At 43.5% G+C, this 122911-nt stretch overlaps 1 protein-coding gene across 4 annotated transcripts; it reads left to right on the top strand.

The window, feature by feature from the left end:
• The first annotated feature begins 4588 nt into the window (after nt 1-4588).
• LOC124110381 (eukaryotic translation initiation factor 2A-like) lies at nt 4589-76447 on the top strand. 4 transcript variants are annotated; one of them, XM_046469701.2, is made up of 19 exons: nt 4589-4667; nt 6489-6558; nt 9606-9680; nt 12589-12707; nt 15556-15655; nt 16947-17029; nt 23180-23280; nt 25131-25248; nt 25867-25977; nt 39951-40025; nt 41189-41290; nt 41593-41767; nt 41997-42163; nt 44503-44607; nt 45343-45410; nt 45797-45952; nt 50510-50575; nt 74953-75033; nt 76254-76447. In XM_046469701.2, the coding sequence occupies exons 1-18, from the start codon at nt 4649-4651 to the stop codon at nt 75013-75015; spliced, it is 1773 nt and encodes a 590-aa protein (XP_046325657.2). In that variant the 5' UTR covers nt 4589-4648; the 3' UTR covers nt 75016-75033; nt 76254-76447. The 4 variants fall into 4 exon arrangements, 2 of the variants coding, with proteins under 2 accessions (XP_046325657.2, XP_046325656.2); XM_046469700.2 differs by having other exon boundaries at nt 74953-76447; XR_007219735.1 differs by lacking the exons at nt 4589-4667; nt 6489-6558; nt 9606-9680; ... (12 more) ...; nt 45797-45952; nt 50510-50575 and adding an exon at nt 61836-67137.
• Nucleotides 76448-122911: the final 46464 nt, after the last annotated feature.

The following is a 122911-nucleotide window of genomic DNA, read 5'->3' as shown; positions in this document are numbered from 1 at the left end:
GCAGCTTGTGGTTCACACTGAAGTGAATGGTCAATATGTTCAATAGCCAAGGAATGAATTCCCAGGTATTAACTGTTCAGTAGCCATCTGTTGTGGTTTCCATATTACACATGGCTAAGTACAACAGCAGTTCCAAGAAAGGGGAGGTGCATTGCATCCATTTAAAACCTGTTCAAGCTGACACAAATACCTGTTTCGTGCTTGTTTAACTTTAACCATTCAAGAGTATTGTTTACATGAAGTACATCAGGTATAAGTGTATATCCTTCCCTCAAGTAACACTGAAAGATCTACAAACACTCAATTTTGCTATTGATCACCAAGTTGTCATGGAACACATACAGTATGTACTAAGCAGTAAGTATACCTGTAACCATGGTAACACTAGGATCTTACATATTGCATGAATCAGTAGGATGTTATCAGCTTTTAGTAAGGGTGTTCACCTTGTATATATTTTATAGGGTCAACGAGTGCTGCATTTAACAGTGTCATAATTTATTGAATGAATGTGTAATTGTCTTATTAATGTCATGTGACATGATGCCATACACATTGTATTTATTGTCGCCAACAGAATCAATTCATGTGTAGATATTCACCCATTAAATGGGATATACACAAATCACTGTTTTGTTGTCATTTCAACAACTTTTGATCAGTAGCAGTATTTTCCATAAGGGGTGCCTGTATTAAATATACTGAGTCAAATTAAAAACTTCACATTTTTAAAAGTAATCCCATATATGATATACAACGGACAAATGTATCAGAGAAGGTAATTTTTAATCATTAATGTCCAAAGAAGGATTTTATTAACGGTGGTAACCTTAATTTGTTCCAAGCACCTACGGTATTCGGTAATAACATCAACAGTTTAAATCATAAGTCCCAAGCACGAGAATCTGATGGCACACAAGTTCAGTAGCGTGTATGGCCAGCATGTGCGTTGACAACTGCCTCCGCATGGACCTAGTGAACACATGCTTGGGAAGACGACGTCATTGTTGCTGCAAAATGGTGCCAAGATCTTGCAAATTCTGTGGTTGGTTCTGGAGAGCGCGCAGACTTCTGCCAAGAGCATCCCAGAAGTGTTCGATGGGATTGAGGTCATGAGACCTTGATGGCCAGTCCATGACGTTGACTCCCGCATTCTGAAGGCGACATGATTCCAATTCCTCTGAGTCCACCGTAAGTGTCGCTGTGCCCACAATTGACGTTGACATCTGTGTAATTGAGTCAGAATCGACCCGCAGTATGACCGTCGTGCTTGAAGGTGAGCAGTTCTCAGACAGTTTCGAACTGTTTGCGCACTCAGTCTACCCCTAAACAGTTCATTTCTGGTTGATGTAGCCGCCAAAAATCGGTTACGGAGGTGACATAAGACAATCTGACGATCCTCTGCATGTGACGTCACACGTGGTCGACCTGGCCGAGGGCGATCAGCGGTGGTACCTGTTTGCTGTAGACGTGTCTGTAAATCATAAACAGCCCGTCGACTACAACCCATCGTCCTTGCGACTTCAGCTACGGACATCCCTGTCTGCAACATGCCGATGGCACGTTCACCTTGCACATTTGAAAGGTCTGGTGGTGCAAGTCACTGATTTTTCGGTCACCATTGCTAGGAACATAGTTGCAGTCTTGTCACAAGGTTTCTTGTTGAGTGGATCAGACGAGGACATTTTGATAGTTGCATGTCAATGTACTCCAACGGCATAACATCAGTCATGCTGCACTGTGGTATTGCCAGTCGCCAGGCGACTGGCAAAGTTAGCCAGTCTTATCTCATCCAAGAGATACTGATACCAGAGTTGGATCTGTAGATTTCATATTAAGTATTCCAAGTGTGGAAAGTTTTGCCCATTTACCAACGGTTAATGTACCTTGTGGTGCTATATTGTGTTTTTCTAAAAGATCCAAATCTGCATTGCACTTTATATGCAAAGTGCATGCGTCATGATTGATGAATCGATTCCTAAGACACCTGCTTTCAAATATGAGTACTTGTATTTTAGAGTGTGCATCAATACATCGACTTGGAGACCAGTAAAGACCTATTATCTGCAATTGCGTTCATGGATGGCGGGAAACAAATCTGGACCTTCGATGCCAACATGATCAGTACATACAAAGTTGAATGATTAAATTATAAGTACAAATTTGATGGCAAGTGTCTTATTTTAGGAAGCGTACCTTGTTGCAGTTTTGTGGGCTTACGACTGATGTTCATTGTGGCAGGGTTGTTAAGATTCCCAATTCAGAAAATACATCACTATCAGGAAAACACTATGGAACAGCTTGTCGCTCTTAGCAGCAACAAGCCAGTATCAAGACCATTTATGGACATCAGTTTCTCCAGCTATCCAAGAACAAGCCATTTGCATCAACTGTATGACCACATCATCAACGACAATCAGGTTGACCAACACTCATAAACATACCACAAAAACAGGCTGATTTAAATATTTAGACATTTAATACAGTTTTGTAAATAAAATATACATAACATTCATGCTAAAGCATGAAGATTTGGAAAGATCGTCACCAAATAACCCACAAATAACAATGAAAGTTAACGGACTGATGGTACTGACTAAAGGGACCAAATAAGCTGTCTGAATGGCAGTTCCGTGTCAAAATTCACATCATTTGTGGATCCAAAGGTAAGGATTGCATCTCAGGTAGCAGTTTTTGCGTTCATGTTGCCGTCACATGTCAAAATCGCTGTCTTGTTCCCATAACACCAGTCGTTACCAAAGAAGTTCATTCATGATTGAGCTATGTCATCCTGATGCTCTGGATGATCTGGAAAACAGCTGAAACACAAAAAGCACACTTAAAATGGATATCTTTCCTATCAGAAGATAAATGATATACAGCAAGTACCCTTTAAAAAAAGAATGTACAAGGTGATCTATTAAAAATAGGTTTCCTCTGACTCCCAATGCTATTTTGACAATCTGACTTTTTGGTCACCATGTATGGCAAAAATGGGTAAAATACTGGTACACAAATAACTAAAAGCTTATCTATAGCTCTGACGCTATCCCATGATGCAGGCATCACAAGTTAGTAGTACTTGTGTAGTGAGGTTCATTTGGGAACATACCCCACCATTATGAATGTAAAAAATTAAGGTTTGGGGGTTATAATTTTAATCTAAGGAGCTGGACCACCTTAATCTGCAATACTTTAGGATGACCACTAACTTTCATTGTTAATTATGAACACCATACTACTCTGACAAGGAACTTTCATAGAACTTTCATAGAACTGTGGCAAGATATGTTTCGACCAAAAATGCAAACATGTGTTTACTTCATCTGTTTCTGTAAGACAATCTAAATCAAAATGTGGTAACTACCATATGATAAGACTACTTTAACATTTTTAAGATAAGGGACAACATACAGTGTTACCATGATTATATAATAAAACAGACATGAATTTAGATAAAACATATTTCTAATTTTCAAGGTAGTGAAAACTATCACATAAAAGACAGATTATGACATACCGATAGAGAGAGTTGGAAAAAAACACCATTTGAACAATCTTACAGTTAGATCACAAACCAGTTTAAATTGTCCTGTAAGGTTCGATATGTTCTAAAAGGGAACATGACAGCTACATCAGGTGTGCAGGCTAGCAGCCATGAACAGTTACTAGCCCTATGGACACTAATGGAACTAGTCTTTATTTTATAATACAAACTGTTTATATTTTTGCAGAGGTCTCATTTTCTAACAAAGCAAGTTTATAGGCCTATTCGACAGATATAAGCTACACAGATCGATCAAAATAGACAAAGATATGTAAAGCTTTAAAAGATATGAACTGCTTCACTTCTTAAAGGACAAATCCTCTGAAATGACACACAGCAAAACAATATTTGGATATAAGTGATGGAACATATGTTTCGAGAAGTCGTGCTTATTAGTTACTTACAAATCTCTCTTTTAAAACAGACGTTCAAACATACCTGATCCGCAGACGACAAAAATAAAGAGTCCCAATAACCAAGGCCCAACTGGGTATTTCTCTTCTGTGGGTTTCTGAAATTCACCAGAAAATATATGTATATATAGACGATTAAGACACAACACAGCTGACATTGGCACCAAAACAACATCTGAAAAGCGACTTCATGAAACGGTTGACACGTAGACAAATTCATACCAAAGATTTAGGCACATTTCCTCTTGTTAAGACGTTCTTGCTGTGCTTCTCGTTGGCAAGTCGCATTCTCTGTTTACCAGCCATTATTATTTATACTTTTAAAAGAACGGTTTCCACCCTGTAATCCAATAACTACAACTGAAGACGACAACCCTTTCCACGTCGTTTTCGTCCCCTACTTTATGCAAAAGAGGCCGTTCTGCGTAGTAATATTTTGAATGTTATACTCGAATGAAAACAAAGCTCAAATAAAGATAAATAACTTTCCAAATCCCCATAAAACAATATCTCAATGTGATTTAATTAGCCAATTAACTGATGAACGTGTTTTTGTACGGTACTGAAAATTTAATTAACGAAATTCTTATAAGCACTATACTTAGAAGGCGCATATATATGTACTCATGGCATTGTGATGAGGCTGATGTGACGTGTAACGAGAACACGCGAGAACTCACCGTTCAAGATGGCAGCGCCCTTAACACGTGAGTCCACGTTGGGCTGCAAAATATGTTTTCTTCGCAGAAATGTTTCACTTGGATGAACAATTGGAATGGACGTTTTGAAATAAATTGCAATTAATGGGGATGCTTAAACACATTTCATGATTTTCCTTATGAAAATGATACCCATGTGCCGTACGTGGTCATAGGCCTCGAAAAGAATACAATGTTGACATAAATAAAACAATTTACTCCTGACATAACAGCCAGTGAGTCGCAACATTTTGTAACATGAAAGGTCGCACGTTCAAACATGGCATAGCCATTACAGGTTGCATAGATAACTAAGCCGGCTGTTTTGGTGTAAATGCTTCGGAGTCTATTCATGATTCTGTTCACCCAGTGTCAGTGATTGATGAATTCAGTGTACTTACAATTTACGTCACTAAAAAATATGTATTATGCTCACACAAACACACGATTTGGTACATGTACTCGCAAATCAAGCAACATGATTTCTACATTAAGCATCATTTTCAGAATAAAATAGTTGTAGTTTTGTTAAACACTTTGATGCCAACATTGCATTTGTAGAAAACAGACACTAGTGAATCCATCTCAATTTGAACGATTTAGTCAAATAGCCAAGTTTAAAAACCACACTCCAAATGTACAAATTGACTGCCCTCAGACTTGTGCGAAATGTTGACGTCAAAGGTGCTATTAAGAAAAGTTGTGGTCAGGATCAAATTTCTGATAATGGTGATATTCAATATTGTATTAGCAGGTTGTCAGTGTTAGGCCTATACTATTTGTTATATGATTATTAATTTTTGAAGGTGTTACATTTGAGACCCTTATCCACAATATTCCAGCGTCATACCATTGTCTTTAATTTATTTGGACGTTTCCTGTCTTTGCCTTTGAAGTCATCAGAGAAAACATGATAATCTTTTAATAATCTTTTTATAGTTTTTAAGTTTCAGAATTCTAGAGTTACAGAAATGTGGAAACTGTTTCATATCAATGATATATGAATATATGTCAAAATTTTTAACAGATCAAACTGTGCTTTAAATTCCTTGTGTACAGCTGTAGCCATGAGTAGGCACTAGACAGATGGTTGATGGTCTTTATTCATTTAAAAAGCCTCAATTTTGCCCACAGGGTTGTCAGTGTATTTAGTATACAGGTCGTGCAGTCACTGATGCCTTAGCTACTAACCTTGGACTAACACGACAATGTATAAAGCTACTGGTTCTTTATTTGTTAATTGCGCTGCAGTGTTAAGATGACAAGGTAGACACAATTTTATGGATAACAACTTCTTTAATACTGTAAAAAGCGACGTTTCGGTATAGATCCTTATACCATTGTCAAGCATGTATCTATACTGAAATGTCACTTTTTACAGTATTAAAGAAGTTGTTATCAATAAAATTGTGTCTACCTTGTCACCCGTCAACTTCTAAGTAATGCCTATCAAACAAGTTAGTGTTAAGATGTCCAAAGCTGAACTTTTTTCATATATTTTGATCCAGTTAGATTACAGAAACATCAAGTATTGATCAACCCTATGTCAGTGAAATTGTTGTCAAGCACCTGATAACAAATTTGTCAAAATATTGTAAATACATGCAGCATATATTCTGCTGAGGATCTATAGAGGCCCAAAAGACATTTGAACATCTTATTATTGCATCATGCATGTAAACTCTTTGTGTTTTTGAAACAAGACTGACTGCTTGTCGTTGAAGTAGAAATTAAAGTAATTTTAAAATAATTTTTGAAAACAAAATCATCTCTGAATATTTGACTGTGAATAATAAACATAATCAGGCTTCTTTTAATTTCCCCTTTCAGTACGAGGGTCTGAAGGAATATGGATGACTTATGGGCCACCAAACATGGGCTCTGCTCCAGCCTTCAGTGGGTGAGTGTACATGCACAATACCAGGAAGTTATGAGGCAACTTGGAGAACTCTTTTTGTGTTGTTCTGTAAAACCAAATGAGTATGCAAAATGAAGAGCTGACCTTACCTACATGATCTACGGGGACCTGCCTCCAATGTCTAGTGCATATAGAGTCTGCCCGGAAAGCGGAAGTTTAGGTGGTTTGTTCATGTCCGCATCATACCAAAAGATTTGTTAATTTGTACTTGTTGTTACCCTGCCTGGTACTTGGCATTATGGGGATAAAACAGGGACTGATGGGCTTGGGGTCTAGTACAAGGAGCCCCACCACCACAGCACACAACACCACACCACACCACACACTGACACTATTTCACCCTCACCCACCTTGTCTATGTACATATAATGATTTACAGGAAACTATGTTTATAACAAACACACTTATAACGAACTGACAGATATAATAAACTTATTTTTTAGTCCTGGCCATTTGTTGTACATATGCTGTTTATAGGTTTACAACGACCTACGGCTAGTACAAACTAAAATCAGTGGTCCCTTTGAGTTGGTTACAACCATCGTGTACTGTACAATTGTCACATAGTATAGTCTAGAGTGATGCGTGAATGTTGTTTAATGTCCCAGTCAGTAATGTCACAGCAGCCTGAAAATAGTTGAACCTGTACCAGGCAAACAAGTGGCTGAAATCATGATCAATAATCCAGACTCCATGTCATCAAGTCACCATGTCATCGAGTCACCACATCATCAAGTCACCTCGTCATTGAGTCAACTTGTCATGGAGTCACCTTGTCATGGAGTCACCACATCATTGAGTCACCACATCATTGAGTCACCACATCATCTAGTCACCACATCATTGAGTCACCACATCATTGAGTCAACTTGTCATGGAGTCACCTCGTCATGGAGTCACCTTGTCATGGAGTAGCCTTCTCATGGAGTCACCTTGTCATGGAGTCAACTTGTCATGGAGTCAACTTGTCATGGAGTCAACTTGTCATGGAGTCACCTTGTCATGGAGTCACCTCGTCATGGAGTCAACTTGTCATGGAGTCACCTTGTCATGGAGTCAACTTGTCATGGAGTCACCACATCATTGAGTCAACTTGTCATGGAGTCACCTTGTCATGGAGTCAACTTGTCATGGAGTCAACTTGTCATGGAGTCACCTTGTCATGGAGTCAACTTGTCATGGAGTCACCTTGTCATGGAGTCACCTTGTCATGGAGTCACCTTGTCATGGAGTCAACTTGTCATGGAGTCACCTCGTCATGGAGTCACCTTGTCATGGAGTCACCTTGTCATGGAGTCGCCTTCTCATGGAGTCACCACATCATTGAGTCAACTTGTCATGGAGTCACCTCGTCATGGAGTCACCTTGTCATGGAGTCACCTTGTCATGGAGTCACCTTGTCATGGAGTCAACTTGTCATGGAGTCACCTTGTCATGGAGTCACCTTGTCATGGAGTCACCTCGTCATGGAGTCAACTTGTCATGGAGTCAACTTGTCATGGAGTCACCTTGTCATGGAGTCAACTTGTCATGGAGTCACCTTGTCATGGAGTCGCCTTCTCATGGAGTCACCACATCATTGAGTCACCTTGTCATGGAGTCAACTTGTCATGGAGTCACCACATCATTGAGTCAACTTGTCATAGTCACCTCGTCATGGAGTCACCTTGTCATGGAGTCGCCTTGTCATGGAGTCACCACATCATTGAGTCAACTTGTCATAGAGTCACCTTGTCATGGAGTCACCTCATCATTGAGTCACCACATCATCTAGTCACCTTGTCATGGAGTCACCACATCATTGAGTCACCACATCATTGAGTCACCTTGTCATGGAGTCACCACATCATTGAGTCACCACATCATCTAGTCACCTTGTCATGGAGTCACCTCATCCTTGTGTCACCTCCTCATGGAGTCACCTCGTCATGGAGTCACCTTGTCATGAAGTCACCACATCATTGAGTCACCACATCATTGAGTCAACTTGTCATAGAGTCACCTTGTCATGGAGTCACCATGTCATTGAGTCACCTTGTCATGGAATCACCTCGTCATGGACTCACCTCGTCATTGAGTCACCTTGTCATTGAGTCACCACATCATTGAGTCACCTTGTTATTGAGTCACCTTGTCATTGAGTCGCCTTTTCATGGAGTCGCCTTGTCATGTAGTCACCTTGTCATGGAGTCACCTTGTCATGGAGTCACCTTGTCATGCAGGCACCTCGTCATTGAGTCACCTTGTCATGGAGTCACCCTGTCATGGAGTCACCTTATCATTGAGTCACCTGGTCATGGAGTCGCCTTGTCATGGAGTCACCTTGTCATTGAGTCACCTCGTCATGGAGTCACCTTGTCATGGAGTCACCTTGTCATTGAGTCACCTTGTCATGGAGTCGCCTTGTCATGGAGTCACCTTGTCATGGAGTCACCTTGTCATGGAGTCACCTCGTCATGGAGTCACCTTGTCATGGAGTCGCCTTGTCATGGAGTCACCTTGTCATTGAGTCACCTTGTCATGGAGTCACCTCATCATGGAGTCACCTTGTCACCTCGCCATGGAGTCACCTAGTCATGGAGTCACCACATCATTGAGTCACCACATCATTGTGTCACCTTGTCATGGAGTCACCTCGTCATGGAGTCACCTTGTCATGGAGTCGCCTTGTCATGGAGTCACCTTGTCATTGAGTCACCTTGTCATGGAGTCACCTCATCATGGAGTCACCTTGTCATGGAGTCACCTCGCCATGGAGTCACCTAGTCATGGAGTCACCACATCATTGAGTCACCACATCATTGTGTCACCTTGTCATGGAGTCACCTCATCATTGAATATATTATGACACTGTCTTCCGTATTTTCATAAAATCTAAGACAATACTCCAAGTCTGTGAACTGGTTGTGTTCACTCTTCATCAAAGACAACTGAATAAGTTGATGTTGAAGACCTAATGGCTGTTGTGTTTCCTTTAAAAGTGCTACTGTACATGCTGTATGTAAATAACTGTCAACTCTTGATTTCAGAGATCAGTCCAAGACATGCCGAGCGATGACCTTCAGCTTGGATGGCTCCCAGTTTGCTTGGTGTACTGCAGAAAGGTTGGTTACTTTCTGTTACCCAGTGCTGTGCATTACCAATCACTCCCATGTTACCCAGCACTACATCACTCCCATGTTACCCAGTGTTACATCATGCCCATGTTACCCAGTGTTACATCACTCCCATGTTACCCAGCACTACATCACTCCCGTGTTACCCAGCACTACATCACTCCCATGTTACCCAGCACTACATCACTCCCATGTTACACAGTGTTACATCACTCCCATGTTACCCAGCACTACATCACTCCCATGTTACCCTGTGTTACATCACTCCCATGTTACCCTGTGTTACATCACTCCCGTGTTACCCAGCACTACATCACTCCCATGTTACCCAGCACTACATCACTCCCATGTTACACAGTGTTACATCACTCCCATGTTACCCAGCACTACATCCCTCCCATGTTACCCTGTGTTACATCACTCCCATGTTACCCTGTGTTACATCACTCCCGTGTTACCCAGCACTACATCACTCCCATGTTACCCAGCACTACATCACTCCCATGTTACCCTGTGTTACATCACTCCCGTGTTACCCAGCACTACATCACTCCCATGTTACCCTGTGTTACATCACTCCCATGTTACCCTGTGTTACATCACTCCCATGTTACCCCGTGTTACATCACTCCCATGTTACCCAGCACTACATCACTCCCATGTTACCCTGTGTTACATCACTCCCATGTTACCCCGTGTTACATCACTTCCATGTTACCCTGTGTTACATCACTCCCATGTTACCCAGCACTACATCACTCCCATGTTACCAAGCACTACATCACTCCAGTGTTACCCAGTGTTACATCACTTCCATGTTACCCAGTGTTACATCACTCCCGTGTTACCCAGTGTTACATCACTTCCATGTTACCCAGTGTTACATCACTTCCATGTTACCCTGTGTTACATCACTCCCGTGTTACCCAGTGTTACATCACTCCCATGTTACCCAGTGTTACATCACTCCCATGTTACCCAGTGTTACATCACTCCCGTGTTACCCAGTGTTACATCACTTCCATGTTACCCTGTGTTACATCACTCCCATGTTATCCAGTGTTACATCACTCCCATGTTACCCAGTGTTACATCACTTCCATGTTACCCAGTGTTACATCACTCCCGTGTTACCCAGCACTACATCACTCCCATGTTACCCAGTGTTACATCACTTCCATGTTACCCAGTGTTACATCACTTCCATGTTACCCTGTGTTACATCAATCCCGTGTTACTCAGTGTTACATCACTCCCATGTTATCCAGTGTTACATCACTCCCGTGTTACCCAGTGTTACATCACTTCCATGTTACCCAGTGTTACATCACTTCCATGTTACCCTGTGTTACATCAATCCCGTGTTACCCAGTGTTTCATCACTCCCATGTTATCCAGTGTTACATCACTCCCATGTTATCCAGTGTTACATCACTCCCATGTTACCCAGTGTTACATCACTTCCATGTTACCCTGTGTTACATCAATCCCATGTTACCCAGTGTTACATCACTACCACGTTACCCAGTGTTACATCACTCCCGTGTTACCCAGTGTTACACCACTCCCATGTTATCCAGTGTTACATCACTTCCATGTTACCCTGTGTTACATCAATCCCGTGTTACCCTGTGTTACCATCACTCTCATGTTATCCAGTGTTACATCACTCCCATGTTACCCAGTGTTACATATCTCCCATGTTTCCCAGCACTACATCACTCCCATGTTACACAGTGTTACATCACTCCCGTGTTACCCAGCACTACATCACTCCCATGTTACCCTGTGTAACATCACTCCCATGTTACCCCGTGTTACATCACTCCCGTGTTACCCAGTGTTACATCACTCCCATGTTACCCTGTGTTACATCACTCCCATGTTACCCCATGTTACATCACTTCCATGTTACCCTGTGTTACATCACTCCCATGTCACCCTGTGTTACATCACTCCCATGTTACCCAGTGTTACATCACTCCCATGTTACCCAGTGTTACATATCTCCCATGTTTCCCAGCACTACATCACTCCCATGTTACACAGTGTTACATCACTCCCGTGTTACCCAGCACTACATCACTCCCATGTTACCCCGTGTTACATCACTCCCATGTTACCCCGTGTTACATCACTCCAATGTTACCTCGTGTTACATCACTCCCATGTCACCCGTGTTACATCACTCCCATGTTACCCAGTGTTACATCACTCCCATGTTACCCAGCACTACATCACTCCCATGTTACCCAGCACTACATCACTCCCATGTTACCCTGTGTTACATCACTCCCATGTTACCCCGTGTTACATCACTCCCATGTTACCCCGGGTTACATCACTCCCGTGTTACCCAATGTTACATCACTCCCATGTTACCCAGTGTTACATCACTCCCATGTTACCCCGTGTTACATCACTCCCATGTTATCCAGTGTTACATCACTCCCATGTTACCCCGTGTTACATCACTCTCATGTTACCCCGTGTTACATCACTCCCATGTTACCCAGTGTTACATCACTCCCATGTTATCCCGTGTTACCATCACTCCCATGTTTCCCTGTGTTACCATCACTCCCATGTTAACCAGTGCTATGTGTTACCACCATCTGACTATCAAACTTTCATTGGTTATTTATTAATAGATTATCATTTAGACATTAGGTCAGAATAACGGTTCTGTTGTATTTGAGGTGTGGTAAAGTACACCTTCACTGTGGTGAAGTACACCTTCACTGTGGTGAAGTACACCTTCACTGTGGTGAAGTACTCCTTCACTGTGGTGAAGGTGTACTTCACTGTGGTGGTTGACGGAGACATGCAAAGAACTGTAAACACTTTGCCGAAGACTGCCATCATCCGTTGCTAAATAAACATGAAATGTTTTCAGCATCTACATTGTGGAGACAGCGAGTGATCGACTTATGCAGAAGATTGACACCCCGAAGGTGGTTCAACTCCAACTGTCTCCCCAAGGCAACATAGTGGCTGCCTGGAAACACTACTCAGGTTTGTACACTGACATTTCACTCTGAATCTCACTGCTTCATATAGCTTGACTTGAAACTACTTGCAGCTTATGAGGGCTCCCAAGTTGACCCCTCGTGACCTGTCCTAAGACTGGAATATTTGCAGGGTGTTGTAATAATGCTGAAATACTACTGCCTGTGGCGTTAAAACAGGATTCACACTATCAGATGGCTAGTTAACATTCAGCACACACTAAGTGTGATATGACATCTGTTAAATGTTCTGCACACCATGACTGAAATGTCATGTCTGATGAATGTTTGGCACCAACTGAGTGAAGTGTGATATCCGTTGAATGTTCAGCATACACTGAATGTGGTGTGGTGTAAAAATATACTCACTCACTCACTCACTCACTCACTCAGGTCGCTGAGTGTGGTCTCTGGTAAATGTTGAGCTGACTGAGTGGTGTCTGGTGAATGTTCAGGTCACTGAGTGTAGTGTCTTGTGAATGTTCAGGTCACTAAGTGTAGTGTCTTGTGAATGTTCAGGTCACTTAGTGTAGTGTCTGGTGAATGTTCAGGTCACTGAGTATGGTGTCTGGTAAATGTTCAGGTCACTGAGTGTGGTGTGTGGTGAATGTTCAGGTCACTGAGTGTGGTGTCTGGTGAATGTTCAGGTCACTGAGTGTGGTGTCTGGTGAATGTTCAGGTCACTAAGTGTGGTGTCTGGTAAATGTTCAGGTCACTGAGTGTGGTGTCTGGTAAATGTTCAGGTCACTGAGTGTGGTGTGTGGTGAATGTTCAGGTCACTAAGTGTTGTGTCTGGTGAATGTTCAGGTCACTGAGTATGGTGTGTGGTGAATGTTCAGGTCACTTAGTGTGGTGTGTGGTGAATGTTCAGGTCACTTAGTGTGGTGTCTGGTGAATGTTGAGCTGACTGAGTGTGGTGTCTGGTGAATGTTCAGGTCACTTAGTGTGGTGTCTGGTGAATGTTCAGGTCACTGAGTGTGGTGTCTGGTGAATGTTCAGGTCACTTAGTGTGGTGTCTGGTGAATGTTGAGCTGACTGAGTGTGGTGTCTGGTGAATGTTCAGGTCACTGAGTGTAGTGTCTGGTGAATGTTCAGGTCACTGAGTGTAGTGTCTGGTGAATGTTCAGGTCACTGAGTGTGGTGTCTGGTGAATGTTCAGGTCACTGAATGTGGTGTCTGGTGAATGTTCAGGTCACTGAGTGTGGTGTCTGGTGAATGTTCAGGTCACTGAGTGTGGTGTCTTGTGAATGTTCAGGTCACTGAGTGTGGTGTCTTGTGAATGTTCAGGTCACTGAGTGTGGTGTCTGGTGAATGTTCAGGTCACTGAGTGTGGTGTCTTGTGAATGTTCAGGTCACTGAGTGTGGTGTCTTGTGAATGTTCAGGTCACTGAGTGTGGTGTCTGGTGAATGTTCAGGTCACTGAGTGTGGTGTCTGGTGAATGTTCAGGTCACTGAGTGTGGTGTCTGGTGAATGTTCAGGTCACTGAGTGTGGTGTCTGGTGAATGTTCAGGTCACTGAGTGTGGTGTCTGGTGAATGTTCAGGTCACTGAGTGTGGTTCTGGTGAATGTTCAGGTCACTTAGTGTAGTGTCTTGTGAATGTTCAGGTCACTTAGTGTAGTGTCTTGTGAATGTTCAGGTCACTGAGTGTGGTGTCTGGTGAATGTTGAGCTGACTGAGTGGTGTCTGGTGAATGTTCAGGTCACTGAGTGTAGTGTCTGGTGAATGTTCAGGTCACTGAGTGTGGTGTCTGGTGAATGTTGAGCTGACTGAGTGGTGTCTGGTGAATGTTCAGGTCACTGAGTGTAGTGTCTGGTGAATGTTCAGGTCACTGAGTGTGGTGTCTTGTGAATGTTCAGGTCACTTAGTGTGGTGTCTGGTGAATGTTCAGGTCACTGAGTGTAGTGTCTTGTGAATGTTCAGGTCACTGAATGTGGTGTCTGGTGAATGTTCAGGTCACTTAGTGTGGTGTCTGGTGAATGTTCAGGTCACTGAGTGTGGTGTCTGGTGAATGTTCAGGTCACTGAATGTGGTGTCTGGTGAATGTTCAGGTCACTGAGTGTAGTGTCTTGTGAATGTTCAGGTCACTGAGTGTGGTGTCTGGTGAATGTTCAGGTCACTGAGTGTAGTGTCTTCTGAATGTTCAGGTCACTTAGTGTGGTGTCTGGTGAATGTTCAGGTCACTGAGTGTGGTGTCTGGTGAATGTTCAGGTCACTGAGTGTGGTGTCTGGTGAATGTTCAGGTCACTGAGTGTAGTGTCTGGTGAATGTTCAGGTCACTGAGTGTAGTGTCTGGTGAATGTTCAGGTCACTGAGTATGGTGTCTTGTGAATGTTCAGGTCACTTAGTGTAGTGTCTGGTGAATGTTCAGGTCACTGAGTGTAGTGTCTGGTGAATGTTCAGGTCACTGAGTGTGGTGTCTGGTGAATGTTCAGGTCACTGAGTGTAGTGTCTGGTGAGTGTTCAGGTCACTGAGTGTAGTGTCTTGTGAATGTTCAGGTCACTGAGTGTGGTGTCTGGTGAATGTTCAGGTCACTGAGTGTAGTGTCTTGTGAATGTTGAGCTGACTGAGTGTAGTGTCTTGTGAATGTTCAGGTCACTAAGTGTGGTGTGTGGTGAATGTTCAGGTCACTGAGTGTGGTGTGTGGTGAATGTTGAGTTGACTGAGTGTGGTGTGTGGTGAATGTTCAGGTCACTGAGTGTGGTGTGTGGTGAATGTTCAGGTCACTGAGTGTGGTGTCTGGTGAATGTTGAGTTGACTGAGTGTAGTGTCTTGTGAATGTTCAGGTCACTGAGCGTGGTGTCTGGTGAATGTTCAGTGCACACCTTGAGTGTCAATGGTGCAATGTGTTTCAGTGGACCCAGAGACAAAGCAGGGTTCACCCAACCTGTTGCTGTACAACACCAAGACAGGAGAGTGTATGAAGGAGTTCAACCAGAAGAAACAGACCAACTGGCAAGTCACTTCATGCTAGTACCTCTACCTAGACGCCCTCTACATGTATGGTCCTATGTTATTGTTGCTGAGTGATGTATCGCTGTGTTGCAGGTGCCTTATGTTATTGTTGCTGAGGGGAGCTTGGGTGGCCAAGTTGTCTTTGGCATGCCAGAAACCTATGATTGTGGGTTCCAATCCTGGTTTGCCCTGATTATGTTTCTAGGTTTGTCAGCACCATACCCGTGCTCGTTGGGTTCACCAAAGTGGTAAACGTCAAAGACCTGCATCACTTTGGGCTTTCCTCCCACATTAAGCTGACACGCAGTGATATAACTGGAATACTGTTAAAAGCGGCGTTAAACCCAACTCACTCACTATTGTTGCTGAGTGATGTATCACTGTGTTGCAAGTGCCCCATGATATTGTTGCTGAGTGATGTATCAGTGTGTTGCAGGTGTCCCATGTAATTGCTGCTGAGTGATGTATCAGTGTGTTGCAGGTGCCCCATGTTATTGTTGCTGAGTGATGTATCAGTGTGTTACAGGTGTCCCATGTTATTGTTGCTGAGTGATGTATCAGTGTGTTGCAGGTGTCCCATGTTATTGTTTCTGAGTGATGTATCAGTGTGTTGCAGGTGCCCCATGTTATTGTTGCTGAGTGATGTATCAGTGTGTTACAGGTGTCCCATGTTATTGTTGCTGAGTGATGTATCAGTGTGTTGCAGGTGTCCTATGTTATTGTTTCTGAGTGATGTATCAGTGTGTTACAGGTGCCCCATGTTATTGTTGCTGAGTGATGTATCACTGTGTTGCAAGTGCCCCATGATATCGTTGCTGAGTGATGTATCAGTGTGTTGCAGGTGTCCCATGTTATTGCTGCTGAGTGATGTATCAGTGTGTTACAGGTGTCCCATGTTATTGTTGCTGAGTGATGTATCAGTGTGTTGCAGGTGCCTCATGTTATTGTTGCTGAGTGATGTATCAGTGTGTTGCAGGTGCCCTATGTAATTGTTGCCGAGTGATGTATCAGTGTGTTGCAGGTGTCCCATGTTATTGCTGCTGAGTGATGTATCAGTGTGTTGCAGGTGCCCCATGTTATTGTTGCTGAGTGATGTATCAGTGTGTTGCAGGTGCCCCATGTTATTGTTGCTGAGTGATGTATCAGTGTGTTACAGATGCCCCATGTTATTGTTGCTGAGTGATGTATCAGTGTGTTACAGATGCCCCATGTTATTGTTGCTGAGTGATGTATTAGTGTGTTGCAGGTGCCCCATGTTATTGTTGCTGAGTGATGTATCACTGTGTTGCAGGTGCCCGCAGTGGAGTCAGGATGAAGGGATATGTTGCCGTAATGTCAACAATGAACTGCACTTCTTTGAACATAATGATTTTGGTCAGTTTTCACTAGTCACCTAATGTTATTTTTCATAATATTTTTCTCAACTGCTTTAGATCACCCTCGAATCATTGGATTCTGAAGCCTATTTGGTAGCAACATGTGAAATGCATAGCCTAATGACTAATGAATGATGACAGTCTCATGGGTGATGTTTGTGATGTGGATGATCTGGTGCAGGTCTCATGTAACACAAGTCCTCTGTGCTTAGGATGTGTTTATCTCAGCCTTCATCTCAAGTGAAGAGATCTGTTTGTTACAGGCCTATTGTCTTATATCTACAGCTTTCAGTTTAATCCAGTATATATCGTTATTTGGACACACAATTAAGATTAATGTCCACTTTACATAATGCAGCTAAGTAGTAACACAATGTTGTTTAGCTGGCCCACACATGTGCAGGAAACAATAGAACTGCTAATTACTGGTGTTGAGGGTTTGCCTGGATCTCACTGTTGGTGAGTCCTGGGGAATAATAATGATCATAAGCTCTTTTTGAAAATTATTTGCACCCATTCTTAATTCTGGTCTGTATTAGACACAACATGTTCAGCCTGGGGAAATCTTGATTAAAATGATAAATGGGATTATTATTGAATGGTATCAATAAAACCAGGAGCTTTGTGTGTTTAGATTGTGCAGTAGCCTGGAGCTTCATGATGAAGACAGTGGTTGGCTGTACATCGGGATTGGGGGACCTGCTGGGGGACCTGCCTGGGGCTAGTGCTACAGGCTCATGTCAACAGCTTGTGATTCAGGAATCTAACTAGGAAGCACTATAGTGTTTATTACTCCAGCCCCTTCAGTTAAGCCGTGCCCCAGGCATTGTCAGTGTGGCACACTGTAAACTTACTCATTGATCTCTTAAACTGGAGAACTGGGCTTTCAGGATAAGTACACTAATTTACAATAACTTAGATTAGACCAAGCTTTATCTCTATCCAAAGTATCACAAATTCAGCCTTCTTATATCACCGCAAGATCTTAACACAGTAGTTAATTTAGCTAAATACATTTATAATGCTCATGTTATAAGAAACATATTATCCAAAGTTTAACAACCTGTAACACAATACAACCAGCCTGTGACCTATATGTATTGAGAAACAAATTGTTGACAAGATACACATTCATGGGCCATAGGAAGTTTAGTGTGTAGTGTACCCCATAGCACGTAGCATCTACACATGCCGTCAGACAGTTTGTGTGCATGGTGACCATCTGACCCATCTGATTGTCCGGTAATGGAGGGTCCTCAGGGTCAAGACTATCACAGTTATCTGCCTGATACATAGGCAGCAGGAACATTGGTGGTCGGGGAATGACAGCCTCGGTGTAATGATGGCAATGTATTGCAGGAGGAAAATGCTTGGTGCCTTCCATAATGAGCACAATAAAACATGCATAATACCTTGGATGACAAGACAATGTTTACACAAAACTACTTCGTCATCACCGTTTGCCAATGAAATGTATACCAGGAGAATTATGTCACTCTTGAAACTAAAGCGTCTAAAACTAGGATTATCAATGAATAGTGTGCATGTTGATGACATCTGAGAGGTTAAAGACATCAACATAATGAACACAGCTGTCACTGTCCCGTCACTGAATCCCCTGCCTCCCAATACACAGTTCACTATGTACACTGCTGATTCTCCAGGACACTTGTTTGAAAAGTAGAAGTTTTCCTCTTGTTTTTTTCTGATTTAAACAGTATTCAACAGGCAAATATAATATAAATGTTTTTTGACTGATAGTGTTGCAAAATGGTTTTATTGTTTTTGATAGAGTTAACATTGATGACTTTTGACATTAGTATGATTTGTTTTCTTGGGAAGGTGAAAAGCAGTTTGCACATGCCAGTCATGGAATGTATCCCAGGTTTCATGGTGAATGTCTGATAATGCTGAATGTAATGCTATTGGTCCACTTGAAACTGGTGAATCACTAGCAGCTCTGTTTCCTGACTTTAGGCGCGAGGATTAGGAATTATGCCCAGCTATGAGTCGATAACACACGAAAGCTTCACAATTATTCAAACATACCTCTTTTATTTATCTCAGTTGTGAGAGAGCAGCATGTTTGCATGCTGTCGCAATGACCATGACCTTTCATTTATCTGAAACATGAAAGTTGTTTCCCTTTGACAGTGTGGACCATGTAGTATCAGTATGTAGTGTCAGTATGTAGTGTCAGTATGTAGTATCAGTATGTAGTGTCAGTAAGTAGTATCAGTATGTAGTATCAGTATGTAGTGTCAGTATGTAGTATCAGTATGTAGTATCAGTATGTAGTATCAGTATGTAGTGTCAGTATGTAGTGTCAGTATGTAGTATCAGTATGTAGTGTCAGTAAGTAGTATCAGTATGTAGTATCAGTATGTAGTATCAGTATGTAGTGTCAGTATGTAGTATCAGTATGTAGTATCAGTATGTAGTATCAGTATGTAGTGTCAGTATGTAGTGTCAGTATGTAGTATCAGTATGTAGTATCAGTATGTAGTGTCAGTATGTAGTGTCAGTATGTAGTATCAGTATGTAGTGTCAGTATGTAGTATCAGTATGTAGTATCAGTATGTAGTGTCAGTATGTAGTGTCAGTATGTAGTATCAGTATGTAGTATCAGTATGTAGTGTCAGTATGTAGTGTCAGTATGTAGTGTCAGTATGTAGTGTCAGTATGTAGTATCAGTATGTAGTGTCAGTATGTAGTGTCAGTATGTAGTGTCAGTATGTAGTGTCAGTATGTAGTGTCAGTATGTAGTATCAGTATGTAGTGTCAGTATGTAGTGTCAGTATGTAGTGTCAGTATGTAGTATCAGTATGTAGTGTCAGTATGTAGTATCAGTATGAAGTGTCAGTATGTAGTGTCAGTATGTAGTATCAGTATGTAGTATCAGTATGTAGTATCAGTATGTAGTGTCCAATGGGCACCTTATTGTTTATGTTCAGCTGGTTGACATGTTGCTGGAAACACATTAACTCCATCAACTAATATTTTGTTACAGACAGACAGATATTTTATTTTCGTTTCACTGCTGTACATCTTAAAAAAACATGCATAAAATAGATGTTTATACATAAAAATAATAATACAGCGCCACTCATATGAAGTTATGAGAGACGATACACAGAACTTGATGATATATACAGATAAAAAATGTTTTACCCATATAGCAATAGTTTTCTGTGTTGTAATATTAAAAAGCAGGTTTTGGCAGTGACATAAACCTCATGTTTAAAAAGGACACACAATTTCTCATTGTTTGATAGGTTTAAAACGTTGGACATTTTAGCCGCTATACCCGTAAATAATCTAGATCTTAGATCATCGAATAGTTGACATTCATCTTCATCTTCAAGATGATCATTACAATTAAAGCACACTCTGTCTTCAACCTATAAATTAGTATATCTGCCTGCCTCGATCCTTAAAGGTGCAATGCCACATCTAAGTTTTGTAAAGGCAGATCTGTAACTCCGGGGCATAAAGCTCTTGACATAGTCTTCACAGCAATAACAATCTTTAAAAATCCTGCTTGTACCAGTATAAACATTATCATTCCATAAAAGTTTCTGCCAGTTTATAATAAAAGAAAGCAATGTGTGTTCTCTCAGCATTGTGTGTAAAACACTTAATGTCATTTGAAGACAGAAAGCATACAGTAGTGTTTTTTGTAGATTGCAAAACAACCTTATGTATTTTCAGATTGAAGTCAAATGTTTACAATCCTCACAACTGGCAAGTTGTAACAGTGGCAATAGTATTTTCCTTCGTTAACCTACAGAGGAAATTAATAGTTGTTTTTGTATTTGATTTAAAACTCAATACTGTGATTAAGTATTGTGTCATTTGGTGAGAACAATTGTTCTAATTGTTGCAAAGAGAGCCACATACATGCTGTAAAGGTGAATATCAGAGGCCGCCTCAACTGGCTCACTCATCACCAGACAAACAGTGGGAGGGAGACTTGTCAATGCATGCACCTCAAGGGATTCACCTGGGACGCATGCATCTACATGCATTGAGGTGTTACTTTCTTAGTCTAATACATAGGTGTTTGGGAAATAGAATATTCTCTATCAAATTCAAGGTATTTTAAGGTTTGTTTAGGTTTGTTTTAAGTGTAGAGGTTGTGTTTCTATTAGCATTCAATCATTTGTAAAGATGTGTTGTATGACGCCTGAAGATACTTTATGTTTCTTTTGTAAGTTCTAATTAGAAGTATTTTTTAATGGTAGTGATATTTCTGTGCTAAATAGTTATTTTGACAATATTACTAATGAAATACTACTTCAGTAATATTATTATTTATATTTAAAACACCACTGTTCTTCCTAGATCCGAATAAGATAATAATCTTCATTTTATCTGCATTAATATGAAACTACCACTGTCAACAATATCCCCCGCTGTTGTGTGGTTATGGTAGGAACATTTATGTAAACATGCCTAAGGGCATGTACCTTGTCAATGTTGGTGTGTATTGGCTGTGTCTGTTCCCAGACGATCTGAACAAAATGAAGTAAACAACACCATTGTATATGTTGGAAATTTCATACTACTGAATGGCGTGGTATTAAGGCTTTGGGCTCAGATTCGAATGAAGATTTTGTCACATTCTCTTTTTTTCGAGTTCTATATTTTCATCTTCAAAGCTTGCTAGATCTATCTATAAAAGGACAACAGCTGTTCAATAATATCCATCATTGATCAGTTGTACATAATAATATGAGGAAAACTGCCCTCTTTGAAACAGAACTGACACTTGACAACTGATTGTAGATAATTGTTATCTATTATTTTTTTAAATATATATTTAGATATATAAATGCATGCATAAATTTCAATTTAGGGAATTCCCTATATAATCAATGACATCTTTGGGAAACACCAATTTCTTTCACAAGATTTGTGTTAAAGTAGTAAAGTTTTGATAGGTGTAAGACTGCTTGTATGGCAGCTTCTTTGAATAGCCCTATGTCTGCTATGCAGAAATAAGTAAACCTAGTAGTATTTAGTGCGTTATTTAGTATAACCAAATAATACTTTCTTTAGCGAGCTGACCTGTGAAGATCCGGGTAGAATACGTCTTCAGCAACCCATTCTTGCTGTAAAAGGTGACTATGCTTGTCGTAAGAGGCTACTAACAGGATCGGGTGGTCAGGCTTGCTGACTTGGTTGAAGCATGTCATCGATCCCAATGGATCGATGCTCATGATATCAATCACTGGATTGTCTGGTCCACACTCTATTTACAGCTGATGACAGCTGTTTGTCAGGAGACAGTGTTATCCATTTACTATGGCCGGAATTGTCCAGCTGCACTAGGCCTTACTAGTATGGTAATCAGCTGATGACAGCTATTTGTCAGGAGACAGTGTTATCCATTAACTATGGCCGGAATTGTCCAGCTGCACTAGGCCTTACTAGTATGGTAATCAGCTGATGACAGCTATTTGTCAGGAGACAGTGTTATCCATTAACTATGGCCGGAATTGTCCAGCTGCACTAGGCCTTACTAGTATGGTAATCAGCTGATGACAGCTATTTGTCAGGAGACAGTGTTATCCATTAACTATGGCCGGAATTGTCCAGCTGCACTAGGCCTTACTAGCATGGTAATCAGCTGATGACAGCTATTTGTCAGGAGACAGTGTTATCCATTAACTATGGCCGGAATTGTCCAGCTGCACTAGGCCTTACTAGTATGGTAATCAGCTGATGACAGCTATTTGTCAGGAGACAGTGTTATCCATTAACTATGGCCGGAATTGTCCAGCTGCACTAGGCCTTACTAGTATGGTAATCAGCTGATGACAGCTATTTGTCAGGAGACAGTGTTATCCATTTACTATGGCCGGAATTGTCCAGCTGCACTAGGCCTTACTAGCATGGTAATCAGCTGATGACAGCTATTTGTCAGGAGACAGTGTTATCCATTAACTATGGCCGGAATTGTCCAGCTGCATTTGGCCTCACCTGCAACTACATGTGTGTCACAATGAAGGAAACTGTCTATTAGAGCACATGCAATGGTTGTGTGCAGGATCAGAGAGCCACTTATCTATATAAGGTTGAATCAGCTGTGTAGAAAATCTTAACTTGCTCAAAATTGCTGTTAATATGTGTATGTTTTCTTCAGAAAGCATCAAGACAAAGCTGCATTTACAGAAAGTATCGGAGTATGAGGTGGCCCCAAGTCTTGCACCCTACACACTGTCTGCCTATGTGCCGGGGGCCAAGGTGAGATCTAACCACCTCTGATTATGGTGTTTGGAAAGACAACAAAAACTAAACCAGGAATGTGTCTCACAGTCCCTGAACCATATTATTTTCCCTTATGACCAGCCCTTTCTGTAATGCAAAAGCTCTAAATGAAGCAAGTCTAGAGTTTTTCAGGTTCATCTCCCATCTCAATTTCAATGATGTTACTTGTTTCTATCAAAATTATAAATTTTCAGAAACTAAGCATTAGTCTACAGGCAAAGCAGTGTGTTGTTTTTATGGTCTGACGAATGAACCTCTTCTTGTGTGTCGGGGTACAGTTACACAAGGCTGATGAATGAGTGACTTGTGTTGGGGTACACTGACACAAGGCTGACGAATGAGCCTCTTATTGTATGTCGGGGTACAGTTACACAAGGCTGATGAATGAGTGACTTGTGTTTGGGTACACTGACACAAGGCTGATGAATGAGTGACTTGTGTCGGGGTACACTGACACAAGGCTGATGAATGAGTGACTTGTGTTGGGGTACACTGACACAAGGCTGATGAATGAGTGACTTGTGTTTGGGTACACTGACACAAGGCTGATGAATGAGTGACTTGTGTTGGGGTACACTGACACAAGGCTGATGAATGAGTGACTTGTGTTTGGGTACACTGACACAAGGCTGATGAATGAGTGACTTGTGTTGGGGTACACTGACACAAGGCTGATGAATGAGTGACTTGTGTTTGGGAACACTGACACAAGGCTGATGATTGAGTGACTTGTGTGCAGGTACACTGACACAAGGCTGATGAATGAGTGACTTGTGTGCAGGTACACTGACACAAGGCTGATGAATGAGTGACTTGTGTTGAGGTACAATGACACAAGGCTGATGAATGAGTGACTTGTGTGCAGGTACACTGACACAAGGCTGATGAATGAGTGACTTGTGTTGGGGTACACTGACACAAGGCTGATGAATGAGTGACTTGTGTGCAGGTACACTGACACAAGGCTGATGAATGAGTGACTTGTGTTGAGGTACACTGACACAAGGCTGATGAATGAGTGACTTGTGTGGAGGTACACTGACACAAGGCTGATGAATGAGTGACTTGTGTTGAGGTACACTGACACAAGGCTGATGAATGAGTGACTTGTGTTGAGGTACAATGACACAAGGCTGATGAATGAGTGACTTGTGTGCAGGTACACTGACACAAGGCTGATGAATGAGTGACTTGTGTTGGGGTACACTGACACAAGGCTGATGAATGAGTGACTTGTGTGCAGGTACACTGACACAAGGCTGATGAATGAGTGACTTGTGTTGAGGTACACTGACACAAGGCTGATGAATGAGTGACTTGTGTGGAGGTACAATGACACAAGGCTGATGAATGAGTGACTTGTGTTGAGGTACACTGACACAAGGCTGATGAATGAGTGACTTGTGTGCAGGTACACTGACACAAGGCTGATGAATGAGTGACTTGTGTTGGGGAACACTGACACAAGGCTGATGAATGAGTGACTTGTGTCGGGGTACAGTTACACAAGGCTGATGAATGAGTGACTTGTGTTGAGGTACACTGACACAAGGCTGATGAATGAGTGACTTGTGTCGTGGTGCACTGACACAAGGTTGATGAATGGGCGACTTGTGTTGGGGTACACTGACACAAGGCTGATGAATGAGTGACTTCTGTTGGGGTACACTGACACAAGGCTGATGAATGAGTGACTTGTGTTGGGGTACACTGATACACTAATAACACAGGGCATGTTATGTGTTTCACTGTGCACTGTAGTTAAATGAATCTGATACATGTACTTTACTATCTGTGAGATTCTGTACATTCATAGTTTTCTGCAGGGTCAGCCATCATTTGTGCGTGTGTACCAGTACCCAAACTTCGGAGGCCCATCTGCTGCTCTGGCCAACAAGAGCTTCTTCAAGGCCGAGCGGGTTAACATGGTCTGGAACAAACAGGGTAAAGTACATCTCTCCCGGCACAGTAACACTTAACCTTCAATGCCGATCGGGTCAACATGGTCTGGAACAAACAGGGTAAAGTTCATCTCTCACAGCACAGTAACACTTAACCTTCAAGGCCGAGCGGGTTAACATGGTCTGGAACAAACAGGGTAAAGTACATCTCTCACAGCACAGTAACACTTAACCTTCAAGGCCGATCGGGTCTACATGGTCTGGAACAAACAGGGTAAAGTACATCTCTCACAGCACAGTAACACTTAACCTTAAAGGCCGATCGGGTCTACATGGTCTGGAACAAACAGGGTAAAGTACATCTCTCACAGCACAGTAACACTTAACCTTCAAGGCCGATCGGGTCAACAAGGTCTGGAACAAACAGGGTAAAGTACATCTCTCACAGCACAGTAACACTTAACCTTAAAGGCCGATCGGGTCTACATGGTCTGGAACAAACAGGGTAAAGTTCATCTCTCACAGCACAGTAACACTTAACCTTCAACATTAAATACATTTGCACCTGAGCCACTTCCATAACCAGATTTAGCAAACACTAAGTATGTTTTATTTTTGAGAGGTTATCTGGTATTAACTGTCTTGTATTGACATGTTGCAGGCACTGCTGTGTTGATCCTGACATCCACGGAGGTGTCCGACTCCTCCTACTACGGGGAACAGGGCCTGCACTACATCAGCACAAAAGGGGAGAGCTGCTTGGTGCCTCTAAGTAAGGCTTAGGGCTGAACAGGGCATTTGTTCCAGCATAGCACCAATGGAAAAGTCAACGTTTCTGTATAAGGGAGATAACTTGATTAGGACTACTTTTGACCATCCCTGGGCAAGTGACATGCATCCTTTGTGGGTGCTGCCCCCTGTTGTTGCCCATGAGGGGAAGCAAGTAAGGGTTGTTGCTAGTGCTGATAGAAGTGATGCTCCCTCACCCGTAAGCAGTGGAGAGATGAAATTGGAGTACCGTATATCGCTTTGTATAAGGCGACCCCACGTATAAGACGACCCCCCTGTACACGCCTTCAAAATCAACCCGAAATCCTATACTCCGTGTATAAGGCGACCTGGAATGAAGCACATCACAAGTGCGCACACAAACCTTATATATGCAATAAAAATATGTTTATCTTGCATTGTTTTTTCTACAGTGATAGGTGTGTAACTCCAGCACACGTCGCCATTTTGTGTTTACACGGTACGACACCAAATTGGTGCCCGTAAAATAAAATTCATTTATGAAGTAATAACATATAAGAGACAATGGTGAGTAATTTAATCGCCAATTAACTATGTTGTAACTAACTAGGCTTATGTTTGCTTCACATTCAGCGTGTTTATTCCACAATCACTTGTACACACAGTCTCCAACACTTGTTAATACAACTGTAAAAACAGCGGGAATTGATTTCAGCTTCACCGGTTATCACATGTTAGGTCACATGTGCAATATGCAAATGCTTACCGGTACTTCCGGCTCTCTACTCACGGATGTTGATTGTTTTATCGTGTCAGCTGGTTTGACAATCTGCATCGAGGAGAGGGTCATTTCAACTTTATTTGCAGAAATTATAAAACTTTATTCAAGGAAAAGAGATACAAATCATGTTTATGTATGGAAATAGTTATTGGAACAGTTATTTAGGAAGAAATGCGAAGTTTTATTGTCAAATGCTGGGCTGGCTATCAGACGCCGGTTGACATCGCCAGTGGTAAAAAATGTGAGATCTTCGACTCCGTGTATAAGACGACCCCCCTTCTTAACCCCCTCATTTTAGGTACGAAAAACTCGCCTTATACACAGCTATATACGGTATGCCATCCCTACCAGTATTGTGATCACTGCAGCCAATGCACTTTCATCATGTACTTGTTCAACACACCCATGAAGATCCGAGTTAGAATAGGTCTTCAGCAACCCATGCTTGCTGTGAAAGGCAACTTTGCTTGTCGTATGAGACGAGTAATGGGATCGGGTGGTCAGGCTTGCTGAACTGGTTGATGCATGGCATCATATCCCAATTGCGTAGATAGACGCTCATGATGTGAATTGATTATTTACAGACCGCGGTCATATAGCTGAAATAATAATTTGTTCAAGGAGTCACTACAGGCTGAACTACCCCTGCTTGTATTCTTACTTCTGTGAACAGCCTGTATGGTTTACTATTTAGATGATCACTTTGTCAGCAGCTCTGATAGTTCCGTAGCCCCATGGGGATTCTGGGTTGTAGTAGGTCCCCAGCTTCCTGTGCTGGTTGGATGTGGACCAAGTGGAGAGAGGCTGGTCCGGCACAGGGACTTTGTTGATTGTATTTCATCATACCCAAATGGCTTGGATCATGCTCACAATGTCTGGTCCCCACTGGATTATTTACAGGCCACTTTATTGTAGCTGGAATATTGCTGAGTGTGGTTTTGAACAACAAACAGTAAACAGTAAGAGATAGCCCAGTGCCAGTCACTGGTCCATTCACCCTAATATGAAGCTTGGTTTGTCAGCACCATACCTTACCTTAGCTTGTGTCTGACCAAAATGGCCATTATTTAGGATGTGCATCACTTGGGACATTGAGCTTGTACACATTCCTGATGTTCCGTTGAAAGCAGTTTTAATTCATTTGAACCTAACTTGCTCACTTGATGATTCTCCATTAAGCATGTTGAGACTGTCAATTGTACCACACGATTGACCAATCAGAGCATCAGACATGATAGAAGCTCAGAATACGCCATTAGTGGATGAGTCTTCTGCTAGGTAACGGGGATCCACATGGGTTTCCCAGTTTACTTCATGTGTGTTGTCGTGGTTGTGGTTTGGCCAGTCGGATAAGCTGTTGTAATTGTTGTGTCCCTAAGATGTTGGGTTCGAAGCCCAGATTGGCTCTGATTATATTTTAGGTTTGTCAGCACTGTGTCAGTGTCTGTGGGTTTCACCAAAATGGTAAATGAGTATGACCTAGTTAATTACATTAAGTAATACGTTACCACTGTTATACCAAGGCTGTTGTCTCCCACAACTGCTGCTATAGCGAAATCTACCACAGAGATCTCAATTACCTCATGCAGCACGTGCGTAGCCACCTAGCTGCCATGTGACACCCTTCACTCTTGTCTCTTTGCTTGCTCTAGCAAGACGTACAATAAACTGCTCGAGCGTTCCTGTTTCTCCGACCATTCGGTGATATTTATTACTGTTTATTCTCTCTAATAAACTGTGCTTTTACGGGGCGTTTGCTGTAACTACTCTTGGAAATATTTTTCCCGCCCTTTTTTTCTATATACTTGCGGGGTGTCTCGTATGCACGTTGCGTCTTACGTTCCCCTGTTCTAGTATATCTTGGGGTTTTTACATCACTTATTTCTCTATATGTTATATGTGTATCTTCTCTATTCGCATTGCTCGTTTATTTTCTGGTGAAAATACTCGTTTGTGACTATTTGTGGTGCGTGTGTTGTAACCATGTTTTGCTCTTTGTTCATAGTACAAACAAAATGTCTGGATGTTTCGCCGTCCTCCACCCCCTCTACCCCCGCAACCAGGAGCTGCGGGGTGTGCCGCAAGCGAGCGCTACCGGCTGTATGTGCAGTCCGTTTCCACCCCTGTGGTGGCCGGCTCGTCCGGTCGGGGTCCCCTTGCGGGTACCACCACCACAGCTGCGGCGGATCCCTTGGTGGCCCGTGGGCTGTCCGGGGATTCCGTTGCTGCATTACTTGCAAAACTTGTGGACTCCAAGCTGGCGGCCTTATCTCAGGATAGGCCGCTGGCTGTTCCGTCCCCGGCCACTTCGGTGGATGCGGGGTCCACTGGTACGGCGGCGGCTACCGTGGTCACCGGTCCTTCCCCCGAACCTTTGCTCCCGCTATCGGTTAAGGACCGCGTGGCCATGGTTTATGACCTCTTTGAGGACATGCCACGACCCTGGCCGGTACCGCGGGGAATCCACGGCTCTGTGGGTTCCTCCGAGGTATACGATGAGTCTTCCGACACGACTTTCCCCGCATCAACCTGGCTGCGCGGTATCAAGCCTTCCTTGGAGAACGCCTTCGCGGCGGCCTCCGGTCGGGGTCTCCCGTTGCCTCCGACGGCGTGGAGAAAGGGTTTATTCCTGGTACAAGACCCTGCCTTTCCCGAGGCTGGTCCTACCGCGGAGGCCCATGTTGAGCGGTTGGGTGTCCGTGCCCCACCGGCTGCTACGGTAACACAAGCTACCTTGCACCAGCTGGACGCCCTCTGTTCTGGAGAACTACAGCCAGGAACATGAAATGTTCGCTGGGAATACCACTGGGAGTTAACTGGGAGCATTCGTGCGAACGCTGAGTGCTTCGCGGATTTTGTTGTTCATGTAAATCGTGCGGCACGTGAAATTGCCTATGTATAGACAAGCTTTGTGAAAATAAAGTCAGTTCGAAAAACACTGCGTAACAAATGGTAGCAGAGCGTGGTTTTGAATAGTTTAGAGTAGTGTGCACGTTTGTGGAATAGTTGCATGTTATGTCGTGTGTTGACATTAGTTAGGGTTATAATGGAGTTAGTCACAGTTTATAGAACAAATAGATTTTGAACTTATTTGTTGACTGTTTCTTTAAATCTCGTGCACCAAGTCATGTCGCAAACAGGGTCTAAAAAGTCAGCTCATGACTTTCCTGACTATGTGGCAGAAATAGCAGAACTTAGACGCAAGAAGGCTATAGTCAAATCAGCCTTCACTAAAGCAACGAATAGACTTGAAAGACTTATTGATGACGAGAATCGTTCCACTCGGACAGAAATCCGAGACGCGATTGACAAAGTTAATGATTGTCAGCTGAAGGCTATCGAGATAGTTATAGCATTGTCTGAAACATTTCACACAATAGGTGATCAAGATAGCATGACGAAAGTTACTGGCGAGATAACACAGATAGAGGAGATAGGGAATGAGATACAAGAGCGAGCTCAAGAATATTTGCGAAACAGGGCAGATACGAGATCGTTCAGCAGCGTTAGAACAGGATTATCCAGATTATTTACGGCTGAAAAAGAAAAGCATGTTACTGTTGTCACTGCTTCTCACGTCGAGCAAGCGGAACCACAGTTGGGGTTAGATGTTGCTAGTTTCGGTCAGAGGTCACAAACAAATGTCATTGGGTTAGGTCGGCGGCAGCAGACCAATGCAGATGAATTTAGTCATATGAATAGGCCAGAACCCATCACACAGAAGAATGTTAGACATACAATTTCCCCAGAAACTGTTGGAAATTCGAGAAATTACAATTTGGGAAATGATATGTGGAAGCAGTTGCGACGTGTTTCCATTCCTACTTTCTCGGGTGATGCCAAATCATATGAGGGTTGGAAAGCGGCTTTTATGGCTTGTGTTCATAAGGCTCCAGCTACACCCGAGTACAAGCTTTTACAGTTGCGTCAGTACTTAGCTGGGGATGCAATGAAAGTCATACAAGATTTAGGTCATAGTGCGGCTGCATATGATGTAGCACTAGATAGATTAGAGAGGAAGTATGGGGGCAAGAGACGCCAAATTACATTACAGTTGGAGGAAGTGTGTAACTTTAGGCCAATTCGTCCTGGCAATGTCAAGGATATTGAGCGGTATGCTGACATGTTAGACACTGTCGTGGTCAATCTTAGAGATACTGACAGACTAGAAGAGTTGGGCAATGGAGCATTATATAATCAGTTACTGAAGAAAATGACAGAATCTATGTTAACTGACTATCAAAGATGGGTCTTTGATTGAGAGCGTCAAGAATCGGTAGACACATTGCGTGAGTGGGTGTTGCAAGAAACTGAGTTTAATGTTGTAGCATCAGAAACTTTGCATGGCGTTTCCCAAAAGGGAAGGATTACAGTTAGAGGTCAAAGCAAATCGGGTTCATACTTTGGCGATCGACAGACTAACACGAACGCTCAGTGTGTGCTCTGTAAAAGTGGTCATCATATTTGGAACTGTAAACAGTTCTAGACAATGACTGTTCCCACAAGATGGGAAACTGCTAAACAATTGAACCTTTGCTTCAGGTGTTTGGGCACTAACCATCGAGGTAATAGTTGCAGACGCAGAATCACCTGTGGAATAGATAACTGTACCGCAACTCATAGTAGATTTCTTCACTCAACAAAGAGAACTTGTGACAATGTTTCTAAAGCTGAAACTCCTGAAACTGAAAAGCAACATGGAAGTCATGGTCCATCTGTAGTTACAATGTCTTCCACTAAATCTAGCAAGTCAACGCTAGTATCATTGAGAACGGTGCCAGTAGTTCTAAAGAATGGAAAGAACAGAATTGTTGTTAATGCACTATTGGATGATGCCAGCACACAGACTTATATTAATCAAGATGTTGCCTCAGAATTAGGGTTATGGGGTCCTACAGAGAAAGTTTCAGTTAATGTCCTCAATGGACAACATGAAACATTGGAAACTATGTCAGTTCAAGTTGGACTAGAGAGTTTGGATGGTTCAGTCAATACTACAATATCTGCCTTAACAACTACTCGGGTTACGGGACAGATGCAGGTTGTTGATTGGCAGAAGTTGGCAGGAAGATGGAAACACCTTGACAGCATTGAGTTTCCAAAAGTCAAATCTCCTCATATAATAGATCTTCTTATTGGAATGGATTATCTTGAACTGCATAGATCCTATCAGGATATCCCAGGTCAGGAAGGTGAGCCAACAGCACGGTTAACTCCATTGGGTTGGACCTGTGTTGGTAGGATACCAGGATTAAGTGATTGTCAGAATTCGGGCACATTCTTCACTGACAGTAGGGAAGTTGAATTAAGTTCAATATTACAGAAATTCTGGGAAGTTGATGAAGTTCCCCCTGTGACATCTATCCTTTCCAAGGATGATGAATTTGTGATTGAATCTGTAAAAGATACAATCAGATACCAGAATGGTCGGTACCAAATTGGCATTCCATGGAAGGAAAATGCAAGTCCTTTACCGGGCAATTGGGAAGTAGCTTACAAACGTCTCTGTTGCACAGAGAAGAAATTATCAAAAGACAAAAAGGTTGCTGATACTTATGATGGTATCATATCTCGGTATCTTGAAAAAGGTTACATTGAAAAGGTGTCCATTGATGAAACAGATGTACCCTGTGGATGGTACTTACCTCATTTCCCTGTAGTGCGTCCCGATAGGGAAACTACCAAGGTTCGCATTGTCTTTGATGCATCAGCAAAATGTGAAGGTGTATCATTGAATGACAGTATCCATCAAGGTCCAAAGTTACAAGGTGACCTATTTCAGATATTGCTCAGGTTTAGAAGGTACTCGGTAGCCATAGTATGTGACATTGCAGAAATGTATCTTCAGATAGAAATGTTGCCAAAGGACAGGTCATTCTTTCGATTTCTTTGGAGGTCAAACAATCAGAATGACATGACACAGGTTTACCAATTCTCAAGAGTAGTCTTCGGTGTTAATGCCTCTCCGTTTTTGGCACAGTACATATCACAAGAACATGCTAGAAGGTTTCAAGATACTCTACCAAAAGCTGCTGAGACTGTATTAAAGTCGACCTATATGGATGACAACATAGACTCGCTTCCAAATGAGATCGAAGCCATAGAGCTGTATGAGCAGCTTACAGAGTTGTGGGGAAAGGCAGGCATGTGTGCACGAAAGTGGTTAAGCAATTCACCTGAAGTCTTACAGAAAATTCCCATAGAAAATAGGGCTACTGAGGTTGATCTTGGTAGGGATGAGTTGCCAACTACAAAAACACTTGGTCTGACGTGGGTGGCAAAGGATGATGAGTTTAGCTTCCGAAGTACTAGTGCACAAAACAGTTGGATACTTACAAAGAGGGGTTTTCTTAGAGAAATGGCTAGGGTATTCGATCCGTTAGGATTCCTTGCTCCTTTCATCATCAAAGCTAAAATCATCATGCAGGAAGTCTGGCTCAAGGGTTTAGATTGGGATGAAGAGCTTGATAATGATTTGAAACAGAAAGCATTGCTTTGGCTCAATCAAATGAAAGAGTTGGAGACTGTTAGATTCCCGAGATGCTTGCAACTCAACTTCAAAATTGAGAACAGGAAATTACATGTTTTCGTTGATGCATCTGAAAATGCATATGGGGCAGTAGTCTACAACGTGACTACCTATCAAAATGGGATGGTGTCTAGTCGCTTGGTGGCATCAAAATGTCGAGTAGCACCTCTGAAATCGGTCAGCATTCCTAGAATGGAGTTAATGGCAGCAGTATTAGGCGTTAAGTTGATCTTGACTGTAGTCAAAGCTCTTGAAATACCAATTGCTGGTGTGATTCTTTGGTCAGACAGTCAAAATGTGCTGTATTGGATAAAAAACCATAGCCGCACATTCAAAACATTTGTAGCTAATCGGATAGCTTTTATCCAAGAAAATACTGTTCCTAGTCAGTGGAACTACGTTCCTTCTGTTCAGAATCCAGCAGATATCCTGTCTAGGGGTACAACAGTTGCTAATTTGAACAAAGCATGGACTTCTGGACCTGACTTTCTGGAAAAAGATGTGACCGAATGGCCTTTACAGATGGTGAACAACCAAACAATGGATGATTCTGAAGCCAGGAAACCTGTTATGTCGACAAAGCAGTTCTTTGCAATGGTAACACCTGACCGGTGTTGGAGATTAGATCCGAGAAGACACTCTGATTGGCAAAAACTACTTAGGGTTACAGCATGGGTTTATAGATTTGTGAACAACAGTCGTTCTGAATTAGGTTTGAGAATCACTGGGGGGCTAAGCCACGAAGAGCTTAGTGATGCAGAGATGTATCATTTAGGTAGTGCACAAAAGGAGGGATTCACCAAGGAGGTATCGGCACTTGAATATAGGAAACAATTGCCATCAAATAGTAAACTCACTGGACTTGATCCCATACTTGATGAAGATGGGTTGATTAGATGTGGAGGTAGACTGCAGTATGCAAATTTTCTCCCATTTGATGCACGGTTCCCGATAGTATTGCCCAGAAGAAATTGGGTAACAAAGCTAATCGTGAAGAAATATCATGAGGATGGAAAACACATCCTTGGTACAAATCAGATACTTGCTGTACTATCTTCACGTTTCTGGATCGTTTCTGCTCGTGAAGAGATCCGTGAATATGAAAAGGAATGTTCTTGGTGTCGCAGACTTAAGGCAAAGCCTGGTGTACAAATCATGGCTCCACTACCACAAGTTAGACTGAAATACTCATTGAGAGCATTTGATCAAACTGGTGTTGATTTTGCAGGACCTTTCATCACAATACAAGGTAGAGGAAAGCAACGAATTAAACGCTACCTTTGTCTCTTTACTTGCCTGGCAACTAGAGCGGTGCACTTGGAAATGGCATATGGTCTTGATAGCGACTCGTTCATGAATGCCTTTTACAGAATGGTCAACCGTCGAGGCTTGCCAAGTGTAGTGGTTTCAGATAACGGGACAAATTTCACAGGAGCCGTTAAAGAGCTGAAACAACTTAGAGACAAACTTGATGAGGATTACATTAAAACCTCCTTGGCCAATCGTGGAGTTACTTGGAAGTTTAACCCACCATATTCACCACATTTTGGGGGTGCTTTTGAAGCAATGATAAAGTCTTCCAAACGAGCTATATATGCAATCCTTGGCAATGGCGACATCACTGATGAAGAACTTGTGACTGCCTTCACCGGAGCTGAATCACTGATCAATTCAAGGCCTTTAACTTACCAAAGTACACATCCACATGATGACGTTCCACTAACTCCTAATCACTTTCTTCATGGTCAGATGGGTGGAATATTTGCCCCTGAGTCGGTTGATAAGACAGGTTTCAATCCGAAAAAACGTTGGCGAAGAGTGCAAGAACTTGTACGCCACTTTTGGAAACGGTGGATGTCTGAATGGCTTCCTTCTCTACAAGCAAGGAAGAAATGGTTTATACCAAACCGTGATCTTGAAGTAGATGACGTCGTTCTGGTTGTCTCCCCTCAGTCACCTAGAGGCAGTTGGATCACCGGACGAATCATAAAGACACATCCTGGAAGAGATGGACACGTTCGAGTCGTTGACATACAGACCAGTAAGGGTGTTGTCACAAGACCAGTGACAAAAGTGTGTCCACTGGAATGGAATGTTTCAGGAACTGCAGCTGGAGAAGACTTCAAGAACAGAACGGAACAGCAGAAGGATTCGAGGAACGGATAGAATTCGTGAATGGAGGATTCAAAAGGACAGCTGAAGGATTCCGAGGAACGGATAGAAGAGTTCGTGAATGGAGGATTCAAAGAACAGCAGAAGGATTCGAGGAACGGATAGAAGAATTCGTGAATGGAGGATTGACAGAAGAGTTCATGGATAGAAGATGTTATTCAAGGATGAACATTCAAGGAAGTATTTCGAGTGACTGAAACATTAATATTTTTCATTTTATGAAACAGGATGTGTTCTTTCTTTTTAACAATGAACATTATACTTACCAGTGAATTGACATGCTTTCAAGTGGAATATTTCTTATTTACAGACATGTGAACGTTGAAATGACTGCTTTGTTTTTCAGGACATGTGTGGACTTTTTATGAACAATTAATTCGCATATTATTTCATGTATACTATGTTGTGATCGATAGCTACTATTTGAAATGATAGACTGGGATCTATCATTTGTAGGGGGGAATGTTCTGGAGAACTACAGCCAGGAACATGAAATGTTCGCTGGGAATACCACTGGGAGTTAACTGGGAGCATTCGTGCGAACGCTGAGTGCTTCGCGGATTTTGTTGTTCATGTAAATCGTGCGGCACGTGAAATTGCCTATGTATAGACAAGCTTTGTGAAAATAAAGTCAGTTCGAAAAACACTGCGTAACACCCTCGCTCGGCACTCCATGCTTGCCATGTCTCACGGAGACACTTACTTGGCTGCAGCGGCCTGTCTGGTCGAAGGTTCTCCCACGGACCGTGACCAGCGCATTTACAACTGCCTGCTCAGTTTAAATGCTTCCCTGGAGTACGTTGCCAAGGACTCTCGGCACACACTTGCTCTTGTTGTGTCCCTGCATAGGCGCCTGGGTACCGCTCCTAAACGGAGCGCGTCCCAGGCTGCTGCGGCCTGTAGGTCTAAGGGGTCGGGTTCTTCTTCCTCTGGGAAGAAGCCCCGCCCTGAGGGCTCCGGTATGGGCAATCAGCTGCCCTTTCGCGGGAAGACTGGGAACTTGGGGAATCCCAAGTCGTCTAAGGACGGCAAGGGCCCCTCCAGGTGACTCTCATTGGAGGGGTTCGTATGCCGACAGCGCTAACTTCGGTTGGCCCTTAGGCGAACCCGAGTCACTTTGCCCTGGACAGTTGCGCCTGCCGCAGCCTGTCAGGGCCCCCTCTCCTTCCCCAGTGGGAGCCAGACTCCAGACTTACTGGGAGAATTGGGAACAAGTGTTCGACGACCCATGGGTGGTCAACACGATTCGGTACGGCTATCAGCTTGATCTCAGATCGAATCCGCCGCTCACCGTTGCCCCGTTGGCAGGTTTCGATTCGGAAACCGATTTTCCCATCCTCGCCGATGCCATCGGCAGGTTGGTGGAGAAGGGGCAGTACGGGAGTTAGCTCTACCAGAAATAACACCGGGGTTTTACTCCAGGATATTTCTCGTTCCCAAGTAGGACAGTGCCGAACTCAGAATGATTCACACGTCCGCTCCCTGGCTGTTCACCCGGTTCACCACCCCCATAGTGGGGTTCCTCCACAGGAGGGGTGTCAGGTACTTCGCGTACCTGGACGACTCGCTAGTTGCAAATTGAATGACGGACGTGCTGTCACGTCAGCTCGATTTTGCACTTTGGCTCTTGGAGCAATTGGGGTGGATTGTCAATCTCCCCAAGAGCGAGTTAACCCCCTCACAGAACTTGAAGTTCTTCGGAGGTCGGTTCGACACGGTGACCCATCGCCTCTTTGTCCCCCCAGACTGGTGGCACAAGATTCAGGCGATGATTGCCAAAGTCTTATCGGTGCCACAGATTGTTCACTTTTGGGAACAGCTGTTAGGGCTACTTGTGTCCGCCCTGGACTGCACCGATCGGGGTCGTCTCCAACTCCGCCCGCTGCAACGGTTTCCAATCCAGTTGTTAGCACAGGAGGAGACCAGAACGACCGTCGCCCTCGTAGATCGGCTCCGCCTGCATCTGGAGTGGTGGACGGTCCCTTACAATGTCTTATCAGGAGTCTCTATGCGGCCCTACCGGGCCACGTTGAACCTGTATACAGACGCCTCTCTAGTGGGCTGGGGCGCCCATCTAGAGGGGGAGGTGAGCTCAGGGCTGTGGTGCGTAGACGAACTAGGTCTTCACATCAATTGTCTCGAGTTCAAGGCAGTGATAAACGCAATCAATCACTGGAAGCATCGTCTCGTCGACGCCCGGCTCATGCTGGCGACTGACAACACAACGGTAGTGTCCTATGTGAACAAACTGGGGGGAACCCACAGTCACTCGCTACTCGATCTCACGTTCGAGGACAGTGTCCCGTGCCAGGTACGCGCCCGTCACATCCCAGGTGTGCGGAACGTACTGGCCGACGCTCTATCGAGGCCTCGGGATCCGAGCCCCACAGAGGATGCTCAACCCAGGAGTGTTTCAGTGGCTGTGCGAACGTTTGGGTGGTCTGATGGTCGACCTGTTCGCAACCGGGTTCAACAATCAACTCCCGTTGTTTGTATCACCAGTCCCGGACCCGAGGGCCATCGATCACGATGCTCTCGCGTTAGACTGGATGGGCATGGACGCTTATGCTTACCCACCGACGGCGTTGATACCACTCATTCTAAGCCGTGTCCGAGGAGTTCGCTGTCGAATGTTACTGATCGCGCCCATGTGGCCGAACAGATCGTGGTATCCCGACTTGCTGACCCTGATCACGCAGTCGCCACTCCCACTGCCTGTGAGACCGGATCTCCTGATCCACCCTCACACCCGTCAGCTTCATCCAAACGCAGGGCAGTTCAATCTGCACGCGTGGATGTTGTCACCGAGCGTCTGAGGAGTAAAGGTTTTTCTCGTCGGGCGTCTCGGGCATACGTTAGTATGCATCGTGATTCCACCCAGAAGGTGTATCATGCACGTTGGGTTATTTTCACGAAGTGGTGTTGAAAACATCACATTCATTCGCCAGATAAGGTATCTGTGCAGGATATTGCTCGTTTCATGTCTCACTTGCGAGAGACCCGGAAACTCTCCGGGGGTTCCATTGCCAACTATGTCTTGAGTAGTGCTTCGTTCCGGCATGTGACATGGGCCAAACGGAGAGAGAATTCACTGTAAGATCACTCAAGGAAATCTTACATCCTGCTGATACTGAGGACAGATCGCTGTGTCCGGTTAGGGCCCTTAAGTATTATCTTAAGGCTTCGAATGAACGCAGACAAGGGCGTGACTGTCTGTTCATATCGTGTAACCCTAATCGCACTGCTGACATAACTCGCAACTCGATTGCGTTATGGCTTCGTTCTGTCGTCAATCTGGCGCGGGGTTACTGGTAGCGGGGTCAGGGCGCTAGCGGCAACATTTGCCCTACACTCGAATATCTCTGTTCGCAGAATATTACGAGGTTGTTACTGGCGTTCTGACTCAGTTTTTGCCATCATTACCTCAAACAGGTCGCTGATGACGACGTGGAGAGTGTGCACCGTCTTGGGCTGCTGATCGTGGTGCAAGAGGTCACCTAAGGGGTGTGCCCAGCGCAATTCCGACCTCCTCAGGCGTCAGACCTTGTACGGTGGTCAATCTGGGTCGACTCCAATGTTCCCACTGCCGTGGGTACAGGAGTTGGGGTCCCGCAAACCAGCGCACTCACACCACAGGTGAGGGCGGCTTTTTGTGTGCTTTGTCCGCATTTGTATTTTGACAATTATGTATTTAATTGTCTGTCGTGTATCCCAACCTTGTGATGCATGCTTACAAATACTGGAATTAGGTCACGCGCCTAATACATACTTTAAGTAGGCTTGCTCTGTGATATACGGTCCGAATGAAATTAATTTCCCTCTTTTCGACTGTTTAACCTGATCTAAGATTTAGCTCACGCGGATACAGTGTTCTCATCCGCTGAGGCGATGAAATACCTATCCAGTGGGGCCGTTTGGAGTCACCAATCGTTTTGGCAATGACGAGTGAGCCTTACGGTATGCGCTTGACAGTGCTTTGGTATTCCTATAGGGTAACGCCTAGCTAGGTGCATGCGCATCGAGTGCTTCCGCCTTGGTGTTTACTTCCGCTGGTCGGAAGGAACGCTAGCAGTCAGGATTCGGGTTGTAGGTGCTCCCCACCGCCTACTGTGGTAGTCAGCCTCGGTATAACAGTGGTAACGTATTACTTGTAATTTGTAGAATTTTCCTATTCGGAATATTCTATAAGTAATACGTTACCACTGGGCTGCTGCCCGCCCGTCCGTCCCCTGAGCACTTGCTCTCGCAAGAGACAAGAGTGAAGGGTGTCACATGGCAGCTAGGTGGCTACGCACGTGCTGCATGAGGTTATTGAGATCTCTGTGGTAGATTTCGCTATAGCAGCAGTTGTGGGAGACAACAGCCTCGGTATAACAGTGGTAACGTATTACTTATAGAATATTCCGAATAGGAAAATTCTACAAAATTGGGTTTGCCTCTACATTGGGATCTAACTAACATGCAGACCGCTGTCCATTGTGTTGATTAGTTTTCCTCTTTGTTCATGTTTCAGGCAAAAATGGACCTATCTACAACATTACATGGAACCCAAATCTGAAGTCCCAGGAGTTTTGTGTGGTTTATGGCTGTATCCTTCCTGACCATGATGCAGTGGCCTTGGGCTGCTGTAGTCAGCAGTAATAGTTGGGGATGATGTCACTTCATCAGCTGGAACCCCAGAGGTAGAGGCCTCGGGCTGCTGTAGTCAGCAGTAATAGGTAGGGACGATGTCACTCCATCAGCTGTGACCCCAGAGGTAGAGGCCTTGGGCTGCTGTAGTCAGCAGTAATAGGTAGGGACGATGTCACTCCATCAGCTGTGACCCCAGAGGTAGAGGCCTCGGGCTGCTGTAGTCAGCAGTAATAGTTAGGGACGATGTCACTCCATCAGCTGTGACCCCAGAGGTAGAGGCCTTGGGCTACTGTAGTCAGCAGTAATAGTTAGGGACGATGTCACTCCATCAGCTGGAACCCCAGAGGTAGAGGCCTCGGACTGCTGTAGTCAGCAGTAATAGTTAGGGACGATGTCACTCCATCTGCTGTGACCCCAGAGGTAGAGGCCTTGGGCTGCTGTAGTCAGCAGTAATAGTTAGGGACGATGTCACTCCATCAGCTGTGACCCCAGAGGTAGAAGCCTCGGGCTGCTGTAGTCAGCAGTAATAGTTAGGGACGATGTCACTCCATCAGCTGTGACCCCAGAGGTAGAAGCCTTGGTCTGCTGTAGTCAGCAGTAATAGTTGGGGACGATGTCCCTTCATCAGCTGTGACGCCAGAGGTAGAGGCCGTGGGCTGCTGTAGTCAGCAGTAATAGTAGGGGACGATGTCACTTCATCAGCTGGAACCCCAGAGGTAGAGTCGCAGCAGGCAGTCCATCTGTTTGTTTCACTTTGGGTTCTTTAAGATAGCTGGCTGTCTGTCATTAGCTGCAGACCCAACAACCTGCAGCAGTTGCCGAAGCAAAGCAAGAGGTTAACTTGCTGTTGTTATATGACAAGGTCAAGGTCACACATGAAATAGGCATCAAATGGGTCTGGCACTACAGCTCGATGTAACCAAACTTCAAGTCACATGGCACAAATCTCAGGTATTTTGATTTTCATTCATGAGAAATTGTAAAAATCAGTGAGTGATGATAAATTATTCATACCATTTTGTTTCTACTGTTTCATTGATTACGTTCATCACTGGAGATCCATACTTGTAACACCAGTTGAGTACATTGTAAGCAGTTGTAGTTCCTCAACCCTCCCAGACATGCCCTCCAAGGTGACTCTCTACAACATAAAGTGTGAGCCATTATTCGACTTTGGCACCGGACCACGCAATCTTTGCTACTACAACGATCAAGGAAACAATATCCTTTACCTGTGCTGAACAGTTGTACCAAGAATAACAAGACTGCTGTACATCCGCAGACTATTGATTAGACAAGTGATTGTGTGTAAACTACCCAGTACTTTGTCAGCCTACCTCCAGGCTGCTTCTTACTTATGATTGTAATGTAAGAGGGAGTTCATGTGTCTGCAGTGGGCAGTGTAAGTACCAAGATGAGATTTGTAGACTATTAAACCATGAGTTTTCCCTGTATACCTACTTGCATTGATTGTCCAAAGCTGTCTTCATTAGCTCTGTACATGGACCTTGACTTTGCTGTACTTCTTTGTCTGGCTGGATTCGGAAACTTGAATGGAAATTTGGAATTCTGGGACCTGAAGCAGAAGAAACTGATTTGTCAGATGAAGGCCCAAGACACAACCACCTTCAATTGGTGCCCTGACGGAGAACATTTTGTCACAGCCACCACGTCCCCACGGTTACGAGTCGGCAACTGGTAAGTTAGCATCTACGGCAGTGGACTTGAGCAGCCATTTGATCCATGTAGTTGCAGGAAGCAGAGAAATCCATTACCTTGATATATAGACACTCATACTACAGTGAACTCATCATGAGTTAGATGGTCTCCAGGACTTGCACTTACTCTATTTCAGTTGTAATATAAGCTTGCTGCATGATTCGTACTGTGAGATTAGTGAAGTATGTTATGCTGTTTATTTGTCCAGCTACAAGATCTGGCACTACACAGGGACGTTACTGGCCCACGAACCCACCAAAGCTGGCCAAGAATTATGGGAAGTTCTGTGGAAACCAGCGCCCCCTGGTTTATACAAAGAGAAGGCTGTCCGCTACAAGGCTGTGGAGTCATCTGCAGAGATAGAGCAGCCAGCAGGTACTTCATCTACAATCTGTATTTTCTTGCTATTATTGCTTTTCGGATTTGCGAATACATTTATAGTAACAACTTGAACTAACGTACCAAGAAAAAAGAAGGGAGGGGGAGACATGTTTTTTTTATAGTAAAAACACATTCTTGTCTTTTGTATTTGAATCATAACACACAGCATCCCCCATTGTCACTTTCAATCCTCATTTGGGAAATAAATCCATGCCAAGAATTGCTGGATATGTTGAATTCCTCACCACTGTAAACCTCTCTCACTCTTTGTCCCCCAACTCCTGTCTAGATCTTCAGTTTTGGTACTATTATGAGACCCAGTATCAACTCACTCCAAGAATTCTGCCCTCCATCCTCCCCTTGTACTTTAATTCTACACAAATCAGTTCCTACTGTTATTGCTGACACAGCTTTTCCTGCTACGGAGTTTCTGCTCACTCTTCAGCCACATCTAGTCTCCCTGGTTTGAACCTGGAAACTCTGCCTGGTAGTTCCTTGCCATGTGTCCCTGTCTGCCACACCTGTCAAGATGCCTCCACTGTCCCTGTCTGCCACACCTGTCAAGATGCCTCCACTGTCCCTGTCTGCCACACCTGTCAAGATGCCTCCACTGTCCCTGTCTGCCAAACCTGTCAAGATGCCTCCACTGTCCCTGTCTGCCACACCTGTCAAGATGCCTCCACTGTCCCTGTCTGCCACACCTGTCAAGATGCCTCCACTGTCCCTGTCTGCCACACCTGTCAAGATGCCTCCACTGTCCCTGTCTGCCACACCTGTCAAGATGCCTCCACTGTCTCTGTCTGCCACACCTGTCAAGATGCCTCCACTGTCCCTGTCTGCCACACCTGTCAAAATGCCTCCATTGTCTCTGTCTGCCACACCTGTCAAGATGCCTCCACTGTCCCTGTCTGCCACACCTGTCAAGATGCCTCCACTGTCCCTGTCTGCCACACCTGTCAAGATGCCTCCACTGTCCCTGTCCGCCACACCTGTCAAGATGCCTCCACTGTCCCTGTCTGCCACACCTGTCAAGATGCCTCCACTGTCCCTGTCTGCCACACCTGTCAAAATGCCTCCACTGTCCCTGTCTGCCACACCTGTCAAGATGCCTCCACTGTCTCTGTCTGCCACACCTGTCAAGATGCCTCCACTGTCCCTGTCCGCCACACCTGTCAAGATGCCTCCACTGTCCCTTTCTGCCACACCTGTCAAGATGCCTCCACTGTCCCTGTCTGCCACACCTGTCAAGATGCCTCCACTGTCCCTGTCTGCCACACCTGTCAAGATGCCTCCACTGTCCCTTTCTGCCACACCTGTCAAGATGCCTCCACTGTCCCTGTCTGCCACACCTGTCAAGATGCCTCCACTGTCCCTTTCTGCCACACCTGTCAAGATGCCTCCAATGTCCCTGTCTGCCACACCTGTCAAGATGCCTCCACTGTCCCTGTCTGCCACACCTGTCAAGATGCCTCCACTGTCCCTTTCTGCCACACCTGTCAAGATGCCTCCACTGTCCCTGTCTGCCACACCTGTCAAGATGCCTCCACTGTCCCTGTCTGCCACACCTGTCAAGATGCCTCCACTGTCCCTGTCTGCCACACCTGTCAAGATGCCTCCACTGTCCCTGTCTGCCACACCTGTCAAGATGCCTCCACTGTCCCTGTGAACCCTTTCGTCGTTGAGTTTGTTCGCAAGTTTTTGCAATGTTGCCTGGCTTACTGCATTTGAAACTCTTCACTACATTCTACCAAAATACATTTCCTCTCCTTGACTAGCTTTTCTTGTGTCTGATGTTATCCAGGGTAATGTGTGTCTCACTGGTGTGTTTAGTGCTCTTCCAGGGGGTGAGCAACATCCAGGGGGTGAGAAACTGCTGTTTGTACCAACTTGAATCTGTCTAGAAACGCCTGTTTCACATCCGAGTATGACTGCTGCTTTAAATTTCCTCAGATAATGTCGTGAAAAATCTGTCGAAAAATCTGTTGGCTTCCCACCTCAGCGCTAAATGAACGCGTGCTACTTTCTTGACCTTCTCGGAGATGTTTCTAATTACCTTTACAGTTGCCTCAAATGACTCTCAGTATCACCAGCACTTGCCTCTTCCATGTGGAAATATGTTATCCCACAAATGATAGACAACAGGACTCGCTGTTGTTTGTCATGAGCATCCATTAATTTAACTGACCCACATCATTCTGATAACTTTCACACATTCCCACAACTACACATTATCATACTTTTAATAACGTCAATCTGCTTCATGTGTAAACCAAATAAGCATGGCCGGAAATGAGAGTTGTTTCCCTTGCATCACTTTGTTTCGTCTTCTGCAGCCAAGGTTGGTGTATATCGTCCACCCGGAGCCAGGGGAGAGGCTGCCAGCTTCAAGCTGCATGAGTTTGAGGCCCCGACGAATGCCAAGACTGACAGTGGACAGGGTAGGATGTGAAAGATAGCTTGTTTCAACTTGTGTGTAAATTCATTGGGACTAACACTGGGTGAACTTATCCCATCCGGAAAATAGTTGGACTTCATTTCAGAACCAGATTTTTTTTTATGAGGAAAGTACTGTGAAAACTGAGTGACACACACTCGCAATAGTTTCACGACACAATTATATTTGTAGATCAACAAAAAACATAACACTGAGTAGTCCAGACATACACCAGCCAGTTTGGAGTGTCAGACAAACACACCACTCCAGTCTTCCTTGTCAACTACAGCAACACATGCATCACTATCCGAACAAATCTGGGATCGATGGGGATGCGGGGACACATATGTACATATCCTGAAATGGATAGGTGTAGATGGTCCAGTGGATTGTCTTCAAAGGTGGATATTGACAGATATTGGTGAGGTCAGCTGTCACATGATTTGGTGAAGACATACTGGTTCATGCTATATGTTACTGGTAGGAAAGTTTTGGGGTATTCAGGAAAAGGTTGGGGATGGGGGAGCCTCTGTGTTTGCATTTCTAGTTTGAACAGTGGGAAGGGGAGAATGTGTGGGTTTGAATTATAAATGTTAGCGCTTAACTGATTTGAGACGGTTAAGAAAGGTGTGATGGGCCAGTTGCCATCAAACCACCTTGCCAGAGAGCTATGCAATATCCAGCAGAGAGGGAGTCAGGTGTGAAGATGTGTACTGATTGTTCATCATTTCCTCTGCAGATAAACCTGTGGGTCAGTCTCTGAAAAACAAGAAAAAACGCGATGCAAAGAAGGCAAAGGCAGAGCAGGTGTGTTATCCCTGTTTCCATGACAACCGAAAACAGTATTTCAGTACCATTAGAGTTAGAATCCTTCCATACAGACTCTTGTGCAGAACTTGTGCTCAGCACCTTATGTTTGTTGTATGAGCTGCCGCCCATTTCTGATGTCCCCGGCCATGATTTTGCTGGAATATTGCTAAACTCACTCACTCACTCACTGTAAGAGCTGCCTAGACAGTGGACTGTGTGACTGGTGCAGAACAGGTGCTCAGCACCTTATGTTTGTTGTAAGAGCTGCCTAGACAGTGGATTGTGTGGACACAATGCCTGTTGAGTTAACTGCTAATTGAGACTGATGGGTTTAAATTTTGATGCCTCTCAGCAACTAAAGTATCTTTCTTGCAATTTGCCAGAAAAGAAAAGACGAAGAAGAGGGTGGGGCCACTGTGCAGACATCATGCCCCCCTCAGCCAGCACAGCAGGGGGGCCAGGCGGGAGTAGGTGGGGCAGGACCAGCGCATGCACCTGCTGACCCAGAGGTGGACAAACAGAGGAGGAAAATCAAAAAGGTATGTGCTGGTTAGGTGACTGCCTCTCACACACACCAGGAACTAGGTAGAATAGCTGACTGGTTGACTGCATGATTGTATTGTTGTGTCTTATGGTGTTTGTCACGTACTGAAGCAACAACAAACACAGATTATGTTTTTGAAGATTTTATTCCCTCCCTTAAGATACCCCAGTAACAATACTTAAATCTAAACTAATTCCAAATTAACTAACACAGCTAACTGAACTAGCTTAACTTACATTCCTGGCCTACCAATACTAATACATATATAAAAAAACAGCAATCCCACTCCACTGTCTTTTTCAAATCAATGATATACATGTACATAAAATTTCACTTTCTTCTGTATACATAATGTCACTGCACTATGACAGTTCACTAGAGGACACTTCCTCTGTACAGTGTTGTGTTCATTCTCACATCCAGGCGATGGTTTCTCTAAGGAGTTGAGGGTGCTAGGTTGATATGGATTTCTAGTCTGTGTCCATCCTACATTATGTAATCCTGCAGAGGTATGCTGTATGCTGTATGATGCTCACACTCACATGGAGATACTTCTCTGCTTACATGGTATCCTTCCTCCTTTCATTATTATAAGGATGACCGCCCAGTTCCGGGACACTACAATATAATATCAGCATCTACAGTCACTTAGGTACATGCCAGTACTCCAATTAACATTTCACTGAGTGGAACTGTTTTTTTAAGTGGCTACTCGTTACATTCAATATATGCAAATAATTACATCTAAAAACAATACCCAACTGTTAGTCTGTGTTGTTGTGTATATGATGGTGTTGTGTAGTTGCCTGGTGTGAATCTGATGGTGTTGTGTCTGGTGTGTATCTGATGATGTTGTGTGGTTGTGTCTGGTGTGTATCTGATGGTGTTGTGGCTAGTGTGTATCTGATGATGTTGTGTCTGGTGTGTATCTGATGGTGTTGTGTGGTTGTGTCTTGTGTCTTGTGTGTATCTGATTATGTTGTGTCTGGTGTGTATCTGATGGTGTTGTGTGGTTGTGTCTTGTGTGTATCTGATGGTGTTGTGTGGTTGTGTCTGGTGTGTATCTGATCATGTTGTGTCTAGTGTGTATCTGATGGTGTTGTGTGGTTGTGTCTGGTGTGTATCTAATGGTGTTGTGTAGTTGTGTCTGGTGTGTTTCTGATGGTGTTGTGGCTAGTGTGTATCTGATGATGTTGTGGCTAGTGTGTATCTGATGATGTTGTGTCTGGTGTGTATCTTATGGTGTTGTGTAGTTGTGTCTGGTGTGTATCTGATGGTGTTGTGTAGTGGCTGGTGTGTATCTTATGGTGTTGTGTGGTTGTGTCTGGTGTGTATCTGATGGTGTAGTGTAGTTGTGTCTGGTGTGTATCTGATGATGTTGTGTCTGGTGTGTATCTGATGTGTATCTGATGATGTTGTGTCTGGTGTGTATCTGATGATGTTGTGTCTGGTGTGTATCTGATGATGTTGTGTCTGGTTTGTATCTGATGGTGTTGTGTAGTGTCTGGTTTGTTTCTGATGGTGTTGTATGGTTGTGTCTGGTGTGTATCTGATGGTGTTGTGTGGTTGTGTCTGGTGTGTATATGATGCTGTTGTGTGGTTGTGTCTGATGTGTATCTGATGGTGTTGTATAGTTGTGTCTGGTGTGTATCTGATGATGTTGTGTAGTTGTGTCTGGTGTGTATCTGATGGTGTTGTGTCTGGTGTGTATCTGATGGTGTTGTGTGGTTGTGTCTGGTGTGTATTAGATGTTGTTGTTCGGTTGTGTCTGGTGTGTATATGATGGTGTTGTGTCTGGTGTGTATCTGATGGTGTTGTGTGTGGTTGTGTCTGGTGTGTATCGGATCATGTTGTGTCTGGTGTGTATATGATGGTGTTGTGTAGTTGTGTCTGGTGTGTATCTTATGGTGTTGTGTAGTTGTGTCTGGTGTGTATCTGATGATGTTGTGTCTGGTGTGTATCTGATGATGTGTAGTTGTGTCTGGTGTGTATCTGATGATGTTGTGTAATTGTGTCTGGTGTGTATCTGATAATGTTGTGTCTGGTGTGTATCTGATGATGTTGTGTAGTTGTGTCTGGTGTGTATCTGATGATGTTGTGTCTGGTGTGTATCTGATGATGTTGTGTCTGGTGTGTATCTGATGGTGTTGTGTAGTTGTGTCTGGTGTGTATCTGATGATGTTGTGTCTGGTGTGTATCTGATGGTGTTGTGTAGTTGTGTCTGGTGTGTATCTTATGGTGTTATGTGGTTGTGTCTGGTGTGCATCTGATGGTGTTGTGGCTAGTGTGTATCTGATGATGTTGTGTCTGGTGTGTATCTGATGGTGTTGTGTAGTTGTGTCTGGTGTGTATCTGATGATGTTGTGTCTGGTGTGAATCTGATGATGTTGTGTCTGGTTTGTATCTGATGGTGTTGTGTAGTGTCTGGTGTGTATCTGATGGTGTTGTATGGTTGTGTCTGGTGTGTATCTGATAGTGTTGTGTGGTTGTGTCTGGTGTGTATCTGATGGTGTTGTATAGTTGTGTCTGGTGTGTATCTGATGATGTTGTGTAGTTGTGTCTGGTGTGTATCTGATGGTGTTGTGTGGTTGTGTCTGGTGTGTATCAGATGATGTTGTGTGGTTGTGTCTGGTGTGTGGTGTCTGGTGTGTATCTGATGATGTTGTGTCTGGTGTGTATCTGATGGTGTTGTGTAGTTGTGTCTGATGTGTATCTGATGGGGCGGTCGGGTAGCCTAGTGGTTAAAGCGTTCGCTTGTCACGCCGAAGACCCGGGTTCGATTCCCGACATGGGTACAATGTGTGAAGCCCATTTCTGGTGTCCCCCGCCGTGATATTGCTTGAATATTGCTAAAAGCGGCGTAAAACCATACTCAGTAAGTCAGTGTATCTGATGATGTTGTGTCTGGTGTGTATCTGATGATGTTGTGTAGTTGTGTCTGGTGTGTATCTTATGGTGTTATGTGCTTGTGTCTGGTGTGTATCTGATGGTGTTGTGGCTAGTGTGTATCTGATGATGTGTCTGGTGTGTATCTGATGATGTTGTGTCTGATGGTGTTGTGTGGTTGTGTCTGGTGTGTATCTGATGGTGTTGTATAGTTGTGTCTGGTGTGTATCTGATGATGTTGTTTAGTTGTGTCTAGTGTATATGGTGTTGTGTGGTTGTGTCTGGTGTGTATCAGATGGTGTTGTGTGGTTGTGTCTGGTGTGTATATGATGGTGCTGTGTCTGGTGTGTATCTGATGGTGTTGTGTGTGGTTGTGTCTGGTGTGTATCTGATGATGTTGTGTCTGGTGTGTATCTTATGGTGTTGTGTAGTTGTGTCTGGTGTGTATCTGATGTTGTTGTGTGGTTGTGTCTGGTGTGTATATGATGGTGTTGTGTCTGGTGTGTATCTGATGATGTTGTGTCTGGTGTGTATCTTATGATGTTGTGTCTGGTGTGTCTGGTGTGTATCTGATGATGTTGTGTGGTTGTGTCTGGTTTGTATCTTATGGTGTTGTGTGGTTGTGTCTGGTGTGTATCTGATGATGTTGTGTCTGGTGTGTCTCTGATGACGTTGTGTCTGGTGTGTATCTGATGGTGTTGTGTAGTGTCTGGTGTGTATCTGATGGTGTTGTGTAGTTGTGTCTGGTGTGTATCTGATGGTGTTGTATGGTTGTGTCTGATGTGTATCTGATTGTGTTGTGTGTGGTTGTGTCTGGTGTGTATCTGATGATGTGGTGTAGTTGTGTCTGGTGTGTATATGGTGTTGTGTGGTTGTGTCTGATGTGTATCTGATGGTGTTGTGTGGTTGTGTCTGGTGTGTATATGGTGTTGTGTGTGGTTGTGTCTGGTGTGTATCTGATGATGTGGTGTGGTTGTGTCTGGTGTGTATATGGTGTTGTGTGGTTGTGTCTGGTGTGTATCTGATGATGTTGTGTAGTTGTGTCTGGTGTGTATATGGTGTTGTGTGTGGTTGTGTCTGGTGTGTATCTGATGATGTGGTGTGGTTGTGTCTGGTGTGTATATGGTGTTGTGTGGTTGTGTCTGGTGTGTATCTGATGATGTTGTGTAGTTGTGTCTGGTGTGTATATGGTGTTGTGTGTGGTTGTGTCTGGTGTGTATCTGATGATGTGGTGTAGTTGTGTCTGGTGTGTATATGGTGTTGTGTGGTTGTGTCTGGTGTGTATCTGATGATGTTGTGTAGTTGTGTCTGGTGTGTATATGGTGTTGTGTGTGGTTGTGTCTGGTGTGTATCTGATGATGTGGTGTGGTTGTGTCTGGTGTGTATATGGTGTTGTGTGGTTGTGTCTGATGTGTATCTGATTGTGTTGTGTGTGGTTGTGTCTGGTGTGTATCTGATGATGTGGTGTAGTTGTGTCTGGTGTGTATATGGTGTTGTGTGGTTGTGTCTGGTGTGTATATGGTGTTGTGTGGTTGTGTCTGATGTGTATCTGTTTGTGTTGTGTGGTTGTGTCTGGTGTGTATATGATGTGGTGTAGTTGTGTCTGGTGTGTATATGGTGTTGTGTGGTTGTGTCTTATGTGTATCCGATGGTTCTTGTGTTGCAGAAGTTGCAGCAGATAGAGAAGATCAAGGAGCAGCAGCGCGATGGAAAACAGTTAGAGATGAACCAGGTTTGTTGATTGTTTCCCTGTAGTAGAGCTGATGTACTTCGCCCACCAAGTGTTATGTGATAGTTGTAATTGTGCCCACAGTGATAAAGCAGGCAGCCCAGTCACAAATACATCTTGCAGCAAACTGATAAGCTAAGTAGCTGGGTGTGAAAGTATTTAATTTGTCAAAGAAAATATGAAATACCTCAAGATATATATATGAGAAATGAAGACTAAGTTTGAACAAAGTTCCTAACTCATTTTACTTCCGAGATACTTCCTCCGTGGTCAAGTGGATGGAGTGAAAGGGTGGTGGTTCGATCCCTGTGTGCATCATACCAAAATATGGGAGAGGATGTTACTTGTTGTCAACCTGCCTGGTGCCCGGCAGAAAAGTGGATAAAACAAGGGACTGGTTAAATCCATCTTAAAGTGTTGCACGCAGCCTCAGGCAATTGCACAGATGCAAGCCTTCGTGCAGCCCCATACCTTCACTAAACCCCTCCCGTTCATGCAAAACACAGTGTTCACGCAGGCCTCAGTGTTTACACAGGCGCAGATGTTTGTACAGCCTGCTACATTCATGCAACCTGCCTTTTATCAGCAAGGTACCAGGCCTCCTTTGTCCACCGATTTCGTAGCTAATGTTAATCTGCAAGTGATCCTTGCTATGCAGCAACAACACACTCTCAGCAAACCACCTACACTGTCTACTGCATCTACTTGAGTGTCTCACACCATTCTACTACGGCTCCAAACCCGCACAACCCCTTCTTTGTACAGTGAGGAGGATGTATTTGAGCAATCTTTTGCTGATACATACTCACATCATGAGGAAATACCTTCTATCTATGCCGACCAGAAGTTGCTGATACATACTCACATCATGAGGAAATACCTTCTATCTACACCGACCAGAAGTTGCTGATACATCCTCACGTCATGAGGAAATATCTTCTATCTACACCGACCAGAAGTTGCTGATACATACTCGCGTCATGAGGAAATACCTACTATCTATGCCAACCAGGAGTTGCTGATACATCCTCACATCATGAGGAAATACCTTCTATCTATGCCGACCAGGAGATGCTGATACATACTCGCGTCATGAGGAAATACCTTCTATCTACACCGACCAGAAGTTGCTGATACATACTCGCGTCATGAGGAAATACCTTCTATCTATGCTGACCAGGAGTTGCTGATACATCCTCACGTCATGAGGAAATACCTTCTATCTACACCGACCAGAAGTTGCTGATACATCCTCACGTCATGAGGAAATACCTTCTATCTACACCGACCAGAAGTTGCTGATACATCCTCACGTCATGAGGAAATACCTTCTATCTACACCGACCAGAAGTTGCTGATACATCCTCACATCATGAGGAAATATCTTCTATCTATGCCGACCAGGAGTTGCTGATACATCCTCACATCATGAGGAAATACCTTCTATCTATGCCGACCAGGAGTTGCTGATACATCCTCACATCATGAGGAAATATCTTCTATCTATGCCGACCAGGAGTTGCTGATACATCCTAACTATGCCGACCAGGAGTTGCTGATACATCCTATCAATGCTGACCAGGAGTTGCTGATACATCCTCACATCATGAGGAAATATCTTTTATCTATGCTGACCAGTAGTTGCTGATACATCCTAACTATGCCGGCCAGGAGTTGCTGATACATCCTAACTATGCCGACCAGGAGTTGCTGATACATCCTCACGTCATGAGGAAATACCTTCTATCTCTGCCGACCAGGAGTTGCTGATACATCCTCACGTCATGAGGAAAAACCTTCGTTCTATGCCGACCAGGAGTTGCTGATACATCCTATCTATGCCGGCCAGGAGTTGCTGATACATACTCACGTCATGAGGAAATATCTTTTATCTATGCTGACCAGAAGTTGCTGATACATCCTCACGTCATGAGGAAATATCTTTTATCTATGCTGACCAGAAGTTGCTGATACATACTCACGTCATGAGGAAATATCTTTTATCTATGCCGACCAGGAGTTGCTGATACATCCTCACGTCATGAGGAAATATCTTTTATCTATGCTGACCAGGAGTTGCTGATACATCCTCACGTCATGAGGAAATATCTTTTATCTATGCTGACCAGGAGTTGCTGATACATCCTCACGTCATGAGGAAATATCTTTTATCTATGCTGACCAGAAGTTGCTGATACATACTCACGTCATGAGGAAATATCTTTTATCTATGCTGACCAGGAGTTGCTGATACATCCTCACGTCATGAGGAAATATCTTTTATCTATGCTGACCAGAAGTTGCTGATACATACTCACGTCATGAGGAAATACCTACTATCTATGCCGACCAGAAGTTGCTGATACATCCTCACGTCATGAGGAAATACCTACTATCTACACCGACCAGAAGTTGCTGATACATACTCACATCATAAGGAAATATCTTCTATCTATGCTGACCAGAAGTTGCTGATACATCCTCACGTCATGAGGAAATATCTTCTGTCTATGCCGACCAGAAGTTGCTGATACATCCTCACGTCATGAGGAAAAACCTTCGTTCTATGCCGACCAGGAGTTGCTGATACATCCTATCTATGCCGGCCAGGAGTTGCTGATACATACTCACGTCATGAGGAAATATCTTTTATCTATGCTGACCAGAAGTTGCTGATACATACTAACATCATGAGGAAATACCTTTTATCTAAACCGACCAGGAGTTGCTGATACAGACTCACATCATGAGGAAATACCTTTTATCTACACCGACCAGAAGTTGCTGATACATCCTCACGTCATGAGGAAATATCTTCTATCTGTGCCGACCAGGAGTTGCTGATACATCTTATCTATGCCGACCAGAAGTTGCTGATCCATTCTCACATCATGAGGAAATACCTTCTGTCTCTGCCGACCAGGAGTTGCTGATACATCCTCACGTCATGAGGAAATAACTTCTATATCTGCCGACCAGGAGTTGCTGATACAGACTCACATCATGAGGAAATACCTTTTATCTACACCGACCAGAAGTTGCTGATACATCCTCACATCATGAGGAAATACCTTCGTTCTCTGCCGACCAGGAGTTGCTGATACATACTAACATCATGAGGAAATACCTTTTATCTAAACCGACCAGGAGTTGCTGATACATCCTCACATCATGAGGAAATATCTTCTATCTATGCCGACCAGGAGTTGCTGATACATCCTCACATCATGAGGAAATATCTTCTATCTTTGCCGACCAGAAGTTGCTGATACATCCTCACATCATGAGGAAATATCTTCTATCTATGCCGACCAGGAGTTTCTGATACATCCTCACGTAATGAGGAAATACCTTCTATCTATGCCGACCAGGAGTTGCTGATACATACTCACATCATGAGGAAATACCTACTATCTATGCCGACCAGGAGTTGCTGATACATCCTAACATCATGAGGAAATACCTACTATCTATGCCGACCAGGAGTTGCTGATACATCCTCACATCATGAGGAAATACCTTCTGTCTATGCCGACCAGGAGTTGCTGATACATACATGTCATGAGGAAATACCTTCTATCTACACCAACCAGAAGTTGCTGATACATCCACACGTCATGAGGAAATACCTTCTATCTACACCAACCAGAAGTTGCTGATACATCCACACGTCATGAGGAAATACCTTCTATCTATGCCGACGAGGAGTTGCTGATACATCCTCACGTCACGAGGAAATACCTTCTATCTACACCAACCAGAAGTTGCTGATACATCCACACGTCATGAGGAAATATCTTCTATCTATGCCGACCAGAAGTTGCTGATACATCCTCACATCATGAGGAAATACCTTCTATCTATGCCGACCAGAAGTTGCTGATACATCCTCACATCATGAGGAAATACCTTCTATCTATGCCGACCAGTAGTTGCTGATACATACATTTCATGAGGAAATACCTTCTATCTATGTCGACTTTTCACAAAGAATATTAACACATCCTTCACCAAGGCTACTAGGACTCAGTGTTTACCAACCCCATATCAACCCCTTACACAGCATATATTCCCTTACACAGCATGACACTGTTCTTACGGGCTCAGGAGTTGGAGAAAGACTATGATTTATTATGACCTTCAGAGTCATACAACTGGACACAACAATCAGACAAGCTGTCCTGGGATTGACCATGTTGCGTTCTATTAATTAAGCGATGCTCTCTCACCTCAAGAACCCAAAATCCAACTGCGAGGGTATGCTACTGTCAGCTATGGCTAGCCAGCAGAAGTGTTAGGATCCATTTCTGACCAAATCAGTTCCGCTTCAGCCGGACTTACACTGTTAAATCACTTGGTCTAAGTGGTCGGACCTCTACACAAAGCCTTTCTCACATCAACCTTGGGATTCACCTACTATCTTCAACGTTCAGATCTGTGGCATCAATATAGAATTTGTACAGCATTCCAAGGACCAGATGCTAATTAAATCTGTCCAAACTATGAACTCTATGTTCAAACAGTACATTCAAAAGACCACCTTAGAGAGCTGGTTCTCCTGAATACGGTAGGCTGAGGACAAGAAATTCTCCGCCTACAGAGGAGGTAAGTCGTCATCATGAGATCTGTTTGGTTGTGGCCGCGACTCCAGAGGAGGCCGTCACTACCGCTGATGAAGAGGTACTTTTGGGCAATTGGGTTCTCCCACCCCCAATCATTCAAGTACAACAATCATCCATAGGTGGAAGGCTACAAACATATATGAGAAATTGGGACATCCTACTCAACCCATTTGTTACAAACATTCTAAAGAAAGGCTACAGTCTGTCGGTACCTACGGCACCCTCTCTGGAGAAGAGGCAGTGATCCAGGCTATCAACCCTCTATTGAGATACCAGTTTCTCATGATCAGACCGGACATCTCAACAGTGGCCTTCTACATAAATCCCCAAGGGACAGCTATGCTGCTGAGGTTTACCTTTTAACTATTTCAGCCCACAGACAGTCTAAATCTAAACATAAAGGCATGACACATACCTGGAAGTTCAAACGTACTAGCCAACGCCATCAAAACAATCTCCAATCTTTACCCAGAAGCATTCCAGCTGGCGATAAGACAAGGAGGTTGCCCATCAGTGGACCTATTCACAACCAGATTCAACAATTAAATGAGTACCCTCGTTTCCCAAGTTCCAGACCCTCTAGCATCTTACCAGTGACACTTACGAAACCCTTAGGAGAGACATTTGAACATCTGACACAGAAAACTTTGTTTTTACTCTCCTTAGCTACAGCTGCCAGAATGTCACAAGTCCATGCCATAGATTTCAGCCGCACTAGATTCGTGACCCTTACTGGTTGCTGAACAGTTGACAGTACATTACCAAAGGTAACTAAAATCAAACTCACCCAAAATCAGGCAGATTTGTAGACGTCAGGTTACTGACCCATAACCACCATTTGAGAGTCCATGCTTTCCAGTTGAACTATATAGTTCAGAAAATGGGTGATAATGATTGTGTCAAGATTATGACCTTTTCTTAACACGAGAACCCTTCTAAGTAAGCTGGAATAGAATTTTATGCACACTGACAAAATCCATGAAATCTCTTGATTTACTCTCAATCACGGAGGTGGTGCCCCACTGCAGACTGATATCCAAGAAGATTAAAAAGAAACCATGTTCTTTTTCTTATTGAACGGATCATAATCTGAATCAAGTATAAGATGGATCCCACCACCAACCGTGGGATTCAGGCAATTAGTATTAGTCAGGAAAAGGTAAAATATGTATTTTTTAGGGTAGAAGTATCACTTATACTGATCATGACTCATACACTAAAGCGCCCTCCCAGCCATCCTCACTTTCAGTATACATGTTTTGGCTGTTACGGGTAAGCCAAATGAGAGAGTGATGAGTGTACTGGCTTGGTCAGGTGCTTCCGGTGTGGCTGAGGGGTGTGTTCTGGTGAGATTTTGATCTCTGTTCTTGGGAACACAGCACAGGAGTTTCCACTACCTTTGCGGAATGAGATGAAATAAGCAATAAGTGTGAGTCGGGATAAGTATAAATGATATTTTTACCCTTTAACATACATTTTCACAGAATTTTAATGCAATAATATTAAGCAATTATTTCAGAAACTAGTATTTTACCTGGAATAATATTTTCGAATATTGTTTTCTTTTAGTTGCGTCATTTTTTCTATATTTCAAATAATAATAGCCGTAAGCAGAGCTCTTAGACACTGCTGATTGCACTTACTTCTTTCAGTTTGGCCAGGCACGTTTGAATCTTCCTGCGAAAACATGTTGACATATATAATAATCAAACCATGACATATACTCAACAACAAAAGTTCCTGTCACACCAATATTTTAGTGTATTTTTCAAACAAGTTAAGTTTGGTTTTCAATATTGTAGTACATGTATGGAATCAAGTCACAACTGCTACAGAAAAGCATGCATTCCATGCAAAAGTTGACTTTTATGCAAGCCCCATGCATTTCACTACCCAAGAATGGGTATAAAAACATGGGCGTTAACGGGATTCAATATGCATTTTTAGCATCGTGCTGACAACAACCACTCAGAAAAACAACAAAATTATGCAATTATTCAACATTCCGAAATGCAACGCCCGTCCGAAAATGAGCGTCTGCGAGCTATTGGTATGCTTGAAGAAGGATCGAGTCAATGTGATGTTGAAAGACAATGTAACGTCCACAGAAACACCATTTGGTGTTTATGGCAACGTTGGCAACAGACGAATGCAGTCACAGACCATCCTCGGAGTGGCAGGCCAAGCGTAACCAATATTCAACAAGACAACTGGATTCGAACAACACACCTATGAAATCGATTCTAGCCAGCAACAGTGACTGCAAGAAGCATCCCTGGCCTTCGACGAATATCTTCACAAACCGTACATCGTAGCCTCAGATGTGCAGGGATTGTCGCCAGAAGACCCGCCAGACGTCCCATTTTGACAGGAATACCGTCAAGCACGTCTACAGTGGTGCAGACAGCATCTACGCTGGACGGCCATGCAGTGGGGACAAGTTCTATTCACTGACGAGTCTCGTTTTCACCTCAGCCACAGCATTGGACAGATTCAAGTGTACCGACGTCGAAGTGAACGTTACGTCAATCATTGTGTCATGGAAGAAGATTGGTTCGGGGGCGGCAACATGATGGTATGGGGTGGGATTACAGCAAGACAGAGGCGCGTTTGATAGTGTAAGGGGGAAATCTCAATGGACAGCGCTACCGCGACGAGATCATCAGCCCTGTTGTTCTACCGTTTTTGCGTCGTCATGGCCCAGGCCCACACTTTCAACATGACAACGCCCGACCTCATATTGCTCGACTTGTTCAGGATTCTCTTCAGCAAAACAACGTGAATGTCATCCCCTGGTCGGCTCGCTCCCCTGATCTCTCACCAATCGAGCACATGTGACTTCGACGTCAACCACGTCGTCCACAGACACTCCAGGAACTTCGAAACATGCTCCAGCAGATATGGACAGATATCCCACAGGACTTTGTGCGACGCCTGGTCCATTCCATGAGACAAAGATGTGTAGCTTGCATCGCAACCAGAGATGGACACACACGCTATTGATTTGTAAATTGACATTTTGGCATGTTCTTGTTTTTTTATGAAATCACGCATATTGTCTGAAGTCAGTATGGCAAATTAAACCATTTGAACACTTATGGGAGGCTTTTATCTGTTGCAAACCGAAATTGTCTCAGATTTGGTAAAAAACATAACTCTGCATTAAATCTTATTCAATGTCACAGGAACTTTTGTTGTTCAGTATATATGGCTTTTAACGAGTCATGTATGGCAATTATTAAATACTGTTTATCTGGAAATTAATGCGTCTCCAAATCAATACGACTGCTGACCCCTAGCCAAAAATGCGACTCAATATCAATGCGTCTCCCCCCACCCCATCCCCTGGGTGGAATGATACATATCCTTACCTTAATGCAACCTATCCTTAATCAATTCAAACAGCAAATACAAATACACCGCTTATCAAGGCTGAGTAGAGCACTTCCGTAAAAACAATCAACAGTGATTTCCTAAAAACAACAAACAGTTAATATGTTTACTCTGTTGACTGGCATTAAGGAAGTTCAAAGGCAATATAATAATTGAACCAACAACAGTTCACTGATTGGTATGCGGAGAAGGTGTCAACAAGCTTGGCACGAGTGGGTAGAACTCTTGACCCCAGCAGTGAAAACTCACTGGATGCCCATTGTGCAATTCCTATTCTTTGAATGACATTGTTATATACTTGTTACAACTGCTGCTCAATAAACCGTGTTTGTGTTTATATTCAAGTTGGTATTTCCGCTATCCAAAGTGTGCAGTGTGTCTGTCTTATTGTTGATAGTCATTTAGAGACATATATATGTGAAGTTAATTAATGCGAGCAAAGACCACTAGCATTTTTTGCGTTTAATTCATGCTCGCGTTAATTTCAAGCTTTACAGTATGTATCCATTCTCTGCCAACTAAGGTTCGTTTCAAGGCATCAATAGTGCTAATCTGATCATGATTGCTGTAAATAACAGTGAGTCGATGTGAGCTGATGATCATTTCACCAAAACTAATGTAAAACATATTGAATGAAATTTTGAATAAAATTAATAATTGATTACAAGCATAAGTCTAGAAAACCAGTGACCACTATTTATGACAAGATAATGTAATAAAAGGTCTAACTTACGTACTTCAGTAGGATTTGTTGACATGGTATGTCCGGTGTTATGTGCTCATAGTGATGTCTTACGTACTTCAGTAGGATTTGTTGACATGGTATGTCCGGTGTTATGTGCTCATAGTGATGTCTTACGTATTTCAGTAGGATTTGTTGACATGGTATGTCCGGTGTTATGTGCTCATAGTAATGTCTTACGTACTTCAGTAGGATTTGTTGACATGGTATGTCCGGTGTTATGTGCTCATAGTGATGTCTTACGTACTTCAGCAGGATTTGTTGACATGGTATGTCCGGTGTTATGTGCTCATAGTAATGTCTTACGTACTTCAGCAGGATTTGTTGACATGGTTTGTCCGGTGTTATGTGCTCATAGTAATGTCTTACGTACTTCAGTAGGATTTGTTGACATGGTATGTCCGGTGTTATGTGCTCATAGTAATGTCTTACGTACTTCAGTAGGATTTGTTGACATGGTTTGTCCGGTGTTATGTGCTCATAGTAATGTCTTACGTACTTCAGTAGGATTTGTTGACATGGTATGTCCGGTGTTATGTGCTCATAGTAATGTCTTACGTACTTCAGTAGGATTTGTTGACATGGTATGTCCGGTGTTATGTGCTCATAGTAATGTCTTACGTACTTCAGTAGGACTTGTTGACATGGTATGTCCGGTGTTATGTGCTCATAGTAATGTCTTACGTACTTCAGTAGGACTTGTTGACATGGTATGTCCGGTGTTATGTGCTCATAGTAATGTCTTACGTACTTCAGTAGGACTTGTTGACATGGTATGTCCGGTGTTAGGTGCTCATAGTGATGTCTTACGTACTTCAGTAGGATTTGTTGACATGGTATGTCCGGTGTTATGTGCTCATAGTAATGTCTTACGTACTTCAGTAGGATTTGTTGACATGGTATGTCCGGTGTTATGTGCTCATAGTAATGTCTTACGTACTTCAGTAGGATTTGTTGACATGGTATGTCCGGTGTTATGTGCTCATAGTAATGTCTTACGTACTTCAGTAGGACTTGTTGACATGGTATGTCCGGTGTTATGTGCTCATAGTGATGTCTTACGTACTTCAGTAGGACTTGTTGACATGGTATGTCCGGTGTTATGTGCTCATAGTGATGTCTTACGTACTTCAGTAGGATTTGTTGACATGGTATGTCCGGTGTTATGTGCTCATAGTAATGTCTTACGTACTTCAGTAGGATTTGTTGACATGGTATGTCCGGTGTTATGTGCTCATAGTAATGTCTTACGTACTTCAGTAGGATTTGTTGACATAGTATGTCCGGTGTTATGTGCTCATAGTAATGTCTTACGTACTTCAGTATATTTGTTGACATGGTATGTCCGGTGTTATGTGCTCATAGTAATGTCTTACGTACTTCAGTAGGATTTGTTGACATGGTATGTCCGGTGTTATGTGCTCATAGTGATGTCTTACGTACTTCAGTAGGATTTGTTGACATGGTATGTCCGGTGTTATGTGCTCATAGTAATGTCTTACGTACTTCAGTAGGATTTGTTGACATGGTATGTCCGGTGTTATGTGCTCATAGTGATGTCTTACGTACTTCAGTAGGATTTGTTGACATGGTATGTCCGGTGTTATGTGCTCATAGTAATGTCTTACGTACTTCAGCAGGATTTGTTGACATGGTATGTCCGGTGTTATGTGCTCATAGTAATGTCTTACGTACTTCAGTAGGACTTGTTGACATGGTATGTCCGGTTTTATGTGCTCATAGTGATGTCTTACGTACTTCAGTAGGACTTGTTGACATGGTATGTCCGGTGTTATGTGCTCATAGTGATGTCTTACGTACTTCAGTAGGATTTGTTGACATGGTATGTCCGGTGTTATGTGCTCATAGTAATGTCTTACGTACTTCAGTAGGATTTGTTGACATGGTATGTCCGGTGTTATGTGCTCATAGTAATGTCTTACGTACTTCAGTAGGACTTGTTGACATGGCATGTCCGGTGTTATGTGCTCATAGTAATGTCTTACGTACTTCAGTAGGATTTGTTGACATGGTATGTCCGGTGTTATGTGCTCATAGTAATGTCTTACGTACTTCAGTAGGACTTGTTGACATGGTATGTCCGGTGTTATGTGCTCATAGTAATGTCTTACGTACTTCAGTAGGATTTGATGACATGGTATGTGCGGTGTTATGTGCTCATAGTAATGTCTTACGTACTTCAGTAGGATTTGTTGACATGGTATGTCCGGTGTTATGTGCTCATAGTAATGTCTTACGTACTTCAGTAGGATTTGTTGACATGGTATGTCCGGTGTTATGTGCTCATAGTAATGTCTTAAGTACTTCAGTAGGATTTGTTGACATGGTATGTGCGGTGTTATGTGCTCATAGTGATGTCTTACGTACTTCAGTAGGATTTGTTGACATGGTATGTCCGGTGTTATGTGCTCATAGTAATGTCTTACGTACTTCAGTAGGATTTGTTGACATGGTATGTCCGGTGTTATGTGCTCATGGTGATGTCTTACGTACTTCAGTAGGATTTGTTGACATGGTATGTCCGGTGTTATGTGCTCATAGTAATGTCTTACGTACTTCAGCAGGATTTGTTGACATGGTATGTCCGGTGTTATGTGCTCATAGTAATGTCTTACGTACTTCAGGAGGATTTGTTGACATGGTATGTCCGGTGTTATGTGCTCATAGTAATGTCTTACGTACTTCAGTAGGATTTGTTGACATGGTATGTCCGGTGTTATGTGCTCATAGTAATGTCTTACGTACTTCAGTAGGATTTGTTGACATGGTATGTCCGGTGTTATGTGCTCATAGTAATGTCTTACGTATTTCAGTAGGATTTGTTGACATGGTATGTCCGGTGTTATGTGCTCATAGTAATGTCTTACGTACTTCAGTAGGACTTGTTGACATGGTATGTCCGGTGTTATGTGCTCATAGTAATGTCTTACGTACTTCAGTAGGACTTGTTGACATGGTATGTCCGGTGTTATGTGCTCATAGTAATGTCTTACGTACTTCAGTAGGACTTGTTGACATGGTATGTCCGGTGTTAGGTGCTCATAGTGATGTCTTACGTACTTCAGTAGGATTTGTTGACATGGTATGTCCGGTGTTATGTGCTCATAGTGATGTCTTACGTACTTCAGTAGGATTTGTTGACATGGTATGTCCGGTGTTATGTGCTCATAGTAATGTCTTACGTACTTCAGTAGGATTTGTTGACATGGTATGTCCGGTGTTATGTGCTCATAGTAATGTCTTACGTACTTCAGTAGGACTTGTTGACATGGTATGTCCGGTGTTATGTGCTCATAGTGATGTCTTACGTACTTCAGTAGGACTTGTTGACATGGTATGTCCGGTGTTATGTGCTCATAGTGATGTCTTACGTACTTCAGTAGGATTTGTTGACATGGTATGTCCGGTGTTATGTGCTCATAGTGATGTCTTACGTACTTCAGTAGGATTTGTTGACATGGTATGTCCGGTGTTATGTGCTCATAGTAATGTCTTACGTACTTCAGTAGGATTTGTTGACATGGTATGTCCGGTGTTATGTGCTCATAGTAATGTCTTACGTACTTCAGTAGGATTTGTTGACATGGTATGTCCGGTGTTATGTGCTCATAGTAATGTCTTACGTACTTCAGTAGGTTTTGTTGACATGGTATGTCCTGTGTTATGTGCTCATAGTAATGTCTTACGTACTTCAGTAGGACTTGTTGACATGGTATGTCCGGTGTTATGTGCTCATAGTAATGTCTTACGTACTTCAGTAGGATTTGTTGACATGGTATGTCCGGTGTTATGTGCTCATAGTAATGTCTTACGTACTTCAGTAGGATTTGTTGACATGGTATGTCCGGTGTTATGTGCTCATAGTAATGTCTTACGTACTTCAGTAGGATTTGTTGACATGGTATGTCCGGTGTTATGTGCTCATAGTAATGTCTTACGTACTTCAGTAGGATTTGTTGACATGGTATGTCCGGTGTTATGTGCTCATAGTAATGTCTTACGTACTTCAGTAGGATTTGTTGACATGGTATGTCCGGTGTTATGTGCTCATAGTAATGTCTTACGTACTTCAGTAGGATTTGTTGACATGGTATGTCCGGTGTTATGTGCTCATAGTAATGTCTTACGTACTTCAGTAGGATTTGTTGACATGGTATGTCCGGTGTTATGTGCTCATAGTAATGTCTTACGTACTTCAGTAGGATTTGTTGACATGGTATGTCCGGTGTTATGTGCTCATAGTAATGTCTTACGTACTTCAGTAGGATTTGTTGACATGGTATGTCCGGTGTTATGTGCTCATAGTGATGTCTTACGTACTTCAGTAGGATTTGTTGACATGGTATGTCCGGTGTTATGTGCTCATAGTAATGTCTTACGTACTTCAGTAGGATTTGTTGACATGGTATGTCCGGTGTTATGTGCTCATAGTGATGTCTTACGTACTTCAGTAGGATTTGTTGACATGGTATGTCCGGTGTTATGTGCTCATAGTAATGTCTTACGTACTTCAGTAGGATTTGTTGACATGGTATGTCCGGTGTTATGTGCTCATAGTGATGTCTTACGTACTTCAGCAGGATTTGTTGACATGGTATGTCCGGTGTTATGTGCTCATAGTAATGTCTTACGTACTTCAGTAGGATTTGTTGACATGGTATGTCCGGTGTTATGTGCTCATAGTAATGTCTTACGTACTTCAGTAGGATTTGTTGACATGGTATGTCCGGTGTTATGTGCTCATAGTAATGTCTTACGTACTTCAGTAGGATTTGTTGACATGGTATGTCCGGTGTTATGTGCTCATAGTAATGTCTTACGTACTTCAGTAGGATTTGTTGACATGGTATGTCCGGTGTTATGTGCTCATAGTAATGTCTTACGTACTTCAGTAGGATTTGTTGACATGGTATGTCCGGTGTTATGTGCTCATAGTAATGTCTTACGTACTTCAGTAGGACTTGTTGACATGGTATGTCCGGTGTTAAGTGCTCATAGTAATGTCTTCGCGTTGGGGCAAAACATCACAACTCGTTGTTGTTGTGTATTTTGCATACTTCCCTCTACACAGCTGTAAGTTTTTTAAAGACGTGTGCTCTTTACTCAAGAAAATATGTTATAATATGTTTTAGTCCTTAAGAGGGACTATTTTACTGGCGGGAACCATAATAAAAATAAATGTTTTTATGTTTATTTATTGCTTTGACCGGAGGTTTATCTGTAGGGGCGGCCTAATTCATCATGTTAAAACAGACATCACTACATATTGAAAAACAAGGTCAAGTTTAATTACTGGATGGATGGATGGATATTTAAAAAACATAAAAATCTGACACAATCTGAACAACTGATTCTGATTTGGTGTAGTAGAACCTAGAATCTTCTGCAATCACTCTGCAACCAGCAAATGCTGACATGATGAGTTTTCTCCCTTCACATGGCTGAATTTTCATTAGAAGCCTGGCATGGTGGACGTTCATTGGAGAACTCATACAAAGTGAAAGTCAGTTCTTAGAATTTGTTATGTCACTATTTTTAACCTCGAAGGATGAAGCGTTAAATCTACACACAATTCTATTTAAAGTGGTCCATGTGACTTCATGTTTTCACTGACAACTGAGTACTGAGAGGTGGCATCTCACATGGACCATACAATACCTGGACCGTGTTCTGTTGAGATGCAACTGAGAGGTATCTTACATGGACCATACAATACCTGGACCGTGTTCTGTTGAGCTGCAACTGAGAGGCATCTTACATGGACCATACAATACCTGGACCGTGTTCTGTTGAGCTGCAACTGAGAGGTATCTTACATGGACCATACAATACCTGGACCATGTTCTGTTGAGCTGCAACTGAGAGGTGGCATCTTACATGGACCATACAATACCTGGACCGTGTTCTGTTGAGCTGCAACTGAGAGGTATCTTACATGGACCATACAATACCTGGACCGTGTTCTGTTGAGCTGCAACTGAGAGGTGGCATCTTACATGGACCATACAATACCTGGACCGTGTTCTGTTGAGCTGCAACTGAGAGGTATCTTACATGGACCATACAATACCTGGACCGTGTTCTGTTGAGCTGCAACTGAGAGGTATCTTACATGGACCATACAATACCTGGACCGTGTTCTGTTGAGCTGCAACTGAGAGGTATCTTACATGGACCATACAATACCTGGACCGTGTTCTGTTGAGCTGCAACTGAGAGGTATCTTACATGGACCATACAATACCTGGACCGTGTTCTGTTGAGCTGCAACTGAGAGGCATCTTACATGGACCATACAATACCTGGACCGTGTTCTGTTGAGCTGCAACTGAGAGGTATCTTACATGGACCATACAATACCTGGACCGTGTTCTGTTGAGCTGCAACTGAGAGGTATCTTACCTGGACCATACAATACCTGGACCGTGTTCTGTTGAGCTGCAATTGAGAGGTATCTTACATGGACCATACAATACCTGGACCGTGTTCTGTTGAGCTGCAACTGAGAGGTGGCATCTTACATGGACCATACAATACCTGGACCGTGTTCTGTTGAGCTGCAACTGAGAGGTATCTTACATGGACCATACAATACCTTGACCGTGTTCTGTTGAGCTGCAACTGAGAGGTGGCATCTTACATGGACCATACAATACCTGGACCGTGTTCTGTTGAGCTGCAACTGAGAGGTATCTTACCTGGACCATACAATACCTGGACCGTGTTCTGTTGAGCTGCAATTGAGAGGTATCTTACATGGACCATACAATACCTGGACCGTGTTCTGTTGAGCTGCAACTGAGAGGTGGCATCTTACATGGACCATACAATACCTGGACCGTGTTCTGTTGAGCTGCAACTGAGAGGTATCTTACATGGACCATACAATACCTGGACCGTGTTCTGTTGAGCTGCAACTGAGAGGTGGCATCTTACATGGACCATACAATACCTGGACCGTGTTCTGTTGAGCTGCAACTAAGAGGTATCTTACATGGACCATACAATACCTGGACCGTGTTCTGTTGAGCTGCAACTGAGAGGTATCTTACATGGACCATACAATACCTGGACCATGTTCTGTTGAGCTGCAACTGAGAGGTATCTTACATGGACCATACAATACCTGGACCGTGTTCTGTTGGGCTGCAACTGAGAGGTGGTATCTAACATGGACCATACAATACCTGGACCGTGTTCTGTTGGGCTGCAACTGAGAGGTGGTATCTAACATGGACCATACAATACCTGGACCGTGTTCTATTTGGCTGCAACTGAGAGGTATCTTACATGGACCATACAATACCTGGACCGTGTTCTGTTGAGCTGCTACTGAGAAGTTCAGACAGGGATGTTAAGGCTGAGGTTCTGATTTGGTTAAGATGTTGTTTAAATTTTAACAATACATTTGAAATTGTGACTATTCAGATTGATTTCATTAATAAAGGCAGGGTGGAAAAGGTTTCATGAGAACTGTTTAAAGTGCATCACTTTGTCTTGCTACAAAAGGCCTCACTTTATTTAAATGTGATTATGTATTGATCCAGGTCATGTGGAATGACTCATGGCACAGCCATGTCTGATGGTGCACAAAGAGCAAATTTGCTAAACAAAACTATGCATCATCACTAAGAAACCACTGGAGATGAGTGCAGATGTACTGAAGCACTTCCGGAGGTTTCAAAGGAACAATAGCGTCAAATGATACTGACAAGATTCCCACTGAGGTGATCTGCTTCACATGTGTTCTGGTGTGAAGAGGGAGAGACCACCACAAGCTTGTTTGGGTATGCGTCATTTGTTTTTAGCAGGCATAATCCTGAAATGTTACTTGAATGTACTGAGGAATTGTCAAAAATATGTTGTTACTAAATAGTGAAGGAACATTTGACCTGTTCACCTGGAACTGAAAATGTGTAGTATCAGGAACAGAGGGTGGTGCTGGTGTGTAGTCCCAGGAACAGAGAGGGGTGCTGGTGTGTAGTCCCAGGGACAGAGGGTGGTTCTGGTGTGTAGTATCAGGGACAGAGGGTGTTGCTGGTGTGTAGTATCAGAGACAGAGGGGGGTGCTTGTGTGTAGTCCCAGGAACAGAGAGGGGTGCTGGTGTGTAGTATCAGGGACAGAGGGTGTTGCTGTTGTGTAGTATCAGAGACAGAGGGGGGTGCTTGTGTGTAGTATCAGGGACAGAGGGTGGGGCTAATGTGTATTATCAGGGACAGAGGGTGGTGCTGTTGTGTAGTATCAGGGACAGAGGGTGGTGCTGGTGTGTAGTATCAGGGACAGAGGGTGGTGCTGGTGTGTAGTATCAGGAACAGAGGGTGGTGCTGTTGTGTAGTATCAGGAACAGAGGGTGGTGCTGGTGTGTAGTATCAGGGACAGAGGGGGGTGCTGGTGTGTAGTATCAGGGACAGAGGGTGGTGCTGGTGTGTAGTATCAGGGACCGAGGGTGGTGCTGGTGTGTAGTATCAGGAACAGAGGGTGGTGCTGTTGTGTAGTATCAGGAACAGAGGGTGGTGCTGTTGTGTAGTCCCAGGGACAGATGGTGGTGCTGGTGTGTAGTCCCAGGGACAGAGGGTGGTGCTGGTGTGTAGTATCAGGGACAGAGGGTGGTGCTGGTGTGTAGTATCAGGAACAGAGGGTGGTGCTGTTGTGTAGTCCCAGGGACAGAGGGTGGTGCTGGTGTGTAGTCCCAGGGACAGAGGGTGGTGCTGATGTGTTGTATCAGGGACAGAGGGTGGTGCTGGTGTGTAGTATCAGGGACAGAGGGTGGTGCTGTTGTGTAGTATCAGGAACAGAGGGTGGTTCTGGTGTGTGGTATCAGGGACAGAGGGTGGTGCTGGTGTGTAGTATCAGGGACAGAGGGTGTTGCTGGTGTGTAGTATCAGGAACAGAAGGTGGTGCTGTTGTGTAGTCCCAGGGACAGAGGTATGGTGCTGGTGTGTAGTATCAGGGACAGAGGGTGTTGCTGGTGTGTAGTATCAGGAACAGAAGGTGGTGCTGTTGTGTAGTCCCAGGGACAGATGTATGGTGCTGGTGTGTAGTATCAGGGACAGAGGGTGTTGCTGGTGTGTAGTATCAGGGACAGAGGGTGGTGCTGGTGTGTAGTATCAGGGACAGAGGGTTTGTGTGTGTGCTGTTGTGTAGTATCAGGGACAGAAGGGGGTGCTGATGTGTTGTATCAGGGACAGAGTGGTGCTGATGTGTTGTATCAGGGACAGAGGGTGGGGCTGATGTGTTGTATCAGGGACAGAGGGGGGTGCTGATGTGTTGTATCAGGGACAGAGAGTGGTGCTGATGTGTAGTATCAGGGACAGAGGGTGGGGCTGATATGTTGTATCAGGGACAGAGGGTGGGGCTGATGTGTTGTATCAGGGACAGAGGGGGGTGCTGATGTGTGGTATCAGGGACAGATGGTGTTGCTGTTGTGTAGTATCAGGGACAGAAGGGGGTGCTGATGTGTAGTATCAGGGACAGAGGGTGGGGCTGATGTGTTGTATCAGGGTCAGAGAGTGGTGCTGATGTGTTGTATCAGGGACAGAGGGGGGTGCTGATGTGTGGTATCAGGGACAGATGGTGTTGCTGTTGTGTAGTATCAGGGACAGAAGGGGGTGGTGATGTGTAGTATCAGGGACAGAGGGTGGGGCTGATGTGTTGTATCAGGGACAGAGAGTGGTGCTGATGTGTTGTATCAGGGACAGAGGGTGGTGCTGATGTGTTGTATCAGGGACAGAGGGTGGTGCTGGTGTGTAGTCCCAGGGACAGAGGGTGTTGCTGGTGTGTAGTATCAGGGACAGAGGGTGGGGCTGGTGTGTAGTATCAGGAACAGAGTGGGGTGCTTTTGTGTAGTATCAGGAACAGAGGGTGGTGCTGGTGTGTAGTATCAGGAACAGAGGGTGTTGCTGGTGTGTAGTATCAGGGACAGAGGGTGGTGCTGTTGTGTAGTATCAGGGACAGAGGGTGGGGCTGGTGTGTAGTATCAGGAACAGAGTGGGGTGCTTTTGTGTAGTATCAGGAACAGAGGGTGGTGCTGGTGTGTAGTATCAGGAACAGAGGGTGTTGCTGGTGTGTAGTCCCAGGGACAGAGGGTGTTGCTGGTGTGTAGTATCAGGGACAGAAGGGGGTGCTGATGTGTAGTATCAGGGACAGAGGGTGGGGCTGATGTGTTGTATCAGGGACAGAGAGTGGTGCTGATGTGTTGTATCAGGGACAGAGGGTCGTGCTGATGTGTTGTATCAGGGACAGAGGGGGGTGCTGATGTGTGGTATCAGGGACAGAGTGGTGCTGATGTGTTGTATCAGGGACAGAGGGTGGGGCTGGTGTGTTGTATCAGGGACAGAGGGGGGTGCTGATGTGTGGTATCAGGGACAGATGGTGGTGCTGGTGTGTAGTATCAGGAACAGAGGGTGTTGCTGTTGTGTAGTCCCAGGGACAGAGGGTGTTGCTGGTGTGTAGTATCAGGGACAGAAGGGGGTGCTGATGTGTAGTATCAGGGACAGAGGGTGGGGCTGATGTGTTGTATCAGGGACAGAGAGTGGTGCTGATGTGTTGTATCAGGGACAGAGGGTCGTGCTGATGTGTTGTATCAGGGACAGAGGGGGGTGCTGATGTGTGGTATCAGGGACAGAGTGGTGCTGATGTGTTGTATCAGGGACAGAGGGTGGGGCTGGTGTGTTGTATCAGGGACAGAGGGGGGTGCTGATGTGTGGTATCAGGGACAGATGGTGTTGCTGTTGTGTAGTATCAGGGACAGAAGGGGGTGGTGATGTGTAGTATCAGGGACAGAGAGTGGTGCTGATGTGTTGTATCAGGGACAGAGTGGTGCTGATGTGTTGTATCAGGGACAGAGGGTGGGGCTGGTGTGTTGTATCAGGGACAGAGGGGGTGCTGATGTGTGGTATCAGGGACAGATGGTGTTGCTGTTGTGTAGTATCAGGGACAGAAGGGGGTGCTGATGTGTAGTATCAGGGACAGAGGGTGGGGCTGGTGTGTTGTATCAGGGACAGAGGGTGGTGCTGATGTGTGGTATCAGGGACAGAGGGTGGTGCTGATGTGTAGTCCCAGGGACAGAGGGTGGTGCTGGGGCTGGGGCTGATATGTTGTATCAGGGACAGAGGGTGGGGCTGGTGTGTTGTATCAGGGACAGAGGGTGGTGCTGATGTGTGGTATCAGGGACAGAGGGTGGTGCTGATGTGTAGTATCAGGGACAGACGGTGGTGCTGATGTGTTGTATCAGGGACAGAGGGTGGTGCTGATGTGTAGTCCCAGGGACAGAGGGTGGTGCTGATGTGTTGTATCAGGGACAGAGGGTGGGGCTGGTGTGTTGTATCAGGGACAGAGGGTGGGGCTGGTGTGTTGTATCAGGGACAGAAGGGGGTGCTGATGTGTGGTATCAGGGACAGAGGGTGGGGCTGATGTGTTGTATCAGGGACAGAGGGTGGGGCTGGTGTGTTGTATCAGGGACAGAAGGGGGTGCTGATCTTTGGTATCAGGGACAGAGGGTGGTGCTGATGTGTTGTATCAGGGACAGAGGGTGGGGCTGGTGTGTTGTATCAGGGACAGAAGGGGGTGCTGATGTGTTGTATCAGGGACAGAGGGTGGGGCTGGTGTGTTGTATCAGGGACAGAGGGTGGTGCTGATGTGTGGTATCAGGGACAGAGGGGTTTGTGTGTGTGCTGTTGTGTAGTATCAGGGACAGAAGGGGGTGCTGATGTGTAGTATCAGGGACAGAGGGGTTGCTGACTTTGTCAAAACTAGATCACATTTCAAAATAGCAATCACGAATCTGTGACTACAAAGATTGCTGTTTGGTCACTAGGTTCAAGATTCACAAATATCCTTAGGCCTTGATCATATGTCCTCGGGGAAACTGACACAGATATTGTTTTAGTGCACAATGACGAAAAGTGGCCCATTCAAAATCTGTAAACTTTTGACCCACTGTAGATACAACTTGGAAGTAAATCTACTATACTAAATGTACTGGCTCTGCTTCATGCAATTGTCCCAAAATTACTTTACTAAATGTCCTGGCTCTGCTTCATGCAATGGTCCCAAGATTACTATACTAAATGTACTGGCTCTGCTTCATGCAATATTCACGAAATTACTATACTAAATGTACTGGCTCTGCTTCATGCAATGGTCCCAAGATTACTAAACTAAATGTACTGGCTCTGCTTCATGCAATATTCCCGAAATTACTATACTAAATGTACTGGCTCTGCTTCATGCAATGGTCCCAAGATTACTATACTAAATGTACTGGCTTTGCTTCATGCAATGGTCCCAAGATTACTAAACTAGATGTACTGGCTCTGCTTCATGCAATTGTCCCGAAATTACTATACTAAATGTACTGGCTCTGCTTCATGCAATTGTCCCGAAATTACTATACTAAATGTACTGGCTTTGCTTCATGCAATGGTCTTGAGATTACTAAACTAGATGTACTGGCTTTGCTTCATGCAATTGTCCCGAAATTACTATACTAAATGTACTGGCTCTGCTTCATGCAATATTCCCGAAATTACTATACTAAATGTCCTGGCTCTGCTTTATGCAATGGTCCCAAGATTACTAAACTAAATGTACTGGCTTTGCTTCATGCAATGGTCCCAAGATTACTAAACTAAATGTACTGGCTCAGTTTCATGCAATGGTCCCGAAATTACTATACTAAATGTACTGGCTCAGTTTCATGCAATGGTCCCGAAATTACTAAACTAAATGTCCTGGCTCTGCTTCATGCAATGGTCCCAAGATTACTATACTAAATGTACTGGCTCAGTTTCATGCAATGGTCCCGAAATTACTATACTAAATGTACTGGCTCTGCTTCATGCAATGGTCCCGAAATTACTAAACTAAATGTACTGGCTCAGTTTCATGCAATGGTCTTGAGATTACTAAACTAAATTTACAGGCTCTGCTTCATGCAATGGTCCCGAGATTACAATGCTAAATGTACTGGCTCTGCTTCATGCACTGAAATGAAGTCACGACATAACAAAGTAACTCACTTTTTGTGTTCGCGTTTTTGTGCCTGCCTATGTTATGATGGGTATGAAAAGAGCATGGATAGAGAACGTGTCCCAATGTTGATGTGGTGAGCAGCGGGTGGAGGAGTGACAGACAACCATGTTGATGTGGTGAGCAGCGGGTGGAGGAGTGACAGACAACCATGTTGATGTGGTGAGCAATGGGTGGAGGAGTGACAGACAACCATGTTGATGTGGTGAGCAGCGGGTGGAGGTGTGACAGACAACCATGTTGATGTGGTGAGCAGCGGGTGGAGGTGTGACAGACAACCATGTTGATGTGGTGAGCAGCGGGTGGAGGTGTGACAGACAACCATGTTGATGTGGTGAGCAGCGGGTGGAGGTGTGACAGACAACCATGTTGATGTGGTGAGCAGCGGGTGGAGGTGTGACCGACAACCATGTTGATGTGGTGAGCAGCGGATGGAGGTGTGACCGACAACCATGTTGATGTGGTGAGCAGCGGGTGGAGGTATGACCGACAACCATGTTGATGTGGTGAGCAGCGGGTGGAGGTGTGACAGACAACCATGTTGATGTGGTGAGCAGCGGATGGAGGTGTGACCGACAACCATGTTGATGTGGTGAGCAGCGGGTGGAGGTATGACCGACAACCATGTTGATGTGGTGAGCAGCGGATGGAGGTGTGACCGACAACCATGTTGATGTGGTGAGCAACGGGTGGAGGTATGACCGACAACCATGTTGATGTGGTGAGCAGCGGATGGAGGTGTGACCGACAACCATGTTGATGTGGTGAGCAGCGGATGGAGGTGTGACCGACAACCATGTTGATGTGGTGAGCAACGGGTGGAGGTATGACCGACAACCAAGTTGATGTGGTGAGCAACGGGTGGAGGTATGACCGACAACCATGTTGATGTGGTGAGCAACGGGTGGAGGTATGACCGACAACCATGTTGATGTGGTGAGCAACGGGTGGAGGTGTGACAGACAACCATGTTGATGTGGTGAGCAGCGGGTGGAGGTGTGACAGACAACCATGTTGATGTGGTGAGCAATGGGTGGAGGTGTGACAGACAACCATGTTACACTTAAAATTAATTATTTGAGGTTTAAATTATTGCCTTTATTGTCCCCCACCACGAAGTGGAAGGGGAATAGGAATGGGTTCTGTCCGTCTGTCCGACTGTCAATCTGTCCATCCATTTGTCCGTCATGTTTCATTTCCGGAGCAGAAAATGAGAGATATCTTAACCAAACTTGGCACATAGATAGTTCTAGTGGTGAACTGGTTCATTTTGATAGTTTGGATTTTTGGAAAATTTCTTTTTTCGATTGGAAAACGTGACAATTACAATAGGAAGTAAATTTAAAGCCCAGCCTGGTCAAGTGTATTCAATGCTCAGTAGAGTCAAATCAAGGAAACGCCTAAAACTTGTAGGAACACAAAATTGAAGTAAACGAAAAAGCATTGGATGAGATGACAAGAATGCGGAATGAAAGACTGTGTCCACTTGGACACACCCTGTAGAGAACAGTCATGGCGATGGTGGCTCAAGGTGGCACACTTGAATGTTCGATCACTCAATGCTTATTTCGAAGATGTGAAGAATGATAAGTTTGTGGGTGTGGTTCACATCAATGATTACATCGAAAAAGACAAGGATATCAAGTATATACAGGAGACACTACATGGTATTGCTGTTTCAAGGACAGTGTACAGCTATGTGATGTAATGTCATCTCGCAGTATTGATTACATTTCCTTTCTTGTTCTCAAGTTCAGGATTGCTTGTGTGTATGTTCCTCCCAAAGTGTCATGGACACGGTTGTCACATTCACTTACTGGTTTCATGCAGAAACTTCAGGAACTCTCCAAGCAGCCTAAATGCGAACATGCCCTAGTTTCTGGGGATTTCAACTGTGAAACTTGGAAGATTTCTTTAATGTGCAGAAAATGACTCAACTCACTCACTGTCTTGGAGCTACACTGGACTTGTTGTTTACTGATTATGCCAGTGCTGTAGCATTCCAGACTCCAGTCTACTACTCAGATCATCAGATGATTGGTGCTGTACTTCTCAGTACACCTCATGATAACCCCTGCTCTCAATGCTCTCTAAGTAAAGTAAGAACTCCCTTATTTCTCTCATTATTGTAATAACACAACTCCTTACAAATACAGTTGCATATTCTGTCATAAACTGCAGATGGCAAAAAACCCACCAGTAATAACTTTTTTAGTGCTGCAATTATGCCATTTACGAAAAGGTCCAGTGAACATAGTTCACAGGAGCTAATGCCTTGCACACAATGGACATGTCATATTGGCGGGGGATGTGAGTATGTCCTGCTTGTTTTTCTGGAGTTTACCTCCCCTTCTCCATGTATATTGGCTACTATATGAACAAACTTAACTTAATGTGCCCCATGGCAAGGATAGTATTGCTGTTTACTTATTTGTACTTTCAAATGTATGTGTCAATTTAATGGAATGGGTATGCTTAGTGGGCACAAGGCTATACTACCTAGATTTCTGTTTGACATTCGAGGGAAGGCTGTTGATGTTTTTGACTCACAAACTGCCTTTCTTTGTTACAGCTGGAGAAACTGAAGACTGAGGAAACCCTTCTGGAAGAACTCAAGAGCCTGTCTGTCAGATGACCTTCTGTCTAGGTCAAGGTTAGGAACATTGTGGCATTGCTCAGAGAACTAAGATGATAAACAAGAGGACACTTTCTGGAAGGCCAATTGCTTGTTGCAGTCTGTTGCCTTTATCTTATATCTATGTATGTTGCAGTGTTTGTTTACTCAGAGATTGTGTAGGAACTGCTCTGATATTCAGCTGAAAGACCAAGAAATAAATTAAGTTGTCTCTTTATATCTCTTTGTATCTCACATAGGAGGGTTTTTTTGTTTGAACTATAAGAATTGAGATAGATACAATTCAGTTGCTAGCATCAGGTATTTATTGGATCATCACAAGCATTCTCCAGATGACTGTCTCAGCAGTATGGGTCTGAGTGGTCTAAAAAAAATTTTCTAACACTTTCTCTCACGAGAACAAACCACATTTTTCACCAGCTGAAAGCTAAGAAATGCTCAAATAAGGCTATGAAACCAGAACATGGTAATGATCAAATAAAGACACAGACAGTTTTGATTGGTCTTTCCAATGATTTCATCTAATCACTGACAATTTCATCATATCTAAGAAGTTAATCACTTACACTGTAACAGATCAGTATGGTAATGGTACCCTTGATGTTTAGATTACCAGCTGCGTGATTGAGTATGTATATTAACAAGTTTTACATGGGATACAAATTGTGTTAGCCAGATCAGAAGTTCAGTTCAAGTCCAGACAAGTGTCATGAGCCACAACAGACATATTGACCATTTCATAAACCAGTTGGCATTTGGCTGTTGTTTGGTGGCTATCAAGATTCCTGGAGTCCATTGTGTGAAATATAGAGTCTCGATTGGTCGGATGTTGTAGAGCTGCTTGCTTTTGAGTAATTTGAGGTTTTCTGTTGCAGCATCACAGAGGTATGCCAAGAAATGAATATGAGACCATCATATTTTATGAAAAAATCAGAAGTAGGAATAAGAACTCATTTTTTTATGGAGTTATTGTTTGCTGTTTATTGCCAGACCTATTTTGCCCTTGTAAACAAAAAAATAAAACCAAAAACTCTTGTTTGAGTGAAAATGTGTTCAACAACTTTTGCTTTGTGTTTTTGTTAATCTCTTATTTGAAGACTACATGTAGGAGTGTAAGCTGACCAGATATTATTGTTTGTTTTCTCCTGCCTCTCGGTTTTTTGATCCAGAAAATCGGTGAAGCAAGGCAGTCAGTTTGTTTAGCCCAAATCATTATTTACATTCGTATTCTCTTGCAGATGAAAAGGGGATGAAAACAATACAGCTGGCAGGTTATATTGCCAAGTTTCTCAGAGAATAGTTTGTTAGTGTGAAGGATTTATCTGAGCTGATTATGGGAGGAATAGCAGACAGACTGTATCTGCAGACATTTCTGTTTTGTATTTATTTGTCATGCTCTGTACCATAATGTACATAAACCAGTTGAGATAAACAGTGGGGTTTGTTGCTTGTGAATGTACTCAACATAAAAAAAAGTCAGTTCCAAATTTTATGATATATTCTTACTGTAGCAATTCCATGTTGTCTGACTTGATCGGAAAATGGTGAAGTGATCCAAGATAAACACAGGGGCCAAAGGGAGCATTATCAGACACAATTCAACAATGTCTCCTCGCTGCTCAACTCCACTGTATGTGGGACCAAGTTTGAAACTGACAATGATGTTTTCAGTTGGCCCGGCAACATCAGCATTGGCGATGTGCTCAGTGCTGTCAAGTTGTCTTTTTGAAGAAGTCTTGCTACCATCTTTATCATGCTGACAGTCATGACATGTTAGGCGTTGCCGTTATGACCCGTAACGCTGATTGCTGTGTCATTCAGGCTAACGGATGGATTGTGGAAGTGTGACTGGTTGCAGAGCCACTTCATCCATTCCATCAGGGCGCCACGATAACATGCAGTCAACTGCGTCACCAAGCCTCACCACCTCATCCACACCACCTCATCCGTACCACCCCATCCACACCACCAGGGCACGATAACATGCAGTCAGCCACATCACCAAGCCACAACACCTCATCCACACCACCAGGACATGATAACATGCAGTCAGCCAAGTCACCAAACCACAACACCTCATCCACACCACCAGGACATGATAACATGCAGTCAGCCAAGTCACCAAGCCACAACACCTCATCCACACCACCAGGACATAACATGCAGTCAGCCAAGTCACCAAGCCACAACACCTCATCCACACCACCTCATCCACACCACCAGGACATGATAACATGCAGTCAGCCAAGTCACCAAGCCACACCACCTCATCCACACCACCTCATCCACTCCACCAGGGCACGATAACATGCAGTCAGCCGCGTCACCAAGCCACACCACCTCATCCACACCACCTCATCCACACCACCAGGGCACGATAACATGCAGCCAGCCGCGTCACCAAGCCACACCACCTCATCCACACCACAAGGACATGATAAGATGCAGTCAGCCAAGTCACAAAACCACACCACCTCATCCACACCACCAGGGCACGATAAGATGCAGTCAGCCGCGTCACCAAGCCACACCACCTCATCCACACAACCAGGGCACGATAAGATGCAGTCAGCCGCGTCTCCAAGCCACACCACCTCATCCACACAACCAGGGCACGATAAGATGCAGTCAGCCGCGTCACCAAGCCACACCACCTCATCCACACAACCAGGGCACGATAACATGCAGTCAGCCAAGTCACCAAGCCACACCACCTCATCCACACAACCAGGGCACGATAAGATGCAGTCAGCCAAGTCACCAAGCCACACCACCTTATCTGTCCACCAGGGCACGATAAGATGCAGTCAGTCAAGTCACCAAGCCACACCACCTTATCTGTTCCACCAGAGCACGATAAGATGCAGTCAGCCAAGTCACCAAGCCACACCACCTCATGCACACCATCAGGGCACGATAAGATGCAGTCAGTCAAGTCACCAAGCCACACCACCTTATCTGTCCACCAGGGCACGATAAGATGCAGTCAGTCAAGTCACCAAGCCACACCACCTTATCTGTTCCACCAGAGCACGATAAGATGCAGTCAGCCAAGTCACCAAGCCACACCACCTTATCTGTTCCACCAGGTCAAGATAAGATGCAGTCAGTCAAGTCACATGGGACGGAGCTGTGTTGGGGGATAGTGAGACAACTGGTAAGCCTGGACGGAGCTGTGTTGGGGGATAGTGAGACAACTGGTAAGCCTGGACGGAGCTGTGTTGGGGGATAGTGAGACAACTGGTAAGCCTGGACGGAGTTGTGTTGGGGGATAGTGAGACAACTGGTAAGCCTGGACGGAGCTGTGTTTGGGGATAGTGAGACAACTGGTAAGCCTGGACGGACTGTGTAGTGCAACAACTGGCTAGTCACAGCTCTGTCCATATTCATGATATATGACTGACGTTGATATTCATGATATATGACTAGCGTTTATATTCATGATATATGACTAGCGTTTATATACATGATACTTATGACTAACACAAAAATATACGTACCGAGAAAGAGGCGGAGTTTGAGCATTTTGTATGAAATGCAGGATGAAATAGTTAAATATGTCTAAATATAAAACAAAACAAAACATGTTTATTGAAATGACAAGATATACACTTTCTGCTGCTCACAAAGGCACATTATTGCCAATGCTTGAATTAGCCACACAAAAAGAGCCTATTGATAACGTCTAATTTCACATCGGTGGTCGTCCCTTTATTAAATAAATTGAAGCAAAAGAAACTATACCTCTCAGTTGATTTTATCATATGTTCGATTTTCAATTGAAAATAGCTACGTCTTTTTTTCACTGCTGATGGGTCTCTTAGTCATCCTATATTGGAAAATGAACAAATTTACAACATATCAAACATGGTAGGTGTCACGCGGTTGCAAATTCATTTCATACCCCAGTCTTCATTGAAACAATATGTTATATAAATTACATTATAATAAAAATTGGCATAGTTTATTTTGCCCCTCAGTCTATATTTGTTTCGTTGGAATATATCGAAACATTATTGCTGGTATAACTTCCTAGAAGATTCCAATCATTATGATGTCACGTAGCTCCACGTTTACCAACCACCCCGAGCCTCACAAACACACCCCTGATATCTTCCCGTGTGTCCTAACATAATCTAGCTTCACAATGTCCTTCAACCATGATGTCATTTGAAATTTCAAACACACAAAGGTAGGATTATGTTAGGCATGATTAATCTCGTGTTATAACTAGTCCTTCCACTGTAATGTATCAATATGTACTTTTATGTACACCCCGTTATGTTTGTGTCTGCAAATGTACCACTCCTTGTATCTATTGTTGCAAAATACTCAAGAAAACAATAGGCGAGTTGAAATTTATTGCTTTATTTCTTTACTGAAAATGTAAGTTTTCCCCAGTACTTAGGTATCCTATAATCAGTGTGAAAATTCCTACGTTGTAACTGTGTGACATCTTGCTGCTGGTTGTCAGCTGGCCAAGGACACTGTATGTGAATGATCACCACGGATTTGTTTCAACTTCTCAGGCGAAAAACAGCAGCCCCAACTTTATGACAGCAGGTAACGCGTTGGTCATGAGTGTGTTGACTGCGTTGCACTTGGCGTATGGTAATAACGTATTCCTCCACCAGATTCATCAGCCACGATCGCCGAGTCAAACATACAGTCGGTGTGGATGAAATCAATATCTAGCCCATTGACAACCGCAATTTCTGGCTACACATGTAATAGAACCAACATCATAAGAACCGTTTTTTTTATGTAATGTCTTGTAATACAGATTTCATTGGTGGCTCCAATGGTCCCCCTGTAATATATAGCACACTTTGTAAACATTCAATTAAGAATATACACAAGTATTTCTCTTTTAGAATCCTCAACACCTCCTTACAATTTGAAGATAAAACTGTGACCGGCATTTGATCAATGTATGCTGTACAGGCAAAGCCGACAGACACAGGAAGGTGCGCCATCGGGATCTGATGTGTGCGGTACAGACAAAGCCGACAGACACAGGTTGGTGCGCCATCGGGATCCTACGCTTTGTGGAGTACAGGCAAAGCCGACAGACACAGGTTGGTGCGCCATCGGGATCTGATGTGTGCGGTACAGACAAAGCCGACAGACACAGGAAGGTGCGCCATCGGGATCCTACGCTTTGTGGAGTACAGGCAAAGCCGACAGACACAGGTTGGTGCGTCATCGGGATCTGATGTTGTGTGCGGTACAGGCAAAGCCGACAGACACATGAAGGTGCGCCATCGGGATCCTACGCTTTGTGGAGCACAGACAAAGCCGACAGACACAGGTTGGTGCGTCATCGGGATACTACGCTTTGTGGAGTACAGGCAAAGCCGACAGACACAGGAAGGTGCGTCATCGGGATACTACGCTTTGTGGAGTACAGGCAAAGCCGACAGACACATGGAGGTGCGCCATCGGGACTCTACGCTTTGTGGAGTAGAGGCAAAGCCGACAGTCACAGGTTGGTGCGTCATCGGGATCCTACGCTTTGTGGAGTACAGACAAAGCCGACAGACACATGAAGGTGCGCCATCGGGATCCTACGCTTTGTGGAGTACAGGCAAAGCCGACAGACACAGGAAGGTACGTCATCGGGATCTGATGTTGTGTGCGGTACAGGCAAAGCCGACAGACACAGGAAGGTGCGCCATCGGGATACAACGCTTTGTGGAGTACAGGCAAAGCCGACAGACACAGGAAGGTGCGCCATCGGGATACAACGCTTTGTGGAGTAGAGGCAAAGCCGACAGACACAGGAAGGTGCGCCATCGGGATACTACGCTTTGTGGAGTACAGGCAAAGCCGACAGACACAGGAAGGTGCGCCATCGGGATACTACGCTTTGTGGAGTACAGGCAAAGCCGACAGACACATGAAGCTGTGCCATCGGGATCCTACGCTTTGTGGAGTACAGGCAAAGCCGACAGACACAGGAAGCTGTGCCATCGGGATCCTACGCTTTGTGGAGTACAGGCAAAGCCGATGGACACAGGTTGGTGCGCCATCGGGATCTGATGTTGTGTGAAGGCCATGCAAAGCCTTCAGGAGTACATACAGTAGCCCTGGCTACAGTCAAATACAGTACACCTGACTACAGTCACATGCAGTAGTCCTGACTACAGTCACATACAGTACACCTGACTACAGTCACATACAGTACACCTGACTACAGTCACATATAGTACACCTGACTACAGTCACATACAGTACACCTGACTACAGTCGCATACAGTAGTCCTGACTACAGTCACATATAGTACACCTGACTACAGTCACATACAGTACACCTGACTTCAGCCACATACAGTACACCTGACTACTGTCACATATAGTACACCTCACTTCAGCCACATACAGTACACCTGACTACAGTCACATATAGTACACCTGACTACTGTCACATACAGTACACCTGGTTACAATCACATATAGTACACCTGACTACAGTCACATACAGTACACCTGACTTCAGCCACATACAGTACACCTGACAACTGTCACATATAGTACACCTGGTTACAGTCACATACAGTACACCTGACTACTGTCACATACAGTACACCTGACTAGTGTCACATACAGTACACCTGACTACAGTCACATACAGTACACCTGACTTCAGCCACATATAGTACACCTGACTACAGTCACATATAGTACACCTGGTTTCAGTCACATGCAGCACACCTGACTACAGTCGCATACAATACACCTCACTTCAGCCACATATAGTACACCTCACTTCAGCCACATACAGTACACCTGACTACAGTCACATACAGTACACCTGACTACTGTCACATATAGTACACCTGACTACAGTCACATATAGTACACCTGACTACAGTCACATACAGTACACCTAAATACTGTCACATATAGTACACCTGACTACAGTCACATACAGTACACCTGACTACAGTCACATATAGTACACCTGACTACAGTCACATACAGTACACCTGACTACTGTCACATATAGTACACCTGACTACAGTCACATATAGTACACCTGACTACAGTCACATACAGTACACCTGACTTCAGCCACATATAGTACACCTGACTACAGTCATATACAGTACACCTGACTACTGTCACATATAGTACACCTGACTACAGTCACATACAGTACACCTGACTACAGTCACATACAGTACACCTGACTACATTCACATATAGTACACCTGACTACAGCCACATATAGTACACCTGACTACAGTCACATACAGTACACCTGACTACAGTCACATACAGTACACCTGACTACAGCCACATATAGTACACCTGACTACAGTCACATATAGTACACCTGGTTACAGTCACATGCAGCACACCTGACTACAGTCACATACAGTACACCTGACTACTGTCACATATAGTACACCTGGTTACAGTCACATACAGTACACCTGACTACTGTCACATACAGTACACCTGACTACAGTCACATACAGTACACCTGACTACAGTCACATACAGTACACCTGACTACTGTCACATACAGTACACCTGACTACTGTCACATATAGTACACCTGGTTACAGTCACATACAGTACACCTGACTAGTGTCACATACAGTACACCTGACTACAGTCACATATAGTACACCTGGTTACAGTCACATACAGTACACCTGACTACAGTCACATATAGTACACCTGGTTACAGTCACATACAGTACACCTGAATACTGTCACATACAGTACACCTGGTTACAGTCACATACAGTACACCTGGTTACAGTCACATACAGTACACCTGGTTACAGTCACATACAGTACACCTGACTACAGTCACATATAGTACACCTGACTACAGTCACATACAGTACACCTGACTACAGTCACATACAGTACACCTGACTACTGTCACATACAGTACACCTGACTACTGTCACATACAGTACACCTGACTACAGTCACATACAGTACACCTGGTTACAGTCACATACAGTACACCTGACTACAGTCACATACAGTACACCTGACTCCAGTCACATGCAGTACACCTGACTACAGTCACATACAGTACACCTGACTACAGTCACATACAGTACACCTGACTACAGTCACATACAGTACACCTGGTTACAGTCACATACAGTACACCTGACTTCAGCCACATACAGTACACCTGACTACTGTCACATACAGTACACCTGACTACTGTCACATACAGTACACCTGACTACAGTCACATACAGTACACCTGACTACAGTCACATGCAGTACACCTGACTACTGTCACATACAGTACACCTGACTTCAGTCACATACAGTACACCTGACTTCAGCCACATATAGTACACCTGACTACAGTCACATATAGTACACCTGACTACAGTCGCATACAATACACCTGACTTCAGTCACATACAGTACACCTGACTTCAGTCACATACAGTACACCTGACTTCAGTCACATATAGTACACCTGACTTCAGCCACATATAGTACACCTGGTTACAGTCACATGCAGCACACCTGACTACAGTCGCATACAATACACCTCACTTCAGCCACATATAGTACACCTCACTTCAGCCACATACAGTACACCTGACTACAGTCACATACAGTACACCTGACTACTGTCACATATAGTACACCTGACTACAGTCACATATAGTACACCTGACTACAGTCACATATAGTACACCTGACTACAGTCACATATAGTACACCTGAATACTGTCACATACAGTACACATGGCTACAGTTATATACAGTTACAGCAGCTTCTAACGGGATCGGGTGGTCAGGCTCGCTGACTTGGTTGATGAATGTCATCGTATCCCGATTGCGTAGATCGATGCTCATGATGTCAATCACTGGATTTTCTGATCCAGACTCGATTATTTACAGACCGTCGTCATAGAGCTGGAATATTGCTGAGTGTTGTGTTTAAAAAACAAACACACAAAGAATACACAGAACATGTGAGTACCGTCTTGTTCAGCAAACACCAGTCATGTAGAGAGGCCACCAAGCTGTGTATACCATATATACTGAACAACAAAAGTTCCTGTGACATTGAATATGATTTGATGCAAATTTATGTATTTTACCAAATCTGAAACAATTTCGGTTTGAAACAGATAAAAGACTCCTGTAAGTGTTCAAATGGTTTAATTTGCCATACTGACTTCAGAAAATGCGTGATTTCATAAAAAAAACTATGAACATGCCAAAATGTCATTGATTTACAAATCAATAGCGTGTGTGTCCACCTCTGGTTGCGATGCAAGCAACACATCTTTCATCTCATGGAATGGACCAGGCGTCGCACAAAGTTCTGTGGGATATCTGTCCATATCTGCTGGAGCATGTTTCGAAGTTCCTGGAGTGTCTGTGTAACACGTGGTTGACGCCAAAAGGCGCCGATCCATCTCAACCCACATGTGCTCGATTGGTGAGAGATCAAGGGAGCGAGTCGGCCAGGGGATGACATTCACGTTGTTTTGTTGAAGAGAATCCTGAACAAGTCGAGCAATATGAGGCCGGGCGTTGTCATTTTGAAAGGTAATGCCTGGGCCATGACGACGCAAAAACGGTAGAACAACAGGGCCGATGATCTCGTCGCGATAGCGCTGTCCATTGAGATTTCCCCCTACCACTATCAAACGGGTCCTCTGTCTTGCTGTAATCCCATCCCATACCATCATGTTGCCGCCCCCGAACCGATCTTCTTCCATGACACAATGATTGACGTAACGTTCACCTCGACGTCGGTACACTCGAATCCGTCCATCGCTGTGGCTGAGGTGAAAACGAGACTCGTCAGTGAATAGAACTTGTCCCCACTGCATGGCCGTTCAGCGTAGACGCTGTCTTCACCACTGTAGACGTGCTTGACGGTGGTTTCCTGTCAAAATGGGACGCCTGGCGGGTCTTCTGGCGACAATCCCTGCACATCTGAGCCAACGACGTACGGTTTGTGAAGATATTCGTCGAAGGCCAGGGATGCTTCTTTGCAGTCACTGTTGCTGGCCGGAATCGATTTCATAGGTGTGTTGTTCGAATCCAGTTGTCTTGTCGATTATTGGTTGCGCGTGGCCTGCCACTCCGAGGATGGTCTGTGACTGCATTTGTCTGTTGCCAACGTTGCCATAAACACCAAATGGTGTTTCTGTGGACTTTAAATTGTCTTGCAACATCACGTTGACTCGATCCTGCTTCAAGCATACCAATGGCTCGCAGACGTTCATTTTCGGACAGGCGTGGCATTTCGTAATGTTGAATAATTGCATAATTTTGTTGTTTTTCTGAGTGTTTGTTGTCAACACGATGCTAAACAATGCATATGGAATCCCATTAACGCACATGTTTTTATACCCATTCTTGGGTAGTGAAATGCATGGGGCTTGCATAAAATACACTAAAATATTGGTGTCACAGGAACTTTTGTTGTTGAGTATATATGTGAAATAAACCTTGTATCGGCAGTAGATGTTAACGTAACTCCGACAATGTTATCCTGTGTGATCTGACGTCACACCGCGCCATCAAGTCATGCCCAATAATGGAGTTAGGTCACAAGACCGGCCATCCTGAAAATAGTCGACTACTCCCGCTAAAAGTTCCAATAATGAAACTTCTACTTGTACAAATGAGAAATCCGATATGTTCGACCACGAGCGTTTGGAAAGTACTATCCAGAGCTTGTTCTTGTCTAATAAGTAGATAGTTCAGCCATGAACCCTTTCCCGGTAACTTTCACTCTCTAATCAGTCCACACGGAGTGTCTCGGCAGAAAAACGTACGTTGCTATGTCCTGTCTGGGAACAGTTGTTCCACAGGGTCATACCCACTACTCCCATATGCTATCACGGACGTGATTCAGGCACGGTGCTAGGGCACTGGCTCACTGGCTCTGAGCTTGTTTGTGGTGTCATTGTCAAAATGACGACCAGGTGGTTTGCAGTTAACTATAGCTGTAAATAGGCAGATTGAATTGTTCCTGCATTTGACTACTTTTAGAAACATAGGCAGGCATAGCTCATAATTTTGTCTTAATAATCAACCTTCATCTGCTTGAAAAATATAGCTCAGCCTCTTTAACCCATAATCTTTGACAGATATATATGACCATTGGAGTAAATATGTCTGTAACCCTATATATATTTATAATCATTTCAAATCTTCCATTTCAAGAGGCCATATCATGCAAGTCACTGTGTTGTATCCTTGGACAATGTTATTGACTCTGCATGTCCCGCTGTGATATGACTGAAACAGTTGTTGACTGTGATATGACTGAAACAGTTGTTGACTGTGATATGACTGAAACAGTTGTTGACTGTGATATGACTGAAACAGTTGTTGACTGTGATATGACTGAAACAGTTGTTGACTGTGATATGACTGAAACAGTTGTTGACTGTGATGTGAAATGACCATTAAGCATCAGTTACCCCGAATCGGAACAAAATATACAACATAAACATATATATTAATAAAAATAGATTATAGCAATTACCTAAACTGACGAGCAAAAGAAACGTTACCAACCAACATTGTTTGTTCCTAAAAACAGAACAGGACCAATGTATAAAACGTATCAGAAAGCAGAGCGGTTTCAGTTTAGAAATAATAACACTGAATATGTGACCACTTAGTGATAATTAAACGCCAACAAACACCCCTCAAATGCAATAGTGAATAACGCAAATGTGTGAAACACATAGACGGTAACATCTCATAGGACAAATCTTAAAAAACGTGGATCCACAAAACCAAAACAAAAACTTTAGACCCCCTAGGTTGTTTTGGTAAACTTTTCCCTGCAGTTTTAAATAATTGTTTACAAACATTCATCGAAACTCAGATAGGTTTCAGATAAGGATATTCTACCAGTGATCACATTTGCTTTATAAACTGACGCCCAAAAGAAACTTTACCAACTGAAAATATAAATTTCAGACAAAGTATAATTTGTTTTTCGATGAAGTCTATCTAAAACACATAACCTAAATACAACAATTGTGTATGCAGAAAATGTTAATCGTCTGTTACATGTTTGCGAGATAACACGCGAAAAAGTGAAAAACACGTGCACCACGGACAACTGCAAATATACGAGCGGGTAAGGGGAAAAAACGATTGCAACGGCAAGTCAGACATCCACAGTGATAAAAAAACACACAAAAGAAATGCCATGAATCACAGTCGAACAACGTGAACGAGCCTTGGGTATGGTACAGAATGGAGCCACCCACGCCCATATTGCACGAACCTTCGGTTGCTCCCGTGTTGCCGTTACCAACTTGATGCAACGTTACAGACAGACAGGGCGTACCGCTGACAGGCCAAGAACAGGCAGACCCAGGGTGACCACGCCCCATGATGACCGGTACTTGCGTACCTTGCACCTCCGAAATCGCTTCCTGACAGTGACGTCATCGGAGACAAATGCCTTAGGTCACAGGGTTAGTCGACAGACAGTGGCCAGGAGACTCAGGGCTTTTAGACCATACAGAGGACAGCTATTGGCACCGTTGTCTGCGATTGAGATGGGGTCGGACTGTACGACGTTGGCAACGACGTGACTGGCAGAGGGTTGTCTTCACTGACGAAAGTCGATTCTGTATATTTAGGGCTGATGGAAAACAACGTGTTTACCGCCGAAGGGGTGAACGAACGGCGGCGTGTTGCGTGCATGAGGTCGTACCATATGGTGGAGGGAGTGTCATGGTGTGTGTGTGTGTGGGGGGGGGGGGGTCTGTGGGAAGGAGAGGACACCGCTGGTCATCGTTGACGGAAACTTGACAGCTCAGCGTTACATGGATAACATTCTTCGTCCAGTTGTCCTACCATTTCTCCAACAGCAGCCACGTGGTGTCATTTATCAGCATGACAACGTTAGAGCCCATACAGCCAGAATTGTCACTAACTTCCTCGCAGCCAACAACGTCAACGTCCTGCCGTGGCCTGCACGCTCACCCGACATGTCCCCCATAGAACACCTCTGGGACTTGATGGATCGTCGTGTTCGACAACGACCACACTCTCCAGCCAACCGGCAAGAACTGATCTTGGCCCTCCAAGAAGAATGGCGTCAAATCCCACGTGACCTCATCAGACGACTGACTTTTTCTGTGCGTCGAAGAGTTTTTGCGTGTATTGAGGCATTTGGTGGTCACACACGCTACTAATGATTTGTTATTGAACGTGGGCGATTGTTTATGTACTCTGCCTATTGTCTATGATTCTGAAAGCTCTAGCTTTGCAGCACACCCAACTTTGGGTGGCGCTGACGTCATTCTCGGCCGCGGTATGATTGTCAGTTTCAGTGTTGATTATGTTGATATATTGATCTTCTCAATACACTTTACTTCATGCATGTATGTTTTGTTGTTTTTGAGCAAGAGTGATTTCAAACTCTGGTAAAGTTTCTTTTGGACGTCAGTTTATTATCTCTCGGAATTATTAAAAGCTTTGAAAAATAATTGTTGTGCGTTTGTGGATTTTTAAAAAGTATTTGGAAACAGTTCGGCGATTAGAAGTTTTGAAAAAAACCCAACCTATTACAAAGAAACATATCTGGAAAATGTTTTAAAGTTATTTATAATGCAATGTATGAACCAGAATATGAAATCACGTGTTTCGTGTAATGGTTTTGTAAAAAAAATTACTTAATGTACATCTGGAGTTTGACAAGGAGAAAACATGTCGCCTGTCTTGTTTGCAATATGTTTAAATGACTTCGAGGCGGTACCCGTACAGGATTCATGTACAGGTGTCCAACTGAAACCAGATGAATTCTATGATTCTATATTATCACAGTATTCGTGTTATTGTATGGTGTTGTTGTTTTGGATAAAAGTTGATTCCTGTGAATACCTTGATGTTAATATAACAAAGCAAACGGTTGATGTCAATTGCGGCTTCTGGGCAGTATGGTAATACCAGTTCTTATCTACGGATGCAAAGTAGGGGGATTTGGCAACATCGCCACTATAGAACGTTTCTCTATGAGCATAAAGAAAATGAACTCCAACGTGGTACATAAAGAACTTGTAAGGTTCCATCAATCAAACTTAGTTAAAATGAAAAATGATATGGTTTGGGGAAAATCTCCGGGAAATCTTCTAAATTATCCTTCCTTTTATACAAGTTATTATTTAATGGCAATCTATTTGGAAAGTTCAAACATTAATGTACTACATGCATCAAACGAACTTTTGACGAAGTTGGAATTAGTTACAAATGATTTTCACAAAATTTCAAAACTTTATCCTAAACATTTTAGTCCAGGAAAAAATAAATGACGTTAACCTACAGTGTTGGACAAGTGGAAAAGATACATCTTTACCAGATACAATATATAGTGGTATCATTAAAATTATTGTCTAAATTTTGAATATTACTTAGACGTACTGCAGCTAAACGTATGGCTAGTCTGACTTGAGGGTATCCCCGACAGAGTTAATAATGGGCCACACTTTGTTATAAGCAGACTGTTGAACAGATTTCACCAGACACAAAACGTTGACGATCGACCACAATCTGGACGCCCAAGGCCCTCATCCGTACACGACCCTCATCGGGACCCTTGCTCTACGGAATAAAGGACACAAGCCCAATCAAATCGCCAACCATCTACCCGGGACTACTGTGGTTGGAGTCACCTTGCTAACCATTTTAAATCTACTTCATGCAGCTAAACCGAGTGCACGACGGCCACGTTTAATCCCACGTTTGAATGATCGCCACACTGCAACCCGACGCCATAGTGCAGACAACATGAGCACATGGGAATGGACGCTGATCACGTGTAACGTTCCAGAATCCAGATACACGGGCCAGTGAGCGTAAGGTCGACGTGAGTGACTGTATGGTGGTGATACAGTGGCGGCATGTGCTGGGATCACACAAATATACACATTTAAACGTATCACATGTTTCTTGGTATACCACAAGCCCAATGCATCTAACAATGATACATGTAGGAATACCTGGGTGGTGGGCAGAATGATTGTTCCAATATTACTGCGATCGGAAATCTGAGAGCATTTTAGAGACACCGTTGCCGGGATCATATGAGCAAGCTTCAACATTTTAAACCTAGTTATAGTACAGTATATATACAAAATTCAGATTAATTAATGTACGTGAAGTTAAAATCTACAAAAATGGTTATAAGCTGTTCCGAATAGCACATACTATAATTCATAAAGGAACGATACATTCAGAAATGGCTGAGTAGTAGGTACAAACGATACTTTCAATACGACAGCGGTTGAGGCCTTGTATACATGTGCTGGCGGTTGTGTACATTCACCAGGTGTATACATGTACTGGCGGTTGTGAACATTCACCAGGTGCATACATGTACTGGCGGTTGTGTACATTCACCAGGTGCATACATGTGTTGGCGGTTGTGTACATTCACCAGGTGCATACATGTACTGGCGGTTGTGTACATTCACCAGGGGCATACATGTGCTAGCGGTTGTGTACATTCACCAGGTGCATACATGTACTGGCGGTTGTGTACATTCACCAGGTGCATACATGTACTGGCGGTTGTGTACATTCACCAGGTGCATACATGTACTGGCGGTTGTGTACATTCACCAAGTGCATACATGTGCTGGCGGTTGTGTACATTCACCAGGTGCATACATGTACTGGCGGTTGTGTACATTCACCAGGTATATACATGTACTGGCGGTTGTGTACATTCACCAGGAGCATACATGTACTGGCGGTTGTGTACATTCACCAGGTGCATACATGTGTTGGCGGTTGTGTACATTCACCAGGTGCATACATGTACTGGCGGTTGTGTACATTCACCAGGTGCATACATGTACTGGCGGTTGTGTACATTCACCAGGTATATACATGTACTGGCGGTTGTGTACATTCACCAGGTATATACATGTACTGGCGGTTGTGTACATTCACCAGGTATATACATGTGCTGGCGGTTGTGTACATTCACCAGGTGCATACATGTACTGGCGGTTGTGTACATTCACCAGGTGCATACATGTACTGTCGGTTGTGTACATTCACCAGGTATATACATGTACTGGCGGTTGTGTACATTCACCAGGTGCATACATGTGCTGGCGGTTGTGTACATTCACCAGGTATATACATGTGCTAGCGGTTGTGTACATTCACCAGGGGCATACATGTACTGGCGGTTGTGTACATTCACCAGGTAGATACATGTCCTGGCGGTTGTGTACATTCACCAGGTGCATACATGTACTGGCGGTTGTGTACATTCACCAGGTCGATACATGTACTGGCGGTTGTGTACATTCACCAGGTATATACATGTACTGGCGGTTGTGTACATTCACCAGGTATATACATGTACTGGCGGTTGTGTACATTCACCAGGTATATACATGTACTGGCGGTTGTGTACATTCACCAGGTATATACATGTACTGGCGGTTGTGTACATTCACCAGGTGCATACATGTGCTGGCGGTTGTGTACATTCACCAGGTGCATACATGTGCTGGCGGTTGTGTACATTCACCAGGTGCATACATGTGCTTGCGGTTGTGTACATTCACCAGGTATATACATGTGCTGGCGGTTGTGTACATTCACCAGGTGTATACATGTACTGGCGGTTCTGTACATTCACCAGGTGTATACATGTACTGGCGGTTGTGTACATTCACCAGGTATATACATGTACTGGCGGTTCTGTACACTCACCAGGTGTATACATGTACTGGCGGTTGTGTACATTCACCAGGTGCATACATGTACTGGCGGTTGTGTACATTCACCAGGTGCATACATGTACTGGCGGTTGTGTACATTCACCAGGTGCATACATGTACTGGCGGTTGTGTACATTCACCAGGTGCATACATGTGCTTGCGGTTGTGTACATTCACCAGGTATATACAAGTGCTGGCGTTTGTGCACATTCACCAGGTGTATACATGTACTGGCGGTTCTGTACATTCACCAGGTGTATACATGTACTGGCGGTTGTGTACATTCACCAGGTATATACATGTACTGGCGGTTCTGTACATTCACCAGGTGTATACATGTACTGGCGGTTGTGTACATTCACCAGGTATATACATGTACTGGCGGTTCTGTACATTCACCAGGTGTATACATGTACTGGCGGTTGTGTACATTCACCAGGTATATACATGTACTGGCGGTTGTGTACATTCACCAGGTGCATACATGTACTGGCGGTTGTGTACATTCACCAGGTATATACATGTACTGGCGGTTGTGTACATTCACCAGGTGTATACATGTACTGGCGGTTGTGTACATTCACCAGGTATATACATGTACTGGCGGTTCTGTACATTCACCAGGTGTATACATGTACTGGCGGTTGTGTACATTCACCAGGTATATACATGTACTGGCGGTTCTGTACATTCACCAGGTGTATACATGTACTGGCGGTTGTGTACATTCACCAGGTGCATACATGTACTGGCGGTTGTGTACATTCACCAGGTGCATACATGTACTGGCGGTTGTGTACATTCACCAGGTATATACATGTACTGGCGGTTGTGTACATTCACCAGGTATATACATGTACTGGCGGTTGTGTACATTCACCAGGTATATACATGTGCTGGCGGTTGTGTACATTCACCAGGTGCATACATGTACTGTCGGTTGTGTACATTCACCAGGTGCATACATGTACTGTCGGTTGTGTACATTCACCAGGTATATACATGTACTGGCGGTTGTGTACATTCACCAGGTGCATACATGTGCTGGCGGTTGTGTACATTCACCAGGTATATACATGTGCTAGCGGTTGTGTACATTCACCAGGGGCATACATGTACTGGCGGTTGTGTACATTCACCAGGTAGATACATGTCCTGGCGGTTGTGTACATTCACCAGGTGCATACATGTACTGGCGGTTGTGTACATTCACCAGGTCGATACATGTACTGGCGGTTGTGTACATTCACCAGGTATATACATGTACTGGCGGTTGTGTACATTCACCAGGTATATACATGTACTGGCGGTTGTGTACATTCACCAGGTATATACATGTACTGGCGGTTGTGTACATTCACCAGGTATATACATGTACTGGCGGTTGTGTACATTCATCAGGTGCATACATGTGCTGGCGGTTGTGTACATTCACCAGGTGCATACATGTGCTGGCGGTTGTGTACATTCACCAGGTGCATACATGTGCTTGCGGTTGTGTACATTCACCAGGTATATACATGTGCTGGCGGTTGTGTACATTCACCAGGTGTATACATGTACTGGCGGTTCTGTACATTCACCAGGTGTATACATGTACTGGCGGTTGTGTACATTCACCAGGTATATACATGTACTGGCGGTTCTGTACACTCACCAGGTATATACATGTACTGGCGGTTGTGTACATTCACCAGGTGCATACATGTACTGGCGGTTGTGTACATTCACCAGGTGCATACATGTACTGGCGGTTGTGTACATTCACCAGGTGCATACATGTACTGGCGGTTGTGTACATTCACCAGGTGCATACATGTGCTTGCGGTTGTGTACATTCACCAGGTATATACAAGTGCTGGCGTTTGTGCACATTCACCAGGTGTATACATGTACTGGCGGTTCTGTACATTCACCAGGTGTATACATGTACTGGCGGTTGTGTACATTCACCAGGTATATACATGTACTGGCGGTTCTGTACATTCACCAGGTGTATACATGTACTGGCGGTTGTGTACATTCACCAGGTATATACATGTACTGGCGGTTCTGTACATTCACCAGGTGTATACATGTACTGGCGGTTGTGTACATTCTCCAGGTAGATACATGTACTGGCGGTTGTGTACATTCACCAGGTGCATACATGTACTGGCGGTTGTGTACATTCATCAGGTGCATACATGTACTGGCGGTTGTGTACATTCACCAGGTGCATACATGTACTGTCGGTTGTGTACATTCACCAGGTATATACATGTGCTGGCGGTTGTGTACATTCACCAGGTATATACATGTACTGGCGGTTGTGTACATTCATCAGGTGCATACATGTGCTAGCGGTTGTGTACATTCACCAGGTGCATACATGTGCTTGCGGTTGTGTATATTCACCAGGTATATACATGTACTGGCGGTTGTGTACATTCACCAGGTGCATACATGTACTGGCGGTTGTGTACATTCACCAGGTGCATACATGTACTGGCGGTTGTGTACATTCACCAGGTATATACATGTGCTAGCGGTTGTGTACATTCACCAGGTATATACATGTGCTGGCGGTTGTGTACATTCACCAGGTGCATACATGTGCTAGCGGTTGTGTACATTCACCAGGTGCATACATGTGCTAGCGGTTGTGTACATTCACCAGGTGCATACATGTACTGGCGGTTGTGTACATTCTCCAGGTATATACATGTGCTGGCGGTTGTGTACATTCACCAGGTGCATACATGTGCTAGCGGTTGTGTACATTCACCAGGTGCATACATGTGCTTGCGGTTGTGTACATTCACCAGGTATATACATGTGCTGGCGGTTGTGTACATTCACCAGGTGTATACATGTACTGGCGGTTCTGTACATTCACCAGGTGTATACATGTACTGGCGGTTGTGTACATTCACCAGGTATATACATGTACTGGCGGTTCTGTACATTCACCAGGTGTATACATGTACTGGCGGTTGTGTACATTCTCCAGGTAGATACATGTACTGGCGGTTGTGTACATTCACCAGGTGCATACATGTACTGGCGGTTGTGTACATTCACCAGGTGCATACATGTACTGGCGGTTGTGTACATTCACCAGGTGCATACATGTACTGGCGGTTGTGTACATTCTCCAGGTATATACATGTGCTGGCGGTTGTGTACATTCACCAGGTGCATACATGTGCTAGCGGTTGTGTACATTCACCAGGTGCATACATGTACTTGCGGTTGTGTACATTCACCAGGTATATACATGTACTGGCGGTTGTGTACATTCACCAGGTGTATACATGTACTGGCGGTTCTGTACATTCACCAGGTGTATACATGTACTGGCGGTTGTGTACATTCACCAGGTATATACATGTACTGGCGGTTCTGTACATTCACCAGGTGTATACATGTACTGGCGGTTGTGTACATTCACCAGGTATATACATGTACTGGCGGTTCTGTACATTCACCAGGTGTATACATGTACTGGCGGTTGTGTACATTCACCAGGTATATACATGTACTGGCGGTTGTGTACATTCACCAGGTGCATACATGTACTGGCGGTTCTGTACATTCACCAGGTATATACATGTACTGGCGGTTGTGTACATTCATCAGGTGCATACATGTACTGGCGGTTCTGTACATTCACCAGGTGTATACATGTACTGGCGGTTGTGTACATTCACCAGGTATATACATGTACTGGCGGTTCTGTACATTCACCAGGTGTATACATGTACTGGCGGTTGTGTACATTCACCAGGTATATACATGTACTGGCGGTTGTGTACATTCACCAGGTGCATACATGTACTGGCGGTTGTGTACATTCACCAGGTATATACATGTACTGGCGGTTGTGTACATTCATCAGGTGCATACATGTACTGGCGGTTGTGTACATTCACCAGGTGCATACATGTACTGTCGGTTGTGTACATTCACCAGGTATATACATGTGCTGGCGGTTGTGTACATTCACCAGGTATATACATGTACTGGCGGTTCTGTACATTCACCAGGTGCATACATGTGCTAGCGGTTGTGTACATTCACCAGGTATATACATGTGCTTGCGGTTGTGTATATTCACCAGGTATATACATGTACTGGCGGTTGTGTACATTCACCAGGTGCATACATGTGCTAGCGGTTCTGTACATTCACATCGTGTACGAGCTCCGCTTGATTGTGTATGTTTACCACGTACACACACACGCACGCACTTGGTTATATAAGTGCAATAATCTTGAACGCGACGTTGAGTCCTATTTCACCTCACCTGATTTTTATTAACCTACTGTCTATAGTATTGTAGCATGCCTAAGTATTGTAGGTTTCTTGCTATCTCATAATAATCTTGTGAGAGGTACTACGTTCAAGTAAGACCAAATAAAGAAACCAAATAGTTTGATATGATATTTGGAAGACTGAATGATTAGGTTGTCCATGGACTTAAGCCCCCACTCAAGAAATCGGGGTGGAGTGAATGAGAACACATCCACATGTGAACTGACGTCATCACTGATGGAACCTGAGAGAGTATATTTGTTTTCTTTTTCAGAAAAGCAAATTCCCAGTGGAAACAGATGATCATGTCTTGACGAAAACCAGCGTCATCGTCTACACAGTTCCAAACAGTTATCAACCCCGGGGTAGAATAGGTGTTCAGCAACCCATGCTTTCCGTAAGAGGCGACGAACGGGTCGGGTGGAAAGGCTCGCTTACTTGGTTTGATGCGTGTCATCGTATCCCAGTTGCGTGGATCGATGCTCATGACATCAATCACTGGATTTTCTGATCCAGACGCCATTATTTACAGGTCGCCATCATATAGCTGGAATATCACTATGTTATTTTTAAATATATGATTTCCCTTCAATTTGAAAAAATAAAATAAGGTTTTAATGTAAACGCTTTAATTAAATCTGATTCACCATTGGAGTGCTACATATACTACCAAGTTAGCAGTTCTCTGAACGTTTCATTTCTGGTATAATATAGCTTAAACATTTTTACAATTGAAGCATACTATATATTCAAAACACTTACAAAACTTTCAATTCCATGCCATAAATCTTTTGTCCTTAGCATAAAAAACGATATGTCTTTCCAAGTTGTACTGTCGTGAAAACATCTGAATCCCAGTGTCTTCCTACATGACATACAAATGTCAACTGATTGAAACACTGAATTTAGCTGTAAACTGTCAACCTCTTGTGGGGCGCATCATAAACAAGAGTCCGTCACGTTTTACCCATGATAGGACTGATGCCTTATGAGTTCAGACATTTGCCAATACTTGTCAAAATGAATATATTACACGTCTTTATAATTGAAAAAGTAGCACCAGGGGGACGGACGTGGACCATATAATATCTGGGGATAATTCTGCAGTGTCAGTTTCTTTAGTCTCGCGGCTTAGACCTTAAAATCTAATCTCAATATTCAAAATGAAAACTGTAAAACCTGACTTTACAAGTGTCAACAGATTCACCAACCTCCACCCGGCAGTCTCCTAAAGCCTTGCCCTGTCAAGCATCCAAACCAAGATGGCCTCAGCCCAGTAAGGGTTACAAAGTATCATGTACACGTCCAGATTCGGCTAAAAACATACATATCTCTCTTCATATTTCAAATAAATTTAGATTCAGAAATCTGGAGGCATCATGAATAATGTTGCATCACCGAAGGTCAAAGGTGGTCGATAGCCGATCATAGTTTGCCAATGATTTCTTGAAACTTGACACACAGTCCGACGATGGTAATGATGTTGCTTATGGCGCCTTGTATTTGAGAGTGTTTGATATCAACCAATGATAGTCATCGTGTTTTATCGAGGAGCAGTCGTCGGGTCAAGGGTCGGGTGCCAAGACTTCGGACTCAACCCTGTAAAAATAATTATTCAGAAACATCCAACCCTTGTAAAATACATTATTCAGAAACACCCAAATCTTGTAAAATACATTATTCAGAAACACCCAACCCTTGTAAAATACATTATTCAGAAACACCCAACCCTTGTAAAATACATTATTCAGAAACACCCAACCCTTGTAAAATACATTATTCAGATACACACAAACCTTGTAAAAGACATTATACAGAAACACATAACCCTTGTGAAAGACATTTTTCCGAAACACATAACCCTTGTACAGTACATTATTCAGGAACACATGACCCTTGTAAAATGCATTATTCAGAAACACATAACCCTTGTTAAATGCATTATTCAGAAACACATGACCCTTGTAAAATACATTATTCAGGAACACATAACCCTTGTTAAATACATTATTCAGGAACACATAACCCCTGTAAAATACATTATTCAGAAACACATAACCCTTGTAAAATACATTATTAAGAAACACATAACCCTTGTCAAATACATTATTCAGAAACACATAACCCTTGTCAAATATATTATTCAGAAACACATAACCCTTGTAAAATGCATTATCCAGAAACACATAACCCTCGTAAAATACATTATTCAGAAGAATATAACCCTTGTCAAATACATTATTCAGAAACACATAACCCTTGTAAAATACATTATTCAGAAGCATATAACCCTTGTCAAATACATTATTCGGAAACACATAACCCTTGTAAAATACATTATTCAGAAGCATATAACCCTTGTAAAATGCATTATTCAGAAACACATAACCCTTGTTAAATGCATTCTTCAGAAACACATGACCCTTGTTAAAACATTATTCAGAAACACATAACCCTTTTAAAATACATTATTTAGAAACACATAACCCTTGTCAAATACATTATTCAGAAACACATAATCCTTGTAAAATGCATTACCCAGAAACACATAACCCTCGTAAAATACATTATTCAGAAGCATATAACCCTTGTTAAATGCATTATTCAGAATTACATGACCCTTGTTAAATACATTATTCAGGAACACCCGACCCTTGTAAAATGCATTATTCAGAAACACATAACCCTTGTTAAATGCATTATTCAGAAACACATAACCCTTGTTAAATGCATTATTCAGAATTACATGACCCTTGTTAAATACATTATTCAGGAACACCCAACCCTTGTAAAATACATTATTCAGAAACACATAACCCTCGTAAAATACATTATTCAGGAACACATAACCCTTGTTAAATACATTATTAAGAAACACATAACCCTTGTAAAATACATTATTCGGAAACACATAACCCTTGTAAAATACATTATTCAGAAGCATATAACCCTTGTAAAATGCATTATTCAGAAACACATAACCCTTGTTAAATGCATTCTTCAGAAACACATAACCCTTGTTAAATACATTATTCAGAAACACATAAACCTTGTAAAATACATTATTTAGAAACACATAACCCTTGTCAAATACATTATTCAGAAACACATAATCCTTGTAAAATGCATTACCCAGAAACACATAACCCTCGTAAAATACATTATTCAGAAGCATATTTACCCTTGTCAAATACATTATTCAGAAACACATAACCCTTGTTAAATGCATTCTTCAGAAACACATAACCCTTGTTAAATACATTATTCAGAAACACATAAACCTTGTAAAATACATTATTTAGAAACACATAACCCTTGTCAAATACATTATTCAGAAACACATAATCCTTGTAAAATGCATTACCCAGAAACACATAACCCTCGTAAAATACATTATTCAGAAGCATATTTACCCTTGTCAAATACATTATTCAGAAACACATAACCCTTGTACAGTACATTATTCAGGAACACATGACCCTTGTAAAATGCATTATTCAGAAACACATAACCCTTGTTAAATGCATTATTCAGAAACACATAATCCTTGTAAAATGCATTACCCAGAAACACATAACCCTCGTAAAATACATTATTCAGAAGCATATTTACCCTTGTCAAATACATTATTCAGAAACACATAACCCTTGTACAGTACATTATTCAGGAACACATGACCCTTGTAAAATGCATTATTCAGAAACACATAACCCTTGTTAAATGCATTATTCAGAAACACATAACCCTTGTTAAATGCATTATTCAGAATTACATGACCCTTGTTAAATACATTATTCAGGAACACCCAACCCTTGTAAAATACATTTTTCAGAAACACATAACCCTCGTAAAATACATTATTCAGGAACACATAACCCTTGTTAAATACATTATTAAGAAACACATAACCCTTGTCAAATACATTATTCAGAAATACATAACCCTTGTCAAATATAATATTCAGAAACACATAACCCTTGTAAAATGCATTATCCAGAAACACATAACCCTCATAAAATACATTATTCAGAAGAATATAACCCTTGTCAAATACATTATTCAGAAACACATAACCCTTGTAAAATACATTATTCAGAAGCATATAACCCTTGTCAAATACATTATTCGGAAACACATAACCCTTGTAAAATACATTATTCAGAAGCATATAACCCTTGTCAAATGCATTATTCAGAAACACATAACCCTTGTTAAATGCATTATTCAGAAACACATGACCCTTGTTAAAACATTATTCAGGAACACATAACCCTTGTAAAATACATTATTTAGAAACACATAACCCTTGTTATATACATTATTCAGAAACACATAACCCTTGTAAAATACATTATTCAGAAGCATATAACCCTTGTCAAATACATTATTCAGAAGCACATAACCCTTGTACAGTACATTATTCAGGAACACATGACCCTTGTAAAATACATTATTCAGGAACACATAACCCTTGTTAAATACATTATTCAGGAACACCCAACCCTTGTAAACTACATTATTCAGAAACACATAATAACCCTTGTAAAATGCATTATCCAGAAACACATAACCCTTGTCAAATACATTATTCAGAAACACATAACCCTTGTCAAATACATTATTCAGAAACACATAACCCTCGTAAAATGCATTATCCAGAAACACATAACCCTCGTAAAATACATTATTCAGGAACACATAACCCTTGTTAAATACATTATTCAGGAACACATAACCCTTGTAAAATACATTATTCAGAAACACATAACCCTTGTAAAATACATTATTTAGAAACACATAACCCTTGTTAAATACATTATTCAGAAACACATAACCCTTGTAAAATACATTATTCAGAAACACATAACCCTTGTAAAATGCATTATCCAGAAACACATAACCCTCGTAAAATACATTATTCAGAAGCACATAACCCTTGTCAAATACATTATTCAGAAACACATAAGCCTTGTAAAATACATTATTCAGAAGCATATAACCCTTGTAAAATACATTATTCAGAAACACATAACCCTTGTAAAATACATTATTCAGAAACACATAACCCTTATAAAGTGCAGTATTTAGAAGCCCAAGTTTACTGCATGATCTTCCCCTCACAATAATTGCAACCGATCACTCTACTGAGAAGATATTTCCACGAGTCACTGTGCTCATTATGGCCGTACTTCGTCCCAATAGACAATCCTCGTACTGACCTCTTGGCATGATGTCGGAGAGTGTAGCGTGCCCCTTCCTCCCCGCGCGTCCAGTAAATCCCCCCATACCCTCTACCTCGGCTTGTTAACAAGTAAAACTTCAGAGAATGGGACAACACGCAAATGCCATCTGACAGATCCCAAGATGTACTTCAACATCGATTTTTCAATTCCACGAACAAACCATTAAAGATTGTATTTAGGAAAAGATCGTGGAACCGAGATGGAAGTGGACAGACGCCGACTCGATCTGACAAAATGTAAGTTGGAAACGGACACCTGACGATCCATTGGATCAAATTAAACGACCATCACCCGTCAGACAAAATGAAGCCTGACTTACTTGAAGAGGGGTCTATGTGATTTAACCTACTTTCCAATGTCTCCCATCGATAGGAGCGTTCTTCAGAGGTACTGATAATGACATATATTTATTGAGAAAACTGTAGTCGCAACAATGATATTGCCAACTGCAATCACGCAAGTCTGAACTTGGGCACTCTCTATAGGTGCTGTTATATGACGTTGACGGGACGTATACTACTGCTTGTGATGTGAACGTGTTGACACTGAGGGGACGTATACTACTGCTTGTGACGTGAACGTGTTGACACTGAGGGGACGTATACTACTGCTTGTGATGTGAACGTGTTGACACTGAGGGGACGTATACTACTGCATGTGATGTGAACGTTTGGACACTGAGGGGACGTATACTACTGCATGTGATGTGAACGTGTTGACACTGAGGGGACGTATACTACTGCTTGTGATGTGAACGTGTTGACACTGAGGGGACGTATACTACTGCTTGTGATGTGAACGTGTTGACACTGAGGGGACGTATACTACTGCTTGTGATGTGAACGTTTGGACACTGAGGGGACGTATACTACTGCTTGTGATGTGAACGTTTGGACACTGAGGGGACGTATACTACTGTTTGTGATGTGAACGTGTTGGCACTGAGGGGACGGAAACTACTGCTTGTGATGTGAACGTTTGGACACTGAGGGGACGTATACTACTGCTTGTGATGTGAACGTTTGGACACTGAGGGGACGTATACTACTGCTTGTGATGTGAACGTGTTGACACTGAGGGGACGTATACTACTGCTTGTGATGTGAACGTGTTGACACTGAGGGGACGTATACTACTGCTTGTGATGTGAACGTTTGGACACTGAGGGGACGTATACTACTGCTTGTGATGTGAACGTTTGGACACTGAGGGGACGTATACTACTGCTTGTGATGTGAACGTGTTGACACTGAGGGGACGTATACTACTGCTTATGATGTGAACGTTTGGACACTGAGGGGACGTATACTACTGCTTGTGATGTGAACGTTTGGACACTGAGGGGACGTATACTACTGCTTGTGATGTGAACGTGTTGACACTGAGGGGACGTATACTACTGCTTGTGATGTGAACGTGTTGACACTGAGGGGACGTATACTACTGCTTGTGACGGTACAATCTTTCTTTCTTTCATAAAATGACTCATGGATATTTTCAATGGCTAATATATACTAAACACAAAAATTATGGGAACACCCCTAAATTCCATAGCCATGTATAAAACTTAACGTGGCTTGGTCATTTATGAACTTCAGTAATTGCAACTTTTTGTATGCACTGAGGGCACTTTAAATGACGTGTTGAGTCATGCATTTTTGCAAGTGCTTCATTTTTTGAAGAATTTGGTCGAATTGATTAAATGCTAAAAAAGGAAAAAACTTCGCCATGTCAGATTCAAACGCCTAAACACAACAACCTAGTGCACGTGAAAGTCAGAATTCCCATGCAGTTGGTGGCAACTCTTCTTTATAAAGAAGCTTCAGACACTGTGAAGTTACACATTTCCTTAAACATGCCCCAGCGAAGACCGTTAAGCATTCACAACAGGAGTAGGGCCATGGCGTGGCTACAAGATGGTGCATCCATAAGGAATGTCGCCCGTCGTCTTCAAAGTCACCATCTGTCATTCACAGACTGAGGGAACGGTTCCAGACAACAGGGAGAGTGCAGGACAGACCGCGTTCTGGTAGACCCAGAGTAACATCTAGGGCAGATGACCGATACGTTGTGCTGCAAGCCCTTCGGAACCGGTTCACAACTGCCAGTGCTTTGAGACTGCAACTACGACAAGCAACACACACCAACGTAAGCGCATCGACCATCAGGGACCGCCTCAGAGCTGCTCTTTAAAGGTCACGTCGTCCAGCTGTACGTCCTCATCTTCGTCCTCATCACCGAGCTACAAGACTTGCCTAGGCCAGGGCACATTTGAGATGGGATAATCAACAATGGTCCAGAGTTCTCTTCACTGACGAGTCCCGTTTCTGTCTTGAGCATAATGATTGAAGGGTAAGGGTTATGAGACGTCCTGGAGAACGTTATGATGATGCCACTGTACGAGAAAGAAACAGGTTTGGCGGTGGCTCTGTGATGGTATGGAGAGGCTTCAGTTTGCATCACCGAACACCTCTCTATCTTGTTCAAGGCAATTTGAATGGAGTGACGAGATTTTGCGCCCTCTTGTCCTACCACAGTTGAACAACATTGGTACAGGAGCAATCCTGCAAGATGTCAATGCCAGACCACATCGGGCTAGAGTCGTTAGATACTTCCTGCAACAGAACAATGTGACTGTGATGCAGTGGCCAGCATATTCACCGGATTTGGCTCCAATTGAGCATCTTTGGGATGTTCTGGGACGACGTGTCAGGGACAATCATGGAGTTGCACCAGCTCTTCAGGTTCTGGTTCAGTGGCTCCAAATGGAATGGCAGGCGATTCCACAGGCTACCCTTCGCACCCTTGCAAGATCCATGAAGCGAAGATGCACCGAATGCATCAATCAACGTGGAGGACACACTCGCTATTGACATTGTGATTTCCATTTTTGACCCCCAATTTCTTATTCGACTTGTTCGTGTGTGCTTTTCAATGACAGCTACCTGTAAATGTTTTTGTTTTGAAGCTTGATAATATGCGAATGCACAATTGTAATGATACGATCACATGTCATTAAATGTAACAGAATATTTTGGTGTTCCCATAATTTTTGTGTGTAGTACATCAGAACATTTTTCCATATTGAAACGACCAGGTTTGTCCTTTTAAATTTCTACCGACAAAATACCTTGCATCGAGGAAAGTGACCTTGGTGTCTTGCCCAGAATTTACCTTGTGACTTTATTTGGCAGTTTGGTGCAAAGAGCATATTGACAGATACTAGTTTTGGTTTACCATACATGCTGCAAACGTCAATGAAGCTTGATTTTATAGGTATGACAGACTCAAGACTGGCAAAATCTGATTTTAGTTATGCATCCTTCTCCTTTAGCAGCATATAAAACCCATGAATGCTGTAAAATGCATGAAGTCTTGGCAGTGGTGAACACAGGTCCAAGATGATATGCAACATGGTGTTGTTGTTGTTGTCGTTGTTGTTGTTGTTGTTGTTGGAACTAGCAGCCGCTTCAAGCCAAACACGACCTGACAATGAATGGGCACGATGAGCATCAGTAGGTCTATGGTGTTGCCATTTAGATAACATCTACTCATATGCTTCACACGGAAAATCAATCGTGTAAGAGCTTCTTCGTGTGAGCAGGCTTTATATTGCTAGACTGGTGCATCCTTCTACCTCCACAGAATCATTGTGTACCTCAAACCTGTATGCCTTGTCATATGATTCTTTATAACGAGTGATGCAGTAGCTGTATGTATGGTTTCCTGATATAAACGTCCTGCTGTGCTTACCGACTGAGTGGCCATCCAACACCGTCTGCCATTAACATTTGTTTCTGAATGCAGATAATAGTATGTCATTCATTAAATCAGAAGTTTTCTAAAATAAATCTTTGGTTTCTTTCTGTATGACTGAAGACGGACCTCTCTCTTGTCTGAGACGTTTTCTGGTCCTCGCTTTTCAGGACTTTTTCAATCCATTCTGGTAACAAATACCATCATTACAATTAAGTGTACCAGATCAAAACAATTTCCTGAATTTTCTTAATAACTGTCCCTGGCAACAGATGGAGTCAAGTATGGCTGCTGCAGGAGGCCATCGGGTGTTACTTCTTATCTGTTTCTGTGGCACTAATTCCGTTTCCAGTTCTTGGGAACTTAGTAAATCTTAATGATTTCAATTACTTTTCTACACGCAGTCCTACCATTTACCCCCAGTCCTATGCACAAATGGTCAGATGGCTTTACACGACCTCTCAATGTTGCAAAAGTTGTGTTATAGCGTAATGAATATACATATATACAAGTATATTCAAGAAAGTAGGGTAACCCTAAGGTGATTAACTAGACCAGAGACCATATGGTCTCTGACTAGACTTGTGTTAAAATAACGACTTGGTAACTGCTATGTGATTGTGGCAGTGTAATATTTTGTACATACACGTTTTCAATTCTATTTTAGCCATAGTTTTTGTACACATTCCATCTCAGATTTGGATTAAGTACTCAGTTTATTTACTATGTCTTACTTTTGTCATATAATTGTATTTCATCTTAAACATTAATACCATAGCTTATCTGTTTCATTCAGTCTATTATTTATCAAGCAATACCACCGCATGCTTTTCACCCACAGCACTTAGTATCCAACCCCGCGCTTAGACTACTCTTTTGTTCTCTGTGGTCACTCACAGCTGACCACAGGTATACCTTTGTTCTCTTGTGATCTGGGGCAGTTGCCAGTCATGTTTATGGTTATTCGTGGATGGATCTTGTGTTTGGAATTATATTCATTGATCCAATGGATGTGTGTTAATTTAATGGATTTGAAGGTTAGTTGTATATTTCTTGTGAGATGTTTCAGATGTATTTGTGTATTTCTAATTCTTAAAGTTAGTCATAAGTTGTGCTAAGGTTTATTGCTAGTCAGGTTGTATATTGAACTCAAAGTTCAGTGTATTCTGATTATTATTATTGTTATTTCATATGATAAAGTATTATAAAGCAGTTTTTTTAATTGATTAATAGTTAATTTAGCATAGACTATTATCATCTTAACTTAAACACTAACTAAGTAAAACTAAACCCTAAATAAACTCATAGTAATTCTATATCTTATATCACATTTAGGTAATTGTGCTCATTATGTATAAGAATGTATGCATATATGTGAAAGTGCATTATTTATGTAATTTGATAAATTCCTGCTTTAAATACCTATTTTACTTTTGTGTTGTGTATAGTTATAGTGTAAATAGTATCTGCATTAGTTTATACTTTGTCCATGTCGATGTAACTGGCACTATCTTAGAAGCCTTGGTGACACGGCACAGGTTTCACCAGTCTGGTATGTATTGTTTATGTGTTATTCATGAATGTATAAATGTACGTAGCTGTATATATGCTGACGTCATATATCTTTGTAATTATCAGGTAGTATTGTACTTGTCTAATGTTATGACAGTAGACAGGGTTCACATTTAGTTTAAATTGATTATAGCATCATAAGCATATATTTTACTGTATCATTATGCAATATAGTTTTGGACAGGTTACTTACTATATGTGTAACATAGGTTTCTCGCTATTTTAAGTTCATGTGATTGAATGTCCATTAGATTTGATGCCGTTTATGTTTTTCATAACAATGTCAATGTTATATGTCTTTTGTGCAGTATGTCTTATTATTTATACGTTGTTTCAGGCCGTTTGATCTCCTTTCACGTTTCTCTTCTGAGAGAATGTTCAGCCATCAACTCACACCCTGTAGCCGTTTGTTGTATGTTTACCACCCCGACAACTAGGTGCTACTACATGATGTCTTAAATATGAAGTGCAAATACACTATGTTTATCACACATCAAATTCATATACAAGTCAGAAGTATACGTTTTTCTTCAGTGTAACAATCGCATCGAGGATGCTGCCACAATTCCTGTATAAACTCGTACTTGGGCGAGCGCTTCCAGGTCCAGTTTACAAAAGAAACCGACGAAACTTCCCCAACACTTCAGGTAGATCTGCCTGTTTCACCTGAGTCAACAGTTGTCAAGGGGCAGGTAAGTTCTGTACATTCCGACATCACTTCTCTGATAAGAAGTGCAACGTCTGTGGCTTAGTCAAAGGAATTCGAACATTGCTGGGCAGCTATAATTCCATCATCTGCTTTTACAATGTTGTTATGCAAAACGCAATCATATTTTTTGCTGGGCATTGACACCGAAGCTATAAACATCAGTTCTAAAACGATTCAATATCCTGTTGACGGGTTGCTTTCATCAAGTAAACATTTGTAACGACCCTGAATGGAGATGATTTGTAACGACCTGATGGTCGCACACTATGTGCTCTGCCATGATATGTCACTGCTTCGGTAAGGAAACCAACCTCGGCTTCTGTGGTTTCATAGTTGCCTCTGCTGTTGATACTGTTTAACGATAACAACATATGCAGGGAAAATTGAAACACTACATGGAGTTATGTGGTACAAAAATGAGCCTATTTTCATTATGTATGCTGTCGCTTAAAGATGTATACTTTGATTCTTTCATTAATGTTGAAATAGGGTACACTTCCTGTGTAAAGCGTGAACACGATCATCCTCTATATCTCCAGGGCACGCATTTCGGTAAACCTGCACTAACTCCTTGATCCATTCCCGAGGTTCTCGCGATCTTAAATTTCACCCATCAATCAAACGTGGAGGTAAAAGAAAGGAAATAGGTAAGGGAGGACTTGCCACCGCCGCCAGTTATAATTGACATAAAGACATCCTTTCCATCAGAAAGTTGTTTCAGGGCATTCTTTTGCGTCTCAGTCAGTTTTTCAATTTTGAATTTCTCTCAAACTCTTTCATAATCAATTGGACTGGCCGCCATGTTGTTTATATCGCGAACCCAGCATTGAGGCTGGTTTGTAACACGCATTCTGATTGGTCCGTTAGATAAGCATAGAGTAGCATAATAAATCAAGAGAGTGTAAATTGAGATCACACCAAATGAACCACGTTAATGGATCCAGGGGTTGGTGTAGGTTTGTTGAAATGTGAGTCCAGGAGATATAGGGAAAGAACAAGAGTGGTCCTCGAACCTATCCTTGCAGCACACCATACATTGACACTCTTTCCACTGAAGCCTGGCCCTCTATGATAACACACTGATGTCTATCATGAAGATAGGACACAAACTATTTCATGGCATGACCAGTCAAGCCCACCTGAGGACTGGCAGTTATACACATTTCCATTGCTAGCGTGCCAAAAGCCAATGATAAGTCGAGAGAGCAGATGAATCAGCAGATCGTCAGTGACAAGGAGGAGGCTAGTCGCCATACTGTCAGCTGCCCTGAAGGCAGATTGAAGTTATTCATCACCTTTCCACAAGTTTGGATCAAAAGGAAAAAAATAGAAACCGGATAGAATAGTTTCAGTAAATTGGGATCTATAACTTTTTAAGTTGCTTTGGACTAGTAGTGCCTCCCCTCCCTGAGTTGCTACAGACTAGTAGTGCCTCCCCTCCGTGAGTTGCTACAGACTAGTAGTGCCTGCCCTCCCTGAGTTGCTACAGACTAGTAGTGCCTCCCCTCCCTGAGCTGCTACAGACTAGTAGTGCCTTCCCTCCCTGAGTTGCTACAGACTAGTAGTGCCTTCCCTCACTGAGTTGCTATTAGACAAGTAGTGCCTTCCCTCCCTGAGTTGCTGCAGACTAGTTGTGCCTCCCCTCCCTGAGTTGCTGTAGACTAGTGGTACCTCCCCTCCCTGAGTTGCTACAGACTAGTAGTGCCTTCCCTCACTGAGTTGCTATTAGACAAGTAGTGCCTTCCCTCCCTGAGTTGCTATTAGACAAGTAGTGCCTTCCCTCCCTGAGTTGCTGCAGACTAGTTGTGCCTCCCCTCCCTGAGTTGCTGTAGACTAGTGGTGCCTCCCCTCCCTGAGTTGCTACAGACTAGTAGTGCCTCCCCTCCGTGAGTTACTACAGACTAGTAGTGCCTGCCCTCCCTGAGTTGCTACAGACTAGTAGTGCCTCCCCTCCCTGAGCTGCTACAGACTAGTAGTGCCTTCCCTCACTGAGTTGCTACAGACTAGTAGTTCCTCCCCTCACTGAGTTGCTATTAGACAAGTAGTGCCTTCCCTCCCTGAGTTGCTACAGACTAGTAGTGCCTTTCCTCCCTGAGTTGCTACAGACTAGTAGTGCCTCCCCTTCGTGAGTTGCTGCAGACTAGTAGTGCCTCCCCTCCCTGAGTTGCTGTAGACTAGTGGTGCCACCGCACCCTAAGTTGCTGTAGACTAGTAGTGCCTCCCCTCCCTGAGTTGCTGTGGACTAGTGGTGCCACCGCACCCTGAGTTGCTGTAGACTAGTAGTGCCACCGCACCCTGAGTTGCTACAGACTAGTAGTGCCTCCCCTCCCTGAGTTGCTGTAGATAATAGTGCCGCCGCACCCTGAGTTGCTGTAGACTAGTAGTGCCACCGCACCCTATGTTGCTACAGACTAGTAGTGCCACCGCAACCTGAGTTGCTACAGACTAGTAGTGCCTCCCCTCCCTGAGTTGCTGTAGACTTGTAGTGCCTCCCCTCCCTGAGTTGCTGTAGATTAGTAGTGCCACCGCACCCTGAGTTGCTGTAGACTAGTAGTGCCACCGCACCCTGAGTTGCTCTAGACTAATAGTGCCACTGCACCCTGAGTTGCTGTAGACTAGTAGTGCCTTCCCTCCCTGAGTTGCTACAGACTAGTGGTGCCACCGCACCCTGAGTTGCTGTAGACTAGTAGTGCCACCGCACCCTGAGTTGCTGTAGAATAATAGTGCCTCCCCTCCCTGAGTTGCTGTAGACTAGTAGTGCCACCGCACCCTGAGTTGCTGTAGACTAGTAGTGCCACCGCACCCTGAGTTGCTGTAGACTAGTAGTGCCACCGCACCCTGAGTTACTACAGACTAGTAGTGCCTCCCCTCCGTGAGTTACTACAGACTAGTAGTGCCTCCCCTCCCTGAGTTGCTACAGACTAGTAGTGCCTCCCCTCCCTGAGCTGCTACAGACTAGTAGTGCCTTCCCTCACTGAGTTGCTACAGACTAGTAGTTCCTCCCCTCACTGAGTTGCTATTAGACAAGTAGTGCCTTCCCTCCCTGAGTTGCTACAGACTAGTAGTGCCTTTCCTCCCTGAGTTGCTACAGACTAGTAGTGCCTCCCCTTCGTGAGTTGCTGCAGACTAGTAGTGCCTCCCCTCCCTGAGTTGCTGTAGACTAGTGGTGCCACCGCACCCTAAGTTGCTGTAGACTAGTAGCGCCATCGCACCCTGAGTTGCTACAGAATAGTAGTGCCACCGCACCCTGAGTTGCTGTGGACTAGTAGTGCCTCCCCTCCCTGAGTTGCTGTGGGCTAGTGGTGCCACCGCACCCTGAGTTGCTGTAGACTAGTAGTGTCACCGCACCCTGAGTTGCTACAGACTAGTAGTGCCTCCCCTCCCTGAGTTGCTGTAGATAATAGTGCCGCCGCACCCTGAGTTGCTGTAGACTAGTAGTGCCACCGCACCCTATGCTGCTACAGACTAGTAGTGCCACCGCAACCTGAGTTGCTACAGACTAGTAGTGCCTCCCCTCCCTGAGTTGCTGTAGACTTGTAGTGCCTCCCCTCCCTGAGTTGCTGTAGATTAGTAGTGCCACCGCACCCTGAGTTGCTGTAGACTAGTAGTGCCACCGCACCCTTAGTTGCTCTAGACTAATAGTGCCACTGCACCCTGAGTTGCTGTAGACTAGTAGTGCCTTCCCTCCCTGAGTTGCTACAGACTAGTGGTGCCACCGCACCCTGAGTTGCTGTAGACTAGTAGTGCCACCGCACCCTGAGTTGCTGTAGAATAATAGTGCCTCCCCTCCCTGAGTTGCTGTAGACTAGTAGTGCCACCGCACCCTGAGTTGCTGTAGACTAGTAGTGCCACCGCACCCTGAGTTGCTGTAGACTAGTAGTGCCACCGCACCCTGAGTTACTACAGAGAAGTAGTGCCTCCCCTCCCTGAGCTGCTACAGACTAGTAGTGCCACCGCACCCTGAGTTGCTACAGACTAGTAGTGCCTCCCTTCCCTGAGTTGCTGTAGACTAGTGGTGCCACCCCACCCTGAGTTGCTGTAGACTAGTAGTGCCACCGCACCCTGAGTTGCTGTAGACTAGTAGTGCCACTGCACCCTGAGTTGCTGTAGACTAGTAGTGTCACCGCACCCTGAGTTGCTGTAGACTAGTGGTGCCACCGCACCCTGAGTTGCTGTAGACTAGTAGTGCCACCGCACCCTTAGTTGCTGTAGACTAATAGTGCCACCGCACCCTGAGTTGCTGTAGACTAGTAGTGCCTTCCCTCCCTGAGTTGCTACAGACTAGTGGTGCCACCGCACCCTGAGTTGCTGTAGACTTGTAGTGCCACCGCACCCTGAGTTGCTGTAGAATAATAGTGCCTCCCATCCTGAGTTGTTGTGGACTAGTAGTGCCACCGCACCCTGAGTTGCTGTAGACTAGTAGTGCCACCGCACCCTGAGTTGCTGTAGACTAGTAGTGCCTCCCCTCCCTGAGTTGTTGTAGACTAGTTGTGCAACGTGTGGTATATTAACCATGGTAAGATCACTGCGCGTTTTTAATATTTTGTCACGACTGCTTTCCATTTACTCTTCTGCTGCATGTACAGGTCTAGCCAACTATCAAACATCCCAATGTTATATTTCTAGACACCATGTATAGACGGATGATGGATTATGTTTCCCAAGGATCGGAGTTCCTACACTGAGGTTCCACACGTGACTATTTTTTTCACCAGTGTTATTTTCATCTGACGTGAAGCAATCTCCCTGAACAAACACCCGCCTGTCAGCGGAGAACACCGGCGTTTCCTGCTAGGAAATTAACACACTCCAATCTCTGGTTTAGAGTGCAGTTTTTCCACCCCTGGAATAATGTGTCCGCAAGAGATCTTGTGTAGGAATACATCTGATGTTGATGTGAAGTGGCACTGCTATTAGAAGAAAGAATCTGCAGCACTGACAATCAGAAGTATCTATTGAAGTTCGATTCGACAGGGATGCAGTTCCACTAACAGTACTGGTTTCCAAATATGTTTCAACATAGAATACACAAGCGGCCACTGGCTTGGCGAACGTGCCCCTCTGTACTTTATATGTGATATCATTGAATTATGTAATTGAATTCGTTTTCTGCTAAGAGGACACTAACTACCCTGACAACAGTGGTGGAAGGACAAAAGTACACTCTGCAACGTTCTAGTATCAGCTGATTGAAAAAAGCCAAGGTCATTAGACATGAGAAGGATGAAGTAATTGACAAGGTGTAGGAATACACAGCCGCTGCTAGACATCTCACCAACACCTCCGCCAAACAAAATCCTTTCGCAGTTTAGGGGAGGACTTTTTAACGTTGTGTAATTGTTTTGGCTAAATGCCATTGGCCCGTGTGGAGGGAAGGTGGAAGTGCCGTGGCCAGGCGTTGACGGAACCCCCCAGTGTACTAGTTAGCTTATTTACAGTTCATGTTCCTGCTTATCCAGCAATGTATATGATGAGTACATATTTTCGAGAATGAAGGTACAGTAGGTGTTGTCCAGGGATCGGATCACGTAAAATATTATAGTCTACTCCCCCGGGAACTACGCTTTGATGTACCCTGTGGTTGTACAGACAAGCGGACCGTCATCACCGGCTATAGACCTACGAATTTTTCTAGCCGACATAATTATTTGTATATTTACGACAATTTGTTGTGTTTAGGCTCTGTGCATCACGTACATCTACTGTACGTAAACAGCCGGGCAAATAAAAGTGTACGCCCATGTTGTGTGGTAGCTAAAATAGAAACGAACACGAAATGGTTATTCGATGTTGCTGGTATTTGATATGAGTCTTTTGGACCTTAAGTTGGCAGTGTTTCGGCGACTGTTTCCAGCCTAGTAACGTGTTGATAACATTTGTACTGTTTTGGTCGAATCAAGAACAATTGTATGCTATCTTTTGCTCGGGTGTTTAGATATACGCTTCCCAGTAAGGAGTTTGAATTGAGGCGGGGTATATATTTTTTTCGAAAATATTGAATCAAGTGTTTTGGTAAATGGATATGCTAGTCCTTTTTTAAGGTTTCATTGGGTTGTCGCCAGGGGGATCCGATATCACCATATATCTTTATTCTTTGAGTCGAAATCTTAGCAATAATGATAAGAAAATAATAACAAAATAAAAGGTATACAGATGGGTAATATTAAATCTCTGCATGCACAATTTGCAGATGATACTACATTAAGTTTAGATGCATCTGAAAAAAGCCTCTATACCACAATGAGTATGTTAAAAAAGTTGCCCGATTTTCGGGTTTGAAAGTAAATACTGAAAAAACTGAATACTGAAAAGATCAAGATATAAGTTATGTGAGGACTTGAATTTTGACTTGTCACAAACTCATTTTAAGATATTAGACATATATTTTGATGCTGATTTGAAAAAATATGGTTAAACTATACAAACAAGTTTGATAAGATAGAAAAGAAAACGAAAATGTGGGAAAAGAGAACCGTGACACCTATGGGTAGAAATGTTGTACTAAAATCATTGTTGTTACCCAAACTCAATCACCTGTTTTGTAGTATACCAAGCCCACCCCAAATTTAATCGAAAAGTTTCAGTCAAAACGTTTTCTGTTCATCTGGAGATCTAAACCCGACAAAGTTAAAAGGAAAATTATGTCATTACATCCTAAATATGGCGGCGTCAGTGTCCCAGTGGTAGAAATGGTTATTGCTGCACAGAAATTAAGCTGGATTAAGAGACTGGTCCATGGTAATTCCACGTGAACTGCTTTCCTTTATGAAAATGTAGTTAGTGCAAATGTAATTTCGAAAGATTATTCCAAACAATTCCAACAACTTTTGGAAGGAAGTTTTGTTATGGTGGTCAGTATGAATCTGTTGAAGATATGATGAGCAAATCTGTCTGGTATAACAATGAAATCAAAATTGATGGCTAGTCTATTTATTTTCCACAATGGCATCAAAATGGTATAGCATATATATTACTGACTTCATTCATAACACAGGGAAATTATATGAAAATACAGTTTGAAGACATATTTTTTGACCTAGCAAGGAGTAACACTATCAACAGTCTGGTATTTACAATATAACAATATGAAACATTGTGCTAAAGTCTTTCAAAGGCCTATACTGCCATATAATGTATAAAAAATAAACAATTAAATGGGAAGCAAGGTATTTTATGGAGCCCTATTAAACCCTAATTTAAAAAAACCCATAAGAGTTACAGTTAATGGGAAGATTGTTTTGAAAAACAGTATACAGATACAGAGTGCACAAACTTCAACCTCATGGCAAAAAGGTGTAAACAAAGTTCTGAATTAAGACGGTTTCAGTTTAAAGTTATACATAATATTTTAAGTACTAACTGTTATTTTTTAAAATTGGATATGTTTAATCGCAGTTTGTAATGAACCATCTGAAACAATTACATTGTATTATGTAATTGTCACTATGCTGCTGATATATGGATGAAACCTTCAGATTGGCTTGGAAACTATGCAGAAGGAAGAGTCAATTTTAGTAATGAACACATACACGTACTATTTGGATTTATAGAGAAGAATAACAATTCACTCAATGTAGTAATTATGGTAACAAAATCTATGCTGTACACATTTAACAGAAAAAAAACGTTAAACCAATATTTTTACTAATTCAAAAAGAAATACTTAGATATTATGAAAATACAAATCTTAATTATGCAAGTTTCCATGCTTTCTGGTCATCTTTACATATAATTTATTATTTAGAAACCCTGTATAATTATGATATATGATCTGTCCATGCCACAAACGTGCACATAATGTCACAATAAATCCATGTACACTCTATGTATGATATTGAAATGTAAAATATGATTGGAATTGAAATAAAAATATGAATAAAAACAATATAAAAAATATAAGATTTCCATAAAAATATACAAAAACGTCATGGCCGAATAAAACTTAGATGTTTTACATATAAGGTAAGACAATATCTCATATAAGTGCATCGATGTGCCTCGAACAAACACAGATGGTCTGGCACGTGCTGTAGATCAATGCTACACACTCTGGAATAGAACCCTTCATATCAAACTTCGACTCCCTGCAATTGTTAGGACAATCTATCAAAGTCGTCGGAAGTTCAGTTTATCGGTGTCTATCGTGTGTCCAATAGTTCAGTTTATCTGTCCACTCCGTGTGCAGTGGTTCAAGTTATCTGTGTCTACACCGCGTCCAGTAGTTCAGTTTATCTGTATCTACTCCGTGTCCAGTAGTTCAGTCTATCTGTGCCTACTCCGTGTCCACTAGTCTGTTTATCTGTGTCTACTCCGTGTCCAGTAGTTCAGTTTGTGTCTTCTCCGTGTCCACTAGTTCAGTGTATCTGTGTCTACTCCGTGTCCAGTAGTTCAGTTTATGTCTACTCCGTGTCCAGTACTTCAGTTTCGGTCTACTCCGTGTCCAGTAGTTCAGTTTATCTGTGTCTACTCCGTGTCCAGTAGTTCAGTTTTGGTCTACTCCGTGCCCAGTAGTTAAGTTTATCTGTGTCTACTCTGTGTCAAGTAGTTCAGTTTATCTGTGTCTACTCCGTGTCCAGTAGTTCAGTTTATATGTGTCTACTCCGTATCCAGTAGTTCACTTTATCTGTGTCTACTCCGTGTCCAGTAGTTCAGTTTATGTCTACTCCGTATCCAGTAGTTCAGTTTATCTGTGTCTTCTCCGTGTCCAGTAGTTCAGTTTATCTGTGCCTACTCCGTGTCCACTAGTTCAGTTTATCTGTGTCTACTCCGTGTCCAGTAGTTCAGTTTCGGTCTACTCCGTGTCCAGTAGTTCAGTTTATCTGTGTCTACTCCGTGTCCAGTAGCTCAGTTTATCTGTGTCTACTCCATGTTCAGTAGTTCAGTTTTGGTCTACTCCGTGCCCAGTAGTTAAGTTTATCTGTGTCTACTCTGTGTCAAGTAGTTCAGTTTATCTGTGTCTACTCCGTGTCCAGTAGTTCAGTTTATATGTGTCTACTCCGTATCCAGTAGTTCACTTTATCTGTGTCTACTCCGTGTCCAGTAGTTCAGTTTATGTCTACTCCGTATCCAGTAGTTCAGTTTATCTGTGTCTACTCCGTGTCCAGTAGTTCAGTTTATCTGTGCCTACTCCGTGTCCACTAGTTCAGTTTATCTGTGTCTACTCCGTGTCCAGTAGTTCAGTTTCGGTCTACTCCGTGTCCAGTAGTTCAGTTTATCTGTGTCTACTCCGTGTCCAGTAGCTCAGTTTATCTGTGTCTACTCCGTATTCAGTAGTTCAGTTTTGGTCTACTCCGTGCCCAGTAGTTAAGTTTATCTGTGTCTACTCCGTGTCCAGTACTTCAGTTTATCTGTGTCTACTCCGTGTCCAGTAGTTCAGATTATCTATGTCTACTCCGTGTCACGTAGTTCAAGTTATCTGTGTCTACTCCGCGACCAGTAAGTCACTTTATCTGTGTCTACTCCGTGTCCAGTAGTTCAGTTTATGTCTACTCCGTGTCCAGTAGTTCAGTTTATCTGTGTCCACTCCGTGTCCAGTAGTTCAGTTTATGTCTACTCTGTGTCCAGTAGTTCAGTTTATGTCTACTCCGAGTCGAATAGTTCAGTTTATCTGTCCACTCCGTGTCACGTAGTTCAAGTTATCTGTGTCTACACCGTGTCCAGTAGTTCAGTTTATGTCTACTCCGTGTCCAGTACTTCAGTTTATCTGTGTCTACTACGTGTCCAGTACTTCAGTTTATCTGTGTCTTCTCCTTGTCCAGTAGTTCAGTTTATGTCTATTCTGTGTCCAGTAGTTCAGTTTATGTCTACTCCGAGTCTAATAGTTCAGTTTATCTGTCCACTCCGTGCCCAGTAGTTAAGTTTATCTGTGTCTACACCGTGTCCAGTAGTTCAGTTTATCAGTCCACTTTGTGTCCAGTAGTTCAGTTTTTGTCTCTCCGTGTCCAGTAGTTCAGTTTATCTGTCTACACCGTGTCCAGTAGTTCAGTTTCTGTCTGCTCTGTGTCCAGTAGTTCCGTTTCTGTCTACTCCGTGTCCAGTAGTTCAGTTTATCTGTCTACACCGTGTCCAGTAGTTCAGTTTCTGTCTACTCCGTGTCTAATAGTTCAGTTTATCTGTCCACTCCGTGTTACGTAGTTGAAGTTATCTGTGTCTACACCGTGTCCAGTAGTTCAGTTTATCAGTCCACTTTGTGTCCAGTAGTTCAGTTTCTGTCACTCCGTGTCCAGTAGTTCAGTTTATCTGTCTACTCCGTGTCCAGTAGTTCAGTTTCTGTCTACTCTGTGTCAAGTAGTTCAGTTTATCTGTGTCTACTCCGTGTCCAGTAGTTCAGTTTCTGTCTACTCCGTGTCCAGTAGTTCAGTTTATCTGTCTACACCGTGTCCAGTAGTTCAGTTTATCTGTCTACACCGTGTCCAGTAGTTCAGTTTCTGTCTACTCTGTGTCAAGTAGTTCAGTTTATCTGTGTCTACTCCGTGTCCAGTAGTTCAGTTTCTGTCTACTCCGTGTCCAGTAGTTCAGTTTCTGTCTACTCCGTGTCCAGTAGTTCAGTTTCTGTCTACTCCGTGTCCAGTAGTTCAGTTTATCTGTCTACACCGTGTCCAGTAGTTCAGTTTATCTGTGTCTACTCCGTGTCAAGTAGTTCAGTTTATCTGTCTACACCGTGTCCAGTAGTTCAGTTTATCTGTGTCTACTACGTGTCAAGCAGTTCAGTTTATCTGTCTACAGCGTGTCCAGTAGTTCAGTTTATCTGTGTCTACACCGTGCCGTTGTCTTTACTTTCATATTCCATGTTTCATACACACAGTGTTCTCAAACTTCCTACAAATCGATAAAGAACAAAAGAAACCAAAAATGAACTGATGATTATGTATCGCACACAGAGGGTCAAAAGATCTGTGACTGCGATAGCCTATCAATGGGCAATATCTGAGTTTCCTTGGCTATAACCATGCATTTTTATCGCTTGGAAGAGAAAGCAATGGCATTTTTCCTAAATGAGCGCCGCTACCTGCACTGCCGATGACGTCTACACTTTCTAATACCCCGCCGTCTGTCCGCTGTGCGTCCATCATCCAGGCTGCCGGAGAGATGAATCAAAATCGGTGGCAGTCAGCTAGTCCAGCTTTGAGAAATGAAATAAACCAATTTGTTTACATTATTTTTGGCCAATAACTCAAAACCTTTTGGAAAACTTCCAACGGTAAGCAATATATTTTAAAGAATTTGAAAAGTGGAGGTTTACGTTGATATTGATAGTCAGTTACAAAGCCATTTGTTGACTTAAACCACGCGAAGACCAGTTGATATGATTACTATACATTCTCTGGCAGGCACCACATCCCAAGCGGCAGGTTCAATACTTGTTTGACCTTGTACAACGTGAAGATTGAAGGTTAAGTTGCGAAAGCCGAGATTGTCAGATTTTTGTGTCGGCAACCCTGAAAGTGGTGTCAGGTTGAGATTGGCCAGCGTGTTACGTTAATATTTCAGCAGAGTGTAGGACTGGGTGTGAAACAGGGCTGACTGAACGCCTGTGTCGCGGACTGCCGCCATGATCAATGAACCACTCTCACTACAATGCAGTTATGATTAAAGGACAACACGTGCCAGAACAGACATTCACGCCTTCTGGCTTGAATTTTTTTTTTTTAATGACCAGAAAATTATATGTAGTAAGGCCAAACAACAGTATGTTTTGTAGTAGAATTAATAATAATAATACAAAACATTTGAGATCTGTGGTTCCTTTGTACGATATTATCCTAACGTATGTATTCACAATTGGTTTGTGTAGGGGAGCTACATCTGTAACTCACTTTGTCTGTCACCAAGCCTCTCACAGTGTCTGTCACAGTGGCTTGGTGACAGACATTATGAGAGGCTTGGTGTCAGACATTGTGAGAGGCTTGGTGACAGATACTGTGAGAGGCGTGGTGACAGACACTGTGAGAGGCTTGTTTCAGACACTGTGAGAGGCTTGGTGACAGACACTGTGACAGACACTGTGAGAGGCTTGGTGACAGACACTGTGACAGACACTGTGAGAGGCTTGGTTACAGACACTGTGACAGACACTGTGAGAGGCTTGGCAGACACTGTGTCAGACACTGTGAGAGGCTTGGTGACAGCCACTGTGACAGACTTGGTGACACACAGTGCGAGCTGCTTGGTGACAGACACTGTGACAGACACTGTGAGAGGCTTGGTGACAGACACTGTGACAGACACTGTGAGAGGCTTGGTGACAAATACTATCAGAGGCTTGATTCAGACACTGTGAGAGGCTTGGTGACAGAGACAGTGATATACTTGGTGACACACAGTGCGAGCTGCTTGGTGACAGACACTGTGACAGACACTGTGAGAGGCTTGGTGACAGACACTGTGACAGACACCGTGAGAGGCTTGGTGACAGACACTGTGAGAGGCTTGGTGACAGAGACTGTGAGAGGCTTGGTGACAGACACTGTGAGATACTTGGTGACACACAGTGCGAGCTGCTTGGTGAGAGACACTGTGACATGCACTGTCACAGACATTGTGAGAGGCTTTGTGACAGACTTTTTTGACAGACACTGTGAGAGGCTTGGTGACAGACACTGTGAGAGGATTGTTTCAGACACTGTGAGGGGCTTGTGACAGGAACTTTGAGAGACTTGGTGACAGACACTGTGAGAGGCTTGGTGACAGACACTGTGACAGACACTGTGAGAGGCTTGGTGACAGACACTGTGAGAGGCTTGGCAGACACTGTGTCAGACACTGTGAGAGGCTTGGTGACAGCCACTGTGACAGACTTGGTGACACACAGTGCGAGCTGCTTGGTGACAGACACTGTGACAGACACTGTGAGAGGCTTGGTGACAGACACTGTGACAGACACTGTGAGAGGCTTGGTGACAAATACTATCAGAGGCTTGTTTCAGACACTGTGAGAGGCTTGGTGACAGAGACAGTGATATACTTGGTGACACACAGTGCGAGCTGCTTGGTGACAGACACTGTGACATACACTGTGAGAGGCTTGGTGACAGACACTGTGACAGACACTGTGAGAGGCTTGGTGACAGACACTGTGAGAGGCTTGGTGACAGACACTGTGAGAGGCTTGGTGACAGACACTGTGAGAGGCTTGGTGACAGAGACTGTGAGAGGCTTGGTGACAGACACTGTGAGATACTTGGTGACACACAGTGCGAGCTGCTTGGTGAGAGACACTGTGACATGCACTGTCACAGACATTGTGAGAGGCTTTGTGACAGACTTTTTTGACAGACACTGTGAGAGGCTTGGTGACAGACACTGTGAGAGGATTGTTTCAGACACTGTGAGGGGCTTGTGACAGGAACTTTGAGAGACTTGGTGACAGACACTGTGAGGGGCTTGGTGACAGACACTGTCTGTCACAGTGTCTGCCCCCAAGCCTCTCACAGTGTCTGAAACAAGCCTCTGATAGTATTTGTCACTAAGTCTGTCACAGTGTCTGTCACCAAGCCTCTCACAGTGTCTGTCACAGTGTCTGCCACCAAGCCTCTCACATTGTCTGTCACCGTGTCTGTCACCAAGCAGCTCGCACTGTGTGTCACCAAGTATCTCACAGTGTCTGCCACCAAACCTCTCACAGTGTCTGTCACCAAGCCTCTCAGTGTCTGAAACAAGCCTCTCACAGTGTCTGTCACCAAGTCTGTCACAGTGTCTGTCACCAAGCCTCTCACAATGTCTGTCACCGTGTCTGTCACCAAGCAGCTCGCACTGTGTGTCACCAAGTCTCTCACAGTGTCTGCCACCAAACCTCTCACAGTGTCTGTCACCAAGCCTCTCACAGTGTCTGTCACAAAGCCTCTCACAGTGCCTGAAACAAGCCTCTGATAGTATTTGTCACCTAGCCTCTCACAGTGTCTGTCACAGTGTCTGCCACCAAGCCTCTCACAGTGTCTGTCACCAAGCCTCTCATAACGTCTGTCACCGAGCCTCTCACAGTGTCTGTCACCAAGCCTCTCACAGTGTCTGAAACAAGCCTCTCACAGTGTCGGTCACCAAGTATGTCACAGTGTCTGTCACAAAGCCTCTCATAATGTCTGTGACAGTGTATGTAAGAGTGTCTCTTAACAAGCCTTTCACAGTGTCTGTCAACAAGCAGCTCGCAATGTCTGTCACCAAGTATCTCACAGTGTCTGTCAACAAGCAGCTCGCAATGTCTGTCACCAAGTATCTCACAGTGTCTGTCACCAAGCCTCTCAAAGTGTCTGTCACAAAGCCTCTCACAGTGTCTGTCACAGTGTCTGTTCTCAGCCTAAATACACCAACATGTAACCTGCCAAAATACACCAACCTGTACACGACCTAAATACACCAACCTGTAACCTGCCTAAAAACACCAACCTGTACACGACGTAAATACACCAACCTGTACACAGTCTAAATACACCAATATGTACACAGCCTCAATACACCAACCTGAACATAAAATTAATACACCAACTTGTACTCAGCTTAAACACAACAACATGTAACCTGCCTAAATACACCAACCTGTACACGACCTAAATACACCAACCTGTACACAGCCTAAATACAACAACCTGTACTCAGTCTAAATACCCCAACCTGTACTCAGTCAAAATACAACAAAATGTAACCTGCCTAAATACACCAACCTGTAACCTGCCTAAATACACCAACATGTAACCTGCCTAAAAACACCAACCTGTACACGACGTAAATACACCAACCTGTACACAGTCTAAATACACCAATATGTACACAGCCTCAATACACCAACCTGAACATAAAATTAATACACCAACTTGTACTCAGCTTAAACACAACAACATGTAACCTGCCTAAATACACCAACCTGTACACGACCTAAATACACCAACCTGTACACAGCCTAAATACAACAGCATGTAACCTGCCTAAATACACCAACCTGTAACCTGCCTAAACACACCAACGTGTACACGACCTCAATACACCATCTTCCCGAGGCAAGAGAGTTAACTGACTATAAAAGTCCAGTTTCCACCCTTGCCGAACTAGGCTGGTATTATGGAGTTACATTTTGGCTGGACTAACGAGTCTATGCATAGTCCAATCAAATTTGCGCACCGAAATTGAAATCCGGTTCGTAAACTGTCGTGCAGATTAGGTCGATTGCAGAATTTGCAAAACATGTGCACCGCCAACTCGTTGTCAACAGATATTTTCCAAATCTGTTCATGTTTTTAATCAAGGAGCTCACGTGATTTGATGCATTTCGCGATGTAAGACCCGTTTTATCACAATATAGATCTGGATTATCGATCAGATCGTTTTGACTTGGCGCCACCATTTTGTGTGAAGCAAACGCAAGTGATACGAGAGGTGGAATCTGATTGGTCCATTTGAGAGGCTTAGAAGGGACATACCTGGTAATAGCCACTGGTGGCGCTACGATCGAGCCCAGTAATTCAAGCCTAGTTCGGCTAGGTTGGAAACTGGACTTTTATAGTCAGTTAACTCTTTGCCATGGGAAGATGCAATACACCAACCTGTACACAGCCTAAATTCACCAACCTGTACTCAGTCTAAATGCAACAACCTGTACTCAG

The sequence above is a fragment of the Haliotis rufescens genome, unplaced genomic scaffold, assembly GCF_023055435.1.
Source record: "Haliotis rufescens isolate VD_foot unplaced genomic scaffold, xgHalRufe1.0.p SCAF_9, whole genome shotgun sequence".
In the NCBI taxonomy this organism is placed as follows: domain Eukaryota; kingdom Metazoa; phylum Mollusca; class Gastropoda; order Lepetellida; family Haliotidae; genus Haliotis; species Haliotis rufescens.
The sequence above is the reverse complement of the archived record's forward strand: the minus strand, read 5'-3'. Positions and strand labels throughout refer to the sequence as shown.

Excerpts from the sequence above, each read along its gene's own strand:
- LOC124110381 (XM_046469701.2), top strand. Across the intron at positions 25,249-25,866 it reads CATGGTCTGGAACAAACAGG|GCACTGCTGTGTTGATCCTG; the intron begins GTAAAGTACATC and ends GACATGTTGCAG. Across the intron at positions 50,576-74,952 it reads AACAGTTAGAGATGAACCAG|CTGGAGAAACTGAAGACTGA; the intron begins GTTTGTTGATTG and ends TCTTTGTTACAG.